Consider the following 144,179-nt stretch of genomic DNA (forward strand, 5'->3'; position numbering starts at 1 on the left):
GCCAGAGAAAAATAAGTTGAAGTTGAGAGTGGTGTGGTAAAAATCAAAAGTTGGGAGTGATATCGGCCAATTGGTGAAAGTTCTGGCTATTTAAATCCATTATCTCATTAAATATAAACTAGGTCCGTTTTGACCTGCTTTTGGGCTTTATCCAATTCGGCCCAAATGGTGGTTATTTAAGTAGCTTGCACTGGCCCAACAAACACAATTAGATCCAAAGTCCAAACTGTAAGTAAGCAAGCATATTACAATAGTAGTCTAATATGTCTTTTAACATAATTCCATAGCAAGCAGAAACATATTAAGAAAGATTCTAAAGTAGGTAAGAGTTTTTGGAACTAAACATGTGAATCAACCAAAACCATTGAAATCATCATGATCTGAAACATAAAGAGGATGAGCTTCTAAATGCCTGCATGTAACTAACTAACTAACTAACTAACTAACTCATTATTGTTGCCTTGTTGGGGTTTCAAATCATTCTTGTTCTTGTCTTGATGGATACCTTGACAAGCTTCGAAGGTTTGGTATAGACTCATGACAGTGAACTTGAAGTAGATGATGAAGAAACATATCATTTCCACCCCAAAGATTGGATATATGACTGAATACACAATCCAGTCGAGGTTTATGGGGACGAATAGCACCAACACAAGGGAAAGAGGTATAAGAAAAAGTCCTGAGTAGGTGAAAATAGCAACGGGTGATCTTTTGTCGAGGTTTTTGTCAGCATCATCATCACCAGAACAGGCATGTGCAATTACGATCCCACCAAAGACATAGCCGAGCAAACACAAAATCGAGGGGGAGACGTCTAACACCATTAGAAGCAGGAAAGGAGAAATGCTCGCCGAGAAGATAGCAAAAAACTTCAGAATGGTGCAACACTTTGATGGGATTTTTGTAAAAAACAGAATCACAGAACTGACTTCAACGGCTAATAATGCAGAAATGGCGATGATCATCAACAATCCGTTCTCGTTAATCTCAAAAGCAGATGGGTTATCATTTGTCATACGAGTTCGGATTTTGGTTAGCGCACCCATGAAGCTTGGTTATGCATACATAGAGCGAACACCAAAATCCTGAAATGAAAAAGTTACTCATTTAGAACATTCTAGTCAGCCTTAAACAAGTCAAAACAGAAGTTACCGCCGTGATATGGAATGTTATAGATAACTGATTGCGATAATAAAATAAGAGTAAACTTCCGTTTTGCTCCCTGTGGTTTGGTCACTTTAACGGTTTTGCTCCAAACCTTTAAAAATAGCCATTTTACTCCCTGATGTTTCGCTTTTTTTGCCAATTTGCTCCCCGCCTCTAACTCCATCCAAATTGTTTGTTTTTCCATTTTGCTCCCCGCAGGGAGCAAACTGGCAACAAAACCAAAACATCAGGGAGTAAAATGACTATTTTTAAAGGTTTGGGGCAAAACCGTTAAAGTGACCAAACCACAGGGAGCATAACGGAAGTTTACTCATAAAATAATTAAGATAAGATATATGACTATGAGCCAATGCTTCAGTAAATCACTTTTTTGTTTATGTAGAACAATAACTTTCAGCATCAGGATTAGTCAATTAACCTGTTACTGTGCAATACTAAACCCGATTAATAACGTTTGGCTAAACCAAACACCCCCTCCTTAAACCCCAACGGGAAAGACTTGATTATTTTTTAAGTAGGAACGGAAATCACCTTGAACAAACACTTGTTGGAACCCTGGTGGAAAGCGATGGTGATCGTGTCACAGTAACCGCAATGTTTCCACCCATTTCAGTTGGATTAGTAGCTGACTTCATTCGTATAATCGGTTCTACACAAAGAGAAATAGAAAAATTATACAAATCATTATACATGATCATAAACACATTTAAAAATTGGGCTTTCAGTAACCCATACATGATCATAAACACATTTAAAAGCATTCAAAACTTTTAACTTATAAGTTATAACATTAGAAAAAAAAAAAGTGTTGGGGAATTTCGGTTTTCCGGACGATCAGAGAGGCGTGTAATCACTCTCAGATCAAATTATTTCGGTGGTTCACCCGAATAATTTAATCGGATACAACCCTGATTTCGAGAATTGAACCTGAGTATGTGTTTTTGAGTGAAATTGATGAACCAGAGAATTGTGACCAAAAACTTAGAAACGAATTTTAGGTTTTCTTGCAGATAACTGCCTCTGGCCAGGGGCTCTGCCCCTTGGACCCCGCCAGGGGCTGCCGCCCCTTGGACCCTGCTCCCAGGGGCGCTGCCCCCGGACCCCCGCCAAGGGGGCGCTGCCCCCTTGGAACCCCCGTAGAGTACGGGCTCCGCCCGTACACCTCGAATAATAATAACTCAAACAAGCGTGCACTCCCGCACCTCCTAACTTGCTTGATGTGTATTATTATTCGCTTTAATCACCAAGTCAATCCCGATTACACTAAAATATCTAACATTCCTCCCCCATTTTAGCGTAATCCTTGATTAACTTAAACAAATTCACAACAATCAAACTTATGCATAAATGAAATATCGCGACGATTGAATTTCACATTAGTATATTACACATTCCAAATATTCGAATATAGGGGTGTCGCTAAGGATTGAACCCTTTCTATTCAGTGAATACATGAAGATAATATACACACAAGTTTACATACTCTAATGTTCTTTCTTGACACTATTTTTACTAGCCTGTGTCCCATCCTTCAATGAACATATCAAAGCCAAGTCCTAGCTTCTTGAAGCGGCTAAACTTCATGCTCATATAGGTAGCTCTTTATTCTTGCACCTGCATATGCAATTTTTCAAAGAACTATTAAGAAGAAGACCTTCAACCTCCTTTAACTTGCAGGTCTGAACACATACCTTGGGATGATGCTACTGATGTGTTCCAATTTCTAGATGTTAAGCTTTCCACATTGAATTCAGCACCTAACGTCATATTAGGTGGGAATTGGGTATCTTAACACGAGAAATCTCAGGTGGACTTTAATCCCATCCCTACAGCCGCCTTGTGCACAAGATCTCTACATAACTCTTTGGTTAAGTGGTCGGCTAGATTCTGTTGAGTTCTCACAAACTCCACCGATATCACCCCTTGCGTGATGAGCTCACGAATCATGCTGTGTCTAACACCTAAGTGTCTAGACTTCCCATTATACACTTGGCTATATGCCTTAGCCAAGGTAGCAGCACTATCACATCTAATAGATATTGGTGATATAGGTTTGGGCCACAATGGAATCTCATAAATCAAGTTTCTTAGCCACTCAGCTTCTTTGCCAGCTGCGGCCAATGCTACAAACTCAGACTCCATTGTCGAATCAGTTATGCAAGTCTGTTTCTTAGATGCCCAAGATATGGCACCTCCTCCGAGCAGAAAGGTCCATCCACTCGTGGAAGAATGATCTTCCTTATTTTTAATCCAGCTTGCATCCGAATAACCTTCTAAAACCGAAGGAAATCCAGTATAGGTCAAACCATATTTCATGGTTCCTTTCAAGTACCTAAATACTCGATTCATTGCTTGCCAATGACTTGCACCTGGATTGCTAGTATACCTACTAAGCTTTCCAACAGCATATGCTATATCCGGTCTAGTGCTAATCATGGCATACATGAGGGATCCAATGGCCCTTGAATATTCAAGTTGGCTTACAGCTACACCTTCATTAGGTGAGAGCTTAAAAGCAGGATCCATTGGAGTGCTAACCGGAGAACTATCATGAAAATTGAACTTTTTCAATATCTTCTCAATATAATGAGATTGAGAGATAGATATGCCATTGTTCTCCCGTTTGATCCTTATACCAAGGATCACTTCCGCCTCCCCCAAGTCTTTCATATCAAAACAAGATGACAAAAATTTCTTTGTTTTATCAACTTGATCTTGGTCAGTACCGAAGATCAACATGTCATCTACATATAGACAAATTATGACTCCTTTCCTAGAATCATCAAATTTGCTATATACACACTTGTCTGCTTGGTTTAATACAAAACCATTAGACAAAACCACTTCATCAAACTTTTGATGCCACTGTTTTGGTGCTTGCTTTAAGCCATATAATGACTTAACTAGCTTACACACCTTATGCTCATTGCCAGGCATAACAAAACCCTCTGGTTGTTTCATATATATCTCCTCATCCAAATCACCATTCAGGAAAGCAGTTTTCACATCCATTTGGTGAATTACAAGATTGTGTATTGCAGCCAAGGCAACCAACAATCTAATAGTGGATATTCTTGCTACAGGAGCATATGTATCAAAGTAGTCAATTCCTTCTTTTTGTCTAAAGCCTTGGATAACCAATCGGGCTTTAAACTTTTCAATTGAACCATCTACTTTCATCTTCTTCTTGAAGATCCATTTACAACCAAGTGGTTTACACCCAGGGGGCAGATCAGACAGTTTCCAAGTGTTATTCTGCATAATAGAGTCCATCTCATCATTTATAGCTTCTTTCCAGAAAGCTACATCTCGAGATGCCATCGCTTCACTATAGGTTTTAGGATCTTCCTCAATATTGAAGCAATATTGATATTGAATTTTAATTTCATCTCTAGATCCTTCAACCAAATATAGCTGAAAATCATCACCAAATGATTTAGCTTTTCTTGCTCTACCACTCCTCCTAAGTTCCGGAGGAGTATCAATCACTTGATCAGCCACGTGAGAGTTACTAGAGCTTGGAACCATGTCTCTAGGTCTAGGCATTGAAGAGAATCTATTCTCATCATACTCTGCAGTTCTTGCCTCAATAACCGTATGCACTGACACGTAGTCATTTGGTTCTATAACATAGAACCTGTGAGCAAATGAATGCTCCGCATACCCAATGAAAATGCAGTCAATACCTCTTTCCCCTATGTTCCTTATCTTAGGATCAGTGAGCCTCACCACGGCTCTACAACCCCAAACTCTCAGCTTATGCAGCTCAGGTGGTTTTTTATACCAAAGCTCATAAGGGGTGGTCTTGTTCCTTTTATTTGGAACCCTATTTAGCAAATAGCAGGCTGTCAACATAGCCTCACCCCAAAAGCCCTCACTTAGGCCTGAATAGGACAACATGGTATTGACCATTTCCTTTAAAGTCCTATTTTTCCTTTCCGCCACACCATTTTGTTCCGGTGTGTATGGAGCTGTGGTATGGTGTATTATTCCAGTAGATTGGAAATACACCGGATCAAAGTACTCACCACCTCTGTCCGTATGTAGGGTTTTGATCAACCCACTCCGATGAAGCTCTACTTCTTGTTTATAGATCTTAAACTTTTCAAGAGCTTCATCCTTAGCATGCAACAAATAAACGTAACAAAATCTAGTAGCATCATCTATAAAAGTTACTACATATTTTTTATTACCTAGAGATGGTGTAGCATGAAAATCACATAGATCACTATGTATCAAATCTAACACTTTAGTTTCCCTACGAACATGTTGCATGAAAGGCTTTTTGGTTATCTTATTCAACTTGCAAACATGGCATTTGTCATTGTTTATGTTAATAGGCGGAATTAAGCTCATTTTAGACATTTCTTTAACCCTTTTATAATGTACATGTCCTAGTCTAGCATGCCATAATTCCGATTCAGTCAAGTTGTTTCTACTACTAGTTGAAGCTATACAATTTGCATTACTAGTTGAAGCAACACAAACAGATTCATTCATGAACGAAACATCAACATTCAACATAAACATACCATTACATAGATAACCAAAACCAACAAAGGTACCATGTCTTGACAAGATATACTTGTCACTTTCCAATACTTGTTTGTACCCACAATTATTCAGCACAATGCCACTTAACAGATTCTTTCGAATCCCGGGCGCATACAAAACATTGTTCAAAAGTAAAGTTTTCCCAGAAGTAAACACAAGATTAACAGTTCCTATTCCCTTGATTGGTTCAGTTGCAACATTCCCCATCTTTATGATAGACCCGTCTTCGATTGGTTGAAAGTCTTTAAACCAACGAAGATCCTTGCATACATGACTTGTTGCACCCGAATCAACCCACCAAGCAATGTCATCATCCTGCACATAAAATGCCTCAGAAATTAGTGACACATAATTCTGAACCGAATTATTAAATTGTACTAAATTCTGACCTTGCTTGCCCGGGTCCTTGGACCCGCTAGAACCAGCCTCTTGCTTGTCCTTTGAACCAGACTTCTTGTTTTTCTTGATCAACTTACAGTCCTTCTTAAAGTGACCCACCTTACCACATTTCCAGCAAGGGTAATTCGGCTTTTTGTTTGAACCCGAATTGTTGTTTCCTTGAAACTTGCGTTTCCCTTTGAACTTACTGTTTCCTTTCGATGATTCACCTGTCTCAACCATATTCACAGAACTTGATCCAGCCCGTTTCTTTTCATCATTGACCAACACATTTTCCTGTGCTCTCAAGCCTTCTTCAATTCTGAAGTGGCTTCCAAGTTCAACCAAAGTTAACTCTCCTTTCTGATGTTTCAGATTATGTTTAACATCTCTCCAGGAAGGAGGTAACTTGTCAATGATACTCGAAACAGAGATGGATTCATCCATCTTCATATCATGTTGGGCAAACTGCCCCAGAATTCGTAGCAATTCATGATATTGTTCCATCACAGGCCGTTCATCAACCATTTTGTAATTATTGAAATTACTGACAAGAAACTTCTTACTAGAAGAATCTTCTGCCATGTATTTGGCTTCCAACGTGTCCCACAGTATCTTTGCAGTTTCAACATTTTGATAAACATCAAATAAGGGATCAGACATACCGTTCAGGATGTGGCCAAGACAGATATAATTGTCGTTCTCCCACTTCGACCTCTTCCTGATTTGCTCCAGATTTCCCTCCTCTTGTATTTCCGGGATTGGAGTAGTCAACACGTACACAACCTTCAACGAACTCAGAAGAAAATGCATCTTCTTCTGCCATCTTCGGAAGTCCACACCTTCGAACTTCTCCAGTTTGTTCTCCTTGATTATCATATCCTTCATCGATCCGCTTGCCATTTTCACAGAAAATAATTTGATCTTTGTTGGGGAATTTCGGTTTTCCGGACGATCAGAGAGGCGTGTAATCACTCTCAGATCAAATTATTTCGGTGGTTCACCCGAATAATTTAATCGGATACAACCCTGATTTCGAGAATTGAACCTGAGTATGTGTTTTTGAGTGAAATTGATGAACCAGAGAATTGTGACCAAAAACTTAGAAACGAATTTTAGGTTTTCTTGCAGATAACTGCCTCTGGCCAGGGGCTCTGCCCCTTGGACCCCGCCAGGGGCTGCCGCCCCTTGGACCCTGCTCCCAGGGGCGCTGCCCCCGGACCCCCGCCAAGGGGGCGCTGCCCCCTTGGAACCCCCGTAGAGTACGGGCTCCGCCCGTACACCTCGAATAATAATAACTCAAACAAGCGTGCACTCCCGCACCTCCTAACTTGCTTGATGTGTATTATTATTCGTTTTGATCACCAAGTCAATCCCGATTACACTAAAATATCTAACAAAAAGTTCAAAATAAACTATATAGTCTTTCCTGAACTGAAATTTTGCAAACTAACAGATATGCAGTCAAGGCCGCTTAATAATAAACTAAAAAAAGAGAAGCACTAGACTGAATTTCGTACATAGATCACTAATGACTAGTTAATATTAAAACCGAAAGTAACGCCAAGAATTTCATCATATTAAAATTATTGTCTTAGGGCTGCAAACGAACCAAACGTTCGGCGAACAATTCGTGAACCGTTCGGCGGGAAGTTCGTTTGTGTTCGTTCGTTTATTAAACAAACGAACATGAACAAAAAATTTCGTTCGTTTAGTTAAATGAACAAACATGAACAGAGGTCGTGTTCGTTCGTTTATGTGCGTGAACGTTCGGTGGTAACGTGTTCGTTTATGTTCGATAGTTCATTAGTGTCTTTAGTTTTTATATTTATTTAAATACTTCAAAATTCCGACAAATTAAATATCTAATAAGTGTCAGTGTATTATATATTATGTTCATGAACGACTGTTTGTGTTCGTTTGTTTCCATTTGTGTTCATGAACATTAGTTTGTGCTCATTTGTGTTCGTCAACGTTCGTTGCTTAAAATTAACAAACAAACACAAACGAACACGACCACGAACAAGTTCATTTCCTTAAGAAACGAACACGAACATAAAATCTCGTTAGATAAGTGTTCGTGAACGGTTCGCGAACACGTATATTTCTTAACAAACGAACACGGATCGTTCGTGTTCGTTTGGTTCGTTTGCAGCCCTAAATTGTCTCTCCCTGCTTTGATTTGAAATATTTTAATTCACAATCCAAAAGGTACTCTTCGTGAACACGATCATCATCAGTGCACTAACTAACAAGATCTTAATAGTGATAAAAATATAGAATGAATGACTAAATATCTAATCTTCGTTAAAGGTGATAGGTATAGCAACGAATGTATCAAAACAAATAACGGAATCTCAAGTTCAACATTTCGATAATTGCATGTTAAACGCTAAACTAGCTAGATTCTCTTATAAATAACCTAATTTGCACAAACAAAATCATCTAGTTAACTATGATTTTAATTAAAACCTAAATAAATTTGCACAAATCAATCATGAAGTTCGAAATCATAGCTTACGAAACATGAAGTTCAGAAACGATTGTACTGATCAGTTCTTCACTTCACTCGTTCGTTATCGTATGAAATCTCGATTCCACACGCAATGAAGAACAAAATTCGCAATGATATTAGGTTTCATTACGAACCTGATTTCATGACGGACTGATGCAGCCGTTGGATTTCTAGATTTTCGCCATTTCTTGTTCTGCAAGCTTTCTCTCCAACAATAATAACTTTTAAAGAAAAATGCCCGGATAGTCCATGTGGTTTCGCTTTTTTCACCTATAGTCCCCAACTTTCTAAAACTACCTGAATAGTCCCTAAGTTTTCATTTTTTGTTCCCGGATAGTCCCTGGGTCTAACTTCAGTTTTTTTTTTCTGTTAAGAGGGTGTGAAATGACAAAAATACCCTTTCCTTAAAAGGCCAAACCATAGGGACTATCCGGGCATCTTCTTTATTTTTATTTATAAAACCCCACCACCATACTTCATCTTCAACCTCCACCCACCACCACCCACCATCACCCTCCACCACCACCACCACCACCACCACCACCACCACCACCATTCTTCTTTCCACCATTTTTCTCTTTGATTCCCCTCCACCCACCATCACCCTTATTCAGTTTAAAACGCATATCAGCCACACAAATCAATTCCTTCAATTCTTCAAACAACAAAATAAAATCACACAAGACACACAGTACTTTAATTTCTTCCAGTTGTTATCAATTCCAATATGCATAAATCACACAAATCAATAACAAAACCAACTCAAAACCTAATTCCTATAAAAACACGATCAAACAGTAACTACCGACTAACAAACATCCAAACTTACTAATCAATAAACAATCAGCTCACCTGAGGCCAAAACCGAGCCCGAACCCGAACCCGAACCGGAACCTGAAGCTGAAACCGAAACCGAACCGGAACCTTTATGGATGCTACTCAAGTCTCTGCTACCGGATCTCTCCATGAAGGAGGTCGAAGCGGTGAAAATTAGGGTTTTGGAGATGAAAAAGAGTACCGATGTAGTGAAATTGATTGAGGAATTGAGAATTGAAGGTGAAATGATGAAATTGCGTGGTGGATAATGTTCAAATGTAGTTTTTAGACTGCATTTGTTTGTTGTTGCAGTGGAATCGAAGGTCTGAATGCAATTATTTTGTTGTTTGAAGAATTGAAGGATTTGATTTGTGTGGCTGATATGCGTTTTAAACTGAATAAGGGTGATAGTGGGTGGAGAGGAATCAGAGAGAAACATGGTGGAGAGAAGAATGGTGGTGGTGGTGGTGGTGGTGGTGGTGGTGGTGGTGGTGGTGGTGGTGGTGGTGGTGGTGGTGGTGGAGGGTGGAGGAGGGTGATGGTGGGTGGAGGTTGAAGATGAAGTGTGGTGGTTGGGTTTTATAAATAAAAATGAAGAAGATGTCCGGATAGTCCCTATGGTTTGGCCTTTTAAGGAAAGGGTATTTTTGTCATTTCACACCCTCTTAACAGAGAAAACAAACTGAAGTTAGACACAGGGACTATCCGGAAACAAAAAATGAAAACTTGGGGACTATTCAGGTAGTTTAGAAAGTTGGGGACTATAGGTGAAAAAAGGCGAAACCACAGGGACTATCCAGACATTTTTCTCAAACTTTTATATTCTTGCCACATATTTAGTCATCTTAATATAAAATACTTTTTTTTAAATAATATGGGCCCTACAGGGTCAACGCCCAATTTGGATTTTCGCCTGCCCTAGATGAATTGAGTAGTCGTTTTCAGTTGACTATATTGAGTAGTTGTTTTCAACTAGGTGATGACCCGTCCGCGTTGCGGGGTGATGTCCGAATAATTCTCAACTAATTAAAATAACAGTACTATAGTTTTTTCCTAGAAAGAAATAGTAAAAAGAGTGTTAGGCAGTTTTTTGACACGATTTTTAGCTAGGGGCAAAGTCAATTTTTTATTTTTACTTGGGGAAAAATTCAGTTTTTTTCCGAGGGTGAAATCCTAATTTTTAGCTTGGCGAAAACCATTTTTTTATTTTGCATTGGGGGCAAAAACGTAATTTTGAATTGAGGGTGATATCGTAATTTAGAACCGAGGGGAAGTTCATAAGTTTTAGCTGTGGGCAAAAGTATAAATTTATTTTGAACTGGGAGCAAATACGTAATTTTAAACAGTGGACAAAGCCGTAATTTTAAAGTATGTATAAAATAATAAACTGGTGTAAAATCGTAATTTAAAACCGAGGGGAAAACAAAATTTTATTTTGAACTGGGGCAAAAACGTTATTTTAGCTGAAGGTAAAAGCGTAATTTTTTTACCGAGGGCGAGCAAAAGCGGATTTTTTAACAGAGGGCAAAATCGTAGATTTATGCCGGGAGGGAAATTTATTTTGAACTGGGGCGAAAACGTTATTTTAGCTGAGGGTAAAAGCGTAATTTTTTACCGAGGGCGAGCAAAAGCGTATTTTTTAACAGAAGGCAAAATCGTAGATTTATGCCGGGAGGCAAAGTATAAATTTAATTTGGAGCTGGGGCAATATCGTAATTTTATGCAGGGGATAAAATCATAATTTGACGGGGCTTATAAATAACTATTTTATGAAAAAAAAAGTTAAACCTGGCCGCCACTTTTGGCCAACCCTGTGATTTCACTATTCCCCTTACGTCAGCAATCTTCTGATTGTATGTGTTGATAATTGACTGTTTATTTACTGAAAATAATACAAGAGTTTTCTTTTACGAAATAACATGTCGTTCATGGAAAAATCGTCAATTAAAATAGTGTTTTTTTAAAAGTGTTTATCAAAATGGTGTTTTCCAATGGAGGCTTGGTTTTTCAACTGAGGCCCAAGTTTACTTCTCACATGTGTCATATGGGGTAGATATAAGTAATGAAGGATTTAAATTAGGTTTTGTGCGAGATTGTCAGTTTGAATCCCGAGCCCACCAGGTTTCGTCACACCGTGTGTTACGCTAGAGAGTTCCGCTCTTGTGATGCCACAACGACTATCAAGTGACAGCCGACAATATGGTTTTTTGAAGGAACACTCAAAAAAAGTTACAGAGGCTCTTCGATTTAAAAGTGTGATAACTCAATACATGAAATTCACCATTTAAAAAAAGTCTTTGACTCACTCTGCCACTTTCTTGCTACTAATCTCATTGAATAATGTTCATTTTATTAAATAGTTATTAACTTAATCATTTTTTAAATATAAAATCTAATTTTTAACTTCAATGCTATTTTAACTTTGCGAACACACAATTGTAAAATAGAGCGGTAATTTTTCTTTTGGAATGCGGAGAGATTAATTTGTACTTATCCAACATGGATATCCATATGAACAATTACAAATAAATCTTTTTTAAACCATGTGTAGTGAAAGACACAAATAATGTTCTCATCTTTAAGGGAGTGGGGGCGGAGTGTTATTTTTCCGTGATGGCCAAAATTAACGCGTGATAAAAACAAAACTTCCACCGTCACCTGAAAATGTCCACACGTGAAATTGAAATTGCGTTATATTCTTCACGCGTTGAAAACAATTGCCCATCAACTTTTGTTTTATCTTTTTATGTTGAATTAATAGCAAGTTTGATGAAAAGTGCAAGTTTGCCCCTCAACTTTTGTTAGCTATTTTTAAATAGTTTTCCTTTAATTGCAATTCAGGTCCCTCATCTTTATATAAATTTTAACTGCCCATTTCGACGAGCCGTTTAAGTCGGTTGTAATTCAACAAAAGCACGAGATTTCCGAAAGGTGGGGTTGGGAGATGCCACTCATTTAATTTAAGTTTTTTTTCCAATTTTGTTTTTTATTTTGCTATGTATTAGTTTTTAATTTTAATGAAATTTATAATTTTAACCACCGCCACTACAAAATGCTTGTGAGTGATAGAATAGTGGCTGATGACATGACAGGAGTTGATTGGATATTGTGAGTGATAGAATTCTATCACTAGTGACCACCCCCACTCCCCTTAGACATTTTGCATCATGTGGCAGTCCAATCAGCAATGAGACATTATGAGACGTTTTTTTCTAAAATGGGTGTAGTGGGGATATGTGCATTGTGGGGCATTATGTTAAAAGGGTGTAATAGAATTAAATAAAAGAACCATTAAAAAGGTATTGGCCAAACAAAAAAGGAATAGTTGTCATTGGCCAAATATCTTGAACATGGAGCGTGGAAAAAAGAACGCTAACACCCATGGGGCGGTAATTGGGCGTTTGGGGGGGGGGGGGGTTGGGAAAAAAAACGCCCAAAAACCTTTCATTACGGATGGTCTTAAATTTTAGAGAAAAACAATTATAAATGTATTTCTAACTGTGAGGTCACAAACTTGGGAACAATATCTGAGGTTAACATCTTATTTCTTATACTAAAAATATTAGCTCAATAAATATTTAATAAGTAAAGTTATCCAATAAAATTAGAAGTAGCAGCAAAATGAGAAAAAATAAAGACTTAAATGTTATTTTCGTCTTTATGGTTTGTTCATATTTACCATTTCAGACCAATTTTCAAAAATGCGTCAGTTTCCTCCTTGACATACTGGAAACGTGCCACTTCAGTTCAAAAATTAAAACCCGGTTAAGTCAGACAGGTTAAACAAAGGGTATTATTGTCAATTCATAAAATAAGGTGAAAATAAAAGATATATGAATTGACAATAATACCCTTCATTTAACATGTATGACTTAACTGGGTTTTAATTTTTGGACTAAAGTGACACGTTTCCAGTATGTCAGGGAGGAAACTAGTTCATTTTTGAAAATTGACCTGAAATGACAAAAGTGAACAAACCACAGGGACGAAAATGACAATTAACTCAAAAATAAATCATTTTGATAGATATTTTTGAAACAACACCATTTTATAAATTCTTTTTTCCACTAACACCATTTTAGAAAAAAAAAAACATCTCGAAAAAAAAATTAATATCCCTTTACATACTTCATCAATTCTTATAATGACAAAAGGGTACATGCACTAATCGGTCTTTGTCCCAATTGCGGAGTGTTATGTGCCTTATGTCTAAGGCTTGATGCAAAACTACTATCGAGTTACCTCTCTATTCCTACGGGGTAGGGGTAAGATTGTCTACATCTTACCCTCCTCAGGCCCTGTCTTAGCTTTGCTATTGATAGGATTTACTGAGTATGATGATGATAATGATAATGATTTCGTCCTTAAAAATAAAAACAGACAAGGTTTATAAGCATGTTTTGGTGCACAATTAAGAAAATCATGAAGTGTATAGCTAATCATATAAATACCAAAACACAAACCAACTGGGGTAGCCCAGTTGGCCACCGACACCCACCTCTTCCCAGAGGTACCGGGTTTGAGTTTTGGGAGTGGCATATGTCGCCCAGGGTAAGAACTCGGCAAGGGGAATTCACCGCGGAGCTAGCTTGATCGGGTAGTGGCTCCCGGAGTGGGAGGACCGTGCACTATCCCCACCCCCCCCCCCCCCCCCCAATACCAAAACACAAGTGTACAGCTCTAACCATGTCCACAACATTCTATCAAAAGATTCTAGTTTTCAAAAACTTTGTTTTTCTATCAAGGTTTCACTTCACAACCATGTATACACCATATGAACCGCGCCCAATTGTTCTACTCTACGTCTCTCGCAAAGGGCTGCACCCCAAAAAGACGAAGCTATGAATGTTTACATAAACTTATCTCGGATTAGTTTCTCCATTTCTTCCAATTTTTGGATGATTTTAGGGTTCATAAGATCTCGAGCTTCCTTTACGAGTGTCCCTTCTCGGCTAAAATGATAAGCATTCACCACTGCCTTGATCCAAGTATGCAGTTTTTCTGGTGTCCTGCAAAATACTACAAGAGTAAATTTCTGTTTTCGTCCCTGAAGTTTGTCCATTTTAACTATTTTAGTCCAAAAATCTAATTTATAACAAAACCATCCCTAAGGTTTGCATTTCTTAACGCTTTTCATCCCTAAGGTTTGCATTTCTTAACGCTTTTCATCCCTAAGAATTAAATGAAAAAGCATCCTTAGGGATGAAAAGCGTTAAGAAATGCAAACTTCAGGGCTGGATTTGTTATAAATTAGATTTTTGGAGTAAACTAGTTAAAATTGACAAACCTTAGAGACGAAAACAGAAATTTACTCATATTACAATATCCAAGTTATGACTTTCTGTATCTTTCTTGTATAACATACCAAAGGTTCAATAAGAATGTTGGAAAAGTCAAAGCTTATGGATAGGGCCGCAACGAACTGAACGTTCGGTGAACAGTTTGGCGGGAAGTTCGTTTGTGTTCTTTCGTTTAATAAATGAACAAACACGAACAAGGAATTTCGTTCGTTTAGCTAAATGAACGAACATGAACAGAGGTCCGTTCGTTCATTTAGGTTCGTGAACGTTCGGTAACCTGTTCGTTTATGTTCGATAGTTCATTAGTGTTTTTAGTTTTTATATTTTAGAGTTAATTACTGTTTCCGTCCCTATGGTTTGTCAAAAATCACTATTTCAGTCCATTAGTTTAAAAATTGCGATTTCAGTCCCTGTGGTTTCACTTTCGTAACCATTTCAGTCCCTGCGGTTTCACTTTCCTAACCATTTCAATCCATTATTCTGTTAAGTACAGGGACTGAAATGGTTACAAGGTGGACTGAAATGGTTACGAAAGTGAAACCACAGGGACTGAAATCGCAATTTTTAAACTAATGGACTGAAATAGTGATTTTTGACAAACCACAAGGACAAAAACAATAATTAACTCTATATTTTATTTAAATACTTCAAAATTCCGACAAATAATATATTTAATAAGTATTTGTGTGTTATGTATTTTGTTCATGAACGTTTGTTTGTATTCCTTTGTTTCCATTTATATTCATGAACATTAATTTGTTTTCATGAACGTTCATTTGCGTAATTGCGTTCGTTTCCTAAACGAACACAAAAATGTTCATTCCCTTAACGAACAAACACGGACATGAAATCTTGTTCGATAAGTGTTCATGAACAGTTCGTGTTCGTTCGGTTCGTTTGCAGCCCTACTTATGGAATTCCATTAGCCGTCGAACCCACTAAAGCTACCGTTTATGATTAGGCCTAGCTTACAAGTGAAAAGAAAGAATAAAAGAAACTTGATGGATTACGTACGTATATAAGTTGTCAAAATCCTTCCCTTCGAGCTCGTCACCAGGGGTAAAAGCGTCATTTAGAGCAGATAACAACCTTTCGGGGTCTTCAATAGTAAGAAGATACTTAACAATCCGGACCTCTTTTGGCATAAGCCGTTGAAGATTACCTCTTGCCGTCATGTACAAATGATATAATATATCTTTTACCTGTCATGTCACATAACAAGAAACAATTCATCAAACCGATCCAGGAATGAATTAACTAAAATGCCATTTTCGTCCTTGAGGTTTAGCCAGTTCTGCGACGTTCGTCCAAAGGTTTGTTTTTTCGCATCTGGATCCAAAAGATTTGAAATCTTGCCATTTTCATCCGTCTTGTTAACTCCATCCATTTTTGCTCCCTTAAGTCAAGGGTATTTTCGTCGTTTTTGAATACTTTACATTATGCTAAATACTTGTACATAAAGTGAAAAAGACCGAATTGCCCTTTAAGTTAACAAAAAAGACGAAATTTCCCCCCAACTTAACGGAGAATAAAATGGATGGAGTTAACGTGCCGGATGAAAATGGCAAGATTTCAAACCTTTTGGATCCAGATGCAAAAAAACAAACCTTTGGACGAAAGTAGCAAAACTTCAGGGGCAAACATGGCATTTTACTCTGCATTATACATAGAGTAAACTTCCATTTTGCTCCCTGTAGTTTGGTCACTTTAACGGTTTTGCTCCAAACCTTTAACAATAGCCATTTTACTCCCTGATGTTTCGGTGTTTTTGCCAGTTTGCTCCCCGCCTCTAACTCCATCCAAATTGTTTGTTTTTCCATTTTGCTCCCCGCAGGGAGCAAACTTGCAACAAAACCAAAACATCAGGGAGTAAAATGGCTATTTTTAAAGGTTTGGGGCAAAACCGTTAAAGTGACCAAACTACAGGGAGCAAAACGGAAGTTTACTCTTATACATATAAGTTTTGAAACGCATATTATATATATTCAAATATATTTACTTCATCTTTCATCATGTTCGTCTCCTTTGCGGCTGACCAAGCTTTAGTAATCATTAAAACCAATGCGGAATCTAACTGATTTTTTTCAGCCAGATTATCGATTTTCCGACAAGCGGCATCAACCGAAGGAGAATTGATAAGATCCTGAAATTTTAATTCTGCCGCATTAATTGCTTCGATGCTTTCAGTTGCAGTATCATAAGCTTGTACGGCAGCCAAGCATGTGTTTCCAATTTTTGCAATCGCTGACCGTACAAAATAAACATATTTCATGTATTAGCCAAATTATAAATTATTAAGAGAGGGGGGGGGGGGATTTCATATATACCCCTACAAACTTGAAAAAATATCATATATACCCTTGCAAAATTATAAAGGGGAATTGGCCTGTAATAATCTCATCTAGACCTTATTGGCCACTAATAATCCCACCTCAGAATATTCCTCCCACCAGTCCCACCTTTCACCTATTTTTCCTACAATGGTCCCCCGTTAAAAAAACTTAACGGAGTTAAGCTTTTTTCCAAATTACAAACAGATTTTTTAGGGCTTTTGATCAGAACAATGATACGAGTCCATTGATGTAAAACTTACTTTGAAATGGTGCTCCAAGTGACTTAATTTTGGTTAATTGGAAATTTAAATACATGAATTGAAGCGCCGTTTTCATCGTTTGGAGCACCGTTTCGAGGCAAGTTTTACATCAATGGACTCGTATCATCGTTCTAATCAAAAGCCCTAAAAAATATGTTTGTAATATGGAAAAAAGCCTAACTCCGTTAAATTTTTTTAACGGGGGACCATTGTAGGAAAAATAGTTGAAAGGTGGGACTGGTGGGGGGAATATTCTGAGGTGGGATTATTGATGGCCAATAAGGTCTAGGTGGGATTATTACAGGCCAATTTCCCAATTATAAATATCATATATAGCATTACAAAATAGTTGAAATATCATATATACACAATTCATTAGAAACAATTTAATAAGTGACACTTTTACCCTTATTTTTCCAAAACTTCTCTCTCTCATATATGACCTTTAACTTCAAATATTATATTTACTCATTTCTAGCTTAATTTCTTTTGCTTAAATATTATATATGTAGAATACTATTGTTTATGGGAAAAAATTTAAAAAAAGGGCAAAAATAAATTTAAGCTTAAAATGTGTTACCTAAAAATATGAAGTTAAAAGATGAGCATACTTGAAAACTTGAAGTTAAAAAAATAAGGGTAAAACGATTATTTATCAGATTGTTTTTAATAAATTGGGTATATTTGATATTTTAACTATTTTGTAAGGGCATATAAGATATTTTTAGTTTTGGTTGGGTATATATGAAAATTTTCAAGTTTGTAAGGGTATATATGTAATTAATACCAAAAAAAAGATTTCGTAGAATCACTAAACATCGAGTCTTACCATTTTGTTCAACCTCATTATCATGATAAGATTCTGCAACCGCATGAAGATGCATAAAGAACTCTTTTGTGAAATCTTTACGTCGCCTGGCGACAATATCACCGATTTCGGAAGGGGCGTTTTTGACAGTTTGAAGAAGTTCATCGTGTCTTTGCACATCTTCGTCGACCTGCACAAAAGGACATTCGCTTATGCAATCACTAGATGTGTGTGTGTATTGTATAGATTAACATGGCATGATAGATGAGTAAACTAAGTTTATCTACCGAAAGTCTAGGGCTGCAAACGAACCAAACGAACACGAGCAAGACCCTGTTCATGTTCGTTTGTTAAGGAGATATGTGCATTCACGAAGTGGTCATGAACACTTACCAAACGAGATTTTTTGTTCGTGTTCGTTTGTCCGTTATGGAAATGAACGTGTTCGTGTCGTTTGTTAATTTTAGGTAACGAACGTTCATGAACACAAATGAACACAAACAAACGTTCATGAACAGAATATAATATGCACTGATACTTATTAAATATTTTATTTATTGGAATTTTGAAGTGTTTAAAATAAAATATAATAATTAGAAACACTAAACCATCACTAGTGCTCTAGTGGTGGCCACGGGTATTTAAGTTCCACCTATGGTGGGCCCGGATGAGTTTTCCCCTCCAGGTCTCGAGTTCGAGTCTGGGTGATAGGGGTTTCTCATTGAGGGGTTTAAATTGGGAATCTATTGTGCGAGGGGGCTCTCTAGCGCGGACCCGGTTAAGACAACGTATGCTAGACCTTCCGACATTCGCGAATAATTCACACCTTTCAAAAAAAAAATAGAAACACTAATGAACTATCAAAAACAAACAAACATAAAAGAGCATGTTATCGAACGTTCACGAACATAAATGGACGAACGCGACCTCTGTTCATGTTCGTTCATTTAACTAAACAAACGGAATTTCTTGTTCGTGTTCGTTCATTTATTAAGGGAACGAACACAAATGAACATCCTGCTGAACAGTTCAAGAACTGTTCGCTGAACGTCCGGTTCGTTTGCATCCCTAACCGAAACAATTGCGTGAAAAACCATCAATAATTAATAAAAGGAAAAATTACAAGTTTTGTCCTTTATCTTTATACCACTTTTCAGGCGGTGTCCTTTTTAACGAATGTTGACAGGCGGTGTCCTTTACTAGGTATTTTGTTGCAAGTTTAGTCCTTTACACCCAACCCAGTTAAAAAACCGTGTTAATTGTTGGGTGTAAAGGACTAAACTTGCAACAAAATAACTAGGTAAAGGACTAAACTTGCAACAAAATACCTAGTAAAGGACACCGCCTGTCAACAATTAACAGGGTTTTTTAACTGGGTTGGGTGTAAAGGACTAAACTTGCAACAAAATACCTAGTAAAGGACACCGCCTGTCAACATTCGTTAAAAAGGACACCGTCTGAAAAGTGGTATAAAGATAAAGGACAAAACTTGTAATTTTTCCATAATAAAATCAACCTCTTTTAACTTTCTTCCAAGCCGTAGTAACTTGTGCTTCATTCCAGGGTCATCTTCTCTATCCGCGCGTTCTTGACATCTTTCGAAAAAGTGGGGTCGAATAGTGTTCCATTCTTTGCTAAACGCTAACAATCTTCTCCAATCGATAGGGTTCGGTTTATCAACCATGAAAACCTCAATTAACTTGTCGCAAACTCTAACCATTTTCGGGTCACCCGAAATATCACCACTTTGAGAATTTTCTCTCGTGTAAACTTGTTCGTTAACCGACTCGTTATCTGTAGTAGAATCATGTGGTACAGAAGTTGCGTCGCCAACAACGGCTTTCACTGTAAAATTTGATGGTTGCAACCTTTCTGAAGTCAACTTAAGACCTGTAAAAATTTCAAACAATTCTAATCTAAAATACATTAAAAATTTCAAGAATCATAATCAAATAAATGCTAACAATTTAAAATTAAGAATTAAGAAATTTTGTAAATTCAAGAATCATAATCAAATAAATTCAAACAATTCTAAAAAACATTAAAAATAAGAATTTTTTGTGATTTCAATTAGGTTTCAATTAGGGGAGAAAACGAGCCGAGCCGAGCCCGAGCTCAACCAGGCTCGAGCTCGGCTCATTGGTAGTTTCTCAAGCTCGAGTTCGGCTTGCTTAATATCTATTAATTAACATATTAAATAAAAATAATATAACTAATAGACTCGTTTAGGCTCATGAGCTCGATAAGTGAAGCTCGCGCTCGTTTACTAAACAAGCTTATTTTTAGGTTTGGGCTCGGCTCATAAACAAGTTTAGACAAGCTCAGCTCGTTTACTAGACAACTTCAAATGAGGTGTAAATGTTATTAAATATTAATAAAAACTAATATTACACCAAGGCTCGACGAGCCTGACGAGCTTCACATGAACAAGCGACGAGCCTGACGAGCTTCACATGAACAAGCTTTATTTTAGGCTCAAGCTCGGCTCTGCTCAGCTCGTTTCGAGCTTTTCGCGAGCCGCTCATCTCGTTTGCACCTCCAATTTCAATAATCATAGTCAACTAAATTTTAAACAATTCTAAAAAACATGAAAAATAAGATTTTTTTTTTTTTTTTTGTGATTTCAAGAATCAAAATTAAATAAATTCAAACAATTCTTGTGTTTTCAAGAATCACAATCAAATAACTTGTGGCATAGAAGCAGAAACAGGTAAATAATTATACATTAGTCTCAAAAATTCCTAATAACAAATTCAATTTAATCCCATCAAATTGAATAAGGGTGTACCTATTGGCACACCCATTTGCTTATTTACACACCTTAAAATGGTGTTTTTTGTCCTTATATGCACACCCTGCATTGTCGATCTGTGGCCAAAACGTGGCGTTTTGCTCCGGTTAACCAGATAAAGACTGACGGGTCTGTTGACCGGACTAAAACGTTGAGCTTTGGCCGCGTTTTGGTCCTGTCAACCAGACAAAAGACTGACACCCGGTCTGGTTGCAGGACCAAAACGCGGCAAAAGCTCGGCGTTTTGGTCCGGTCAACAACCCGTCAGATACCCGTCAGTCTTTATCTGGTTAACCGGACCAAAACGTCACGTTTTGGCCACAGTTCGACAATAACTAAACAAAACCCTTATCTGAAATTTAACAAAACAATAAAAAGTGGAAGTTACCAACAGAAAAATGAGATTTTGTGTTTGGAAATCTGATTAAAGAGGGAAAATATTCTTTGGATGTTGAAGTGGATTGTCTGCAAGTGAAGGAGCAATAAGAACTGAGAGATGGGGATGAAAGTAGCTCCATTTATGAGTTTCTGATTAGGGTTTTGATAAGAGAAAGATATTGAGTGAAGAGGGTGATGATGATATACAGAAACAGAGTCGTGAGGTTTTGGGTAAAAATGAGATTTTTTTTTTCTTTTTCTAAATTTATTCAAATAATTCTTTCTAGGATATTCAGGGTTCATATGACATTGTTAGTAGAGTTAATTACTGTTTTCGTCCCTGTGGTTTGTCAAAAATCACTATTTTAATCCATTACTTTAAAAATTGTAATTTTAGTCCCTGTGGTTTCACTTTCGTAACCATTTCAGTCCGCCTCGTAACCATTTCAGTCCCTGTACTAACAGAATAAATGGATTGAAATGGTTACGAAAGTGAAACCACAGGGACTGAAATCGCAATTTTTAAACTAATGGATTGAAATAGTGATTTTTGACAAATCATAGGGACGAAAACAGTAATTAACTCTTGTTAGTATTTTATTTTTGTGATTTATAAAGAAAGTTAAATAAGATCCATTTCTAAAATTTATGTGAACTTTTTTTTGAGCACCTATGTTTTGTTAATATTATTTTTAACATGTTTAAATAGGTATTAGGGATGAGCTCGGTATCAATCGGTACCGAAAATACTTGGTAGGGTACGGTTTAGTACCGGTACAGACCGGTATTTGAAGGTAAAAACCGGTAAATAGCAACATCGAACCAGTACTGAAAACGCAAAATGTCGGTACAGAAAACCGAACCGGTTAGGGAAATTCAGTACCGGTTCGGAACCGGTACCATTTGCTCAAGTCGATGATTCAGTGTAATGAAGTCGAGCCAAGCCGAGCCAACTCAGGTTGGGCTTAAGCTCAAGCTCAAACTTAAATAAGTCAGTTTGGCTCGTAAACGGTTTGAGCCACCTTATTGTTTTTTTGTAGTTTAAATTTTTTTCACATATTGATAACATAAAAAACAGATTATGTATTATTTTTTTAATAATTTAAATACCAAAAGTCATATTAAAAAGATTGTATGTATTGTTTTTTTTCATATACGATTTTGATTAATTAAACTCAAAAGTTATATTAAAGATGTTATATGTATTATTTTTGTTTTTCTTTCATATATCTTTTTAATTAATTAAACTTAAAATGTTTACACTTTTACCCCTCCCACATATTATTAATTTTTATACATTTTAAATTAAAATTTTATATATACAAAATAGTATATATTGAGCCGGCTCACGAGCCAATCCTAGCTCGAGCTCGGCTTGTTTACAAATCAACAAAGCCGATTTCGAGCCAAGCTTTATTCGAGCAAGCTGCCTTTTAAACACCCTACGGATGATACGACTATATATTACTTCGCGCTTTTCAAACCCCGTGTGTATTCTTAGGGTGGAGGGTATAGTCAAACACCTTAGCAGTGGCGGATCTAGGATTCGCGCCAAGCGGTAACGTTTTATAAATAAGCGGTAACGAAATCGAAAAAATGTCAATTTTTTTCAAAATTTACACTAATTTTACACTACCGCCGGAACGCCAAGCCGTAGCGGACGCCACCCCTTAATATATGATACATCCGCCCCTGCACCTTAGGGTGTTTGAGTGAAATCCTAGTCAATAATATTATGCCATGTCAACTTCTCATTCCACTCCTCATTTTGCACTAAATCAGGGGGTATAGTCAAACACCCTAGGGTGTTTGAGTTATATATTTTTTTATTTTCTAAAAATTATAAACCATACATAAATAAATAAAACATATTTTAAACTAAATAAAAAAACACATTACATTTAAAATTAAAAAAAACACATTACATTTAAAACTAAAAAATTAAACCATAAAATAAACTAATATTTAGAAATTGCATGACCAATTATATTTTTTTGCGATATCTCGTTTCCTCGCGAGAATAAATGGCAACATCTCGGGTGGAGCATGGTCGTGTGGCTCGCTAAATGTCTTCAAATCCCGATCATACATGAGTTGTTTCACCGCCTCGCATTGTTCCGCCACTAACGCTATGGTGTCTTCCTCGCGTTTCTTTCGTATATTCGTCAACTCTATCGCCCGTGCTTTTTTTTCTTCTTTCAAAAGAGTGTATTGTGCAAGCTTCTCGGTGAGGGCCTCTTGGCTATCGTTTGATGATGATGCGGGCCTCTTGTCTTTCCTTTTTTGTCTTGTTGGTGACGGGTCTACGTTTATGTCCGGTATATCGATCGGTGACTCAGTTCCCGGTGTACCTGAATCGGGCGACTTTCTTTTTTGTCCCGAACTTCCACTATCTTCACCCAACAATGGTACCGTTGCCCATTTGTCATGTTTACGAACGACCTCCCATGCCTCAATATGTTGAAAACCACTCGGATATTTTTTTTGAAATCACTTAAAGCCCTATTCATGACGTCGAGGTCGCTAACCCCACTACCACGAATACGATCCTACATAGATAACAAATATAAAGTAAAAAAAAATTAAACATAAACAATGTTATGGAAATTATTTTTTAAATGTTATGGAAAATTAAACACATTACAAATGAAAAATTACCGCTTGTTGCCAAAGACCGTTGAAGTGGTTTATCTTACTCAACATAGGGATCCATTTTGAACGTACTTGATGAACTGTTCGAGTACTTCCGCCGACCGTTTCGTTGTAATGGGCGAGAATTTTTTTCCAAAAACTGTCCCTTTTTTTGTGCATTTCCTTTTTTCTTGTTTAAAGAACAATGAACCCATGCCTTGGCTAAGGCCTCTTCATGTGTTTTCGCCCAAGTTTGACGCTCCGCCTTGACTCCCTTTTGTTTCGGGTCACTTGCTTCACCAATATCATCGTCTTCATCCTCATATTCGTCTTCGTCCTCGCCACTATCTACATCCAAATGTTGTGTTTCGAGGACAACCTCTAAATCATTGTAGATAGGAAGTGGGCGCTCGACATTCTCTCTTGGTGATTGAATTGGCGGGGTCCTAAACCCAAATGGATCGAACTCGTTTGTGAAGCTTGGGTGTGAAAATATTTGTGGTGGAAAAGTAGGTTGGGTGAAAAAAGATGGTTGAGTTTGAGGGTAAAAAAATTGAGGTTGAGTGGTTGGTGAATATCCGTAGAAGGTTTGAACCGGTGCACTTGGACCTCTAAAATCACCTTGTCTCGTTTGCGAATTTTTTCTTGAATCCGATCCTTGGCTAGCGGAACCTTTTTTCTTGGGTTCACCTTTGTTTTGTTTATCCATGGTGTTTTTGGGTCTAGAAAGAGAGATTTTTGAAAGAATTGTGTGTTAAAAAGGATTGAAAAATTGAGTTTATATAAAAAAAATAACCTAACGGTTATAAAATAACGTTAAAAAAAAAACGGTCAAAAAAGGCATCAATCACAATCAATCCATTCGGTGAAAGTTCACCGATTTCGACACCCTCTCTCTTGGTCACCACGCACCTTCAAACACACGGTATAGTCACCGATCGGTGACATACCCTCCCCGCTCAAGTCCCCGAGCTCTATACCCTCCACCCTTACATCTTGTTTTTCACTATATATAATAGGGAGCTTTAACAACCAAGAAACCAAATAATCAGACCCATTATATATATAACAAATAAATCAAACTTAAAAACAGACCATGAATATCTTGTATCTTTAACATCTTTTTGATCTACAAAGCTTCTATATTGATTCATATACCAACACAAAATCATAGCTTCTTTCTTTCTCCCCTTTCAGAATTTCAAAAACACTCCAAATTTTCTTCATTGTCTGCAATATTCATCAGAAAATCCTGAAATGTTGTTTGAGCTTGACATATAAACTTCAAAGGATTGCGCAAGAACAAGCGCTCTTTCTCGCAGAGCGTTCCTGCGATTTTTCTGCAGCAAATTCAGAGAGTAGATTGTTAAACTTAAATACACTTGACACAAGGAGATCCCTTACGATAGACGAATATTTGAGGTCATATAGACGATTTTTTTTTTTTACTTCAAAACTTGTACAAACTATTAATAAGAGTTAATTGCCCGGATGGTCCCTGTGGTTTCACGTTTTTTCACGTTTAGTACCCACCTTTTGGAAATAGCAGGTATGCTCCCTATGGTTTGTCATTTTGTTACTCGGATAGTCCCCTGACATTTACTCAGGGGACTATCCGAGTAACAAAACGACAAACCATAGGGAGCATACCTGCTATTTCAAAACTAACTAACATCTACTCAGGGGACTATCCGAGTAACAAAATAACAAACCATAGGGAGCATACCTGCTATTTTCAAAAGGTGGGGACTAAACGTGAAAAAACGTGAAACCACAGGGACCATCCGGGCAATTAACTCCTATTAATAATAATTGCCACGCAAAAGGAAACACTATCGCTAAATTGTTAGCATAAGTTAACCGTACCCTTATGTCTATAGATTACCATACTTTGTCTAATCTCTACTAATAGTTACTTTATGAAATGACAGAAATGCCCTTATATCGAGTAATTTATCAGGCCTATACTATGCATCGGAATTTAACAAGATTTTTACCCGAAATGAGCAATCTAGAAATTATAAAGCGTTTAGTCGCAAAGGTTGCAATCTCGGCTCATTTACTTTTTTTACGGGTTGGTTTGGGTTATCTTTTATCTCAAACGGGTCAAATGGATTAAACAAGTTGAAACACAAAGTGTAGTTTCAATGCATAAATCACTTAATGCCAAAAAATAAAGCTCAATTAATAATGTAATAATATTGTTTTTGCAATTATTTAACAAACTACTGATTTATTTAAAAACATGAGTTAATTACTGTTTTCGTCCCTGTGGTTTGTCAAAAATCACTATTTCAGTCCATTATTGCGATTTAAGTCCCTGTGATTTCACTTTCGTAACCATTTCAATTCATTTATTATGTAAGTACAGGGACTGAAATGGTTACGAGGTGGACTGAAATGGTTACGAAAGTGAAACCACAGGGACTTAAATCGCAATTTTTAAACTAATGGACTGAAATAGTGATTTTTGACAAACCACGGGGACGAAAACAGTAATTAACGCTAAAAACATTAAACAACAGACAGACAGTGTAACGAGTCACCCAACCAGACTCATTTCAACCCGTTACGTCTTTACCAAAAAATCAGCAATCTTGGAGTTGTAATCATCGAATCGCTAAAGGTAGTAAATAATATATGCACATAATTATGATAAATATTAAAAATCTAAAGTTTGTTAATTTGTAAACAAACTTACCACTATTTTTGTCGGCCATTGGTGGTCGCAAGACGACAAGCATAGTGATGACACCCCCGGGGATTTCACTGACCGGAGATCTTGATTCCGCAAGAGTTTTGTTGTTTTCCAATATTTTTCCGGCGTTTATGAGCTTCACGTCATTTATTGTTTTAGGCCCATTTTCTTTGTCTGTCAATAAGTTAAAATAATTACTAAAAAAAGAAAGATGCAAAGTAGAATATCAAGAGAAATACAACACTTTCCATTCTGGGATACCTAATATGAATGATAAAGTTCCTTTATTTAACAAAAAAAAAAAAGTTAGGGGCTGTTTGACAACATCTGAATGGTTAAGTGCTGAACCAGTAAGAGGTCTGAACCATTAAGAGCCTGTATGATGCTTAACCGTTCAGAGGCAAACGTCTGACCAATTCAGATTAGAGGTCTTAACCATTCAGACTCTGTATAAATCTTAACCATTCAGAGTCAAATGTCTGAACCATTCAGACATCTGCTCGTGAAACAAACAGTCTGAATCATTAAGTGCTGAAGCAGTAAAAAGTCTGAACCATTAAGAGCCTCATTAAGAGGTAAACAAACAGCCCCTTACACAGAATTCATAAACCTTTTGTGTTGACTGTGAGAACCGTTACAGGTATATACTCAAGGGACTCAACCAATACGCTGCTAACTGACGAGCTAAGTAGTTAATGCGGTAAAATATTGGATATCGGTCAAGGACCGATATTTGAGATATTGGTTATCGCGGTGGGATATTGGTAATTTTAATATCATTCTAAATTTATATATATAGCAATTTAACACTAACAATTTAGTATACTCTCCTACCATTAACAAATTAACCTTTTGCAACTTGCAAAACACTAACAATTGTAGCAAGTACGAACTGACTAAGATTTAAAACACTAACATTTAACACTGACAACTAACAATTAAGGGGCTGTTTGTTTACCTCTTAATGAAACTCTTAATGGTTCAGACTTCTTACTGATTCAGCACTTAATGGTTCAGACTGTTTGTTTCACGAGCAGATGTTTGAATGGTTCAGACATTTGCCTCTGAATGGTTAAGATTTATACAGAGTCTGAATGGTTAAGACCTCTAATCTGAATTGGTTAGACATTTGCCTCTGAACGGTAAAACATTATACAGGCTCTTAATGGTTCAGACCTCTTACTGGTTCAGCACTTAACCATTCAGATGTTGCCAAACAACTCCTAAGACTTAAAACACTAATAGCAACAATAAGAAGAAAAACAAATGGTAGAAGTAAGAAAAAAGGTACGGATATCGGGAAAATCGATGATATATTGGTCAAATATTGGTCAATATCGCCAATATTATCGGTACCGATATTCTATACCGATATCTCAGTAGAGGACCGATAACCAATATATCACTAATACATCGGTGATATATCGGGATATTAACTACATAGCCGACGAGAATCACAAACGTATTACTAATATCCTAACAAAAGTATGAACATATGTAAAAACTGTAGAGTCATGTAAAAAAAGCTTTAAATTGTCATTTTCTTGTGATAGTTGCTGTGTATGTTCTGATTACTAAGCCTAACATTATAAAGACTTCGAGTTAATTACTGTTTTCGTCTCTGTGGTTTGTCAAAAATCACTATTTCAATCCATTAATTTAAAAATTGTGATTTCAGTCCTTGTGGTTTCACTTTCGTAACCATTTCAGTCCCTGTGGTTTCACTATCGTAACCATTTCAATCCATTTATTCTGTTAGTACAGGGACTGAAATAGTTACGAGGTAGACTGAAATGGTTACGAAAGTAAAATCACAGGGACTGAAATCACAATTTTTAAACTAATGGACTGAAATAGTGATTTTTGACAAACCACACGAAAACAGTAATTAACTCTAAAGACTTCACTAATAAACATAATACTAGGATGTTACAACTTTCATGAAACTGATTAAACATGAAAAACATATCCTAAATTACTATATGAATATAGAAATAAGAATTAGGAAATGATAAACAAATATAGAAATTCTTCCCCAAAATAGTTAAAACTATAATTGTTAGTTCATGCATCCATTCATGATCATATCTACTTCAAGTTTAATTTTTTTTTTCCACAAGAATATTCATGACAGGGTAACACTGAAACAGCCCAAAAAAAAAAAAAAAAAAAAAAAAAAAAAAAAAAAAAAAAAAACAAACAAACAAACCCAGTATGATAATACAATAATCTGTTGTAGAGGCAAACTGTATAGCAAAATCCCAATCCAAAAAAAAAAAATAAAAATAAAATCTTGATAATATTATTAATGATGATGATGAAATTGAATTTAACCTTTGGGCCATTGTGAGATAATTTTCTCCTTCAAAGATCCAACAGTAGTTATACAACTGTATTTGCTGGGCCCAATATCAGTGCCATCAGCTAACCTAAATTTGACTTCAATCAATTCATCAGCTGCCATTAAATCACAACTCAAAGAACCCACTTGGATTTCTTCAAAAGATGTAGTCTTTTTCAGTTGGGTAAGTTTCAGACTCAAGATTTGCAGAAAGCCCAAGACTTTGCCCTAAAATTTGATCAAAAATTGTGAAATTGGAATGAAGGGTTTGAAGATCAAGAAGGGGTTTTGTTTTTTGTGTTTCAGTAGATTTGAACAAAGGAAGCACAAGGAATGAAGCAAGAAGTTAAAAAGGGTAGAGCAGGTTTGAGTGGGGAAAAGAATAAAGAATTATAAACCCACCCTTGGTCTCTAATATCTTGTGAATTTATTATTTAAGATATTTTCCAATTAAAGATTTAGAGTTAAATCTCATTTTAGTCTCTGTGGTTTGGGTAATTTTGTCAGTTTAGTCTAAAGGTTTCATTTTTCGTCCGTGGGTCCAAAAAGGTTTCACAGTTGCTATTTTAGTCCACTGGGTTAACTTAATCCATTTTTTATATTAACGAGAAGGGTAATTCGGTCATTTTATATGTAATTTTGTGAACTAGAAGGGCAATTCGTCCATATAAAATGACTGAATTGTCTTTCTCGTTAACCAGGGACGGACTAAGAGTATAGCGTGGTGGGCGGGCACACACCTTGAAAATATAATGTTTAGTGTTAAATTCGCGTTACAATCCCGAGCATACCCCATAAAATTTTGCAATCACTCCCCTTGAACTTTGACCAAATGATGAAGAAGATTTGAAGCACAAAAAAAGTCACCGGAAAAGAATTTTGCAGAGCCAGAAAGGAGAAAAGCTTTAAGTGTGAAGATGATGATATTTAAGTTTTATTTTATTAAAGTAGGTTATTTGAGTAGAAAAGTTTGTGCAGTGGAGCGGTTTTGATTGGTGGACTTTGAAACTTAGGATTTTGTGCATTAGAAAGTTTACCTTGTTTTTTATCCGATAATTATTGTTGGTTTTGAAAAATCACTTTAAGGCTATTTAAGGCAGAGCCAGAACGGAGAAAAGCTTTAAGTGTGAAGATGATGGTATTTAAGTTTTATTTTATTAAAGTAGGTTATTTGAGTAGAAAAGTTTGTGCAGTAGAGTGGTTTTGACTGATGGACTTTGAAACTTAGGATTTTGTGCATTAGAAAGTTTACCATGTTTTTTATCCGATGGTTATTGTTGGTTTTGAAAAATCACTTTAAGGCTATTTGAGGCAGAGTCGGAACGGAGAAAAGCTCTAAGTGTGAAGATGATGATATTTAAGTTTTATTTTATTAAACTATGTTATTTGAGTAGAAAAGTTTGTGCAGTGGAGTGGTTTTGATTGGTGGACTTTGAAACTTAGGATTTTGTGCATTAGAAAGTTTACCATGTTTTTTATCCCATGGTTATTGTTGGTTTTGAAAAATCACTTTAAGGCTATTTGAGGCAGAGCCGGAACGGAGAAAAGCTCTAAGTGTGAAGATGATGATATTTAAGTTTTATTTTATTAAAGTAGGTTATTTGAGTAGAAAAGTTTGTGCAGTGGAGTGGTTTTGAGTGGTGGACTTTGAAACTTAGGATTTTGTGCATTAGAAAGTTTACCATGTTTTTTATCCGACGGTTATTTTTGGTTTTGAAAAATCACTTTAAGGCTATTTGAGGCAGAACCGGAATGAAGAAAAGCTTTAAGTGTGAAGATGATGATATTTAAGTTTTATTTTATTAAAGTAGGTTATTTGAGTAGAAAAGTTTGTGCATTAGAAAGTTAACCATGTTTTTTATCCGACGGTTATTGTTGGTTTTGAAAAATCACTTTTAAGCTAAAGGGTGTGGGAGTCATGGTTGGGACATGATTCGTCATGTAGAAACATGAATAAAAGACTATACCATCCTCTTCTCTAATCCACCATGGTTTGCTTGGGTTAAACCATGACAACTATGATCCCCTTTCCATTTTTCAAGTAATCATTTAATTTTTCTTTAGACAAAGATAAATTAAAATAAACAAGGAGATAGTGGTTTGGGTCATGACCACATCCTTAGGGTAGTGGTTTTAGATTGTAGATTAGAGGTGAGTAACATAACACTTACATATCATAAGGGTAATGACTACACCCATACCTACATGGCTCATCCATTCCAGGTGCAAAGCTTGTTTCTTTAGAAATCAGACAACTATTTTGTCATTCAATTGATACCATTAAACCTCCTTTTGTTTATTTGCTTTATATATCCATCCATCAACTTCATCGTTTGACTATTAAAATAATTTTTGCTTCAATTAGATGTTTTTTTTTTTTTTGTGTGTGTGAACAACTCATAAACAACAATTATAGGTAGTTATTTAATTCGTAAAGAAAATTTTATTTATATTATGTATTTTTTAAATTCTCATAACAATGTTTTTTCATTTTCGTATTTTATAGTTTTTTTTGTTTTTGAGTAGTTAATGTGGATTAGAAGTTTAGGACATCGAATATTTGAATACTTATGAGTTATGAGTGAATATGTGATGATATGATAGTGAGATATGTTATTGAGTTATTGACTTGAATAAGAATTTTTTTGCTTTGCTACCGGCCCGATTTGGACCGAAAATTCATGGGACACAACCTGATCCGACCCGACCCGCTATGAACCGAAAATTATAGCTAGGGGCCTAAAATTTTAAAAAAATTTCTGCACTCCTAGAAAAAAATTTCTGGGTCCGACACTGTCATTAACAAATATAATGAAGTTAACCCAGTGGACTTTTTTGACCCACAGGCGAAAAATGAAACATTTGAACTAAACTGGCAAAATGACCCAAACCACAGGGACTAAAGTGACATTTAACTCGATGATTTAAGAAATTGAAAATTTTCCCTATAATTTTCTTTTAACTTTTTTTTCAAAAACGATACTAGCAAATCGCTAGAGCCAAAACAAAACAAACATGACATCATCCTTATTTTTTACTCTCAATCATGTCATCTAGTACTCTATATGATATTATGATAGTTTGCTTCATATTTTGGATGGATCATATTTCTTACAAGTAAATGTTTTTGGATTAGAATAGAAAGATTTATTTTCAACTTCAATTTGCATTCCAGACTCGATTTTTTATTTGAAATAAAATTAACCTGAGCTTAAAACTATATATTTTAATTTGATTTAAGACGTAATCAAATCGGCTTCTAGAGTTAGAACTCAAATAAGATTTTATTTCCCATGGCTTTATAGCCTAGTGGTATTTTGAGGGTGAGATAAGACTTTGGACCAATAAGTTCTAGGTTCGATTCTCACAAGAGAGTTTTTCCCATATTTATTGGGTTTCCTCCTGAATTGGTGTATAGGCATTATGTCCAGTGGAGATGGATATGATCGGGTGGTTCCACTAGTGGCACGATGATACTCTAGTGGTCCATCAGTGATCCAAATTTGCCGTTAAAAAAAATAAGATTTTATTCACTTCGATTGAAACAATTTGAAAGTAGCTTGGCTATAAAAACACCCCTAGTTTGCATGACTATAACTAAATAAAACCATTGTCCATCATTTGACGTAAGGAGGACACTAGCAAGCAAACAAACGTACCCAGAAAAATCTCACCCATAGCAAGCACTGGTTGCGATCTAAACAAAAAAAACCAACCAACCAACCAACCAAAAGTCGATAAACAAAGGATGGTTCATATGAATCTAAAGGTTGAGAACAAACTAAAGTAACATAAGTCGAACTGTATTGAAAGCCAAAACACAAAATGCAATGCAATGCGATGCAAATCCGCAATAAACCATATATATTGGAATCATTTAAAACATGTCGAGAATGATTTAGTGCAACCGCTTCAAGTGGGGGTGGGGGATGTAGCTTGATTTATCATCCATTCTATTTATTCCAACTGCATCAACACAAAAAAAAGAAAAAAAAAGGTAAGTCAACAAACATCTTTGACCCATTCAGATCATGAGTAAGCTACCTTTCACTCACATTTGTTCCCTACTTAAAAGGAGTTTTATGAGCGTTTGAACTGTATATGTAAAATCAAAGAATTCTAGTAATTAATTTACTCCAACAATAAAAAAATAAAATAATAATAATAATAATAAGAGTTAATTGCTCGGATGGTCCCTGTGGTTTCAAGTTTTTTCACGTTTAGTCCCCACCTTTTGAAAATAGCAGATATGCTCCCTATGGTTTGTCATTTTGTTACTCGGATAGTCCCTGAGTAGATGTCAATTAGTTTGAAAATAGCAGGTATGCTCCCTATGGTTTGTCATTTTGTTACTTGGATAGTCCCCAGAGTAAATGTTGGGGGACTATCCGAGTAACAAAATGACAAACCATAGGGAGCATACCTGCTATTTTCAAAAGGTAGGGACTAAACGTGAAAAAACGTAAAACCACAGGGACCATCCGAGCAATTAACTCTAATAATAATAATAATAATAATAATAATAATAATAATAATAATAATAATAATAATAATAATAATAATAATAATAATAATTACCCAAAAAACTCAATACCTCACCCAAAATGATCAAAAACATGGTGGTTAATGGCGAATGGCGAATGGCGACAAATAGCGATAAGGTACCTATATATGCTACATTGCAAAGGACGCTATTTTATAAATAATATAGCAATACACTAGAAAAAAAAATATTTTAAATTTATATGTATATTATATCAAAATACCCTGGTTACATGCATATTTAACAAAAACCTAAAATCCAGCTATTTTATAACTATATTTAATCGTTATTTATACTTAAAAAAGAAAATAAAAACTAACCTATACGCTGCGCTATTCGCTATAGCGACAATAGTGACCGCTATTGACAACTATGCACTCAAATACAATAATTCACGATACGAAGAGCCATCAATCAAACGACCACTTTGTAAACTCGATCCCAAACACCCACCTAAAAATCCAGGATGAAGTAGGTTTACGAGTGTTATTACGGGTCATTTAGAGTCTAATAAAATGTGAAAAACATCCTAAACTGGTTTATTAAGTAAAAATCTAATCACTTATGATATAGTTTTCATAATCCAATTTAGCATAGAATTCAACAAAAAGATAACAAAAAAGTTGTGGGCGGGTCAACTGACACATTTTGGATGTTAAGTTGAATTGTATGTAAGAACTCAAAAGTACCATTTGATCATATAAGTTTCGACTTTCAAATTTTATTAATAACAATAAGTAAAGTACACGGATGGTCCCTGTGGTTTACCAGAAGTTTGGATTTGGTCTCTAGGTTTTCAAAAGTACACAGATAATCCCATGTGGTTTTCACTTTGTAACGCATTTAGTCCCTGGCCAATAAATCTAAAGGTCTTAGCAGGTCCAAGTTAAGGACTAAATGTGTTACAAAGTGCAAACCACAAGAACCATTCATGTACTTTTGGAAAAAGCTAGGGACTAAATGCGTTACAAAATGCAAACCACGGGGACTATCCGTGTACTTTTGGAAAGTTGGGGACCAAATCCAAAATTTCGGTAAGCCACAGAGACCATCCGTGTACTTTACTCAAACAATAGCAAAACCATCCATATTGCCCAAGATGAAATCGAGATTCCATACCTAGATTTTTTCACAAATCAACCATAAAAAAGGCAAATTTCATATATACCCTACAAACTTGCAAAATATCATATATATACCCATGCAAAATTATAAATACCATATATACACAATTCATTAAAATTTAAAAACAATTTAATAAATGACAATTTTACCTTTATTTTTCTAAAACTTTGAAATCTCATATATGAGTATATGACCTTTAACTTCAAATATTATGTTTACTCATTCCTAGCATAATTTATTTAGCTTAAATATTATATATGGAGTATACTATTGCTTATTGGTAAATATAAAAAATATAATAAATTAAAAGGGGTGAAAATAAATTTAAGCTATAAATGTATTATATAAAAATATGAAGTTAAAAGATGAGCATATATGAAAACTTGATGTTAAAAAAAAATAAAGGGTAAAATGATCATTTATTAGATTGTTTCTAATAAATTGGGTTATATTTGATATTTTAACTAATTTGTAAGGGTATATATGACATTTCTAGTTTTGGTTGGGTATATATGAAACTGATAGGCATGGATTCATCACTTTCAGCAGGTTAAAACAACATATAATAAGCTACTAACCTTCTTAAAAACTCCTTAAACAGCAAACAAAGGTAGCGAGCCTAACGAGTGCCCCGACGCGGGCTCTGGACCCCACCCCGCCTGCACCGGCCCGTAACAAGTAGTTGATTGCTAGTCCGACTCGTAAATTTCCCCATCATCAGACAATTCATCAAACGACCTAATGTCCAGCTGGTACCGAAGTATACCACCGATTCCACCAAAACCTCTGCAAAACTGCGAACCCTCTTGCGACTTATTCGTAACAAACTCAAGCGTGCACCCAAATTTTTTATACTCGTTAGCAAACCACTCGAGCAACGACGTTTTTTCTTGAACTTCCAGCTCAGCGTTAGTGTCCGAATCCCTAAAATTACTCTGATCCGACTCTTGATCTTTGTTCAAATGCTTGATAATGATTTCGCCAGTTAAGCTGTTTTTAAGTACGTAACGGTTGAAATCGAGATTTTCCCATACGATAAGAATCTCGACCGCGCCCATTTCTAATGCTTTTAAAGTGTCGTCAACACCGAACACGTACTTCCCGGTATCCTGACTAATTTCCTCGAAATACTTCCCGATTAAACGTTTTTCTTGAATGAACTTCACGTTTGCGAGAATTTCCGAAGACAATTCGATAGCTTGGTTGAAACCGTTCTCGCCCCCGTAAGAAACATCAACCACGTTCAAGATTTTAGCCTGAAGACGAGGATCAAACATGTCGGACTGACTCAGCTCGGTTTTGAAATCGGCGGATCCAGCTAGAATAAGTCCCGAAACGTTAGGTTGACTAGTAGCGGGATTGATGAAAAACTGCGTCGCCAGCTCAGCGGTTTTTCTCACGTAGTTGTGCCGTTTCTCCATTCGAAGACGTGCAAATCGAAGCGCAGATTGACCTCCTCGCCCGTGTTTTTTCGGTAAATCGACGGTGAATTTGTGTAAAACTTCCCTCGTGTTGCCGCTTAATGTCCCGAAAAGGGTCCCGTTTCCGTCCATAATGATGAAACCGAATTTGTCGTCAGACTCCAGGAGCTCGTTTAAAGCTTCGGTGTGAAATTTATTGTCGCAAAGGTAAAGTGAAGCGTTAATCGGCTTGAATGGTTCAAAGTCGATTGTGACTTTTTTCTCTTTTCCGTCGTCGGTGACTATGGTTCCGGTGTAGAGCACGAGCCCGTTTGGTGGAACCTTGTTGTACAGCTTGAGCCTTTGTTGGGCTGAAGTTATGGCACCTAGAACCGATTGGCGGTTAACTCTACTTTTGATGTTGGAAGCGGTTCCGAACTCGTCACCGAGCATTTTAGTTACACGCGAGATTTGATCACGAGGCGGCATGATAAGAGAGATCATGCTTGTACCGTTGCCTCTTGCAGCTTCCAATGCTTTGATAAGTTTCTTAATTTTCCATATTTCAATGTTCTTATCGGTTTCCTGACCCTCTGACATTGTGACAAATTATCTACAAAAATAAAAATAATCATATTACATGAAGGCCATGGTTGCAGAAATCCGCCTAGGCGGCCGATTAATCGGCGCCTAGGCGCTAGGCGGTCACTTACTGCCTAATTTTGAGCTAGGCGGTCAATTAATCGGTCATGGTCAAAAATCGGTCAAAATCGGTCCTAGGCGGTGAAAATCGGTCCTAGGCGGTCAAAATCGAACCATACTATCTGAAACTTGAAGTATTTCTGTGAATTTTGAAGTATTATTTTTATATTATTGGGTATATATATATATATAATTTTGAAAAAATACATACAAAAATCCCATTCCGATTAATCCCGATTAATCCCGATTAATCCCGATTAATCCTAGGCTGTACCTCACCGCCCGACTAGCGCCTAGCGCCTAGCGCCTTCTACAACATTGATGAAGACACAAATTAAAATAAACAAGAGCATGCAAATTATAAGCAAAGTCAACAATGTAGATAAAACATAAAAGTTGCATTAAAAACTATGTTCCAAATAAGCCACAAGTATATATATAAACAAAACGCTTCACGAGAATGAATCCATGTTGGTTCCAAATTGAATCACACACGAAAATAAATATACCAACTCACATATCGAATTCAACCAAACTTGACCAATGTTGTAAAAACTGTGCAGTTGACGCGGTCCAAAATCAAATATCGGTCAAGGGCCGATATTTGAGATACAGGTTGTCGCGGTGAGATATCAGTAATTTTTATATCATGCAAAATCTATATATTTGTATATATAAGAAAAAGTATATCGTACATTACGGCTTAACGTACTTCACGTACAATAACGTGCGTGATTAATGTTTTCAATATGAGTGATTATTGTGTTTCAACATGCGTGATTTTGGATTTTTGAGTTATAACGTGCGTGCTTTTAAAATGAACGTGCGTAATTACCTGTCGTACGTGATGTACGTTAAGCCATAATGTACGTTAACCTTCCTCTGTATATATAAAATGTAAAATACATATATACATATAGTATTAATATTTAATAATAATATCAAAAGTGTCAATATTTGAGACGAAGTCGCAGTGTCGGTTGTCCTTAATTTGGAAGACGAATGGAAGAAGAAGAAGACCCCCGATTGGAAGTGGTTTTGACCGATCGATTTAGGCCTTAGGGTTAATGGAAGTGTGGGAGACGAATGGGCTATTCCTTTGAGCTATTTATGTTTATGGGCTATTAATGCTACCTTAATTTGGCCCGAAAAATATACTAACTGGAAACTCGCTGCTTAACCGATATTTTGGAATCAATATAGCGGGCAAATATCAGTCAATATCGCCGATATTATCGGAACCGATATTCTGGACCACCGATATCCCACCGCATTGTGTAAAAATCGAGATTAATAGCCGATTAACTAGTAACCGGTAGTTTACCGATAAAAATTCACTTACACCGCCTAACTAGCGCCTAGTGATTTTTACAACCGTGAACTTGACCTAACCGATTCGAAATTCCGAGAACAAAAGAGCAACTAGTACTGCTAACTGGTGATCGCAACATCGCCTCGATATTTAACCAACCAAACTGACAAAAACAAACTTATAGCTACAAAAATAGCATATGCATAACCATGGTTGTAAAACAAGGTTTCCAAGGCCGAGTACTCCCCGAGTAGTCGCTACAAGGTAGGTTGCCGAGGCGACTTTCTCTAACTCCGCCTAATTAATCGGAATCGATCAAACGCGGTCAAACTCGGCCAAAATCGGATCTAGTAGGTCAATTCGGGCCGAGTTTGACTTAAAAAATAATAAAACCTAATTTATATGACTGTCATATTAAATAACGAATATCATTTTCCCGTATTTTGTTATAAATATTAGTAAATTTATGTTATCAGACATATATTTAAGGCAAATTGGAAATAAATAATCCTAACTCACTGTTATTGGCCAATAATAATCCCAACTCATTTAATCACCAATAATAATCCGAACTATTCACTTTTGTTTGTAAAATACTCCCACGTTAAAAAAAACACTAACCAGGTTAAAATATTGTTGATGTGGCTTAACATGTGTGGACTGATGTGGCTGGTTAACATCTTACCTGTGTATAAAATGATTATCAACCTCATTTGCACACACAATCGCACTTTCCTTCAAAACCCTAATTCTACAAATTGGGCAAATTCAGTCGATTGTGTGTGCAAATGAAGCTGATAATCATTTTATACACAGGTAAGATGTTAACCAGCCATGTCAGTTCACACATGTTAAGCCACGTCAGCAATATTTTAACCTAGTTAGTGTTTTTTTAACGTGGGAGTATTTTACAAACAAAAGTGAATAGTTCGGATTATTATTGGTGATTAAATGAGTTGGGATTATTATTGGCCAATAATAGTGAGTTGGGATTATTTATTTCCAATTTGCCTATATTTAATTTCCGGAAACTAATTTCTTTATAATTTAACATGTCCGAGTACTCCCCGAGTACTCTCCGCCTATGCCGAGTACTCTCAACTCCCTGGTCGACCGACTAGGGAGCGCCTAACCTACATATTAACAAATTTTAACAATCACAAATCAATTCAATCTATGTTATTAGTACCTCAACAGAACCCTAAACTAACAGATAATCAAAATCACAACAGTTCAATCTGAAATATACTGCATCATGAACCAAAAACGCCCAAATCTGATGAAATTCAACTCAAAATTCACAAATTTCATCATCATCTTAATCAAATATACAAATAAAAAGAATCGAATAGATCTGATTTGATTGAATTCTTACATTTAGAAGAGGTGATCTGCCGCAATTTGGACTGGAGTCAGCTATTGGATTGGATTGTTGTTGAAAGTTGAAACCCTAGAGAGAGAAAAATTCGATATATGTGGAACAGGAATTTACATAATAAAAGTTGCAAAATGTTCACTAAAGTTTGAAATATTATAGTTTGGCCCAACATAACTTTCTAAGTATTTTTTTAATGGCGACGACCGACGAATGTTACCCTGCTTCTGCTATGATAGAAATTAGAAAGTCGTGTCTTACACGAGATTGGATAAGTGACATATTAAAAAGTTATTAATCTATACTATATAATAAAAGAAACCATTTTGGGGACACTTGTCATAATATTAGGCCATGTTTTATAGATAAGTATTATTTTAGTTTAATTTTTTCTGATTAATTATAGATAATTCTCCTACTAAATATTATTTAGTTTAATTTTGTTATGAATAATTATTATTTAGTTTAATCTCCTTCTCATTTATAATATTATTTATTTAACTAATAGAGTAAATTACGATTTTGGCCCCTGTGGTTATAGCACTTTTACTCTTTTGGCCCAAAAAGAATTTTTAACATATGAGCCCCCAACGTCTTTTTTTTCTAATCTTTTTGACCCCTAACGTCTTTTTTCTAACCCTTTTAGCCCCTAACATTTAATGGATGGGGTTAGTGTTAGGGGTTAAAAGGGTTAGAAAAAAAGACGTTGAGGGCTCAGATGTTAAGAAATTACGGATAAAGTTCCATAAATTATCTTATTATTTATTTATATTAATTACTAGGTTAGAAATTATATCTTAATAATTAAAACAAATGTCGAGCATTTTCATAACGAGGGTGGAGGGAACGATTTTCTTCTTTATATTAATTACTAGATTAGAAATTATATCTTAATAATTGAAACAAATATCGAGCATTTTCATAACGAGGGGGGAGGGAACGATTTTCTTGCTTAACAAATAATTTATTTATTTAATATATTTAAAATACATGAAGAATAATAACTACATTTATCATACTAATAAATTTATCCAAAAACAATCATTTTTTTAAGATGCAACTCAAGTCTATATGTTTAAATTTTAAAGTTCTATAACTTAATAATTACCGATAATTTATACTTACCTAATTAATTTAAATATTATTTTGTAGCTATAAGTTTATCTAATTGGCTAATTGCTATATGCCTAATCTAAACATTACAACAATATTTTTAGAACTAATAAATTAAGACCACTGTTATTTAAATAAAACTTGGGTTCACGTCGTGAGAAAGTCGATGATACAGTTTGTCTTCTAATCGATGGTTCAAATGTTTTTATATTTATAAACTTGACAAACATCACAAGTTTTGATCATAGATAAAATAAAATTTTGTTCGGATATCAGAAAAGTGTCTTAAAATATCGTTTTATAATTGTTAAATCTTCGTTATTAACTATTTGAATTTTATTTTCTCAACCCGTGTAATACACGGGATTATAATCTAGTTATTAATAAACAAAATAAAGGAAATAGTTGAGAAAATAAATATTAAATAAATAAGAGATAACTGAAAAAATATTATTGAATAGGAGAAATATGCGAGAAAATAAAAGTGAAAATACACCGTAAAGTGACATATTTCATTAAGATTTTCATTTACTATATGTTACAAATAATCAGAGATATAAGTATAGATTTTATGTATTTTTTAACGGCCAACAAAAGAGAGGACATTTTATTAAAGATATGAACAAGAAAGCGTCTAGCCAGAAGCTAGAACACACTTACAGACCACCAGGACAATGAAAACGTACACCAAAACAACGAAAAAATTAATAAGCGAAAACATTGAAACTTCTTCAAGCCTCGATGGACATATAGATTTTATGTTATAATTGAACTTTTGTATTCTTTTCAAGAGGCTAGAGTAATACCACCAAGGAGAATTTTTTCAATATTTTAAATTGTGATTTCATGAAATTCTTACTACTGTATTTGTATTTTGTAAATTATTGATTACATCGTAGTGATATTATTGGTTAACCTTTTTATTTTCTTTCATGTTTGTCATTTTTAATATGGACTTATTGATTTATGTTATAATTGAACTTTTGTATTCTTTTCAAGAGGCTAGAATAATACCACCAAGGAGAAATTTTTCAATATTTTAAATTGTGATTTCATGAAAGTCTTACTATTTGTATTTTGTAAATTATTGGTTACATCGTAGTGATAATATTGGTTAACCTTTTTATTTTCTTTCATGTTTGTCATTTTTAGTATGGACTTATTTTTTATTTATAATTTTTATTACATAGTGTTTAATTTATCTATAAACTTGAATATCTCCCTACAAATTTCAAAAGGTTATCGCAAACTATGTTGTTCAAAAAGTTATCGCTAACTATGTTGTATCTAATATAATATGTTACTAGTTTACACGGTTGTATAAATTTAATTTTATATAATAAGCAATATAGTTATATCTTTAAAATACCTCGTGTATTGCACGAGTTAAATAAATATTATGTAATCGATTAACACATCGGTCGTCAAGATATATATTTAAATGATAAATTCGATGTACTCTTTACTTATTAAAATTTTAGTTTTTTATTAAATTATTAATATGTTGAAAACATGTGTATTACACATGACGGAACCAAAGAGATATTAGATGATTATTAATAAGAAGAAAAAAATAAAAGAAATAATAAAAAAATAGAGAGATCTATCAAGTTTGTGATTTAATATTATTTTCTTATTTTTGTATCCTATTAAATATTAATTAATAATCATAGTATTAAAAAAATACTTAACTGAATATAATCATAATGAAAATAAAAATTTATATATTTGTCTGGTTCTACAAAGGAAAAAAGATAGAAAACTTATTCTATCTCCTACGTAGAAGGAGAAAGTACAATTTACATATTATTATTAATTCAAAGTTTGATAAAAAAATTATTATTCTTTTTAAATTATATTTAATTAAATTATTGTTTAATAGGAAAAAGAAATTGAAAAATAAGATAAGGAGATTATTAATGCAAAGTTTAATAAAAAAAAAAGTTATTGTCCATATCGAGATTATATTTAGTTAAACCATTGTTTAATAGGAAAAAATTAAAAAAATGAAAAATAAGATAAGGATACATTAGAGATTGACACGTGTCAAAAAAAAAATATTTTCATTTATTAGTATAGAAAAGAAAAGGTATTAACATGGCTTTATTTATGATAAAACTTATTTCAAAATATTGTAAAAATAAACACCATTTACATCAAACATATTTTGTTCAAAGTTATAAAAAATAAAGTTTTACTTAATAAAAAGGATAGAGTAAATTAATGTTTGAGCCAATGTGTTTTAGTGGTTTTAACCACTTAAATTCAAAATCAAAAAGTTTAACACTCTGAGTCCCTAAGCGCTCATTTTATAATGTTTTGAGTCACTGCGTTTTATTTGTTTTAACCACTTGAATCCAAAATCAAAGTACAAATGTTAAAAATTTGGACTCAAAACATTATAAAATGAGCAGGGAGGTACTTAGGGCGTTAAACTTTTTGATTTTCAATTCAACTGATTAAAACCACTAAAATATAGGGACTCAAAAAGTAATTTAATCAAAATGAACAGTTATAAAGTTACTACAAAGATACCTATTTACTTTCAAGTTAAACCATTTTAACCACGTTACACTTGATTTATTTGTACTCCTTTTGTCTCTCATGTGAGGGCCTTTGTATTCTCATTGTTTTCTCTACATATCTCTTTAGTTTATCTTTTACGATGTCTCATCTTTCTCTACATATTTCTTTAGTTTATCTTTTACGATGTCTCATCTTTAGCGAATAAATAAGGATGGTTTTTTTTGATATGTTAACCATATATGGTTCGAGATTAGATATTGATTCGGATTTACCAAAGAAGGGAATCAACTATAGGCCATTTGGTACTTTAACCAGTTCAACAATATATTCTATAGTTGAGGGTTTTGACCCCATTTTTTATTGTTGGGTTATAATAATTATAATGACAATTGAATTTGTGTTTTTAACACATACTAACATACTAAATCATCCATAAATTAGATATAGTGCAACAAACAATGGTTTGCTATTGACAAATTGTTCACAAGAAGTAAAAAAATGTACATAAATTGTTTCTTATGAATCCATTCTAACTCGTATCAATAATAACTCATTTTCACTTGTTATCTAACATGTGAGTGACGTGACCATGTGACCATGTGACATGTGAGTACATTGTTAACTTGTTTGGACCTTATGAAATGGGCTATACATCCAAATAATCACATCTAAGACTAAAACCCAAAATCCTGAATGGAAAAAATAGTAGCCTGACTAACACAGTCCAACTAAAAACCCAATCTTCATTGGTAAATTTCGACTTTTGAATGCATTATTATTAAAGTAATATTTATAAATTACGAGTTTCATTTATAAATAACAAAATTCATAAAATGTTATTTCAAAGTGTTCTTTTTTTCCAAGAAAGATTATCTTGAGAAAACTAAATATTGCGAGAACCATAAGAACTGATGAAAAAACTAATTAAAGTCATTTTTACACAAGTGTCATTATTATAATTAGAATACAACATTAAAAAGAGAATTTACGCTTTAAATAATTCATTTCCCGTCTCAAATTCACTATTAATAACTTCTTTACAAATGTGTAAATACAACAAATTTACACATATGTAAATGGCTATCTTAAACATGTGTATTTTTTATTATTTACGAATTCATGTAATTTTATTTTTTAATATTGTATTCGAATAAAAATAATAAGCGTAATTTTTAATTTTTTTTTTTTTGAATTTGAATGGTTTTTGACTCTATCGCGGTTCTCACAAAATATATGTGTTCTCATTTTAACATTGCCCTTTTATTCTATTGGGGAATTGGTCTGTAATAATTACACCTAGACCTTATTGGCCATTAATAATCCCACCTCAGAATATTCCCCCCACCAGTCCCACCTTTCACCTATTTTTCCTACAATGGTCCTCCATTAAAAAAACTTAACGGAGTTAAGTTTTTTTCCAAATTACAAACAAATTTTTTAGGGCTTTTGATCAGAACGATGATACAAGTCCACTGATGTAAAACTTACTTCGAAATGGTGCTCCAAGTGACTTAATTTTGGTTAATTGGAAATTTAAACACCCGAATTGAAGCGTCGGTTTCATCGTTTGGAGCACCGTTTCGAGGCAAGTTTTACATCAGTGGACTCGTATCGTCGTTCTAATCAAAAGCCCTAAAAATCTGTTTGTAATTTGGAAAAAAACTTAACTCCGTTAAGGTTTTTTAACGGGGGACCATTGTAGGAAAAATAGGTGAAATGTGGGACTGGTGGGGGGAATATTCTGAGATGTGATTATTAATGGCCAATAAGGTCTAGGTGGGATTATTACAAGCCAATTTCCCTATTCTATTTGATGATTATTTTTTAAATAAACTATACTTAATTTTTTATCTATTAACTATACTAAAAGAAAACTAACTTATGTCACTTGTCATGAACTTAGGACTATTATTATCAATTAGCAATGTAATATTACTCATTAATGTTTTTTGAGCGGCAACATCATTCATAGCCTATTTTTTTTTCTCTCAATAACAAATTCCTTTTCATAGTTATTGGATTTTAATAATCCTAAGTTTCACCAGTTGACTAATAATAATCCCAACCTTAAAAATTTCCTCCAATAATCCCAACTTGTAAAAGTTTGGCCGCCATTGATCATTTTCAAACATATAAGAATTTTGTCTCCTCAATAGATTCAATTACACGTAGAGACTCCTTAATTGATTTAAGTGCATCTATGTTAGAAAATGATCAATGGCGGCCAAACTTTTACAAGTTGGGATTATTGGGGAGAATTTTTAAAATTGGGATTATCATCGGCCAACTGGTGAAACTTAGGATTATTAAAATCCAATAACCCTAGATGGCTAGATTTAATTAACTTGTCGATTTTATATTCAACCCAATAATAAAAACATTATTTATGGTATACAAAATTAATTCCTTTTTGTTGATGTTACCATTTACCATATATTTATTCTTCATAATTTATTCATAATTCATAATAAATAAATAGCATACGTATAGAAAAACCAGTTGTCGATTTTCATCTTCGAAATATATATCTCCTAATGAATAACAATATACGTGTAACGTTATTAATTCCTGATACATATTGACGAATAACGTTTTTTATTGTTATTTTTGCTTTATTTTACTCTTAAATAATGTTTTTTTACTTCATGTTGATACCTGTGACCAAATTTGTATTAAATATTTATTAAATGAACATTGAAGGTTAAAACATATATTTATTTATTTCTCTTATCATTAAATTTAAAACAGTTTGATACAATTTATGTCAATTAATTTCAATTATATATCATTTGAATTTCATTCTCATAATATCTCTTAAATGTCAAAACAATTTTTCAATAAAAACATGTATATAACAATTTCTAAATTTTGACACAATTAGTAAAATAAACTTTTAAAACAAAATATTCTGATAACATTAAATGGATCAACATTGTTTGACGTTTCTTCATTTGTTGATATAAAGACATGAATTTGTTATTCATTAGTGTTTATTTAGATTTTTTCTTGACATTTTTCAACTTTGTTTAAATTACTAAGCATTGTCTAATACGTATTTATTTGAGCACTAATGAAAAAGATGATGTAGGTTTCGATTCTACTTTGAACCTTTATCAATGAAAAAATATATTTTTTTTTATAATAACTATATTTTTTAAGCCTACATGACTAATAACTAAAATGTATATTACAAATATGTGTTTATATATATATATATATATATATCTTATAATGATTATTTAAATACCAATTATAGAATTATATGGTATAGAGCTATATTTTTTATACTTTATAACTTGTATTAGTATTTATTAATTGTGTTCCCGATGCGTTACAAATTCAATATTCTTTGTTTGTTTTGTATTTATTAATTATAAAATTATTAATTTTAAAATCATCATAATCATAATGGAAAATGCAACTAAATATCTAATTTCGAACATGAATGAAATAAAGTTTTAAAAAATGATTAACTAAACAATCTAGGCATAATTTTTTCACCAATATCTAAATATCTAATTCCGAATGTAATAAAATAAACTATAAAAATTATCTGAGATTTGATTAGTAGTGATTTATAACATACCAGAAATAATATATATCTTAAGTTTTTTCCTAAAGTGGTGTAGTTTGAAAACTTATTTACCAAAATAGGTAGTTTTAAAAGTATTTACCAAAATAGGTAGTTTCTACCTTTATAGTTTCTCACTCATAATCTCATTATTCGTTTTTTATCGTTCGTTTATATGGTTTTTGATGGACGTAAAACACGTATTGATATCCATTAATATATGAGTGTAAAAAAAAACAATCATTCTTCTAAAAAAACAAAAAAAAAACACGTAAAATGATATTTTTTATATTCTTACTTTACAGTTTTTTTTTTTAATTTTGTTTTTGTTTTTGTTTTTTGGTACTAAATTAGAAATGTAAAAAAGGAAGAATCATTCTTTTAAAAAATCGTTTTCTTAGAAAATTGTTTCTTCTAAAATAAAACCTAAATAAAAAAATAGAAACAAAAAATTTAAGTATACTAAAAAGATATTACTTATTATTCCATATATAAATTATCAAGTTTTAGGTGCATTAAGAGTTGTACACTAAGCTTTGGGAGTTTCCCAAAAAAAAACTTTATATTTCACTTTTAACCTTTAGGTTTTATCTTTTACATTTTAACCCTCAAAATTTTTACTTTTAACTCAAAGTTTTTCATATTTTGTAATTTAACACAACACTTTATTATTTACAACTTTGGCCCCCCATAGTTTTATTCTTTCGCAAGTTTTTCGTTTTACATTTCGTTCTAAATTTTGCGAGTTAACATGTCGTAGCGTGCATGTGAGGTTTAACGTTTTTTGCTCTATTTTTCATATTTGACAGACCCGTCGCAACGCGTCCATTTTTTCCCTTTTGAAAAGTTCGTCGCAATGGTCGGGTCCTAGATCGACTAAGTTATTATTTTCTACGTTTTACGTTTCTGGTTAATGTCTTCGCATTAACACACTGTAACGGGTGTGCGTTGTTCAACGATTTTAGTCTTCTTTTCGTTCAGTGTAATTTTTACCATTTTATCTATTTTATTTTTACGATGTTGAGAGTCGATGTCGTTGTGGAATTGGTGCTACTTGGCACGGTTTTACGAACGTTTTTAACCTATTAACTTTTTTTTACTAATATTTTGTTTCGGTTTACCCCTATACTCCTTTTACTTAAAATTTATTTTTTACGTGCATATTTTATGTACTGTTATATATAAATATGATTTGTTCTACATTCCGACGTAAACTTTTTTTTATAGACGAGTCAGGTCAAATATAATACGTTTTCTTTTAAAGAAACCTATTTTACATGCATATTTTTATGTACGTTTTGGTATAAATTCAAATTGTTCTACGTTTCGACGTAAACTTTTTTTGTGAAATGATTCAGGTCAAATATAATATGTTTCCGTGCTTATTTTATGTATGTTTCGTAAAGTTTGTTTCGAACCGACTGGAGTCAAATTATGGTTTCTTTTTCTCCCTTTTTTTACGAAAGCTCTAATTAATCCCTTTCGATTACATGTGCATATTTTCCTTCATACCCGTTACGTTTTCTATGTATGAGTTGGGTCACATATAATACGTTATGATTGTTCGATATGAATTTGATTTACTTTATGTTTGATCCAACCACACTGCTGATATAGGTTACATTGAGTTCAACTAGATATGTCGAAGTGTGTGTTTTCATATGGTTAATGCATCATATAACGTTTGGACTAATCCATTCAATATTTACGATGTACCCGCGCCGCAACGCGGGCGGGTCTTAACCCTAGTTTTCAAAGAAAAGTAACAGGGGAAGGTAAATTCAACAAAAAAAATGTGATTAAAAGGAAGAAAAAAAAAGAATTTATTTATGTATTATGGATTGTTTTTTCAAATAAGTTTATTTTTTAAGTAAAGAATATAAAACATAAAACTAATAATATTCATGCTAGAAAAATGATTAATTGAATAATTAGTTGATGAATTGATATTATCCAATGAGATCAGGAGTGAGAAATTATAAAGTTAGAAACCATCTATTTTGGTAAATACTTTTGAAACTCCCCATTTTGGTAAATAAGTTTTCAAACTACACTACTTTGGAAAAAAAACTCTATATATCTTTAGTAACTATGATAATTGAGGTGATTTTAAAATTGAAATATTTTTTACACTAACGAGAACTTTTTCCCCTAATATAACTTAGTTAAACACTTTACATTTTTATACTCCATTATATTGTTATATGTCAAACAAAAACACCCTCTACAAGTTATCAAGAACACGTATGCTGTTTACAATCGGCACGATTTGATTGTGAGTCAATCATAGAAGCAGGTAAATTACTTCCTACATTCTTATTATTTGTTTCCATTGTTATAACTGTGTGTATTTTTATCTTCGTATACTAATCAATTATTAAAAAATAATGTTCTTCTTCTTTATTCAGTTACCTTAATCACATTTTCAGTGATGTTTGGAGCCTAGAGGTAGATATCATCAATGTATATTTTGATTTTTCTTCATAAAAAATATGTACTTTAATCTTCTTATTGACTTGGGTCAAACAAATAGTTATATAGGTACAGTTTGACGATTTAAATCACTTTAATTACTCTATTGCACACTTGATATAAGAGTAACTTGATTTAGGAGGTCAATTATAGTGCAGTGATGCTTTGAAAAGTCTAACACTTTATTAAAGGTTCAATATGTCAACAGTTTAATTTCTTGGGTTAAAACATAGTATTATAATTTATGAATAACGTATGGAGATGCGCAAAGTGATAGGCTTGAGGGTAGGGACCAGAAAGCTTTTCAAGGCATTGTTTTTTTTTTTTTTTTGAAAAGTAAACTTCATTAACAAACAAACGCCACCAACCCGAAAACCGGGAGGCCAAAGACAACAACGGAACTACATAATAACAAATTTACACCAGTTTTCCCAAGATAACTCCTTATACTTAGATCTATTCTTAGCCCAAAGAAACCCAACCGACTTCACATCGCTGATAATCTTATCTATTCTAACCGTCTTGTTCGAGAATCTCGCTTCATTCCTTGAACTCCATAGACACCAGCAGCCTAAAATAATGATACCACGAACAAAATATTTCTCCGGATCCTTTAGGCCAAGATGGTTATGCACCTCCATTAAATCGCGGAACGAGAACGCAAATATTTGTTGAAGATGGCACCATCTGCTAATAGCTTGCCACAGGATTGTCGCAATAAAACACCCCGTGAACAAATGGTCGATAGACTCCTCTGCATCGTTGCAAACACAGCATCTAGTGACTTGAATATTGATGTTTCTCCTTCTAAGAATATCCGCCGTCGCTATACTGCCCAGCCCCGCCCGCCAAGCAAATATGTTGCACTTCGCGGGCAGCCATTTACACCAGGTGAACTTGAAATTGATGACTCTTCTTCGATTTTTGGCTAACAAAAGTTTAACCGATTTCACGCTGAACTCGCTTGTTTTATCACCCATCCACGCCCACCTGTCACCTTGATCATTCAGCGAAATCGATGTTACTAGATTCTGAAGCTGGCCCAAATCATCCATCTCTGGCCCAACAACCAACGGTCTTTTCCACTGCCCAGCAAACGAAGTCTGACCCCTTTCTGCTACCACTCGATCTTTTATCTTGCATTTTCTGTTCTTGTCTAACTGGAATAATCTGGGAAAAATTTCTTTTAACGGCTCACTTGTAGCCCATGGATCTAACCAAAAGGATATACTATTCCCTTTACCTGGAATTCCCCTAAAAAAACTTCTAAGCGGCGAATGTTCAATCTTAGTTCTGGCGATGACCTTCACTATATTATTCCACACACCACCCAGATTGCTTTTTGCCGAAATGAAATCCCACTTCCGATTGCTACTGTGGATCAAAGAGACAGTCCTTTTCCATAAACTATTCTCTTCAACTTTAAACCGCCATCCCCATTTGGTAAGCAAGGCAACATTGGTCTCTTTAAGACTACTAATACCGAGCCCACCGTCATCTTTAGACAAAGCCACATTATCCCACGCCACCCAATGCATCTTTTGAGCTTCATCTGAACCCCCCCATAGAAACCGTTTAATCATTTTTTCGAGGTCGTCAATAACTTTACACGGGGCTCTATAGATCGAAAAATAATAGTTTGGAAGGCTCTCTAACACCGCTTTGATTAAAACCAACCTACCACCAATAGATAGCGAGTCCGCTTTCCATTTCGATAGGCGAGCTTCAAAAACGTCATAGACCGGTTTCCAATTGTTAATACGGTTCATATTCGCGCCAACCAAAACGCCCAAATACTTGAATGGCAGCTCCTCCGCTTTACATCCAACCCTTAAAGCCTTATCTTCCACCTCCGAAAAACTCACACCGACGCCAAACATATTGGATTTAGAGAGATTAATTTTCAAACCCGAGCACATGTGGAAGACCCGTAAAATTCTTGTCGCATTAACAACATTGTCGGTGAACCATTCGCCAAGGAGAATGGCATCATCCGCATATAGGAGATGCGTAAGAGAAGGTCCCTCGTTCTTTACTTTAATACCTTTAAAGACTCCTTCCATGCTCGCCTTATCCATCATACAAGAGAAAGCCTCCATGACCAACAAGAAGAGAAGAGGAGATAAGGGATCCCCTTGTCTCATTCCTTTTTCACATGAAAATTCAAATGTGGGGGATCCGTTCACCAAAATAGACGATCTTGCCGATTTAAGAATCCCAAGAATCCATTCGCACCAAGTATCCTGAAATCCCATTTGTCTCATTACATCGATCACGAAGCGCCAATTAACGTTGTCGTAAGCCTTCTCAAAATCAATCTTTAAAAATACAGTCTTTTTCTTATTCTTCTTGCACCAAGAAATGATCTCGTTGATAATAAGCGGCCCGTCAAGGATAGATTTGCCTTTCAAAAACGCCGATTGCGACTCCGATATCACCTTTCCAATCACCTTTTTGAGACGATTAGCAAGCACCTTGGAAATGATCTTACTAATTATCCCAATAAGGTTAATGGGGCGAAAATTGCTCAACTCCACCGGGTCTTTGACTTTAGGAATTAAGACAATGAAAGAGGAAGCACAACCCACATTTATATTACAGTTACCATGGAAATGATCCATAACCTTCCGAAAATCCGCTTCAAATAGACTCCAAAAATGCTTGATGAATTTCATGTATTGTTAGCATCATTTGTTGGAGTTTATGAACAGTAAGAAATGGGAGACATTTTACGGATAACGAGGTCAAAATAAAGGAAATTATTGAAGATGTCAACACGCTTGAGTTCCTATGATATAATATTTTTTTGAACGACAATGATAATAGATTCAAAAATAAGTTGATCGTTTGGTTGAATTAGTGTAAATTCATTCTGATATAATTTTTGTTTTTGTCGGTGGCCCTCCTTTCTATGGCGGGTGGTGTTGTGAATAAATGTTTAGTTTTGAAAAAAAAAATCATAAAAGCTGTGTTATGAGAGTTGTGATTACTATGAATCATAATCATAATGTCAATATACATATATTATTATATTAGACAAAAAAGTATAATTAATAATAAAACAAGTGTAATTATCATAATAACAGATTAAATAAATATTTTGCATTGTGTTGATAATGTTTGTCCGAATAGTATGAATTGTAGAACAAAAAATGACACATTAATATTTTAAAAGGTTAATTTAACATCTCGTAATTATTAAAATACCCTACCAAAACAGAGTATGATTATCGATTCAAGAAGAATTAGTAGAATTAAGAGTTATATAGTGGAGGATTCAAATGAGAAGAAATTCTTTGTAAGAAGAAAAAAGAAGAAATTTCAACCAATAGAAATGCTTCATTAGACTTCATTTAATATTTGTATTTAATGTAACTATAAGGGTATATTAGTAAACTTACATATATCATTAATTGGTAGTTTCATCTTTAATAATTAACTATATTAAATTTGTAACTTATTTTTAAGATATATATTTTTCACAAAAAATAAAAATAAAATTTCATTTATAGTGTAGGATAAATACGAGGCGTGTAGGATAAATTACGAGTTGTGTAGGATAAATTACGAGTTGTGTAGGATAAATTTCAATATTTGTAGGATAAATTTCGAAATGTGTAAGATAACTTTTGATGTGTGTAGGCAAAAATATTTAGTGTGGAGGATTATAGTCTTAATGACTAATTAATTAGTCAAACATAATAAAATGAGATAAAAAAAAACTATTTAATGTTTTACAATTATACCCTTTTATTCTTTTTCTTCTCAATAAAATTTTCTTCTAAAATGAACTTTCCCCTAAACTACTATTCTATGACCCTACCAAAACAGAGTATGATTATCGATTCAAGAAGAATTAATAGAATTAAGAGTTAAACTACTATTTTATGACTATTATCCTTTAATAAAATGTAGTTTCATGTAATTTTTCTTTGCACTATGATCTTATAATATTTTATTTTTGTATTGATTTTACCATCACTTGATTTAGTTCAACAAATGATTTTTTTCTTTTTTGGTAAAGGGTTACCCCGGTGATTAGGGGTGTGCATGGGTCGGTTTGGGTCGGTTTTTACTATTAACCATAACCATAACCACTAGTTCGGTTATGGAGTTTTGGTAACCATAACCATAACCAAACTTCGGTTACAGTTAATCGGTTATGAAGTCGGTTATGGTTCGGTTTTGGTTAATTTCGGTTAAGTAACCAAGCAAGGTTTGAAATAAATAGGGTTGTGTATGATTTGGACATAGCTTGAGCCTATTTTATAATATAACAGAGACTAAACTTTTTGGTTAAACTACCGATTTGGAGTTCTTTTTAATAAGGTAATTCTCAAACAAAAACAATTATGGCCGTAACACCTTAGATCTTTATCAAAATAAATGGCATCTACATCAAGATCATTTTGTTACTAACATACTTTTATCTTAGTAAAAACCTTCTATATGGTTTTGTAAAACACAAATCTATTATATAAATTTAACGTCACAACTTCGGTTCGGTTTCGGTTATATTCGGTTGACCAAAGCTTCATAACCATAACCATAACCGATTGAGTGGTTATACAAAGTTTCATAACCATAACCATCGGTTATATTGGTTATCGGTTATTAGTGGTTCGGTTATGTCGGTTATGGTTCGGTTATCGGTTATGGTGGTTAATTTGCTCACCCCTACCGGTGATTTTATATATTCACAACCAACCAAAACAAGTAGTAAGGTAACATCCTTACTAGTTCAGTCATGAGACATACCCTCATGAAAGTAAACAAGAATAAACAACCAACAAGGAAAACAAAGCAAACCAAGCAAAACAAACGATTTTTTATACCGTATCTGGAAGACTCACTTAGGTATTAAGGGTAATTTCAAACGTCGTTAATAAACAACTGTTTATGCCGTTGTACTTGCTCGTAATTTAGCTCTAGCTTATTAGCATGGTTAAGTTGACACATATGAACTTTCAAGTTTCAAGGCCATTTTAAGCTTAAGACCGGTGGGTACGGGGAGGATAGTCTCTTTGGAGACTACCCGCCACGTAGGCGTCACGTAATCACGGGAGGAGGAGCATCCTCTTGGGGACTACCCAAGGGTGTGGGGACTACTCACTTTAATAAAAAAATAATATATATTCAAGGAGAGAGAGAGAGAAACAATGAAGAGGGCCCACCACACTTTAATAAAAAAATAATAAAAAAACCCATATGTGCCCTGTCTCCTTCGGCTTTATTCCGACAGAAAGTGCCGTGACGCCCCTAAGGGGGCCGGTGTGCGACGTGCCTAAAGGGGGGGGGGGGGGCGGCCCGGTGCCGAACCCCATACCCATTGGTCTAAGTTAACTCTATCAGATAAACTTCGGCTGTTGAATTTTTTGGTACTTATATAAAAAAATACAAAATTGTATTATACACTGCTATAAAAGTATTAACAATAGACGGTATACGTAATTAATTTAGAAAAAAACTAAACAATATACACTTAAAGATATAGTTTCCATAAGATGTAATAACCGTTTATACACTAGTCTTTTATTAGTGCCAGCATCGTGTAATACGCGAGTATATAAAGTAGTGTAATAAATAAATTGATCTTTAACCATTTCTCTCGATACATATGATTAATTTTCACATATTATGTGATTGAAGTTAAAAACCAGTTGTGAGTTTTGAGTTTCGACATGTGAGCCCCTCAGATACCCTACACATATCATTCATGTCTATTTCCATCATTTTCTTGAAATAATATCACCCAATAATTATTATTTTTTTATTAAAAGAAAAGGAGACACGGCACCACACCACTATATATTGTTTCGCCCTTCTAGTAAAAGTTTTTTTCCCTGTTTCATACAAGTTGTAACACTTTATAAATATAATAATAACAATAAATAAGACCTTACAATTATTAAACTAGTTTGTATATAAAGAAAAAGAAAAATAAATTAAAAGTTAATGATAAATATTTAGAGGCTGTTTGGTAGCCTCTGAATGGTCATTGAGAGGTTACCTCTTAATGGAACCATTAAGAATTTACCAATGAGAAGGTAGAAGAATGCGACATGTGATGATTTACCATTCAGATGTTACCTCTTAACCATTCAGACTTGAGCTTACCTCTTATTCATTTAGAGGTTTTAAACCATTAAGAGGTAGCATTTGAATGGTCATTAAGAGGCTACCAAACAGCCCCTTAGCTCAGTTCGCTTCTACTATCACTTGGTACACAAAGCATGACATGGTTTCCAGCCACATCAACATTTCCAAAAACTTTGCAAGTAAAACCGAATGCAATTACAACCACATCACATCAAAGCTAAACCATATAAAAGACATCCAAAAGCCATTGATGCATTGCGACGGCCATAAAAGTCTTCCATCAATTTTAATTTATGTGTTTTAAGGTATCATCTTGAACCCATTTTCGAGTAAAAGCAATGGATAAAAATGTCACATATAATGGACACACAATGAAGGATGCAATAATTATTTTTCATGGATGGCAATTGGTGAGTTTAGCCAAACTTTTATGGAGAGCAATGAGAATTTTTACGTAAAAGTAACACGATTTTTTTTCCACAGGCCCCATGGTTTGTTATTGGGTCCACCAATGTGGACATAGTTATGGTCGATGCTCGACCATCTCCTAACATAGTTTAAAAAGACGTTTTAAACTATGTTTTGTTTTTGTTTTCGAAGGGATATTTTTTATAATGTCCCTACTTTTGATTTTTTTTTTTTTTTTGGGTGGGGGGGATTGATTGAAGTGGTCCAAATTTGAAAGCAGGTATGGACATAGATGGAATGGATGTGGAGAGATATCAAGGAGTACGACTGCCTGCAAATGAATCGAATGAATATGAATAAGGTCTTGTTTGTGTTCGTTCGTTAAAGAAATTATTGTGTTCATGAACACCTATCGAACAAGAATTTTGGTTTATGTTCATTCATTAAAGAAATGGATGTGTTTGTGTTCGTCCGTTAATTTTAGGTAACAAATGTTCACAAACACAAATGAACGTTCATGAATACAAATGAGCACAAACATATGCTCAGTAACAGTAACAGAAACAAACACAAAAAAATGCTCAAGAATAGAAACAAACACAAACAGAGATATATTAAATTTAAATTAAAATCGGCATCTTTCGTCACAAATATTACGGGTAGCCACCCATAATATACTACCTAATATTTACTGAATAATTTAAATAATATACAATACACTAATATTTATCAAATATTTTATTAGTGGGAATTTGAAGTGTGTGTATAAATTACAGACCTTAATGAACTATCTAACACAAACAAACACAATGAACACAAACAAACATGTTATCGAATGTCCATGAACATAAATGAATGAAAGTGACTTTTTTTCATGTCCGTTCATTTAGCTAAACGAACGAAACTTCTTGTTCTTGTTCGTTTATTTATTAAACAAATAAACACGAACGAACTTTCTGCCGAATGGTTCACGAGCTGTTCACCAAACGTTCGATTCAAAGGTTACGAGGGGATTGGAATCATTTTTCAACATATTTAATGAGGAAAAATGCAATATAAAATGTCCCAACATGTTAATAACATGTTAATGTTGTTATTAATGTCAAAGTAGGTGTATCGTTTTTATGCGAACTTAAACCGGAAGTATTTGAAGCTAGGACCCACAAAAGAATTTAAGCTAAAACCAATTTTTACACAAAAAGAGGTGTACAAAGGTGTTAGACTCATCATAGTTGAAAGTACACGACAATGCTAAGTTGTGTAAAGCATTGGGCTTCTTCATCCAATAGACTTAAACCTTGTGGGGCATTTTCATCTTTGTGATCTCATGATGTTTCTTCACATATGTTATACATGACACACATTAATAAGAATATTGCATAAGGGGATGGATCATGAGAAAACTAGTTTAAATGAGAAAACCAAAAAACTAACTAAAAAAACCTAAAAAAATACCAATTTTTTTTTTACAATTTTTAAAGAAAAATCGCTACTTTTTATGTATGGAAAAAAATTTCAAAAAAAAAAAATTTTTTTTTTTGTTGTACTGCACATGTGCACTAATACGGAAAGCCTAAACCACTTAACCCACCCCCCACCGACACCCCCCAAAAACCTAAACCCCCCCCACCCCCCACCCCCCAAAAACCTAAATTCACCCTCCCATCAAAAGCCTAAACCCCCCACCCCCACCCCCCAAAAACCTAAAACTAAACCCTAAACGTAAACCCGAAAAAAACCTAAACCCCCCACCCCCCCCCCCCAAAAAAAAAAAAAAAAAAAAAAAAACCTAAACCCCCTCCCCCACACCCAAAAACCTAATCCTAATCCTAAACCTCCAAAAAAACTAACCCTAAAAGCTAAACTAGACTCAAAAAGCTAATTTTAAGCATGTAATGCAATTGTAGTACATGTTAAATTGCACATGTGCACTACTATAATAATAGTGTTGAAAACAAGACGACACCATAAAATTTTTTTTATGTCATAAAAAATATGCTCGAATATACTTGAATGAAAGATAAGAAAATTTATGATCTTATGGTGTCATTTTTGTTTTAAAATGATAACGTATGGAGAAATGGGAAATGTTTGAAAGTTATATATTTTTTGTTCCAATTTTACCCCTCCTTCATTAAAAGTCTCCCCTCCATCATTAAAAGTCTCCCTCCCCCTCATTTTTAGTGGATTTTAGTTAGTTTTATAGTTTTCTCATTTATATCTAATTTTCTCATGATCCTCTCCCTATTGCATAAATACACAGTTTTTATAACCCAAAAACTTCAAATCTTATAAAAAGTGCATGAAATGAAGTTATAAATAAAACTTATAGGTTTACATATATGAGTTTCACCTTTTTTTTCATCATAACTTTACAACCAACCGCCGTAGGTGTTCGTTACTTGTGTTGTAAGTTGGAGCCCTCACTTGGTCCTAAAATTTCCACATTAAGACCACGCGTAGTGGGTTTTTTTTTTGTGTTTTTCCCCAAAAAAAAAAAAAAAAAAACACCCAACAACGCCACCTGACCGCCCCCGTGGGCCGTTTTTTTTTTTTAACTGGAGGAGCGTGCTTTTTTAAACGCCTTCTTCTTTTGGTTTGGCCAATAACATTTTTGATGGTTTTTTAATTTAATTCTATTACATCCTTTTTAACATAACGCCCACAATGCCCACATGTTAGACCGTCCGATGGCTAAAAATGCCTAAGTGTCTTCCCCCTCCCACTACACATGTTATAATAAATGTTATCCTTTATACACACTTATATAATTTGCAACATAAAGTTTAGGTTTCAACCACAACTTTGGTATCACACTTTAAGCTACATATACAATATCTCACCAAATTTTAACCCCACCATAATAATGGACAACTTGGTCCCCGTTTGTATTATAACTACTTATGGTATAACACTTGAGACTTTCAACATATTCATGTATGACCACTTTTTGTGCTTTTAACACTATACCAACACAGTATAGTTTATGCTATAATGAGCATCTACCACTACAATGGTTCCCACCTCAATCAAGTACTACTTTAAAATTAGCATTTTCTTGATGTTATTAACAAGTAGTGTAACATAAATATGCTACATCGACAATAAATGTCAAATTTATAATACTGTTTTTTTGGAACGATTCATAATCCTAATCTACTTCCATAAACCACTTATACATGCACTTTTCAGAATTTGAACCATCCACATTTTGGATAAAAGGAGGCACCTTGCACAAGTAACTTTGAATTATATCAAATGAGTAACATTTGTTACATAGTTAAATATATCATGTTTTAAAAGTATGAACACTGCTTTGACCACTTGTGTTTTTTGGTTTCACTATTCGTGCTACAAACATATTCTATAGCTTTTTTCACATGGTATTTGCAACCCATGAACTTCACAAACGTAGTGTTGGTTCAACTTCTTGCAAGTGAAAGGTGTAAGAATTAGGTTCACTTTTTATAAATTATAATTACAAAATATATGATTACGAGACTCTCGTTCTTCGTATGAAATATCATAGTACAATACCAGTTGCAATAACTAAATAAAAAAATATAAAATATAATTTTATATACCAATTTTGATTCAAGCCGCATCTCTGGTGGGTTCTCCACGCGCATTTGATAGCATTCTAGACTCGAGTATTCATCATCTTGAGTCTTGAAAAATACTCGTTGACTGCAACAAGAGCACACTAAAACGTTGACGATTTTGGTTGAGGCACGTGTTCAACACGCTTCCCTTAAAACAGATTTAGTGATCTCTACTAAAGACAACGCGACTGTTTCCCAAGGTACAACAGCCGAAGCAGTATGTACTGCCGAAGATGGCTCACTCGCCCGAGGTTACACCGGGTAATTGTAGTGTTTGAACTTATGGAACAAATAAGGATGTGATGGTGGTGAAAAACAAGTAGAGAGTACTCCTCTCTCTAGTTGGTCTTCAAGTGTTCATCCTCCTTCTAGTATTCTCATGTATCAAGACAAAAAGAAGCCCACAGCCTACTAATTGTACAAGAGTTAAGGATTAGTGAAAGGTTTCACTTAATTAGTCACTTAATTAGAGACTTAAAAACTCTAATAAAACTAATTTAATGTCATCAAGAGCTCTACTCAAGAGTTTCTCTTTTATTCACCATATGAAGATTCTAATTAATATTTATAATTTCATTAAATTATAAATATATAAAATATCCATTCACCAAATTTCCAATAAAAGGTTAGGTAGAATTTAGGTGTAGAAAAATGTTGTTAAAAAACACATTTGCAAGTGTAGTTATCAACACGTATTAAAAAGTGACATTTTGTAACAGTCCGTAAATTCACCATCAAAAATCTTATAATAATTCACTTCCTAATTTTATTTGTTCATATTATTGTATCCCCATTAAACTGACTTGTTATATGTCATTTGACCCCTTTATTCACTAAGATATAAACAATTTCGTAAGTAACAACCTTAGGGGTAGGGGTGCTCATTACTCATCATTCATCACTCACTCACAACTTACAATCAAGTTCCGCTATGTCATCAACCATATTATTCCACCACTCACAACCTTTTTTAGTGGAAATGCCCATCACTCACCACACACTATAAATCATTCAAACAAAAAAAAAAACAAAACAAAACTGAATTCTTCACGCGTGATAAACTTCACGCGTTATGAACTTCTTCCGTGATAAACAAAACTGGCGGTGGTGTTATTTTCCCCATCACGTGTGCTGGCAATCCATCACGTGATAAACTTCTTCCACCCGGGGTGCCCTTATAACAATTCACTTCCTAATTTTAATAATTTTCAGAATCGTGTTACATTTTGAATTTTGAGACGTTATAGAGGGTGTAGAGATAGGATAATCGTTGGGTAAAGTCGATAGACGTGTACGAAAAAAATGATGATTTGACTCGAATAGGGTTAAACACAGGAAGGCGAGTTGTTTAACCCCATAAAATAAAGACCTTAGTTTGAGGACCTTGTTTTTTATAATAGGATCCGAATTTCATGGTGCATCAAACAAACAAACAACTCAATGTCTCCCTCAATGTGTATACATGTGAAGACTAATGTGGATGTATCTTTGTTGTCCTATTATGTAATTTTGAAACTTGATAACCACACACTTTTATAACATGGCTCGTTATAACTTATAACAACATTGCCATAGACTTTATTTCCTTAAAAGAATAACAACATTGCCATAGACTTTATTTCCTAAAATGGGCCCGTTATTAAAACCGAGTAAAATGCTTTTCAAAATTCTAAAATATTAAAGAGTAAATTACTTTTTGAGTCCTTGTGTTTTAGTGGTTTTAACCATATGAGTTCAAAATCAAAATGTTTAACGCCATGAGTCCCTGGACACTTTTTTATAAACTTTTGAGTCCATTTTTTTTAACAAAATTGCACTCAAAACTTTATAGAAATGAACAAAATTGGACTCAAAACGTTATAAAATGAGCGATTAGAGACTCAGGGTGTTAAACTTTTTGATTTTGTACTCAAGTGGTTAAAACAACTAAAATACAAGGACTCAAAAAGTAACGAGCATATTTATTAGTTTGATTGTAGGGACTTTACCCCGCAAAATAATAAAAATATGTTGATTTTTCTCTAGCATTTATATCCACATTTGTAAGTTTATAGGCATATAGAAATTAATTAACTCGTTTTATTATTGTTAATCTGGTTCATTTTATCTAATACTCAGGCGAATAGAAAACAACTAAACAAATAACTAGACAATCATACGAACAAATACAAGATTAATAATTTATAAATTATAAAAAGAATACAAATTACAAAATATTAGTTTTCTCATTAGTCACGGAAGCTAATCAGTGCCCTACTAAGTAATCTGATCGAATAAGGAGGTAAGTTTTAAGGCTGAGTGGTGTGGGATAAAACCCCCAGGGCTTTATCATGTTACGTAAACGACATGTAAGCATGTGTCGTTATATTAACTTACACAGCGTGAAATAAAGCCCATTTAAAGTCCCCATTAAGACCATGTGTAGTGTGGTAAGTTGGTATAATGCCCCCACCATAGGGCATTATCTGACACGTGGCATCCTAGTCAGCGTTGGGGCATTATAGCAAAAGTGGCGTAGTGGGGCATTATGCCAATAACCCCATTCAATCAATAAATAATTATTATTTTTATAGAGAAAAGGGTTAAAACCAAAAAAAAAAAAAAAAAAGTAAACTATGTCATTAGTCAAAGTTAGGTGGCACAATTCCATTGGTCTCCATTTGATTACATACAAACACTTAGGCGTTTTGAAAATCACGCCGCCTGCCATTTTATATGAAAATAACGCCGGCTAACGCCGGGTGTAGTGGGGGGAGGGGCGTTTTGGGGCGTTTTTTTTTCAATTTTTTTTTTTTAAAATCACGCCCCACTACACATGGTCTAACTATATATATATATAAAACAAAAGAAGAAATCTGATTGGTTGTGGCTCACTCTCTCCTCTCTCACGCCCGTTGACTCACATGCCATAGTGGGCCCTAGGGGTGTGCACGGTTCGGTTCGGTTCGGTTTTTGGGTAAAATCAAAACCGAAACCGAAATGTCGGTTTTCGGGTTTTAAAAACCGTTCGGTTTCGGTTTTTACGTCGGTTCGGTTCGGTTTTTCGGTTATTTCGGTTTTTGGAACAAAATTATGTAAGATTCAAAAAATAAAAAGTATAATTTATATTATAACAATCTTTTTATATGTTTACATTTAAGTTATTATAGTTAATCTTTTTAGTTAATGTTGTTTACATACACCTAACCTTCTAATCTATTTTTATGTTTCTTCAAAGTTTTTATTAATTTTAATTTTTATATTAAATTTTGTTATATCTTATAGGTAATAATAAATCATTTCAGTTATAATGTTTTTATTATAAACACTTAACATCCAAGAATAAAATTAACATTTTCTACTAGTATTGGGTTAAACACTTAAACAATTTAAACTTAAACATAAAAATATATGGATTGTAACTTATCGGTTCGGTTCAGTTTTTTTCGGTTATTGAAAAAGTTTATCCGAAAACCGAACCGAAATTTTCGGTTATTAAAAATCCAAAAACCGAACCGTCGGTTTTTGTTTCGGTTCGGTTTTTTCGGTTCGGTTATTTCGGTTATTCGGTTACGGTTCGGTTATTTCGGTTTTCTTGCTCACCCCTAGCGGGCCGACCCCTTTAGTTATGGCGGGGTGTTGTTGGAGGCGCCACCCAGCTGAGGTGGCTGGGGACGTTGCCCAGTACCGTACAGTCTAAAAATATTACATAAAAGAGTAAATTATTTTTTGAGTCCCTGTGTTTTAGTGGTTTTAACTACTTATGTCCAAAATCAAAAAGTTTAACGCCTTGAGTCCCTAACCACTCATTTTATAACGTTTTGAGTCTAATTTTTAACACTTGTACTTTTGATTTTGGACTCAAGTGATTAAAACCACTAAAACACAGAGACTCAAAAAGTTATAAAATAAGCGGTTAGGGACTTAGGGCGTTAAACCTTTTGATTTTGGACTCAAGTGGTTAAAACCAGTAAAACTTAAGATTGAAACGTGAAACATCGGTTAGAAAGACTTCTACCATTGCGTCAAGAGTTAGAAAATACTAGCTATGTGAAATGAAAGTGATATAGTTCGAAAATAAATTTGTTTTAGGCAAAACGGAATTGCGTTACAATCAATCATGGTTGCATAAGACGTTTGTGTCGTTGTCGTTTAGCAATTATTTGATTGGAACATGAACTTCATTATGCATTTTTGACTCTTTGTGACTTGTCCATTTTATTTCAATATATTTATTTCTCTCATAACTCTCATAATTTGTTTTCCGTTTTAGTTCATATAAATAACAAAGACGGCCCCTACAATATATGAAATTAATGTTGGTTAATACAAGCTACAACCTTCATGATTAATTGATATGTATAGAAAAGTTTTTTTTAAAAATTGTGCGGAGTTGCTTCTAAACTATTGATTAAGGCAAATCAATGATCAAAATAAAGATACTGACAAATTTGTGAATAGCTTGGAGAATAGGGAAATTCCCAATTGTTGAGTTATAAATTTTAATCTAGTTCCACCTTTTTGTTAAACGCACATAACTCTTATATACTTAATTTTTTTAAATGCACATAACTCTTTACAAAACTCCTAAGGCTATGAGGTGTGGATGGAGCTCCCTTAGGCTTTATCATGCCACCTAAGCTTCACGTCAGCGCCATGTCAACACAGGGGCTTTATCATGCCCCTCTTTAAATTGCAAGGTGTGGATGAAGCCCCATGTCATGATTACCTAATTATTTTTTTATTTAAATATTTATTTTTTTAACTAGAAAAATAAAAACACTACATAATTTCATTAAAAAATTAAAAACACTACATAATTTCATTAAAAAAAAATAAAAACACTACATAATTTCATTAAAAAAATAGAAACACTACTCGTCGTCTGTGTCGAGTCCTCCTTGTTCACGATAAAACCATAGGTGCTCTGTCAGATCGGCTCGAAGGTTTTGGTGTGTGTGCCTAGCCCGTATCTTCGCTCGGATATCTTCTTTCTCAGCGTATATTAGTATTGGGTTCGTCGGTTGGATACTTTCATCATAGCTTTCTCCACAAAACGCTCTACCCGAGTCCTCCAATATCATGTTATGCAAAATGATACACGTATACATGACGTTTCTCATTTACCTTTTTTCAAGTATCCTCGACAGCTGGGTGATGATAGACCATCTTTTCTTTAACACACTGAAAGCCCCCTCGATATCTTTTCTTGTTGACTCTTGTTTTTTCTTGAAATACAATCTTTTTTCATCATCTGGACACGAAAGACTTTTTACCAACGTCGCCCACTCGGAATAAATACCGTCTGTGAGATAGTAGCCATACTTATACTGCACGTCGTTTGCAAAGAATGAAGTATCTGGTGCAATACCATCTATGACATCGTCGAATAGATTCGAGGACATTAAAACTGCAATGTTATTGTTCGTACCAGCCATGCCAAAGTACGCATGCCAAATCCATAAATCATGAGAAGCGACCGCTTGTAATATTAGGGTAGGACCATCGTGGTCACCATGATGATGTTGCCCTTTCCAAGCGGTTGGGCATGCCGCCCATTCCCAGTGCATGCAATCAAGACTTCCCAACATTCCAGGAAACCCATGTAAGCGCTGATGGGCCTCGTATAGAAGTGGAACGTCGGCTGCGGTTGGCATCCTCAAATATCGTCTCCCGTACAAAGAGATTACACCTAATAAATTATTGCTAATTAAAAAATAATAACGACGTAAATAAAAATAATAAATACTAGTGTTAATAAAAATTACCTTCACAAAAATTTTCAAGAGACTCACGACACATTCTTGACGACATCCTTAAATACTCATCCCACGCGTCACTCGATGTGCCGTAGGCTAGTTGCCTAATTGCTGCTGTACACTTTTGTAGTCCAGAGAAACCAAGTTTGTGACTTGCACTTACCCTTTGTGTGAAAAAAGGGGATTTGCCCGCAAGATCATTGGAAATTTTAACGAATAGTCGTCGGCTCATACGAAACTTACGCTTAAACTGAACATCATCGTACACGGGAGTTTCACAAAAATAATCTTGCACTAGACGTTCATGAGCAGCTAACCGATTCCGTTCAATAGGCGGTTGTCTGGTACGCGATGCAGAGGATTCGGCTTCTTCTCGCAAATAATTAATCGCCTCCTGCGTCATGGCGATAACCATATCATCAAGAACACAGTCGGATGAGGAGTTCGAAGGAGACATTTTTAAGTTGTGATTCGTGTGTGTTTTAGTTGTGATTGGTGAGTTTTTTAGTTTAGAATAGGTTAATATATATAATAAAATAAGAAAAGTTTTTTTTTTAAATGTTGGACCGTTTGACAACGGTCAAATTTGACCATTCTTTCTCATTCCACGCGTTTCCAGCCCTTTAACATGGTGGCGAAGGTTGTATGGCGCCCCGGTATAGCGTCGGGGGTATGGTCTTATGGCACCGTGGGGCGCTATAGATGGCCAGCTGGGTTGGGTTGCGCCCCCACACCCTCCAGCCTAATAAACAACCATTTTACTTATATATTTTTATATTTAATATTGTTCGAGAGTATTTTTTTATCATTTATTATGATTCCGTGTGTGTTAAGAGTAGTTTTATCGTTTTTTTCAAATGTAATTTTATAATACATGTATGTAAATTGGTCCCTTTACACATATGTAAATTAAATAATTTGGTTTTTTATATATGTAATCATAAAAATACATATAATAAATGATTGAAGTATCCTTAAATAATGTTAAATATAAAAATATATAAATAACGTAACTGTTTATTTGCAGTTCTGAAAGTTCTATGAATTTTTAGAGTTCTAAAATAAACTCAACCCTTTAATAATATTCTTAAAAAAGTTTATACCATAAAGACGTCTATAAGTATAGAAATATTATGTACATAGTGGGCATGTGATATGCTAGCACCGCCCCCCGTGGTTTGGCATTTTAGGGTGTTGTTCGTGGTTTGTATATCACGTACTCACGTAGTGCAGGAGGGAGATTGATTGATTGATGATTGTCTTGACCAATACAAGCTTTTTTATTTTTAGTTTTTTCAATTTCAAACCCACTAATTTCATCTGTCTCACCATTACTCCGTTTTACCCAATTTTTAGGTATTGATTACGTGGACCCACATGACAAAAAAGACCAAACCACTTGGGTGACCACTACACATGGTCTAAGTTGTGTGCGTAAGTATCCCCTACTTCGTATATTTCGCATAGTTATTCATTTCCTATGGAAAAATGCCTTTGTATTAATATAAGTTGCTTTCTAAAGCTTTTCTACGATCGTGAACTATTTTACTCAATTGGCTTTAACCGGGCAAAATATTTTTTGATTTAGTTTTCCTATATTCTAACTTTTACTGTGCAAAATATATATAAAAAAATTCGAGCCCCCGAAGGGTTTGGGCCCTGAGCCGTCGCCCACCTTGCCCTCCGGGCCAACCCTCCCCTGCCACTTCTTATATTTCACATGGTTATTCATTTCCTACGGGAAACTGCCTCTATATTAATATAAGTTGCTTACTAAAGCTTTTCTACGATCGTGAACTATTTTACTCAACTGGCTTTAACCGGGAAAAATATTTTCTGATTCAGTTTTCCTATATTCTAACTTTTACCGTGTGAAATATATAAAAATAAAACATTTCGGGCTCCCAGAGGGTTTAGGCCTTAAGCTGTCGCCCACCTCACCCTCCGGGCCGGCCCTGCCCTGCCCCTTCTTATATTTCGCATGGTTATTCATTTTCTACGGGAATCTGCCTCTATATTAAAATAAGCTGCTTACTAAAGCTTTTCTACGATCGTGAACTATTTTACTCAACTGGCTTTAACCGGGCAAAGTATTTCATAATTCAGTTTTCCTATATTCTAACTTTTATCGCACGAAATATATAAAAAAAAACATTTCGGGCCCCTGGAGGGTTTGGGCCCTGAGCCGTCGCCAACCTCGCCCTCCGGGCCTGCCCTACCCTGCCACTTCTTATATTTTGCATAGTTATTCATTTCCTACGGGAATCTGCCTCTATATTAATATAAGTTGCTTACTAAAGCTTTTCTACGATCGTGAATTATTTTACTCAACTGGCTTTAACTGGCCAAAATATTTTCTGATTTAGTTTTCCTATATTCTAACTTTTAGCGTGCGAAATATATAAAAACCAAACATTTCGGGCCCCCGAAGGGTTTAGGCCCTGAGTCGTGGCCCACCTCGCCCTCCTGGCCGGCCCTGCCCTGCCACTTCTTATATTTCACATGGTTATTCATTTCTTACGGGTATCTGCCTCCATGTTAATATAAGGAATATTGGATTTTAATAATCCCAACTATTCGTCGTTGGCCGCCAACAGTTCTAACTTAAAAAATAACCGTTGGCAGTCCCAGCTATTAACATATTGGCCTCCAATGGACCCTAACTTACATAATTCTAACCAGGGCCGGCTCCATAGGCTTGGTAACCTAGGCACGGGCCTAGGGTCACCAAAAAATTAGGGCCTCTGAGTTTTTAGAAAGTTTTTATATATAGTTATATGTATTAGGCCCAAATAAATACGCTTATTTCAAAATTAAAAAGGTTTTTCATTGAAGGAGTCCAAAATAAATATTGTTTGGCAAAAAAAGGGCCAAGTTTCAAAGCCCATTTCACCTTGATTTCCAACTATTACAACACAACCACCATCGACCTAATCATCATTATTTAGCGACCTAAAGCCCCAAAATACAGCCGCAATCATCGTTCTCATTCCCCATAGCAACCTGCTTTCAATTTCCAGGCTATTGGCTATCACTAGCCGGAAAAATAAGGGTAATCACCCATGGCGTCGGGATTGAAGGAGAGTTTGTCGGCGAAATTAGGGCCCCCGCTTTATAGTTCGCTTAGGGTCTTCAAAAATGTAGGAACGACCCTGATTCTAACGCCGTTAGTCACTGATCGCCGGAAAAACGTTTTTGGTCGGAAAACTCATTTTTGGCTTGAAAACTCAACATTTTCGTCCCAAACCTCTTTGTAACCTTATTAAGAACCTTTATGAACCTTTTTCTAGTAAAAGCCCCAATTATTTGAGTCGCCGGAAAACTCATTTTTCGCCGGAAAACTTCTTTTTGGCAAGAAAACTCGACTTTTTGGCCGGAAAACTCAACATTTTCGTCCCAAACCTCTTTGTAACATTAGGTCGGACCTTTAGAAACCTTTTTCTGGCCAAAAAACGGTTTTTTGACGATCGAAGACTAATGACGTTATGGTTCTATTAGTTATGGTCCATTAGTGACCAATATCAATAGTTGAGAATCCCAATAATTATTTTTGAAGTTGGGACTGTTGGCGGCCAACGGTTAATAGTTGGAATTATTAAAATTTAATATTACTTAATATAAGTTGCTTGCTAAATCTTTTCTACAATTGTGGACTACTTTATTCAACTGGCTTTAACAGGGAAGTCTTGTCGTAACAAGTAACTATGTCCTAAAAATGTGAAGATTCAAACACATATATTCGGTTTTAAGCACATAGTTAGACCAACCGTAGTGGAAGGGGTTTTGGGCGTTTTCCCCCAAAAACGCCCCTTAACGTCTGCGTCACCGCCCCCAGGGCGTTTTTGATGGTTTTTTTGTTGGACGTTTCCTTAAACACGCCGGATGGGTTTTTGATGGCCAATGGGACATTTTTGATGGGTTTTTATTTTTATTTTTTTAATTTAATTTCAATATTTAATCATTGCAAGGGACATTAGGGTGTTCGGAGCGGTAGTCGGCAAAGGTTGGCAAACGGTTTTGCCGAGCGACAAACACCGCCGCCGAGCCTTTACCGAGTCGGTGAAGGTTGTGGTGCGGGGAGGGGAAGCCGACGTGGGGAAGATTTTTGAGAGAGAGAGAGGGTATTGTGGGGTGGGGTCCATTCCTATCTCAACCAATCACACCTTTTTCCTTTTAAAAAAAAATAGTTTACCACTTTACCAAGTGTCTAAATCATTGCCAACACTTTTCACCAAAGTTTAAACATTTTTGACTGATTGACATGACGCGCTCTGATTGGTCGGTTTTTTGGTTTGCCACTACAAAGTGTTTAACCACTCCTAACACCCTTATACCATTACAACCCTTTTTAACTTCAAACTCTTTTACTGACTAGGAGTTACGAGTCGTTTCATGCCTAAGAATATGACATTTATTTCACTCACCACTACACATGATTTAAAAGGTGTTATAATGCATTATACATTGATGTTACCTCTCATCATATGAGGCAACTTGACATCATATATTGAGGGGTAGATCTATAAAGATAATTTTAAGACAACTGCTTTATTTTAGAGGGTCCCCAAAACTTTTTAGTTTTTTATATTATTAGTTATTTGTATATATTTGTACAAATGAATAATTCAAAAAGTATTTTTTAACTTTGTAAACTAAGGGCGGAGGTAGTGTAGAAGTAGAGGTAGCACAGGCTACCCCTCAACTTCGTCTTCGTAGTGTAAAAATACATGTCAACTTCATTTACGTGGTGTAATTTTTTTTTTTTTCGGTTTTATACAAAAGATACCCATGATCCCCCAAAAAAAAAAAAAAATTAGGATGCCTCAAAAATTTTTGGGTTAGATTCGCCGCTAATGTAAACCATAAACCCTTTGATTTCTCATTACTCCTATTTACGGACAAAAGAGTATGGTTGTTAAATAGTTTTTGTTTTTCTAATCAAAACGCCTAGTCGCCTAGAGTTAACTTAGAAATAGGTTTGAGTCTCTCCTACATATATTTTCATGAACAATGAAAATTTCAATGACTCCTCTTTACTCAGGTAATTTAATATAGAGTTTATAAAGATTGAAAAATAATTTTATTCACTAATAAATCTTTATATATAATGTATGCATACATATGAATGTATACAATAATATATATCTATATAATTCCAGTTGCAACACAATCCAATCAATACATGACATTGATTAAATTTTCAAACCCCATTATATATTATTATATAATGAGAATATAAATATATATTTTCACAATTTATTAGTCTATTTTAGAACCGTTTGATGAATATTCAGAAACTGGTTTCTTGGGTATCAATGAGTGTTTGTCTTTCTTTTCATCTTCATTCATCTGTTCTTGCCTGCACTCAGAGCTGCAAAACGCATTATCACCTCTGCAAAATTCAAAACATAATTATTTCCATTAAAAACAAGTTTAACAAAAATATTAATTAACCTTAAACTAATAATTTGAGTATATATAGCGTTCGAATCAAATACAAATAGATTTTGCGAACTATAATTAACCTTAAACTAATAATTTGAGTATATATAGCGTTTCGATCAAATATAAATAGATTTTGCGAACTATACAAAGTGAAAAAAACATACAATGACATTTTCGTAAACACTCTAATTATAATATAAATTTTTTTTATTTGAAATTTAATTTATTATTCCAATCAACAGGGGAAATTATATAAAATTTAAAAGTAGCGTAATTATTATTACACTAGTTTAAATTTGTGCGGCTAAACTACGCTACTTATTTACTTATTCAGTTATTCGCACACTTTCACACGCTAAACTGTATTTGTACCTGATCCCGCCCCTGCATGGGCGAAACTTTTAAGGGGCGGAAGGGGGCGGCCGACCCCTGAACTTTTCGTTCAGTGGAGAATATGTAGTTCTCGTATAAAATTTTTTGGGTATATACGTTTTCACCCCCCGGTTTTATAGAAATTTTTAGGTCGAGTGACTTCCGTCCCCACCCGGTCGGAAATCTCAAACTTCGCCACTGCGCCCCCTGTGTGTATATATATATACATGTATGTATAGTTGTATACCTACCTGTACATGAAGATATCTCGACCGGTGATTAAACGGCGGTTGCAGAGGCGACAGGCGGTCATAAAATGAGGTGTTTCCATGTGATCAGCCGAATTCCGGCGGTGGTTCCTGGGAGATATGGTGGCAGTCAAGAACCGGTGATCATGATTAACATGTTGAGGTGGGTTCATGTTAAAGGGGTTGTTGGGATCATGAGACTTGTTGTTGTTGTTGTTGCAACCGGGAACCATGGTTGCAGTGTGGTTGTGATCCAACGTGAACTCCGTCATGCTGGTGGTTCTTTTGATCGGAGGCCGGTGTCTCTTTCCCAGTATCATATCTACCGGCGGTTGTTCTAGAGAGAGAGACGGTGGTTGTAGAGAGAGAGGGGGAGGGAGTGTTGGAGTGAGGAGTGGAGGAGAAGTAGAGAAGATAACAAGTGGGATGAAAGAATCTAAGCCGTTGGTTTTACTTTATTTTTATATATATATAAGTATCAATATCAACTAGGTTTATGTCCGACACACGTTGTAGGGCGTTAGGGCAAATATTTTTCAACCAATTAAAAAAAAACTATTGTGGTTTTGCTAAAAAGTATCTAAAACGATTGTAAGACTGTAATTTTAAGTTGTGGGCAAAACTGTAATATGTCAGTAGCAACAAACGAGTGCTTAACACGAATAAAAATTACATCAATTCAACCAATTAAAACAAACCACTATCATACGTTAACTAAAAAAACTAAAACGATGGCAAGACTGAAATTTTGAACTAGGGGAAAAATCATAATTTTGACTGAGGTAAAATCGTAGTTTGTCAAAAGCTACAACGATGGCAAGACTAATTTTGAGCTGGGGGCAAAATCATAATTTTGGTTGGGGGATAAAACCGTAGTTTGCCAGAAGCTACAACGATGACAATATTGTAATTTTGAACTGCGAGCAAAATCGTAACTGTGAACTGAGGGTAAAATCGTAAATTGTTCGGACCAATAGGGAAGTGCCACGCAGTGCCTGGCACTATTCCCTTCGATTGCCTTTAATAAATATCAATTTCTTCCTATATTATATAAAGCGAGGTTAGACATTTTTTACCTAGTACCGGTTCAGTATTGGATCACCACTTACTGGACAAAATTTGTATCGGTATTTGTTTTTAGAGTTTTAAGTTTCGGTACTAGTCGATTTTGGCATTTTTGGACTACTGATAGTATGATACCAAAGTAGTACTGAACCAACATAACTGGTACGATTTTCTCATTATGTTTTTAGTCGTTTTCGATATTGGTACTTTTTGGCATGGTGTTGGTTTAGTATCAATATGATGCTGATCTCATCCTGGTATAAAGTTATAATTAGTGGTTTTTGTATGATGTAACAATATAGATAATGCTAAAAATATGTTATTAAGGCGTATTGATATAGTTTGGTTGTCCAGTTGGGTGTCATTAAATACAAGGTAATTGATAAACAATTTAGAAAATTGTCAAATCAAGTTACAAGGTTTGGTTATCATTTCGTAATGTTATATAGAAACTTTGATTAATAAACTATACCATGTGTAGCTATATCATGTTTTTTAATAATCATAAGTCGTTGAATTTCTCACTACCGGTAAAAAAGTAGTAAGATTTGGAAAATATATTGTCAAAATGCTCGTCCCATCTCTTATAATTTATCTGGTTTGGTTGATAGGTGTCAAAAACTCAAAACCGCCTTATCCACAACTTTTATGTGTTAGAATAACCAAACTAAAATCATCCTCATCCATATTTGGTATCGGTACCTATATTCCCCATTTTTCAATACCGGTACTTTCGGTATCGATCTGATACCATGCTCATCTCTAATCCATACCCACATTGATATTTGAGTTAAACATGGAAAATGTATGTTTTCCCTCCACACTATAAACTTGATGTTAAGTTCATCTATTGTTACTAAAATAAGCATCAAAGAGCATGACACAAATACATACTATAAATAGAAAATAAACAATATCAATAATCAATAATATATATTTAGAATGTTGGTTTAGTATGAGAGATGATATCTAGAATACATATTTCTAAATAATTTCTAAATAATTTATAAATAATTGAAAACAAAGGTATTATTGAAGAATAATGAAATATATTTTGTAAATGAATGCATAGGGCCCTAAAAGAGATGTGTCAAATTGTCAATGTGCCCCTTTGCTTCGACTCTCTTAATCTCTTTCTCTTATCTCATATCAGCAACTCCTATATTTTTTTAACTAAGCAAATGAATACTACCACACAAACGTATATTTTAGGGTTCTTATATGACAAGTCATTGAAGAATTTTTGTTGCATAAATGGCATTTCCAATTACATTGTCCACCAATTTTGCATTTAGGTTTGGTGATCTAAGATCCCGCCATTCAAAGCGTTTCCTCCATATCATCACCGGTTAACATACCAAGATGTTTGCTAGAGTCTCCGCGTCACTTTGAAAGATTTGACACGCTGCGTCAAGAGCTTAAACACCTCTTGTTGCAACAAAATCTAGAGGTAGTGCCATAATTGGTGAAGCTTCAGTCATCAAGTATTGAGAATAGTGAACATCATAGTACCTTTACATTATCCAGATTACATTGACGTCCGATAATTTAGGTTTGTATCATGGAGATTATAGCGCAAGGTTCGGATTATAAAGAGAGGCAACTTTAGGTTGTATGTAACGCCAATGTAAGGATTCATAAATATCCAAACATATGAAAGAGTATTAGGTATGATGATTGAAGATGTGTGATTTCTAGGTTTTACGTTAAGTTCTAAGTTTCACGAGTTTTTCAGTAACTGTTCTCATGGGTTACGAACAAAAAGTTGAAAAAAATATTAAAACATGATAAAGTTTATAAATAACAATGATAGGAATCTATCACACAAATTAAACTAGATTAACATTAACATATTAGTTGATCCCATACAAGAGCATGTTACTGACTTATCGGTTGGACATCCTAATTAAACTAAGCATAATTTTTCATTTTAATAACAATTCCTAGATTCTATAGAATAAACACATCATAACTGGTTGAATAACAATTCTTAGATTTTATAGAATAAACACATCATAACTCGTACTCTATAAATTATAAAATTTAAACTCACATCACACTTCTTGTAACGGGCTGTATTGCTAAAACCCAACCCACAACACTAAATATTTGTTGGGCCAGGTTCGATCTGCTTGTATAGTTGTGTGGGCTCCCTTTCCTGTGAACAAGGGAATCTAGGTCCAACATGTTGAAAGGAATTTAAGTATTATTAGTTTATAAATTTACAAAGAGGAGATTTAGATGATGTTACTAACAACATGATGAGGGAAAGCTGATACGTGGCTAAATAAGTTTAACGTGTGTAATTGTTCGCGCTCTGTGGTTGGTTCAAAACGTAGATACAACGGGGGTTGTTAATAAAAATTAAAAATTAAAAACTATTTATTTATTAATAAACATAAACAATCTTAAATGAGCATAATTAAATGAATATAAACGGACACAAATGAACATACTTGAACAAACATAACCAATAAACGAAGTAATTAATATTGATGAATACAAACGAACAAGTATGATACATCACATATCATCCGACATCTAAATTACTGGTTTAAATGTACATGATTTATTCAAAACATCCATTGTGATTATATGGATGACGATAAGTTTTACTAAAAAAAACCCAATTTAAATTCCTAGAAATTGCAAATACTGATTGGTTATATCTGTATAAGTAGTTACAAAAGCCTATTTTTTTATAAATATATTTATTTTATTCTGTGAAAAAAACACATTTACCTTCGTTTCATTCATACTTGCCTCTTTTATATCTAAACAAACATAAACGAGAAAATATAAATGAAAGAACATAAATAGGTGTTCAGGAACAAGACATGTGTCCATGTTCGTTCGTTTAATTAATTAAATTGACAAAAAATATGATTCATGTTCCTTCGTTTATTAAATAAACTAACATAAACAAACTTTTCACCGAACATTTCATGAACGTTCAGTTTATTTATGTGCCTATGCGTTTAACTTCAACCCCACCCAGTACACATGTGTTTACCCGTGTCGGGTTTATGTGGCTTCACTACCTAAGTTTTTACTTTTGATCGGATACATTTATCCCACCCCTTTTACATATAAAATCTTTTGGATACTTCTTATGTTCTTCTATCTGTTTGGTTATCGGCTATAGGGTGTGGTCATGACCCTCATGAACACCATGACCCTCCACATCAGCGCCATGTCACCTACTTTTAATCCATCATCCAAACCACTACTCTAAGGGTGTGGTCATGACTCAAACCACTATTATCTTAGAGGGTGTGAGGGGCATGGTTGGGTCATCAATCGCCACATAGGACCATTAATGGATTGTTACACCACCCCCTTGTCTCATCCACCATGATTCCTATGGGTTAAACCATGGACCTTCTTTCCTTATTCAATACTTCCTTTCCTTTTCACAAAAATAGATTAAATAAGATAATAATGGTTTGAGTCATGACCACACCCTTAGGGTAGTGGTTTTGGATGATGGATTAGAAGTATGTAACGTGACACTGATGTGGAGGGTCATGGTGATCATAAGGATTATGACCACATCCTATAGCCTTATTGTAATTTATTTTTGTGAAAAGGAAAGGAAATATTGAATAAAGAAAGGAGGCTCGTGATTGTCATGGTTTAATCCATGAGAAACATGGTGGATGAGACAAAGGAATGGTGTACCAATCCATTAATAGTCCTACGTGACGATTGATGACCTAACCATGCCCCTCATACCCTATAGCCTAAGCATTGCTACTAGACTGTTTTTTTTTTTTTTTTTTTTTCTGCAATCACTACATAACAACCACAAAAACCTATGGTAAATTACATAACCAATAAGGTTTAAATTTACTATTAATACATTTTAGTGAGAAGATTAATTTAATATTAAATAATATGTAATGTATAAACACACAACTTTATTTTTGTTTGTTGTAGGCTCCAGTAAAGAGTCAAACGCCCTTTCAAAATGGGCCATAGACATGGACCGTTATGTTGATTGTTACCTAAGTTTGGCCCTATGCCTTATGAAGGGTTGTTTTATACTAGCTTAATTTGTTCATTATCAATGAACTTAAATAACTAAAATCTAAACATTAGGTATAAATATTTTTCTCATTAAAATTAAAATTTAAACATTTAGAGGCATAAAGAATTTTCTCATGAAATTATATACGGTAGAAAATATATCAAAGTAAAAGTTTCAAGATTTCACAAGAATTTACCTTAAAAAATAGTAAAACCAATATACAACAAGAATTTGATAAAAGTCAATATACGATGAAATAAAACATGTTACTGAAGTAACCCTGTTGGACCATATTTTCTCATATTTTGAGAGTGTTGGTGAGATTGTTTGAGAAACGATAATAAAGGCACTGCGTTATTCCACCGTGATAGCTAAAAAACAACGCGTGGAAAAACAAAACTTCCACCGTCACTGATTAGTTCAACGAGTGATAGTTTCAACGTGATGGATTTCCGTTATTTTTTCACGCGTAAAAAATGATGGATGTGAGGGGGTGTGGGGGTTTATTGTTAGGTGTTGTGAGTGATGACCATTGCCACTAAAAAGGATGTGAGTGATAGAATAGTGGCTGATGACATGGCAGGAGTTGGTTGGATGCTTGTGATTGATAGAATTCTATCACTAGTGACCACCCCCACTCCCCTAAGAGATGATATATAAGCCCCTATCTCATATTTTCTTCTATAATAGAGGGTAGATGTGCACAAAAAAATCTTACTTGGAACCGGACCCGGTAAAAAAACCCGGAACCGATTTTTTCATACCCGGGTATTCTATACCCGAAACCGAACCGACCTTACCCGTAGAGTATAGATAGGGTATGCATTTTTGTCTAAATACCTGGAACCGGAACTTGAATCGATCATACCCGATTAATACCCGAAACCAGATAAGAACTGGAAGCGGAACCGATTATACCCGGCTATACTCAATACTTGATTCTAATTTTTATCTTTTAAATTTATGTTTGTGCATTTATTTTAATTTTCTTACATTATACAATGCTTATTTGATAATAATAAACAAAAAGACAAGAAAATAAGGTAATAAAAACGCAATACAATATTAGAAAACCTGAAAATAGTGTACTAGAAAAACTCGGAAATATGGTATAAAAACCCGAAAATAGGGTATTTTAATACCCAGTTTCTTAAGAACCGGAACCGAGCGCTACCTGGAACCGGGGACATAGGGTATTCTTTTCTGGTCAAATAACCAGAACTGGAACCAAACAAGTTATAGCAATAACTGGTTCCAACCTTTAAAACGAGAAACCGAAACCGGTTCCATAATCGAAACCAGTAACTAAAAATACCCGATTTGTGCACCTCTACTAAAGGGGTATCTACGTGATTCAACGGAAAATACAGACAATGATAATCACTTAACATGTAAATATTATTGAAATAAAAAAACCTATAGCAATACTGAACTCTAATTAAAGAAAATAAAATACTTGATTGTATGGTGTAACTTTTTTTTAAATAGTATTAACGTATAAAAACATTATGACCGTTAAACCGGGTAGGAGAAGGATAGTTAATATGAAAGTCAACAATATTGACCATATCTTTTAAAGTAATGTAACAAAAATCCATCGCGCGAGCACCCAAGGGGCGTTAAATGAGTCATTTTGGCGGGTCCAATCCAATTTGAACCTGGAAATTGTACATGCACACAAACTTGGAAATCATGTTAGACATATGAATACGAACACAACACCAACATTCGCGAGTTAACTCGAAAATGACCGTTTAACCCAATTTTTTATCTTTTTTTTATTTTTCGCATATTAATATTTTAAAATCAAGATATTACAACAAAACATACAAATATATATAAATCTTACAGCAATTTATGACATAAAACACATTAAAAAAATAAAGTAATATATACATGGGTTAAACTTGTTAACCCGTCAACCCACCGGGTTGACACGAACCCGATCTGTTTAGCTAAATAAGTTTACATGTTTAACCTGAAACCAGTGTTTTTAGACCCGGACTGACCTGTCGAACCGGGAACCAGAGGTTGAGCCAGTCTGGGTCATGGTACCTGACCGGAAAACAGTTGGACTGGTTTTTTATATTTTTTTTCAGTTTTAATATCAGATTTAACCCTATTAAATTTTCCAATATTTACGAAACCTTACAGTTCTTACGTCCGGTCCAACCGGTCGAACAATTGGACCAGTAAGGAGACTGATTCAACGTCCGGTCTGATTTTAAAAACATCGTCTGAAACTAACCTAAATCCATTTAGACTAAACTCAAATCAACAAATTTCATATTAGATTCATGTCGTGTCATTGATTCATAACCCTGTAGGCACCCCTCTAGTTATTATTATTATTATTTAAACAACAACAAATATTGTCTTTTGGAAATGTGTAAGGTACAAAAATGGTATAAACATATAAAAAAATGTCGTTCCTCTTGTCTTTCTTGTTCCTTTTGAACACCTAACCCCTCGATTTCTTCATAAATCAAGGCACACTCTGAATCAACGATATGCGTGATTAACTGACAAGCATTTGCATATTATCATTTATCATCATCATCTCCGTCAACCGTTGCTATTTTCTTGAAATATCTGCCTCATTTTCATCGCCAATTTCCCCAAACAATTCATCTTTCTGGGTTATAAATATTGTAAGAATTATATTCGCAATTACCCACAATTCTTTAAGCAAAATTATTCGATAAAGTCGCCTGCTTGATTTGGTACGGATTTGAATTAGTTTTGATCGAGTTAAAAATTGAATTTTGTGTATTACCCATTTGCTAGAATTTGGTTTTAATGCATGTGCATTTATCTTTATGAATTTGTATTTACTATTTAGATTTGAATATTAATTATTACTTTGTTGTTTGTATTTTGACTTTTCATGGTCAGCTTAATATTTACTAATTGCAATGTTTGTTAAGATTTAAGAATTAAGAATTAAGACCAGCATTATTCTGATTGTAGTGCTTCTTAATATATTTGATTGAAAAATTATTGATAAAAGGGTTTGAATTTTTATCAATTTTGAAGTTGAAGAGAAACAAGTTTGACCTCAAAAGTCAACGTGTAAAACTCTTGGTGTGTTGGTGCATGTGTTTGATGAATAGGTGCTTTAATGTGTATGATATGCTTAATGTGCATAAAATGGTTTCATTTAAAGTAATTGTTGACTTTAAAATTTGATTTTTTTGCTTTGGAATTTCGTGACCGAAAAGTTGGTTTTCCGGGTTCAAGATCATACGAGTCTCTTGAATTCAAGGGAAATAATGTATAAAAGTTAAAACGATATGAAATAATGTTCATACTCAGTAAATCTTACCAATAGCAAAGCAGAGGTAGGGTCTGAGGAGGGTAAGATGTAGACAGTCTTACCTCTACCCCGTAGGAATAGAGAGGCTGCTTCCAGTGAGAACCCTGGCTCGATAGTAGTTTTTCATCAAGCCTTGGACATAAGACACATAACACTCAGCAATCGGGACAAAGACCGATTAGTGCATGTACCTTTTTGCCTTTCAGCTGTCAACGCCACCACATGATGCATGATTAACCGTCCTCAGCTTTTAACGTTATTTGTTTAATCTAAAAGTTTGATCTTGTTCGTCTAATTTGTTTACAGAATGGCTGCAACAACATTTAATGGAAGTGTTGCTACCAGCAAGACTCATGGGTACATTGGTAATTTTGCACTTCATCAAGATTTTGGAATTAGTTCTCTACAGTTGACCACAAAACGTTTCAAGATCGATCTTGGACTATCGGGAAAGAAACATCATTGGTCTAGAAAAAGGGATTCTTGTTTGATTCAAGCGTCTTTTTCTCACGCTACTACAGTTTCAGACGAAGTTTCGACCCCGGTTGATAGCACCAAAGCGGGACCCACTAAGAAATCAAGTATGGTATCTATTTTTTGAGTTAATTACTTTTTTCGTCCCTATGGTATGTCAAAAATCACTATTTCAGTCCATTAGTTTAAAAATTGCGATTTCAGTCCCTGTGGTTTCATTTTCGTAACTATTTCAGTCCCTGTGGTTCCACTTTCGTAACCATTTCAATCCATTATTATGTTAAGTATATGGACTGAAATGGTTACGAAAGTGAAACCACAGGGACTGAAATCGCAATTTTTTAACTAATGGACTGGAATTGTGATTTTTGACAAACTACAGGGACGAAAGCAGTAATTAACTCTATAAAGAGTTATGCAAGCATTATTAACGATTGACTAAAATGATATAGAAGGTTGTATGCCGTAAAAATGGACTTTTGATGACTTTCAAAGCGTTTAAACCGTTCGACCCGTTTGATATGACTTTTTTTGACCCGTTTGATAAGCATGAGATGCACACAACCCGAATCAGCCCATTCATAAGTCATCAAGTTGAAATTGTCCACTGGACCACTGTTTAGTGTAGTTTTTTAGTGGTTGACTTTACTACCTATCGCACTTGACTTTTTAATGCGAAAACGATCATTTTTTTTTATTTTTGTGAAAATAAAAAGACTTCGCAAGAATGTTTTTTCTTGGTGATTTTTTGAATTTTTTTTTTTTTTTTACTTATAATTATTGTAGGGGAGGCTGCATTGATATTGATTAGGCATGGTGAGTCTCTTTGGAACGAGAAGAACTTATTCACGGGCTGTGTTGATGTGCCGTTAACAAGAAAAGGTGTGGAAGAAGCAATTGAAGCTGGTAAAAGAATAAGCAATATACCCGTTGATATGATATATACGTCTGCACTTATTCGTGCGCAAATGACAGCTATGCTTGCCATGACTCAACACCGCCGCAAGAAGGTATTCACACACTCACACACAAGTTCTTCTTTTATCTTTTTTTTTATTTTATTTTTTTTTAAGATTCTGACCCGTTTCGGATTATACACAACCCCAAATCAATCAATTTATACGTAAATGCCATTTTCATCCCTGAGGCTTGGCCAGTCTTACGACTCTCGTTCAAAGGTTTGTTTTTTCGCATCTGGATCCAAAAAGGTTTGAAATCTTGCGATTTTCATCCGGCTCATTAACTCCGTCCATTTTTCTGCGTTAATTCAGGGGTGTTTTCGTCTTCTTTGTTGACGTAACGGGCAATTTGGTTTTTTGAATACCTATACATTATGCTAAATGCTTGTACATAAAGTGAAAAGGACAGAGTTGCCCTTTAAGTTAACAAAAAGACGGAAATACCCCTGACTTAACAGAGAAAAATGGATGGAGTTAACGAGCCTGATGAAAATGGCAAGATTTCAAACCTTTTGAATCCAGATGCGAAAAAACAAACCTTTGGACGAAAGTCGTAAAACTGGCCAAACCTTAGGGGCGAAAATGGCATTTTACTCTTTTGATAAATATTAATGTTGTCAACCTATTTTTAGGTGCCGATTGTCTTGCATAAAGAAAGCGAACAAGCGGAATCATGGAGTCAAATTTTTAGTCAAGAAACCGAAAAACAGTGTATCCCAGTCGTTACGGCTTGGCAACTAAATGAACGAATGTAAGCACTATATTTATTTTTTTTTTCCTTTAGGGATCAAAATACTTTGAAATTTAGTGGATACAAAGGTGAACTTTCTATGTGCACAAACATATCCATATGAGTAAATTACGTTTTTGGCCCCTGTGGTTATATCACTTTTACTATATTAGCCCAAAATAAGAATTTTTAACATATCTGCCCCCATGGTTTCTATAACTAACCATTTTGGCCCCTTAGTCTAGAGATCATGGGGGCCAAAATGGTTAGTTATAGAGACCATGGGGGCTAAAATGGTTAGACTTAGGGGCCAAACTGGTTAGTTATAGAAACCATGGGGGCAAATATGTTAAAAATTCTTATTTTGGGCTAATATAGTAAAAGTGATATAACCATAGGGGCCAAAAACGTAATTTACTCTATCCATATTTAGTGTTTTTTATCCATCTTTAAACTTTTATTGGTTTTCAGGTATGGAGAATTACAGGGTCTAAACAAGCAGGAAACCGCTGATAAATACGGGAAAGAACAAGTGCATGAGTGGCGTCGTAGTTACGATATACCACCACCAAACGGGGAGAGTTTGGAAATGTGTGCTGAAAGAGCTGTTGCATACTTTAAAGAACATGTGAGAACAATGTTTTATCTATTTATTATAGAGTAAATTACGTTTTTGGCCCCTGTGGTTATATCATTTTTACTATATTAGCCCAAAATAAGAATTTTTAACATATCTGCCCCCATGATCTCTATAACTAACCATTTTGGCCCCTAAGTCTAGAGATCATGGGGGCCAAAATGGTTAGTTATAGAGACCATTGGGCTAAAATGGTTAGACTTAGGGGCCAAAATGGTTAGTTATAGAGACCATGGGGGCAGATATGTTAAAATTTTTTATTTTGGGCTAATATAGTAAAAGTGATATAACCACAGGGGCCAAAAACGTAATTTACTCTTTATTATATTATAGTTATATGAGTAAATTACGTTTTTGGCCCCTGTGGTTATATCACTTTTACTATATTAGCCCAAAATAAGAATTTTTAACATATCTGTCCCCATGATCTCTATAACTGACCATTTTGGCCCCTAAGTCTAGAGATCATGGGGGCCAAAATGGTTAGTTATAGAGACCATTGGGGCAAAATGGTTAGACTTAGGGGCCAAAATGGTTAGTTATAGAGACCATGGGGGCAGATATGTTAAAAATTCTTATTTTGGGCTAATATAGTAAAAGTGATATAACCACAGGGGCCAAAAACGTAATTTACTCTAGTTATAATTTCTCCGTTTTAAAAAGTTATAATGAAACACAAAGTCACACAACTACACAAGTATGCATAATTGTAGTTTAATGATATTTTCCACACTAATTTTTTATTTATTTATATTGACGAAAACCGTTCAGATTGAACCTCAACTACAAGCTGGAAAGAATGTAATGATTGCAGCACACGGGAATTCGTTGCGGTCCATCATAATGTATCTTGACAAATTAACATCTCAAGAGGTGAAAAATGTGATTTTATACGATTCTCGTAGTGTGTTGTTTTATTTTATTCTAGAGTTAAATGCCATTTTAGTCCCTGTGGTTTGGGCCATTTTGCCAGTTTAGTCCAAAGGTTTCATTTTTAACCTGTGGGTCCAAAAAGGTTTCACAGTTGCCATTTTAGTCCACTTGGTTAACTTCATCCATTTTTTCTGTTAACGAGAAGGCCAATTCGGTCATTTTGTATGTAATTCTGTTAACTAAAAGGGCAACTGTGAAACCTTTTTGGACCCACAGGTTAAAAATGAAACCTTTGGACTAAACTGGCAAAACGGCCCAAACCACAGGGACTAAAATGGCATTTAACTCTTTATTCTATTTGTGTAAATTTTGAAAAAGAATGTTTAAAATATTTTTCAGGTTATTAGCCTGGAATTATCGACAGGGATACCGATGCTTTATATTGTAAAAGAGGAGAAATATATTAGAAGAGGAAGTCCAGCTGCACCAAGTGAACCAAGTGTTTATGCTTATACCAAGGTGAAAAATATTTTCTACAAAAAAAAAAGTTAATTTGGGTTATATACTTATCTATATTTTCTTAATAATGCGTAGTTATGATACACCGCCATTTTCGTCCCTGTGGTTTGTCTAATTACGCCAGTCCAGACCAAATTTCAAAATTTGTACCATTTACATCCATGGGCGGATCTTAGTGGAGTCGTGGCCCTGCCGCGGCCCTGGCAAGTTTTTCGGCCGTAGTGCTAATTTTCCGTATTTCGATCGAAATTTTGTATATATACTATGTTCGGCCCTGGCAAATTTTTCAGCCGCCAATTTTAGTGTCCGTGTCTTTCGGCCCTGGCAGGTTCAACGGGCAAGATCCGCCACTGTTTACATCCCTGATGTTCTTGAAATATGCCAGTTCTGTCCAAAAAACTAACGTCTGTTAAACCCTGTTGACATAACTGGACAAACCACAAGGACGAAACTGGCATAATAGACGTTAGATATTTGGACGGAACTGACATGTTTCAAGAATGTCGGGGATGTAAATGGTACAAATTTAATTGTTTTCTAGAGAAAAATCAACAATTTAGTCAAAAAGATACAATGGTGCTAAAAATGCAAAAAAAAAAAAAAAAAAAATGTGTTGAAAGGGTAAAATAATAAAACATTAGTTACAGTTTTAACACACATAATTTGTAATTTTAAATAACTTGATTATTTTGATGAAAAATATTTCTTGATCGTTATTGCAGAATTTGGCCCGATACAGGCAAAAATTAGATGAGATGGTTCATTGATGACTTCGCAGATTCGACGAAACGACTACCTTATGTGTTACTTGTGGGTCCCACCGACAAAAGGTTGCGTATGTGTTGATTTTCGGATTTCCGTTCAGTAACATGTTGTTCTATTATAAGTTTTGTGCAGTAGAAACTCAAATTGTGTGATGCTGTCAGTGTACTACTTCACTCTTGTTTTAGAGTGATATAAGATTGTGTAGTATGGTAGAAAATAATAAATTATAGAGTTAATAGCCAAAATGGTCCCTGAGGTTTGCTCACTTTGCCACTTTAGTCCAAAATCCAAAATTTTTAAATCTGGGTTCCTGAGGTTTGCATTTTGTTGTCATTTTAGTCCAAATTTCAAAAACTCCCTTTTTGACTGTTGCAACCAGCCTATTTTGTCCTTTTGCACAGGGGTATTTTGGTCATTTTTATGAGTTATTATAACAAACTCAGATCAAGAACCCAGAATACCCCTGCGCAAAAGGACAAAATAGGCTGGTTGCAACAGTTAAAAAAGGGGGTTTTTGAAATTTGGACTAAAATGGCAACAAAATGCAAACCTCAGGGACCCAGATTTAAAAATTTTGGATTTTGGAATAAAGTGGCAAAAGTGAGCAAACCTCAGGGACCATTTTGGCTATTAACTCTAAATTATAAAAAAAAAAGACTAAATTACAAAGATCGTCCTTTATATACGTCAATTATTGCAAACTTTGTCCTTTATCTTCAATAATTACAGAAAACGTACTCGATGTTTGCAAACCATTGCAAGTTATGTCCTTTAACCCTAACTCAGTTAATTTTTTGTGGTTAAATCTGAGAAATGGACCTCACGTGAGGGTATTTTGGTCATTTTACTCTCACGTGGGGTTCATTTGGTCAGATTTAACCACAAAAATACCCTCATGTGGGGTCCATTTGTTCGGATTTAACCACAAAAATTAACTGAGTTAGGGTTAAAGGACATAACTTGCAAGGGTTTGCAAACATCGAGTACGTTTTCTGTAATTATTGAAGACAAAGGATACAGTTTGCAATAAGTGACATACATAAAGGACGATTTTTGTAATTTCCTTACATTAAACTGAAAATTAAATCACAATTGTTGTTACTTGTGGCTACTGATTTGATAACAAAAAGATTCAGGCCACCTGATACATACAATAATAATAATAAGAGTTAATTACTGTTTTCGTCCCTATGGTTTGTCAAAAATCACTATTTTAGTCCATTAGTTTAAAATTTGTGATTTCAGTCCCTGTGGTTTTACTTTTGTAACCATTTCAGTCCACCTCATAGCCATTTCAGTCCCTGTACTTAACAGAATAATGGATTGAAATGGTTACGAAAGTGAAACCACAGGGACTGAAATCGCAGTTTTTAAACTAATGGACTGAAATAGTGATTTTTGACAAACCACAGGGACGAAAACAGTAATTAACTCTAATAATAATAATAATACGTGTCGAGTTAAATACATTTATTATGCGGTTTGCCCATTGTTTAACCATCGTTAGTCTTTCGAGTCTCCATCGATATCTCTTCCTCGTCAACTTCCTTTACCGCGTTTATATCAGTTGCTTCTTCGTTGTCGTGATAAGGGTTAGGTGCAGGGTTAGTGTTAGAGCTCGGTTCTGAGCAACTTTCTCTTCCGTAAAGAACGGTCCTCTTTGCATCGTCTTCTTTCATCTTTTCCGCGTATTTCTTGATGTCGAAATGTTCTTCGTGTTTACCGCCAAATGCAGACTCGAGTTCTTCCATGCAAAACAAGTTTTCCATGATGGTTTTCGTGTTTGGATCGTCCGAGTAAACGAATTTCACTTTGTTTGCAGTCTTGGGCTCTAGAAATGGCTTCACCACCTACAACAATGCCAGTTTTGTTAGAATAGATGCGGTTTGACTTTCAAGGTCAAAACATTGACCCGTTTGACCCGGTTGTAAAACCCGTTGGCCAGTGAAGTGGGGAAGCAAATAGGGCTGTAAACGAACCGAACGAACACGAGAACAAGAACAAGGCCTTGTTCGTGTTTATTCATTAAGGAATGAACCTGTTGATGAACTGTTCACGAACGAGATTTCTTGTCCGTGTTCGTTCAATAAGGAAATGAACGTGTTCATGAACTGTTCACGAACATTTACCGAACGTTCACGAACGTAAACGAAAGAACGCATCCTTTGTTCATTTTCGTTCGTTTAGCTTAACGAACGGAATTTCTTGTTCGTGTTCGTTCATTTAACAAACAAAGGAAACGTAAACGAACGAACGCAATCAACGCATCCTTTGTTCATGTTCGTTTGTTTAGCTTAACGAACGGAATTTCTTGTTTGTGTTCGTTCATTTAACAAACAAACGAACATAGACGAACTTCCCGCCATACAGTTCACGAACGTAAACGAACAAACGCACCCTTTGTTCATGTTCGTTCGTTTAGCTTAACGAACGGAATTTCTTGTTCGTGTTCGTTCATTTAACAAACAAAGAACATAAACGAACTTCCCGCCGTACGGTTCACGAACGTAAACGAACAAACGAACGCATCCTTTGTTCATGTTCGTTCGTTTAGCATAACGAACAGAATTTCTTGTTCGTGTTCGTTCATTTAACAAACAAACGAACATAAACGAACTTCCTGCCGAACTGTTCAGTTGCCGAATGTTCGGTTCGTTTATAGCTCTAGAAGCGAACGCACCTTGTAAAACGGTTCAAAGAATTTGGGTGGATTGTAGAGAATTGCCAAACCGAGCCTCTCGGGATACTGTTCCTGTAAGATGAAAGCGGTCTCTTTTGTCGATTTAATCGATACATGGGACAAGTTGAAGCCTTGGAAATCAATGAGCCAAATCATTTGTTCTTGATCACAAGGCAAATTCAATATTGCATTCTCCATGCAGTACACCAAATGCTTTACTTGAGCTCTTGTTGACTTTGAGTTCTGTAAACAAAATAAACGAAAGAGTTAAATGCGATTTTAGTCCCTATGGTTTGGGCCATTTTGCCAGTTTAGTCCAAAGGTTTGAAACGTTGCCAATATAGTCCAAATAGTTTGAAACGTTGCCATTTTAGTCCACTGGGTTAACTTCATCCCATTTTTCTGTTAACGAGAAGGGCAATTCGGTCATTTTATATGGCCGAATTGCCCTTCTAGTTAGCAGAATTACATAAAAAATGACTGAATTGTCCTTCTAGTTAACAAAAAAAATGGATGAAGTTAACCCAGTGGACTAAAATGACAACGTTTGAAATTATTTGGACTAAAATGACAACGTTTCAAACCTTTGGACCAAACTGGCAAAATGGCGCCAACCACAGGGACTAAAATGGCATATAACTCTAAACGAAAACTATTAAGTTTATTTCATGACCCGTTTAATCCATTTATTACAACCCTCTAACCCGTTTAGCACTTTTACAAGTTGATTATATGTGCGTAACCATGTCAAATCATATTATACCTCTATGGCAATGAGATACAAATAATTTTTGCTTATCTACTTTATCTTCGCATATCGTCATAAATTATTTTAAAATTTAAAAACCCGACCAACAGGGGCGGACCTAAGTGACGGGTCAGGTGGGTGGGCACACCTCTTAAAAGAAAATTTTAGTGTATAAAGGCTAAAATCCCGATCGAACCCCTTGAAATTTTGGTTGAACCTCTCATTCGCACCCCCAGAAAATAATTCCTGGGTCCGCCACTTCCGACCAACATTTTTAAGAAAATAAAATGGATACATGAAATGTAGATACATGGCATACATCTCACATAGAAAAAAAAAGTAAAAATTTGGTTAGTTTTGTATATTCCAAGATTTATATGAAATACATATAAAAGTTGATTGTTCTATGATTTTCTAATTTTTATTTCTAACATGTCAAAAGGATAAATAAAAAGAATCGCTTCAAAATGAAAATAGTAAAACGGGTCGAAAGTAACCCAAAGTGTATGCAAAACAAATAGTGAAACGGGTCGAAAGTAACCCAAAGTGTATGCAAAACGAACCTGAAACCTAGGCCTCAATACGAGAACAACCCGCCCGTTCTTGTCTTTACAACTTGACCTGTAGATTTTTCCGGTTTCCCCTTCGGCCGCAACATGTTCCTGAATCAAACAAACAATAAACAAGAATTACCATAAATTTATAAATTTTATAAATCATATTTATATTTAGTTATTTATAAGTTTAAGAAAACCGATAAAAGAAATGTTTTAGATCAAACACAACCCAAATCGAATCATTAACTTTTTGCCATTTTGGACCCGTTTTAATACGTTCATTCTTTAAACCGAAAAGATTAAAGAAGCCCAAACCAACCCGGTTTGGCCTATTCGGGCCAAAACTTACCCAAAGAATCTCTTCGGGTTTATAGCTCATTCGCCAAATCAACGAAGCTTCAAACATTTTAACTGTTTTTTTAATGTTCCAATTCCGCGCTCTTAGATATCTTGCTATCGATGCATCAGAACAGTAACGAGAAAACTCGTTTGGACTATTTTCTTTCATCTTCTCAATTGATTTGTGCTTGTTAATCGCCTCGCGCACTTCAATGATCTGAAATAGAAGTTATAGTTAGTTATAATTAAAAGTGTATAATTTTGGTTATGATAAAATTTGAAGTGCTTAATTCATGTCTAATACCAACCAGTTTCTGTTGATCTTCTGGTGTTAATGGGCCATTTGAGTTTAATTTACTCGGTTGTGGATTCATAGCTCGATAAAACGTCCTGTAATCAGTGGCGAAGCTTGAGATTTCCGACCCGGGGGTCGAAAACGTACACACCCAAAAAATTCTATAAAATGGGGGTCGAAAACGTACACACCCAAAAATTTCTATAAAATTGGGGTCGAAAACGTACACACCCAAAAATTTCTATAAAATTGGGGTCGAAAACGTATATACCCAAAAATTTCTATATGAAAACTACATACTCTCCACTACTGACCGAAAAGTTCAGGGGGTCGGCCGCCCCCTCCCGCCCCCACTATCCTACGCCCTTGCCTGCAATTTATATAGAAGATCGTTTTTTACCAGCTAACTCACACGCCCTCTAATACTGCTCCTAAATCTCCACCTTCACATTTGGAGTTAACTTTTGATCCGTTTGGAGTTACGGGCCCATAAGGTATGGACGGAAACGTCAACCGGGCCATAGCCCGGACCTTCGGGCTCGAATTCCATCATTTGTAGCCCTGATTTTGATGTAGAAACTTTTTTTTTTCCAAATGAGTTAATTACTGTTTTCGTCCCTGTGGTTTGTCAAAAATCACTTTTTCAGTCCACTAGTTTAAAAATTGCGATTCTAGTCCCTGTGGTTTCACTTTCGTAACCATTTCAGTCCATGTGGTTTCACTTTCGTAACCATTTCAATCCATTTATTCTGTTAGTACAGAGACTGAAATGGTTACGAGGTGGACTGAAATGGTTACAAAAGTGAAACCACAGGGACTGAAATCGCAATTTTTAAACTAATTGACTGAAATAGTGATTTTTGATAAACCACGGGACGAAAACAGTAACTAACTCTGTCCAAATATAAGAATTTTATTTATTTATTTATTTATTTTTTTTTTGTAAAAAATGTTTAAATCCTTAAATTTATTTTACAGTCAGTTTTGAATCCTCAACATTTGGTCAAACCTGTCAAAATTAGATTTTCTGAAAAGGGGAAGTGGATATTAGTTTAGGGTATGAGTTGACCAAAAAAATTAGTGTTAATCATCAATTTTTTTAAATACACATATCAAACAATTAATTCAAGAACATATCAAATTCAAGAGATTTAGCTTAGTAACAATCTTAAAAAAAAAAAAAAAAAAAAAAAAAAAAAAAAAAAAAAATCAAACTTTAAGCAACCTCTTCAAAAGTCAACCCACATTGGGAATGATCCAAGAACAAATTTTTCAAATTCAAGAAACCTAAAGAAGTAACAAAAAGAAAGATTTAGAGTAAAAAGGTTGTACCTTTATCTTCTGGGCTTGTGAAGAAGATGATTTGAACAATAACTTTGAGGTAATATAATCTAAAAAGGAACAAATGAAAACAATGATTAAAGAGTGATTAGGTGAATAATTAAGAAAAATTAATAAAGGGTTTTACTGAAAAAGATGTGTGATTGGTGATTTTTTTTTTTTTCTGGAGATTTGAAAAATTGGTTGATGATGAAAAATGGGTGAGTGGAAAGCTTCAATTGGTTGGTTGAGTTCCATAGAAGAAAAAACAAGAAAAAGAGTTAAAAAGAAAGGTGTTGGATCCGACAAAGATAAACAATAAATCCAAAATGTCTTTTGGATTTTTACATATTTTTTGGTCCTATTGGTTTGGTTGTTGCTCAATTGATATTTTATTATTTTATTTAGCAATTAATTTTGAATTTTGAATTTTGAAATTGTAATTAAAAAAAGTTGAGTTTGATTGAGGTGAATTTAATATAAACGTTTTAATTGTGATTGATGGTATAAAATATTTTATTACTTTTTTTTTGTGTCATTTGTAGTTCTTAGAATTAAATGTGTGGTTTGTTCAATTATGTAAGTGGGGGTTAAATTTTAAATTTGTATCATTTTCGTCTCTAGCATTCTTGAAACATGCCGGTTTAATCCAAAAAGTTAACGATCGTTAACTTTGATTGTTAAATAAGGGATAAAAAGGTAATTTCTAATTTTTACAAGATTTTATTATTACTAAAACATCATTAGTGTTTTTTTATTTTTATTCATTATTTTAGAAAGAACAGAAGCGATCACATTATTGCTTCGGTTGTTTTCCGTGTTCAAATTAGGGATGGCAATGAGTCGGGTATTGGTAATCCTATACCCATACCCGAATGTGAAATTGTGTCTCATACTCGGCCTAATACTCGTCGAGTATTTGTCAGGTAATTACCCATCGGGTATCGGGTATACCCATTAGTTTGTTAAAAAATACATTTCTTTACTATTATAATTCTTATATAATTTTATTTATACAACAACTATTATTATATACATTACATACATACATATAAGTTATATCATAAATTAATAATAATTTATGATACTTATACACTTATATGTATATACTTTACAACATATAAAATATAAATACTGTTATCAAATACATATACTAAAATAAATCACTAATAAATCACATTATGAAAAATAATAATATAAATTAAAAAATTCGGGTATATAGTTCGGGTAAATGGGTATGTGGTTTCGGGTAATCGGGTCGGGTATTACCTAATCCCATACCCGACCCATACCTGCGAAAATTTTTAAAACTAATCCCGTACCTGGCTCAATACCCATCGGATATTGGGTATACCCGTCCCATTTATGTCGGGTTTCGGATATACCCGTTGAACTCAGATATTTTCGCCACCCCTAGCTCAAACCATACTTTTTCACTTTTAAACTTATTTTATTGTTGAATGATTGCTTTTTTACCTTGTTTTATTTCTAGGACTGATTACTGCTTGAATGATAAACTTGATTAGTTTTTTTATAACTTTATATGATCTTATCTACATAATCAATACTTGAAGTTTTCTTTATCATTTTAGGTTGGTTTTTTCTTTTTTCTTTTTTTTTTTTTTTTGAAAATTTTAAATTGATCTTTTGTAGATCGGTTATTTTCTTTAAAAAGTTTTAAAAATATTCAGGTTGCAACACTAACCCTAAACTCTTAGTTTAACCTATTCAAGTTCTATGGCAGATAATTTAACCATCAAAACATTTGGATCCCTAGCTCCGGAGGAAGTGGAATTCCTAAACAGAGTCTTAACAGGTCGTACATAGTAATTTCTCGACTTCTAAGACTCATAACTTTATCTTTAGTATCTGCTATCCAAAAGATGGTGCAGTTTATTGCTCGTTTACCTGCTACGCTATTGTAATTGGTGGTTTTGCTAGCTTATTTAATTTATGAATGATTCACACAACCAATTACATTTTCACTTAATCAGCACCATCCTTTGTATACAAATCCATTTCTATTTCTGGTAGTGTGTACAAAACTGCAACCACCATCAAGATTAAATGTTAATCCATGATATGTTTTTCATATCATGGACTGCAGTTCACCAACTTACAATCAAAATAACTTTTGACCTGCCAACTTTTGAACCCTTCTGTTGTGATCCTATACACTTGTTCTTCCGTTAATGAGGGTTCAAGGTCCGACTAAGACCCTGGCTCCCAGAAGCTTGACCCTGAACCCCAAAACCAGGCTAGACCCTGAACCCTTAAATGTCCAGGGTTTAAGGATGGTTCAGGGTCCGTTCAAAGTTCCCGTTGGGGTTCCCACGATGTCCAAAACAAAATCACTGGTCTCTCTTTCCGGTAACCCCATTTGAACCCTCTGTTTTTTTAGTGCCATGTTGCCAGATATATCGAGACCGATCAAAATCATTAACGAAATCCTCCAACGGTGGTTTGTTAAACGGGAGATAACCCCCATTTCTTGACGTTGAAGACAAGTCTGCTTTATCTCTATCTCCTAACGGCGGTTTGTTAAAGGGTAGATAACCCCCGTTGCGTGACGATGAGGATGCGTCCGCTTTATCTCCATCTCCTAACGATGCACCCCTCCTCGGGTCATACAGTCTTTGTCTGAACGCAGGCCTCGTAAAACCCCTCGTGTTAGAAAACCGAGGTGGTGGCGGACCATAGGGTGGTGGTGGTGGTGGTGGTAGTTGTGCCGCCTTCGGTGCCGCGAAGAAGTCAATAGGAAGCGAGTCCATATCCATGTACGATTTTCTAGCCTTTGCATCGGCAATTAGAGCCGCCCAATCATCCGATTGAACCAGTGAACTCGCGTTTCCCATCACCTACATAAAACATGAACGATTCAATACCAAACGATATATACTTGATACTAAAAACTAGAGTAAAGTACACGGATGGCCCCCTTAGTTTACCAAAATTTTGGATTTGGTCCCTAGCTTTTCAAAAGTACATAGATGGTCCCTGTGGTTTGCAAAATTTTGGACTAAATGCATTACAAAGTGCAAACCACAGGGACCATCCATGTAGTTTTTTGAAAAGCTAGGGATCAAATCCAAAATTTTGGTAAACCACAGGGACCATCTGTGTACTTTACTCTAAAAACTATGGAGGAAAAAAAAAGGAACACAAAATTTATACCCAAAGTGCCCTTCTCGCACGAGTAAGAGCAACATTCATTCGGCGAATATCGGCAACGAATCCCACGCCATGACCGGAAGCACGCACGCATGACATAATGATGACATCACGTTCTTGCCCTTGAAAAGCATCAACCGTATTTATATACAGATCCTTCCCTTCTTCACTATTCAACACTTCCTCAAACTCACGTTGTATGCATTTCAATTGCAACTTATACGGCGTAATTATTCCCACAGACACTTTCGGCATACCCAAAATCTTTACGGTTTTCTGTAAATGTTCGTATAACCGTAAACAAAACTGTGCTTCATGTACATTCTGGTAAGAAACAGACCCGCCACGATGTGATTCCCGCCCGTGGGTAATATCGTAAAAGATATACGGTCTGAGTAACGGGTCTTTGTAGTAAAACTCGTCAGGTAAATTGGTAACGCTTTCACTGTCAGTAAGTCTTCCTTGGTAAAAATACCGTGAAGGAAAATCACGTATCTGAGGGTGCATTCGGTATTGTACGGATAATAATATTGTCGGGCAGCCCGCTTGTTGAAATCTTTCGAAAAGACTTCTACTGTATAATAAAGTCCCGGCGGCTTTACTGATAACGGTTGCAGGTAGTTGTTGTGGGTCCCCAACGAGAACGCACCGGGCTGCACCAAGAGCTAGCGGTGGTAGCACCCCGACCTCACTTGCTTGAGCCGCTTCGTCTATAACCACCATATCAAACCCGTGGGTTAGCCGCGAGAAAAGCTTCCGACCGCTGCTCGATACAGTCGTGAAAACGATTTCCGCCTCGTTTGCGAAACTCGCCTCGAGCCTAGCCCTAGCATCCTCTAATTTAATACTGTCCGTGAATTTCCAATGTAAAATTGAAAGACGGGACAGTTCGACTAAAACTTTGTCGCGGTTCTCGACAGCAGCTGCGAGATTTTGTAACAACGAGTCACGGTTCTGGTCACGGGCCATGAGAACATCCGGATCGACCCCCATGGACCCTTCGGCCCGACCCGTGTAAGCTGCGACGTTCAGCTGTCTTTGAAGGGATGATATTTGTTGAGACAACTGCGCATCACGAGCTTGTAGCTGGTGCAACCACCCGTACACTTCTTCACGGCTTTTAACCAAAAGCTGCTCGGTTCTACGTTCGACCGACACTGCTTGCGCGGCCCGAGTTTGCGAATCGACCCCAACTCGAGCCACATCGGGCCGGTAAACTTTCATCTCACCGTCAATGAACCCACGGTCAAGAACACGGGTCAAGAGCTCATCCGTTGCAGCGTTCGACGGTGCACAAACGAGCATCCGTGGTTTCGGGCAGAGTTTAAGAAGTGGTCGAAAGAGGCTCTTGTGCATGTTTTGAAGAACCTCGTCAATCGACCCGTTTGAGGCGGTTTCGGAAGACAGGGATTCAGTTTCTTGTTTGTAACTTTCGGGTGCGAGCTTTTTAAGTAATGCAGTATAATAATGTTGGTATTGAACAAGATGAATAACGTTTAACATTCCCCATACGGTATGGGTTTTTCCGGTTCCCGGTGGGCCTTGGACTAACGTAAAGGGCCATGGATCTTGTTTTTTTGTTAAATTACTATTTGTACCCGCAGCTGTATGCATTGCGGCCCAGTGGATTGCTGATAACTGCGGGCCGTTGAAGCTTCTGTGAAGATGATCCACAAAATTTGTTGTGAAACATTCAGGCGATGTGGGTGATTGTTCTTCGTATTTCGGGAACTGATCTGGGCTAGGTTGTAGAATTGCATTTTGCATCTGTAGAAAATCATGTTTAACCGTCTCAGCAGTTTGTACAATCGTAAAACTGAACGAAATAGTCTTTTGGAGGTGACAATTTTGACCGGTTTAGCTACAAATGGGTCAAATTGGGATATATGATGTAATCATATCTCAAAAACTAATTGTTCTACAAAATGTAAATGATTAGAACAAAATTGTTTTTTTGACCCATTGCCATCCTTAAGCCTGTAAACGAACCGAATGAACACGAACATATGTTCGTGTTTGTTCATTTAACTTTAACCGAACATGAACACAAACATATAATCAAACACATTTTTTTTTTGGTTCATGTTCGTTCAGTAAGAAAATGAGCATATTCGTGTTTGTTCAGGTTCGTTTGTTCGAAACCTAAACGAACAGTTCACGAACGCAAATGGACACAAATGAACATAAACGAACACAAATGAACATAATTGAAAAACAATAAACGAACACAAATGAACATACGAACAGTATGTAGCCTTTTTAATTGTATATAAAGTAGTTTCAATTGCGATAAGTTCCATTCAAAAGGCTATTTTTTATTACTAATAGTCCAATTGCTAATTAGTTATATTTATATAAGTACTTAGAAAACCCCTTTTATGTTTTATTAGATAAACATAACTATTTATGTATTTATTAAAAAACTTAAACAAACATAAATGGACGTTCACAAACATAAATGAACGAACAAAACGTGTGTTCATGCTCGTTCGTTTAGTTAAATGAACAAAAAAATTTGTTCATGTTTGTTCGTTAATTAAATAAAAGAACATAAACAAACTTCCTGCTGAACAAGTTCACGAACAGTTCATGAACGTTCGGTTTGTTTACAGGCCTACCCATCCTGCCTATTTTTCCACCTGTAATATATTTTACGGCAAAAGATCAAATACAAATAATCTTAACATACTAAACATACAAATTGAAGGAAAACTCAAAAAGACAAGGTGGCATTTTTGTAATTACCACCAACTATCAAAGTTACTATACAAATGTGAACTCAACCAAAAATACCTAAAAAACACAATTTTTTTAACATTTTTTATTAAAAAAGCTCTACATTTTTTTTTGCTGCTACTAAAAGTAGCGATTTTTTAATAAAAAAATGTAAAAAAAAAATAAAATAATTTGTGTGTGTTTTTTTAATTTTTTTAGGTTTTTTGGGGGTTAGTTTTTAGCATTTTAGCTTGGAGGGGGGGGGGGGGTAGGTTTTTTAGGTATATTTGTAGAGTAACTTTGATAGCTATTGATAATTACAAAAATACCACATTGTCTTTTTGAGTTTTCCTTCAATTTGTATGTTTAGTATGTTAAGATTATTTGTACAAGAACTTTACCCTATATTTTACATATTGACAATTGCTCCACATATTGGAGAACTCACCTGTGAATTGAGTCTACGAAATGCATGCAAAGCAATATACTCTCTTTGGGTTGTAGCAAGTGCCCCAAGAATGGTTAAATACCAGACTCCATTACGCTGTAGTTTATTTATAATGCAGTCATCATCAACCTTGCTGCAATCGTTAAAAACAACAAAAAAATCTTTATTAACACACCTGATACGCTACAAGCTTCCAGGTAAAGATATATAACATAAATAAATAAACCTGCTAGAATCGTAAGAATCCCCGACATAAAAATGAAGAAGAGCCAATATTGGATCACGGGTATCTATTGGTATGTGACGCCTAACAGTACCAGCTACACGTCCACTAACCTCAGTTGTTTCCTCTGTAACTGTTCTCTTAGATTTAACTGCTTAACAACAACGGGTTTTCATTAGGTAGCTTCGTACCAATAAACACGTTTTGTCTACTTTTATCATATTTTGCATGCATAAAAACTACACAAACGAACCTGTTCCAGGTCTAGCGGCTGAAAGAACTGCAACATCACCCTCCTTGAAATTCCATCTGCATTCATTTGTAGCTAGAAGTATCACATCATACCATCCTGTGGCCACATATAAACTTAAGTAAGAACATTACTTGAAAAAATATAGATACATAATATATGATGTAATTTATAACGTACACAATAAAATATAGAGTAAACTGCCATTTTGGTCCCTGTGGTTTGGGCACTTTTGCCATTTTAGTCCAAATCTTAAACTTTTTAAATCTGGGTCCCTGTGGTTTCACTTTTACTGCCATTTTAGTCCAAAATTAAGAGTAAACTGCCATTTTGGTCCCTGTGGTTTCACTTTTATTGCCATTTTAGTCCAAATCTCAAACTTTTTGGAACAGTCAAAAAAAGGGATTTTTGAATTTTGGACTAAAATGGCAATAAAGATGAAACCACAGGGACCCAGATTTAAAAAGTTTGAGATTTGGACTCAAATGGCAAAAATGCCCAAACCACAGGGACCAAAATGGCAGTTTACTCTAAAATATATTATACCTCGTTCTCGCCTCTCAATATTTTTTATTCGAACCATTGTGTGCAAGTCTCTAGAAACCGTTTCGGTTAATTCCTCCCATGTACTGTAGAGTTGGGCCCGGCATTCTTCAAAAAGCAAAGGCTCAAAAACCCGAACATATTCTTCTACTGATTCAAAGCTCCCTGGAACACATTGAAGTTCTGACACCTCTGAATTTCCTGAAAAAAAAAAATTATATGATAAATTAAACAGATAACGCGAAACTATATAATTTCATACAAATGTGGATATATATAAAAAAATATAATACATAGTCAAGTAAAAGAAGTTAATCAGCATCGAGTTATTGTAACATATAATCGTTCTCGCTTATTGATTTAATTAAATAAAGATCTCATTAGTATCTACTTTTCCCCTTGTTGATAATGTAGTAATACTTTTATATCCTCTTTTTTCCCTCCGCATTGAATCACTTATCCTCTCAATCTCTTAGAATAGTAATAAGATTTGCAAATCATAAGTCATTCGACGTTGTTCAATAAAGAACGTTATCCTTACATATTATTTGCCTTTTAGTTTCACAACGCAAAACAAAATAAAAATTAAAAATACCATACCCGGATGCTGCCAATACTTTTCTTTTGTCACCTCACGCAGAAGTCGTTCTACTGATGAATCTTGATGCTGAGTGCTAATAGTGGTTGGTTTTCTTGAAGGAAGCTTTTTAACTCCTGTTTTTGAATCGAATTGATTTTGGCCAGCTAAAGGCACCCTTTTTGTATTAACATGTGGACTTTTCATCTGTCTTGAATCGGTTGACTGCTTCAATGGACTCGGTTTATGATCTGTAAAAAGTTTATCTTCCGCAACAAGATTTATTCCACTGTTTGTCCTTTTAGAACGAGTTACAGATCCTGAATTCATATCACTGTCACTACATTCAGATTTGATACCACTAGGCTCGACATAACTATTTCCTTCATCGTTTGACTGGTCAACCTGTTTTGTATCCTTTATGTTTGACTGGTCAAACACCTTTTCTCCACTGCCCTCAGAAGAATCAAGAAAAGATCGTGATTCTTTCGTGATACGTGTGGTGGGAGGTAAAAAGTTTGGCTTTCTTGGAGTCGAGATTTTAGCAGGTCCTGCTTGCTTCACATCTTCTAAATTAAGAAACACGGTTTGCCTATTATGTTTTTTACCTAACGTATCCTTTTGTTGCTCAACTTTAGGCCGTTTTCCAGGGTGAGTTGCAAGTTTCAAAGCATGTGTTGCTTCGTTTCCTTTTATTAATCTGCGTTTTGGATTACCGTTACTATTGTCACCCTTCAAACAACTATTAACATCGGAAGACATGCCAACATCATTCAAGCCCTCATCGTCAGACCATTCACCTTCTTCCTTTTCAACAAGCAAGTTACCATCCGTTCCCATCTTCTGGTCACCTGTTTTTACTGTTTTGTGAGAAGCGCTAGATTTTGTGGATAATTTCGAAGCGTTTACTGTCGAGGAGACCGCCCTTTTGCGCTGGAAACGGATAGGTGAGTCACTCTCTTCATCCTCCATAGTCGCCTAATTAAGATCAAATACCGTTTCCTCTTTGTTTCCTCTTTAGGGCCCATTTCTCATATACACAAACAGATCTCCAAAAAGATGCATCTTTCACCAATAGAAATTATATTGAATCTTTGAACTAATGCAAACAATTACGTGCTGCAAGCAAATTCAGCGGAAATAACGTCAGTAGAACACTATATTATGCAAAAAAAAAAAAAAAACACTAGGCGCGATTACATTTATGATTAAATAATTAACATTTAACAGACTCATTTCTATTAATAGTACATTAACAATAACCAGAAGCATGTCCCCAAAAAGGTTAGCAAGCAAACCACAAATTCTGCAAACAAAGCTTCTAAATGAAGTTAATCAATGTTGCAGAAATCGGCCTAGGCGGCCGATTAATCGGCGCCTAGGCGCTAGGCGGTGAGTTACTGACTAATTTTTAGCTAGTCGGTCCAATTAGGCGGATATGGTCAAAATCGGTCTTAGGCGGTCAAAATCGGTCCCAGGCGGTCAAAATCGGACTAATCGGTCCATGTTTTACAGCCCATTAAACACAAAATTTGACCCATTTTTGAATCTGGCCCATTGTTTTACAGCCCAAATATTACTTATAAACCTATTTTAACATTTAATTTTAGGTATTTTAACATTTAACCCCCTCTATCTTTCACTAGTTTACATATAGTTCCTAAACTTTTAAATTTATTAATAAAAAGTATAAAGTTATCTCCTAAACTTATAAATTTATTAATAAAAAGTATAAAGTAATCTATATGTAAAAAAATGTAAAATTCTACTTAAAAAGTCCAATCCGATTAATCCCTATTAATCCCTAGACGGTACCTCACCGCCCGACTAGCGCCTAGCTCCTTCTACAACATTGAAGTTAATGCATATAATACCTAGATTCAAATGACTAAATCTATATCGAATACGATACGAAATTACCAACACACGGCTGCATAACTCAAACCAATACTTAGATAAACCATTACATACATATCAATAGAAATCCAACTCAATCACAACAATTACAACCCTAACACACTCAATTCAACTACTAATCAAACCCTAACATATAAACAATCGGTAATAGTGAGATCTAGGTTTCTAAACAGCGAATTATCGTGCAATTTGAGGTATAATCGTCGAACAATTAAGTGATTGTATGCTAAATTATTGTGTAGGTTTTGATTGATGAATTTAACAGATGCATATACATATATATATGAGTTGTGTGTATGTATATCATGAGATTTTACGCACCTGTTGTAGGAGTGAAGTTGGGGATTCAAAGTTGAAAGTTGTGATTGTGAATCTGGTGGATTTGTGAGAGCGATGAATTAGGTTTTATAGACGAAGGCTACTGTAACGGATACATTTAGGGTTTAGTAAACGGATCCGAACCTGACCCGCATAGATTTCACCCAACATAGGATATGTTTAGAGTGGCTAGAAGCTGGTAGCTGATTGGGAGATGGTAGTTTTTTAGATATATTTGATGTTTGGTAAAGTAGCTGGAAACTTTTAATAAAATAAAATGGACATAACTAAAAATTTAAAAAGCTTGTGCATTAAAAAATTTATTATCTTTAGAGGTTAAAATAGTCATTTTTTTCCTTAAAAGTTTGTAGCTCCTTCTAAACGCTACTAGTAAGAGCGTTCAACCAAACGCTTAAAGCTCCTAACCTAAAAGCTTCAAACTCCTTCAGCCAAATAATATTTTTTATTGTGTATGAGCTTTTTCTTAAAAGTTTAAAGCTAGAAGCTCATAAAAGCTACATACCAAACATACCCATAATAGTCTTTAGTTTAAAATCAACTTTACTGGTAAACAGGTAACAAGCTAGGTTAATTTCATTTGGATAGCAAAACCGATCCTATTAGAGACAATGGGTTGTAAATTTTGATAAAATTAGATGTTTATACCTGTATTATTAACTTCTTATTATTATGATTATTCATGTAAACGGATTATATTAATTTGTGTATAGTCGTATACGATCAAGATTAGTTAAACGGCACAAATGGATCTTGGTTTTGGAAGTAAATTGTTCCTTCATCATTGATAATCGTAAATTTTATGACAAACTAGATAAAGCAAGTATATGTGATTCATGGGGATGATTTCATGATAGATTGCATTTTACTCTTAGTACCTATTACTTAACTTAGTTAAAATGCAACTCTTTGAACAGTAACAAGTTTTCATTGGGTGATTTTGATAATGGGTTGTCCGTGTTGTGTCTTCTTGTTTTCCTACAATCAAAGTTTAGTTTCCACATAAAATATCTTCTTCCTGGTAGTGTTTAGCGTCTCTTGATTTCGTTTTACTCTGAAACTGCCGTCTGTGTTGCCCTACTTCGGACGCAACACTAGTGTTTGGTAGGATTCTCTTTCCATGATTATTGAAAGCCATCTAGGTATCAATCGAGTGAATATTTAAACTTGGTGTGGATTACGTCTGAGCCTCAATTTATTGGCCTAGAACCCTAAATTGAGCATTTATCAAATAAAAAAAATGTATTATTTGCTTATAAATCATATATGTGTCACGTATAATATGTAACCATTTATTAAATAAGCTCTTTAGTACTCAAAAGGTAAAAGGTTTTATCTTTTTTAATTACTAAGCTTTCCATGGTTAATAGTAAAGATTCAATGCTTAGAAAAGGGTTAAAAAAAACCAGCTATAGCGTTCGGCGACCGAACCAACCGCTAGGTTCGTTTTAGCTTTTCCAAAAACTGCCACTACCTGTTCCACCGAAATTTCATCAAAACCGACTAAACCAGACCTTGAACACCCTTAGTTCATATATATAATTGAGTTAACTGCCATTTTCGTCCCTGTGGTTTGGTCACTTTGGTCATTTCAGTCCATTTTTCAAAAATGCGCCATTTTCCTCCCCGACGTTCTGGAAAGGTGCCATTTCAGTCCAAAAATCATAACCCAGTTAAGTCGGTTAGTAAATAAGGACTGATTGTGTAAATTTGTAACATAAAGGACTGATTGTGTAAATTTGTAACACCACCACCACTAGCCCTGCCACCACCACCTCTCCGCTGCCACCACCACCGCCACCACCACCACTCCGTTGCCACCACCACCACCCCCACCGTCGCCGGTTCTCTCTCCCGCCTCCTTCTCTCTCTCTCTCTCTCGTTGTTATCTCTCTCTCTCTCTCTCCGACTGTGATGATGATTGATGAAGATGAGTTGCAGGTTGTCGGTTTTACAGCGGTGAACGGAGGTGATGACAGAGGTGAACGGTGGTTTACGGTGAAGTGGTGGTGGGTTATGGTGATGGTGCAGCGGTGAGGAGACGGTGGTGTTAATGGTTGTCGGAGGTGATTGCAGTGTTTGGATTGTGCGTTGATGAGGAGCGTGTCGGAGTAATGACGATGGAACGAGAATGTGATGGTGAATCGGTGAATCGGTGATGGTGAATCGGTGATGAACGAGAATGTGATGGTGCGGTGATGAACGATGACCGAGAATGTGCGGTGGCGGCGGCAAACATCACGTTTGCTTCAAATAGAAGCCTCCAGATATTACCCCGCCAAGATACGGTCTGTTTCAAGCTTTGTTCGATCCACTCAGACGACGACAAATTCATCATCGTCATCATCGCCTCTATTAATAGTTGTTTTCCCTCATAATGTAGCCTCTACGAGGAGCAAGACCAAAAGAATACCAATATGTTTCCATTGTATTGTGGGAAATAATATTTGAAGGAAGCAACAGTAACAGCAGCAACAACATTATCATCAATCATCCTCCAATCCCATCTGTGCAACTCTCTCCAATGAAACCAAAATCTCTCTCACCGGAGCCTAGTTACTCTGAGCAATTTCACTTTCAACTTATTCATCATACTATGGTGGTGATTGCAGAGCATACACCAATCCATCCATCATTGTTCATCAACAGTCACCGTTCATCATCGTCATCATCTCCGTCAACGATCACCAAGCACATCACCACCGCTGTGTTCGGAGTTCTCGAGACCACCGTGCCCGATAACCACCTGAACTTAACCTGAACCTCACTCCGGTCATCGTTCACCACCATTGTTCACCTCCGTTCATCGTCGTCATCCTCTCCGACAACCCTCGTTCACCGCCGACCTCCGTGGTGAACGAGGTGGAGATGGTGGTATGAGATGTTGGTGGCAGATCGGAGTGGTGGTGGTGGCAGTGGCTGTGGTGGCGGTGGTGGCTGTGGTGGCGGTGGTGGCGGTGGTGGCGGTGGTGGTGGTGGCAGCGGAGTGGTGGTGGCGGCAGGGCTAGTGGTGGTGGTGTTACAAATTTACACAATCAGTCCTTTATGTTACAAATTTACACAATCAGTCCTTTATTTACTAACCGACTTAACTGGGTTATGATTTTTTGACTGAAATGGCACCTTTCCAGAACGTCGGGGAGGAAAATGGCGCATTTTTGAAAAATGGACTGAAATGGCCAAAGTGACCAAACCACAGGGACGAAAATGGCAGTTAACTCTATATAATTGGTAAAAACAGATGACCCTAATAAATCATGTAAACTTAAAATTCGGTCCAAATGGACCAGCAGCTCACCCGTCAACACTATACTTGTCGACACCACCACTGCGGACACATACACTACCACACCCAACACCCATAGTCTTTGTAGACACCCCCCCCCCCAACTTCATCGTTACGACCCTACCTATATTGTCGGCAACTTCTATACATTTAGGCTGCCACAACTGTCACCCATCACTGGTGTCCGCCCCTACTCTTATATGACAAGTTTTGACCCAAACTCATTTTGAACGTATAAACAACCCGACACGATCTACTTGCTTTGCAAGACTTACCAAAAATTAATTAAACCAACAAAATAAACAATAATAATATTATAAATTCCAAACATCATCTCAAAACTTTTATAAATTTCACAATAAATACCAAACACTAAAATAAAGCAACAAAACATTTGGATGGTTCATTAAAAATTGATTATTCCTGCATACCTCCATCATCAAGACCTTCGTCGTCACCTTCTTCATCGCTTAATTTAAGATCATCCAAAAGCTCTTCCAACGGCACAGAAGGCGCATCCTCACCATCTGTCACAGATGCCATTTCCGACGGCTGATACTCTTTGTTTCGATACAACGATATATTAAATCTCAACTCGGGTTGCTCTTCAAGATCCCTCAAGAACTGTTCATACTCCTTGTTCATCTTTTCTTCGTCTGCTCTACCTCGTGTGTCGCTCGCATCAACCTCAATCGGAAGAGACTTAAGCTTCCAAGCACGAGGCTTTCCACGCTTCTTTTGCCTCGTTTCCTCGTAACTTTTCTTGACTAAAATAACCTCCGGCATCACAAGACCTTTATACTTGTCTATCTCCATGTCGTTACTGTTAGCAGCATGCAAATCATAACCGAGAGCATAATCACCCGCGTTTAACAGATGTCCTAGATGAGTCCTTACCATAAACATGGTATCGTTCTTCCCGAAATCAGACACACGCGCCACCTGTGCATCAGCCATCACGTACTTTGACCCACCAACGTTGACTTCAGACGAAATGGGATCGACATCCAATACAACGTATTCCACAAGCTGTTTAGAGGAAAGAAGAGAAGTAAACGACGCCCTCCAGTATTGCTCGGCATCGAGAAAACAATGTCTGAGAGTTAACGGGTCAAGTAAAGCGATACTGTTGCTGATTTTCGTGCAGATAACAAGCGGGCCGAGGTTTCCCAAACTAGTAGCGAGTTTCGGCGGGAGACAGACTAGATCCTCACGACAAATCGGGCAAATTTCGACGGAAAACGTGTACTTGTAATTGTAGTTGTTGCTTTTCGTATCCTGAGACACAAGTTGCTTGTCATTGCGGCTCTTAACCGGGACAACCTTCTGAATAAACTCCACAAACTTAACCGCGTGACTACGGTTAGCAAAAAAGAAATCAATACCGCGATCCATCTGTTTGATTCTAATGGCTCTAACAGCAGCATCATGTTTGAGAATAAGTTGTTCTAGATAAAAGAAGGTACGTCTGTGAGACACGTGTTGTCGTAGTTGAACCGCAGCCACCCATTGATCCGGGTTGGCTTGGACTCGAGAACACGACTCGCACATTTGATCGTGAACCACGTACTCGACCATATACGCTTGCTCGAGAACAGCTCCGTTAAGAACCTCCTTTTGAACCCGGAGCTTGACTTTAATTCGCTTGGAATGAGGTTCGGTCCAGATGAACTCTGCATGAATGAGCCGTACTTTGTTCAGGTTTTTTAATCTCTTAACGCAGAAAGTTAAGAGTTCTTTCGATTCTACTTGGGCTTTAAGCCAGGTTCTCGGTGGTTGCAAGTAGCAATCGCACTCTGGGCAGTGAATAATGATGACGTGCTTTTGTAGACCCTCGGTTATGTCCACTTCGGAACGTAGACATTTGACGCACATATTGGCGGCGTTTGGGGCCATCAGAATGCCACATTTGCAGCACAAGACACTGCCTACGGTTTGTTGTACGGTAAACATTCCCGCTTCTCCGGCCATTGCTGCTAACACAATCAACAAAACAACCATCACTTAGAAGAAACAAAAACTTTATTCATAACGGGTATTATAACTTGTATGTGCAAAATCAAAAGGATTATTGTGAGCTGATAAATACGAAACAAACTATTAAACCTATATTAACTCTAAATCTATATTTAGTCCACAATAATCTATATGTAAACCTTGGGATAATAATTTTCAAACTTAACATTTAAGTCTAGGGTTGGCATAACGGGTCAGTGTTGCAGAGATCGGCCTAGAATCGGCAGGTCATCGCCTAAATTTGAGCAAGTCGGTCAAAAAAATCGGTCCAGGTCAAAATCGGTCAAAGGCGCTCCTAGTCGGTCAAAAGTCGGACTAATCGGGTCCAGGTTTTTTGACTCAATAAACCCAAATTTTTAGACCTGGCCCATGGTTTAAAGGGCTATTCATCTTCTACAGCCCAAATTTTAGTTATAACCTACATAACATTTACAGCCGACACAAAGCACCTTCTTCTCCGACCATATGCCTAAGTAAAATAAAAGAGACGGTGGGTTAGGTTTAATTAAGTTTGGGTATTTTAACATTTAACCCCCTCTATCTTTTACAACTTAACATATGGTTCCCAAACTTGTAAATTTGTATATAAAAAGTATAAAGTTAACTATATATTTATATAATTTTGTAAAAATATACATAAAAAGTCCATTCCGATTAATCCCTAGGCGGTACCTCACCGCCCGACTAGCGCCTAGCGCCTTCTACAACATTGTAACGGGTCAACCCGATGTGTTCATAGTTGTTAATGGCAAATAACGATAAGGTACCTATATGCTACGTAGCGAATAGCGATAAATAGCGGGCTACTATTTTATAAATAGCGATACACTAGAAAAGAAATTTTAAAAATTTTTATATGTATATTATAGCAAAATACCCTGGTATATATGCTATTTTACATGTATAATTAACAAAAACCTAAAATCTAGCTATTTTATAGCTATATTTAATTGCTATCTATATTAAAAAAAAAATAAGGTGTCGTTATTTTCGCTATCCGTCGCTATGACCATAATAGCGACACTACATCGCTTCGCTATATAGCAACCGCTATAATTGCCATTGACAACTAGACACGAACCCGAAACACGTAAACACGAAATCTTATCGTGTCAGATTTTCGAAACACGAACCTGTTAATAAACAGGTTACACAAAACGACATGTTAAAAGACACGAAAAAATTACCGGCGTATCATACGACCTGTTTAAGACACAATCAAATTCTCCATTTTGGCTAACAAATAATACCTAATTGACAATTTATAACAATATGTTGACAATTTTCATATTAACCTATTCACATAACTACGATAACTTCAAACCTACATAACAATTCCACTTCAAACAGTATAAGACTGTACAGAATTCACTGAATTCAAAACTGAAACAGAAAATACAGATATATCTATTATAGATAACACGCATCTAACGAATGAAACCTGGACACAATCGATCGAATAAAAAAGAAAACTCACCTTTGAAGTCTGAACTCAACGAATTAATCGAATCGCAAGGTGAAGGGCAGAAAAGCGGCGCCTGAAGGTGTGAACCAAATTGGGAATGATGGTGTTTGTGAGAGATTCAAATATTAGGGTTTTTGTGTTTGTGTATAATTGATCCCACACCCTCGGGTTTTAGATTTATCTGTCGGGTTTGGGTTCGAAATCGGGTTTAATTGTCATCCCTACTTTAAGAGTGTTTGGGTTAGCTTATTTTGGAACAATCTTTAACTTATTGACTTATAAAAATTAGAGTAAAATGCACGGATAGTCCTTGTGGTTTGTTGAAATTTCAACTTTAGTCCTCAACTTTTCAAAATTACATTCTTAGTCTCTGTGGTTTGATTAGTTGTTACTCAGATATTCCCAAAGCGGATGGAGGTTAGTTTTTCTGGGTAAGTGGTGTGAAATGACAAGGACTATCCGAGTAACAACTTGTCAAACCATAGGGACTATCCGAGTAACAACTTATCAAACCACATAGACTGTCCGAGTAACCTTCATCCGCTTTGGGGCTATCTGAGTAACAACTTGTCAAACCATAGGGACTATCCGAGTAACAACTTGTTAAACCACATGGACTATCCGAGTAACCTTCATCCGCTTTGGGGCTATCTGAGTAACAACTTGTCAAACCACAGGGACTAAGAGTGTAATTTTGAAAAGTTGGGGACTAAATGTGAAATTTCACCAAACCACATGGACTATTCGTGCATTTTACTCTAAAAGTTAATAAGTTGTTTTTATATAAGTTAAAAATGATTTTTTATGTGTTGAGAGGTTGAAAAGGAGAAGTTAGTTTTTGTAACTTCTCAAAAAAGTTGAAAAGGATAAATTAAAAGGAGAAAAGAGAATGAATCCTAAACACCCTTTTCAAATGCTAATCCCAAAAGAAATCAATAACGGTCATATAATTGACCTGATGCGAACGGGTTAAATGAAATAATTTTCTAATTAAACCATAGAGGAATGTAGAAAGAGCAAGTGTGCAAATAAGTTAAGAGGATGTTATCATGTTTGTTGAAAATTAGTAGATTACATTGTTAAAAATTAATAACCATTCTTATTGTTGTGTTTTTAGGTAAAGCTTCACTTTAGATTGCTTCGCGACGTTCGGAACGAACACACAAGTATCATTGTCCTCAGTATGCTTCCAAACCAAGCTTTTATGAATGGGTCAAAACTTTTGGGTTGCGTCTTTAGTTTAAAAACTTGTTTTTTAATTGTAACTAATGTTACTTGTTAGTATGTTTATATTTAAGGTGTTGTTTTTTTGTGAATCCGGTAAACCTTGTAACCGTAGGTTTGATATTTATGTTTAAAAAAAAATAGTAACGTTTTTAATCCCTTTTCGGTCTAAACTTTCGTTTCATATTTATAAGTTTAAGGGCGTTTCATGGTCTTTAGAGTAAAAAACACGTCTATGCTATGAAACATGGCTAAAATGAGTTCTGAAGTAAGAGGTCATTAAAATCTTTATATCCTTAATGACATAATTAATATTAATGGGATAATGAGCTAAATGTGTCAACTAGTTTCATTTAAACTTATAAGAGTCCTCCGGTTTGGAAAAAATGGCTTAAATTTACTAAAATGGGCTTGGATATTGGGTTTGGGTAAAATGCGTAACCGAAAGAAAGCTTTGGAATGGTAAAGCATTGTGCAATGAAACCAACCATAATTTCGGTTATGGTTGGGAGTTAATGGGGTAAACAATGATAAGGAATATAGGAGGGTTGAGCTAGAAATCTCAATGCCTTCTTAACGGGTCGGTTGGGTAAAGCTTCAAACCGAAATAATTCGTGGTATTTATGTATAATTGTAGTTGGGGAAAAAAATTAAGAAAAAGAAATGGAAGCATTGAGCTAAAATGCTCAATGCCTTCTTAACAGGTTGGTTGGGTAAAACGCTAAACCGAAAGAAAAAAATTGTAAATTTAAGAAGCCGGGTCCAAATTATGGATTCGGGTTTGAGGCTTACAAGGAAAAGTTAACAAAGTGTATACTTCAGCAACGTGCACATGTCACCAAAGTGCACGCTTCAACAAAGTGTACATATTATCGAAGTGCACATACTAGTCAAGTGCACATTTTAGCGTCGTGGGAAGACATTTCTCTCGAGATACGCGACAGAACACCAGTTGATTAAAACACTTCCTTTTATCATTTTTTGACATGTTCTCACTATAGAAATATAAACACTGATCGTTTTTTTATCATGACAGGTTTATAAAAGGGCTGGTACCGGACAAATGATCAAGTAAGCGAAGAACCGAACACCCTTAAACCATCATCTCCTTGGGAACATCTTTCCGAGAAATTTGAAGCATAGTCATGCGTGACAAAGTTTTCGAGTCTAAAACCTTATTGTTTTTGGACTGTAATATGTGTGCGTGTAATAATTTGTTAAGTCGATTCGGCTTAGTTATCAGTTAACCCAGACTCGTAGGTTATTCGCTTAAAAAATATAGGACCAAATCGTTCGAATATTCGGTATTAGCAGGAACGAGTGTTACAACCTCATACAGGATGGAGAAAACTAAAAAAAGTTATAGTTTTCACATGAATTTATGGTTTGTGAAATGGATTTGGGTAGAAGTGATAATAATGAAAGGACAGGGATCTGCGATGGGGGGTGGAGGGTGACAAAATATGGTAGTAAGAAATACTTATCGGAGACTCACCAGAAAGTTTGCCAGAATTCGCACCTATCGTTTGTAAATTGTGGAGCGAGAGCCAAGAAGGGTGAACTTAAACCAATATATTTAAAATTTAAAATATAAAATAAAAAATTTAATACTTATATCTTTGACTAGATTATCACCCGGAATTATTTCCCGAACTCGAGAAAGTTACTTTTATTCAAAATTATTTACGATTAATACATAATTAAAATCGACCTAAAAGTAATAAACATTATACAAAATACATTGAATTATAAATAGACTTAGGTGTTGTTTGTTTTTAAGAGGTAAAATGTCTGTAATCTGCGGACCACATCTGTAGACATCTATAGACATCTATAGAAGAAGACTGTTTGTTTTTTAACGTATGCAGACTTCTAAAATAAACTGGTGGTGGTGTACGTACGGTGGTGGTGGTGCTGGACGGTGATGGTGGTAGACGGTGGTGGTGGGTGGTGGTGGACGATGGTGGTGATGGACGGTGGTAGGTGGTGAACGGCGGCCGCTGGTGGTGGTGGTGGTGATGGACGGTGGTGGTGGGTGGTGATGTTTAACCCTCTGCATACCTTAGAAGATCTTAGAAGTGGCTGGGCCAAGTATGCACCAAGAAGAGCTCGCGCAGACGTTTTTTAATGAAACGTCTTCGGAAAAACAAACACTTTGTGCGTGACAATGTGTCTGCGCGACGCAGACAAAAGAGTCTGCGCAAAACTTTTCAGAAAAAACAAACAACACCTTAAATTAATTAGCATTAATGTCATGCCTCATACAATGGAATATGCCACCCTTTTAAGTTGTTCTTTTAAGTTGTTCTTTGATGTCATGCCTCAATAATACCTAAAACTAAAAAACATTATACAAAATAGATTGAATGATAAATGTAATTAAATCTATACTATATAATAAAAGAAACCTGTTTTGGGATACTTGTCATTCTCTCATTTAATTGATTAAAATTATTAATAATACTAATAATAATAATTTTTAATCTAAATTAATACAAATTTTTATTATTAATAATATTTAATCAAATCTAAAATATAATCTAATAAAAATTTTTATTATCAATAATATTTAATCAAATCATAAGAATAGATTTAATAATCATAATGGATACAATGTTCGATTTTCTAAAACAAAAGGCGGCCATATAGGTTTAAATTTTAAATCAAATAAGGTGCCATCAATGTGGAAAATACGAATCTATCTACTATAATAAAAGAAACCATGTTTTGTACACGTGTCATTCATAGAAGGTATACTCAAATTAATACTTATCTTATATTAACTAAATAAATAAATAATAAATTAATATTAAATCTTATCATACTTTAATACAATATTATCCTCAATTCTAAATATTTAATTTAATATATTTTTAAAACAATTATCTCTCTTTTCTACTTATCTTATATTAAATATATAAATAATAAATTAATATTAAATGTTATCCTAATTTATTAAAAATATAACTTTTTTATTAATTGGTATACAAAATTATATTTATTCAACTCGTGTAAAACGTGGGGTTTTTAAAAATATAACTTTTTTTTATTATTTACTATACAAAGTTACATTTATATAACACGTGTAATACACGAAGTTTTAAAGATTTAACTTTTTATCATTTGCTATGTAAAATTAGATTTATTCAACACGTGTAATACATGTGGTTTTTAAGGATACAATTTTTTATTATTTGGTAGATTTTTCAACCCGACTATACACGGGTTTTTAAAGATACGACGTTTTTAGTATTTAATATACAAAATTACATTTATTTAATATGTGTAATACAAATGGTTTTTAAAGATATAACTTCTTTTTAGATCTATTCAACACGTGTAACATACGGGATTTTTAAGGATGTAATATTTTTTTATTATTTGGTAGATTTATTCAACCCGATTATACACGGGTTTTTTAAAGATACGATGTTTTTAGTATTTAGTATACAAAATTACATTTATTTAATCTGTGTAATACACATGGTTTTTAAAGATATAACTATTTTTATTATTTAATATATAAAATTACATTTATTCAACCCGTGTAATACACGGGGTTCTAACCTAGTAATATATACCCTAATGTAAGCATATACTTACAAGTAAAAAAAATCAGTAGGCTTAATCGGTGATTTTAGATACACTATATTCTATATTAATTATTATTAAAATGAATTGATATTATAATAATAACAGTTTGTTATAGATAATAAACAAACGATAGAGATAAAGTAATTTTTATATTTTTATCTCTATATCATATAATATAATTTATTAACCCAAGCATCATGGTATATCATTTTTTTAAGAGAGAATGTTTATTTAGAATTATTTATTAATATGAATAATGGTCCTTATATTAATTTTGTGTTAAGTAGTAGCAATACTATACCATTGTCAGCGACCACCAACACCGGAAAAGCTCGTAAAAACAAAATAAATAAAAACGGGAAAAAAATAACGCCGAGCGAAAAACAGACGTAAAATCTTTGAATCACGCATGCTCGTTGCTGAGAAATTAAACCAAAACGTAAAACATAGAAAAAAATAACTAAGTTCATCCAAGACCCGCGTGTTAGACGAACTTGTCAAACACAGAAAAATAGATGTGACGCGACGGGCCTTTCAAACGGGAAAAATATACGAAAAAATGTAGAACCCCATACGCACGTTGTGGTGCGTTAACTCATAAAATTTAGAATGAAACGAAAAACTTGGGAAAGATGAAAAGTATGGTGGACTAAAATTGAAAATAAAAAAGAGTTGGGATTAAATTGCAAAAAGTGAAAAATTTTGGGTTAAAAGTAAAAAAAAAAACAAAGGGTCTAAATTGCTAAATGGAAGTTATTTATTAATTTTAGATAAAGATAAGAATAACAATAAGTGATATTTATATATTGGTTATTAATTATTAATATTAATATTAAAAGAAATTTATTAAACAAATATAAATAAATTTATGAGGTTGAATGAGAGAATGCCATGTGGCATTATTTGGAGTCTTTTATTATAAGTTAGATTAATTATAATTAAAATGAGTTGATATTAGTTTAAAATACACTACATTGAATCATTTATGTATAAAGTTGGTTATAAAGAAAACGAGGTGAAAATGATAATTAATAATAACTAGTTTTTCTGTCGTCGCGCGTTGCGACGAAACCAAGCAAATGATAATGTAAAACAAATATGATTTGAAAATAAAGCATGTTGTTTAGAAAGTTAAACCTTAGAACGGTTTAGTTTATCATCATACTGTTTTATGATACCAAATAAATACTTTATTATAAGTACAATTTCGTTTTTAACAAAATTTATAACGGAATCTATGGGAAAAAATCAATCATAACTACGTGAAGTTTTAAGAAAAAGTTATAAACGTATAATATTAAAGAAGTATGAATTAATTGATAATATATGTTCTAAAAAAAAGAGAATTATTAAAAAAAGGGTATAGGAAATATATGGTTTTAAAAAAGGAAAAATAATTAAAAATATGTTATTAAAGATAAAAAAATAATAAAAAGCTATATATTATTATAAAATTAAAATTACTATTCATCATCCTTCATATATATATAATATAATATAATATAATATAATATAATATAATATAATATAATATAATATAATATAATATAATAATATATAATATAACATATATATATATATCTATACTATATAATAAAAGAAACCATTTTGAGGACACTTGTCATCATATTAGGCCATGTTTTATAGATAAGTATTATTATTTTAATTTAATTTTTTCTAATTAATTATAGATAATTACTAAATATTATTTAGTTTAATTTCTTATGGATAATTATTATTTAGTTTAATCTCCTTCTCATTTATAATATTATTTATTTAACTAATAGAGTAAATTACGATTTTGGCCCCTGTGGTTATATCACTATTACTCTTTTAGCCCAAAAAGATTTTTTAACATCTAAGCCCCCGACGTATATTTTCTAATCTTTTTGGCCCCAAACGTCTTTTTTCTAACCCTTTTGGACCCTAATATTTAATGAATGCGGTTAGTGTTAGGGGCCAAAAGGGTTAGAAAAAAAGGCGTTAGGGGCTCAGATGTTAAAAATTCTTCTTTGGGCTAAAAGGGGTAAAAGTGATATAACCACAGGGGACAAAATCGTAATTTACTCTAACTAATATTATTTATCATCTATACATTTACAGAGTTTTAAATAATGGGTTAAATTTATTGAGACTTCGTTAACAAATTTTGCTACAACTAAATAATCTATTTATATCAATCTAAATTTTTATCTATACTATACTATACTATATAATAAAACACTAATGTGTGACACATGTCGTTCATTGTAGGTATTTATTTTATGATTTTCTCGCCTCACTTCCAAACTTATCTTATATTAAATAAATAAATAAATAAATGAATAATGAGCTAATATTAAATTTTATCCTACTTTAAATTTTGAATACCATTCTTCTATTGTTCTAATAAAATATTATCCGAAATTGTAAATTGTTAATTTAAAACATTTTAAATAAAACAAATTATTTATCACGAAAACCAAACTTTGTATTAATATATTAAATATTTTTATTTTCACTATACAAAATTACATTTACTAACATTTTTATTGTTTGGTATATAAAATTACATTTATTTAACTCATGTAATAAATAAGGTTTTTTAAAGATGTATTATTTTATTCTTTGGTAAACAATATTACATTTATTCAACCCGTGTAATACATGTGGTTTTAAAGATATAATTTTTTTATTTGGTATATAAAATTACATTAATTCAACCCGTACAATATGGTTCTTATATATATAACTTTTTATTATTTAATATATAAAATTATATTTATTCAACCCGTGCAACAAAGGAAGTTTTTATAATATTAAATTTTATCCTACTTTAAATTTTGAATACCATTCTTCTATTATTCTAATAAAATATTATCCGAAATTGTAAATTGTTAATTTAAAACATTTTAAATAAAACAAATTATTTATCACGAAAACCAAACTTTGTATTAATATATTAAATATTTTTATTTTCACTATACAAAATTACATTTACTAACATTTTTATTATTTGGTATATAAAATTACATTTATTTAACTCATGTAATAAATAAGGTTTTTTAAAGATGTATTATTTTATTCTTTGGTAAACAATATTACATTTATTCAACCCGTGTAATACATGTGGTTTTAAAGATATAATTTTTTTAATTGGTATATAAAATTACATTAATTCAACCCGTACAATATGGTTCTTATATATATAACTTTTTATTATTTAATATATAAAATTATATTTATTCAACCCGTGCAACAAAGGAAGTTTTTAAAGATATAATGTTTTATTATTTAGTATATAAATTTATTTACTCAACCCGTGTAATACACGGGGTTATAACCTAGTATATATATATAATATAATACTAAAGTATATAGGCTTAAGTTTGAAAAGTCAATGTCATAACTGTGATTACATTTAGCAAATTGATGGTTTTGTAAAATGCTATGAGATAAATAAAAAAAGAGAATAAATATACATAAATTATTTAGTTGAATTTAGTAATGGTAATGCTCGTCAAGCATGAAAACTAAATTTGGTAAATTGAGATGGTGATTGTTATAGGAATCAAAGAAACCTAAAAACAATTTGTTTATATCTTTTTGACAAGTTGAGCCCATAATCAATAAACAAAAGTCACAAAACAAAACAAATCAAAGTGGATTGGGCTTGGTCTGCAAGTGTACTAAATTAACTATTGGGCTAATATTTTTGGGCCACCGCTAAACCAAATTTATAAAAAGAACAACCAATAGATTGCAGACAGAAAGGTTGAGAAGAGGGTTTGATACAATTTTGGGGATAATTTTTGGATGGCAATTCGAGTTGTACGCAAGAAGGAACAAAGGGTTTTTGGTGATGAGCGGCTAAATCTTTCTTAGACCAGTTTATGTGTTAGGATCTTATTTTATCTGTGATGACAAATATTTAAATCTGATTGACGTATTAGTTAATTTAAACGATTTGTGTGTGTTTTGAGATCGCTCTTTACAATTACGTTCGGTTGATGACAAAACCTAGAAACGGGTTGGGTTACTAAAGGGGGTTGACTTGACATTTATAAATTGGGTACTTGACATGGTTTAATGACAAGAACCGGTTTTAATGCTACGTTAACTAATTTTCAGTAAAGCAAATGATTCCAGCCCAGCTGATTGATGCATTGGAAATGATGGGGAAGGACTCAGGATCCCACCCGAGTTTTCTACTACAGTGCATTTACTCCAGAGGGTCGGCTCTTGTGGAGGGTGCAACTCCTGTCATGTGGCAGGAGGCTGGAAATTTTCTCGGGGACAGCGTAACGCCCCTCTCGACCAAGCGTGGGTCCGGTTAAGAAAACATAGTCCTGGTAATGAGTGGTGGCGGGCCTACGTCTTGTGGGCGTAACGCCCCTCTCGACCAAGTGTGGGTCCGGTTAAGACAACATAGTCCTGGTAATGAGTGGTGGCGGGCCTGCGTCTTATGGGTGTGAATTAGCCGCCTGTTGTGAAGTTCACCTGTAAAAAAAAAAAAACTAATTTTCAGAACTATGTTTATGTAGTTCCCAATTAATTAACTGAATTTATGTGAAATCTTATATTTGAAACTTGAAAATTGGTCATCTTTCTTATTATTGTTTTAAAACCTATATAAGGTTTGTTTACTTATTAACAAAAATCAATCTAAATCAAATTCAATTCTAAATCAGTTAGTTTCAGTCTAAATAATCAAACGACATATGGTAGTTCTTGTCAAAATTAAGAGGTTTATACGTAAAAACAATTAAAGGGGTATGAAAGGTTTACTTAATAAATGGATGGATATGTAAAATATAGTAAAGACACGTCTATCTAGTTGTAAATAAAGCATACATGGCATGCCTTAGCTTTTGGAGCGTTTCTTTACCTTTTTTATTTCGTTGTTTTTAAATTATCTTCCTTAACATTCCGTTATAAATTTTGTTGAAAATGAAGTTGTATAAAAACTAAACTACTTTTTTTGGTACAGGAAGTTAAAGTGAGTGACGGTAGGAATAATTGTTATGTTTTTCAAGGATGAGATTTAATATATAATTTTTCCTGGTTTTTTAATTGAGATGGTCCGCGCTAGAGAGTCCCCTCACACGATAGATCCCCAATTTAAAACCCTTCAATGAAATGAATTGGCTTATTCGAAAAAAGTCTTGTTCTTTAAAAGATCTACCTCAGGAGTAATTTTTATTGTTAATTATGTAGGGGTTAAGAAATTCCAAAAGAATAAATTAAACAAATTAGTCGGCATTATGATAATTTAATAAACTTACACGATCAAATACTAACGAGGGGGATATTTTTTTTGAAATGTGTGGATTACTCGCGAATGTCGGGAGGTCTAGCATACTTTGACCGGGTCCATGCTAGAGAGCCCTCTCACACAATAGATCCCCAATTTAAAACCCTTCAATGAGAAACCCTATCAGCTAGACTCGAATCTGAGACCTGAAGGGGAAAACTCAACCGGATCCACCATAGATGGAACTTAAATACACGTGACCACCACTAGAGCACTTGTGATGTGGTTAAGTAATTAAGTTTGTGTGTGTTTATTTTGGTTTACAATGGACACTCAATACATAACCATTTTAGTAAAGAATCGTGAAAATTGTAAGCATCTAAATGTACTTTTTTTTGTCTCTTTCTTTGATTGTTATGATTTTTATAGTATATGCTGCTTAAATTGATTTTGTGTTGAAAATTTACATTTGATTTATTTGATATAAAAGTTCTTTCTTTTTAAAAAAAAAAAATACATGTAAATTAGAGACAGCTACTAAAACCCTCTTTCATGATAAGCAAGAAATAATGCATGAAATAAAATTTCAAAAGTTGACTTTAAGTAAATTAATAAAATCATGAAATAAAATTTCAAAAGTTGACTTTAAGTAAATTAATAAAAAAAATATGAATTACTTAAATTTTGAATCGAGAGAAAGAGGAATGATATAACATCAAATAATTATTGCAATATATTTCGTAAGATTTTATTCCTGTTGTTTATATGATTTTTAATTCATAAAATGACAATTTGGCCATGTGATGCTTCATTAACATTTTGATCCTAAAGTTAAATAGTTAATACGACGACAAGCACACATATAGGATCAGATCATATTTGCAAAAATACATGAAATAGTTGTTACTTGTTATTCCCACTACAAATACATTTTTCATTTAAATAATAATTAAATTGTATTTTTTTTCAAAGAAAACGAAAATATAAGGTATTCCGTATTTATTTTAATTTAGTAAAAAAGAAAAAAAAAATTGGGAAGAAGGCCAATCCAACTTATACCATAACCAATTTTAACACGACATTGGCAACATTAACAATTAAAGAAAACCAATAAGTATGTTTTCTTAAGGTGTAGTTGTATAGAGCACTAATGCAAGATTTTATTAATCTATATATCATGTAAAGGTGTCAAATATTACAAATTATCAAAGGATAATAAAATAAATATAAACTTTAGTTTGGACACATAATATGAATCCATCCATTAAGATGTTGCTATTAGAGAATTATTTAAGTTAATAATAAATTATAACTTATCAAAACCTAAAATCATGAAAATGAATACCCACTATTGATGTTATTCGTTCGCTATTGGTTTCTTACGGTAGTTGTACGATACCGACATTCGGTATGGTTATGATACCAACAAATATTTCATTTTGATTACAACTTCGTTTTTAGTAAAATACATACCAGAACACAAACAAAATTATATAGAAAAATTGGATTTTAATAATCAAACTATGACTCACTGGCCAATAATAATCCACACTTATAGTTTGATAAATGACAATCTCATCGTACACATTTGTTGCCAAGAGTAATCCTACTAAAAGAGTAATTACCTTTAACGAACCAGTACTCTACCAAAAAAAATATTGAAACCGAAAAAGAGTTCAAGTGTAAACTGAGTGACCGAAACTTCACTTGTCATGTAGTTAAGCTATTAGTTATTTTTAATATTATTACTCATTTACAAACTAGTATTACTAATTTTAACGTTATTTTACCCATTTCGTGAAAATAACGTTAAAAGAGTGGATGGTTAATCATGCATCATGTGGTGGCGTTGATAGCCGAAAGACAAGGGATACATGCACTAATCGGCGTTTGTCTCAATTGCTGAGTGTTATGTGCCTTATGTCCAAGGCTTGATGCAAAACTACTATCGAGCCGGGTGTTTCATTGGAAGCAGCCTCTCTATTCCTATGGGGTAAAGGTAAGGCTGTCTACATTTCACCCTCCTCAGACTTTACCTTAACTTTGCTATTGATGGAATATATTGAGTATGATGATGATGACGACTCATTTACAAACTTCACTTCTCACGTAATTAAGTTATTAGTTATTATTATTGTATTTTTTTTTACTTTTATTACTCGTTTACTTGGCTTTAAATCACACATTAGAAATTATATTTTAATTCAAGTTTGATATTTAAAACTTGTCAACTTGATCAAGTTCATGTAATATCTAGCAACTTGCAGAGGGATGAACGCCGTATGGTGCAGGGTATGTGGAGAGATTGTACTACAAACGTGGCTTACACTTGAACCTGATGAGCCGCTATCTGCGCCGAAATCAAACTGATATCATTGATCATTTACTTTACCCATTTTATACTTTAAGATTCCGATGAAGACGATTCTCCTTAACCTAAACACCTTTTTTTTTTCTTTCTTCCTTTTTTATGTAAAAAAATAGAACAAATAAGTTTTTTTTCACTCTAGAGAGACATTCATTTAGGTTATAGGGTGTAGTTATGATCCTTATGATCACCATTACCCTCTACGTCAGTGTTATGTCACACGCATCTAATCCATAATCCAAAACTACTACCCTAAAGATGTGGTCATGACCCAAAGACTAGCCACTTATTTATTTTAATTTATCTTTGTTTAAAGAAAAAAGAAATGATTTGTTGAAAAATGGAAAGGAGGACCATCAACCTAATCAACTGTTAACTCTAAATATTTTTTTTATCACGAAACTCGAACACCCGACCTAGTTGTAAGAAACAACATTCTACACACCTTGATATTATAGGCAACAGTCTTCAACTTGATCTTTAACCGCGTCTACTTGTATGGTTCATTGTGTTTTCAGTCTATTGTGTAGGCTTCAACGAGGTCTTGAACCACGTCTTCTTGTACAATAATTTCCTACAAAAAGAACAAAAAAATGTTGACGGTTGTGGCTGAGCACGTGTTCAACACGTTTCCCTTAAAACAGATTTCACGCCTCTACTAAAGACGACGCGTCTGTCTCCCAGTGTACAACAAACGAAGCAGTTTGTACTGCCGGAGAAGGCCATGCGCCTGAGGTTACACCGAATAAAAACATAGTGTTAGACCTTTTGGAAATTAAAAATAGAAATGTAGTTGAATCATGTAGAGAAACTTATCTCTATATGCTCCCAACATATGGGTCATCAAGTACTTCTTCAATGACTCTCTTCATGCATTTCTTTATGTCTCCTTCTTGTATTCTTACTCTTGTAGTTTTTTATATATAAAAAAAACCCATCAAATTAGGCACATAGCCTACTTTTAATACAAAATACATGGGGTAGAGAAAAGTCTCACTTAATTAGAGATTTATCAGAGACATAAACTCTAATAAAAAACTAATAAATTGACATAAAAACTCTACTTAAGAGTTTATGTTACATATGAAGAGTCTAATACTTAATTAGAGATTTATTAGAGACATAAACTCTAATAAAAACTAATAAATTGACATAAAAACTCTACTTAAGAGATTATTTTTTCATACGAATAGTCTAGTAAATAATTATAATTTCAATAAATTATAATCTTACTAAATTAATATCTATTCATAATATTTAAATTTCCAACAAAGGTTAATATATATATGGTGCATTCTTATGTAAATATAATCATGAATAATTTTAATTACTAGTTTTATTATTTGCAATAAACTACATGAAGAATCTAACTTAAATTATAATAGTGACGAAATATAAATACTATAATTCGAAACTACAGCTCAGAATTTTGTTTTCATCCAAAAGCATCATCATGTGACAATCTCACTCCGTATTTTTATTAATAGGTTATTATATATGAAGAATTCAAATTAGTTGTCATTACATTGATTATAAACCACAAATGAATTATTCTTAATCGGAACAAAATAAATTAAAACAAAATTGAAAACGATGACATATAAGACCACCTTTTGCACATTTATTTGTTTCACTCTTTTGTTCTTTATATACTATGTGGTATTGTGACATTCACTTATAATTATACAAGTCAAATGGTTGAAATACATGAACACAAACTGATTCTAAAGGTCCGTGGGTATTATGTAAAGTGTTTTTGTTAGAAATCTTTAACCAAAACACGCTACAAAATCATAAACTCGTTGTGTAAGAGACAATTTTTTTAACATAAGAGACAATTTTTTAGGGGTTGTTTGTTTAACTCTTAATGAGACTCTTAATGGTTCAGACCTCTTACTGGTTCAACACTTAATGGTTTAGACTGTTTGTTTCGCGAGCAGATGTCTGAATGGTTCAGACATTTGTCTCTAAATGGTTAAGTATTATACAGAGTCTGAATGGTTAAGACCTCTAATCTAAATTGATCAGACATTTGCCTCTAAACGATTAAGCATTATACTGATTCTTAATGGTTCAGACATCTTGCTGGTTCAACACTTAATAATTCAGACCTTTTACTGGTTCAGCATTTAACTATTCAGATGTTGCCAAACAGCCTCTTAATCATGTCAGGTCGATCATACCATTTCAATCAAATTTAACGAGATAACCTCTAATTCATGTATTTCTTTTCCAATTCTATGTTATGTGAAGAATCATTTTAATATATCTATCTAGGGTAAGGATATTGTAAAGAGGGCCTAAAGTGTGAGAAGTGTATTATAACACTATATATAATACTATATAACACCATATAAACACCGTATAACAATATGTAACACCATATAATACCATATAACACTATGTAACACTATATAACATTATATAACAAATATAACACTATACATCTATCATAGACATGCTATCAGACAACCTGTAGTGTTATATTTGTTATATAATGATATATAGTATTACATATTGTTATATGATATTATATGGTGTTACATATTGTTATACGGTGTTTATATGGTGTTATATAGTATTATATATAGTGTTATAATACACTTCTCACACATTGAGCACTTTTTACAGGATCCTCTACCTATCTGACTAAATTAATAAGTATTATACCATGAAGAAGCAAAAACTAGAAATTAGATCGACTTGGGATGTTGATTTATGTAGAAACAGAGTTCACAAAATAAAAAAAAGAGAATATTCTTTATTATTTTCAATTACACGTTACAACTGAAAATAACAGAATGAACATAAACTGAGTACCGAACAAATTACACTACTTTGTGAAAATTACAAACAGAATGACAGGAAACTCAGACAAATAAATAAACAAAACATAAGAAATCAATATGGGTGACTGAGATACGTTCAAGACGCTTCCCTTAAAATAGATTTCGGGCCACCCAGATGAACTCGTCTGTTTCCAAGGGTACAACAGTCAGAGCAGGTTGTACTGTCGGAGTTAGCATTGCACCAAGGATAGTACCTGAAACAAGAGTGCGACGAGATGTAAAGTTTGGAAATTCGTTTAATGTGGTATGTATTGTGTGTACCATACGAGTTTCTTGTGTTATCTGTGTGTAGAACAAAACACAAAGCTTTGTTTATAATCATGTCTTGAATTCCAATTGACAAGTCTTAATTGAATACAGAATTCCAAATTGTGAAGGCGCCACCAGTCATGGTTTGTTAGTGTATCTCATATCTCTTCGGTACTTTTTTAAATGATGAGTTTGAAAACTTATACTTTTTTAAAAAGGTATAATATGTCATATAGAGAATAACACATAAAGTTTTCTTTTTTGAAAGATATGTTATTGTGTTACATGTTTCTTTCGTTTATGTTGTGTGAAAACAGCCCGTCAAGAACGACCAGAAATTGGTGAGATGTGAAGACCACGTGGCTATGAATATTTTGCAGGGTGTGTGTACAGTTAATCCTAGTATTACGTGAAAACCACGTGGCTTGTCTGGTAAGCAGCCCCCTTGTACCAAGTTACAATTTTCAAGACAATTTAATAATATTTCTGATTTTTTAATCTATATTTAGCAATGTCATAGATTACTAGCAAAAGATTCTGACCAAGGGTAATTTCCTTCAACCCTTCACCGGGGGCGCCAGCCAGGTGGAATGACACCCTGGTCGTGCACACCACAACGTTCAGGTTTTAGCGGAGGGTGCGAGCAAAGGCTTTAGCGTGGTTGCTGGTGCGATTGGGCATGTGTATGGGTGTTTGGGACGTTATTGTTGAAGTTATCATAACAGGCTCAAGTGAAAGGGGCGTGAGTGGGCAAATTGATAAGTAGGCGTCTAGTCAACACCATGTATCGCAATATTATAGAATAAATTCAGGTTGTGACTTCAACCACAAAAGACATTCTGATTAATAGTTTAAGATTAAAAATGTATTTAACGATACCACGTACTTGTTTAATATATAGGCTCAAATGGCGACACAAATAATAATATAACACTTTTCTTGGGGCAAGTTTGAGAAAAAAAAAAGACATTTTTTATCGAGTTAAATGCTAATTTAGTTCCTGTGATTTGGATTATTTTGTCAGCTTAGTTCAAATGTTTTATTTTTCTTCTGTGGGTTCAAAAATGTTTCACCGTTGCCATTTTAGTCCACTGGGTTAACTTCATCCATTTTTTCGGTTAACGAGAAGGGCAATTCGGTCATTTTATATGTAATTCTTTTAACTAGAAGGACATATAAAATGACTGAATTGCCCTTCTCGTTAATAGAATAAATAGATGAAGTTAACCCAGTAGACTAAAATGGCAACAACGAAATCTTTTTGGACTCACATGTGAAAAATGAAACCTTTGGACTAAACTGACAAAATGGCCCAAACCACAGGGACTAAAATGGCATTTAACTCTTTTTTATTTATAGGTTTTTATAAAAAAAAAAGTCATGAATAAATCTGTAACAACCCACACTTTCGCGCTTGTTACTCTCACTACACTCGTTACGCCTAGCACCAGAGATTCGGATCATAATGTAAACTATATCGCAAACTACGCTATTTCGCATATTTGCGCAAACACATCACTTATTACAACACGCTATATCACAACGCTTGCATTTTCACATATACTATTACGCTATTGCTACGCTACTCGCAAACGCAAACTTGAAACGTGGTTACTTATGCTATGACCTATTATATTATATTATTAGCTATATATAAATATCTATGTTTCAAGACTTGTTTAAACGCGCACACGCTGGCACGCGCAACTCAACTTATCGCACTGAAACGCAACACAACATAACACGACACTACTTATCTCGCTAAAACGCTTAAAGTATCCACAATGGTTAACGCAACGCAACGCTTAACAAACAAAACAAAGTTGGAAAACCAACACGGGCGTCCCGATGACCATTCGCCCAGATGGCCATTCAATCGGACGAGCCATCCGACACCTCGCCACTTGCACCGACTTAACCCTCACACCTCACTCTATAAATACCGCCGTACACCCTCGTTTCTCTGATTTGACACTTCCATCCGCTCACACGCTCTCAGATGCTTTCAATCACAAATCAAGGCCATTTTGTAAGCATTTCTCCCTGAATCTTATCTAATCTTCACCTCTAATCACTTCTACACCATCTTCTTCATCAAAATCACGCACAAACACCAACTTTTCCCTCGAAATCGACTGATTTGGACCTCTTGACGGTGGATTCCGCTCGGTTCGCTTAGGCAACTGTTGTGGAACACCGTTCAATCAAGATCGGTTCCAGATCTAAGGGATTTCCACACTTTTCAACTAAGTTATGAACGATTTCAACACTTTTCATCTGTTTTTCGACTTTTCTTCAACTTTTTATGCAAAACTGATGGGATATGGACTCAATCAGACTCTCTTCTCATTCCTTAGTCGAGAGCCGGATTGAAAACGGATTTCCACTATAGAGATGATCGATTAACGGGTCGAACATGAAATTTCATCAAGCACGGCTCGTCTGTCCGAAGGGGGTGGTACCCATCTGACCAAATGAACTGGGTTTGGTATGTTTCCGTTGTTTGACACGTCGTCACGCCGTCTCCGTTAACTCAAAAACTCTTACGTAGAAAATTTTACAAAAGTTTCAACTATGGATCATCTCGCTCGAATGGCCATCCGTTCGGATGACCATCCGACCTGATGACCAGACTCTTATTTAAAGTGTTTAAGCAATGAGAACTTATAACTAAACTTCGAATTTTCAACCAACTACAAACAAACACATCTCATTCGAATGGCCATCCGTTCGAATGGACATCCGCTCGGGTGGATTATACCCATTCGCTCGGATCACCATTCGAACACTTAACCCCATTCGACACTCTGCTCAACAACTTATGCTACTGTTTCCGTACACAGGCTAACTCAACGCGTTCCTTTCAATCCAATTCAGCTTGTGTTTACTTGCTAAAACACACACTGTGAGTATACTCGAACCCATTTTCGTTTAACGCACTTTTGGGTGTAACATACGTTCTCTATAAAAAACACAACACTTAAACACATTACAAACGCTAACCGCACTCGCATGTTATACGTGATTAGCTGAATTACTTGTTGCTATGCTCACACAGTGATACTCTAGACCGCCTCTAGCAACGATAGTACTATAGTTTGGACTCAGCAGCTGTGTGACAGGGGTTGCTAGGGATCACATTGCTTTACTTCACGTGTTTGCTTGGTGAACATGTGTCGCGCATACTCTACAACGCAGTCTCGTGGTTAGGATGTATCATTGATTGATATCTTATGTGATTCGCCTATTATGTGTTACATGCTGGTTATGCGTAAACATTTTCTATACTATATCTTGTACACTCGCCAATAATTTTTGTATTGACTTTATTTTAACGTATGTTAGAGGTTAATCGCATGTTATCATGAAACAAGATTAGGAAGTCTAGAAACTCACTTAAAAATCTAGGTTGTCGGATTTGTATCATTTGAGAGAAATGAAATCTGTATGACTGTTTGTTGAGATATTGTTTATTAGTATGAGATAATGAACGCATTAAATATTGTCACTAAACAGTTGTTATGGATTCTCTTGAGCAATCTGATTCGTCTAGTGTCGCGCCCCGATGATTCTGCCATCGGTTGGGGTGTGACAAAATCTTTCGACTTTAGAATGTGGTAAGTGATCCTTACGTTAGTTAATCGGTTACATGTAAACATTATGTCACACATAAACTTAGTAGAAAGGAGTAGTCAGATTGGATAATTGGTTAAAACGGTTTTGATTAAACTAAGTTTGGGTCTAAAAGAACTTATAATGACTCAAATCGAGTAATTTTATAATAATTTTTAACTTTTAATTTGATTTTGGTTGGAACGGGTTTCAACTATAATCTGAAATAGTCTTTTGAAATAAAAAGTATTGAAATATAATAACCGACTAGTTTTATTGCGTCTATGACATTGCGAAGCGGCATATTCGTCGATGATATGGATGGACAAAAGGTAACCCCGGAAGTACCATTGAGGAAGATGATTCCCTCGAACCAAATCGTATAAGAATTTATTATTATATTCACTTTAAGTTTTAACGTATTTTTTTTTTCTAAAACTATATTTTATTTTTTTTTATTTATCGCTTGTTTTACTTTATTTTATTTCTAAAACTATATTTTCTTTTTTATTTATCGCTTGTTTTACTAATTTTTTCTTAAATTATTTTCTAATTAGTTTGATGTTTCTTTAATAACGTATATTCATTAATTTTTTTTTCTAAGGACCATGAATTCTGATTTTCTTTTCATAATAATATATCGCTTTTAATATTTTATTATTTAATATTATAACAGTTTATTATTATATTATTTTTAAGTTTTAACATATCTTTTTTTGTTTTTTCACTTTTTAAAAGCATATTTCTTTTATCATTAATTTTTTTATTTCTAATTTTCCACTGAATATGAACGAATATGAATATGTGGACTTAAGCTCTGGAAATATCCGAAAGCGGTCATCGGAAGTCCCAAATGGGTTGTGAGAGAGAGAGAGAGAGAGAGAGAGCGCCTCCGTTGTCCCCCTAAGTAAAAAGTCACATACATGGTCGCGGATGTTGTTAATCCATTTAGACTTGTTTTAATTAAGTTAGAAAAAATATTTTTCTATATGTAGTAAAATTAACATATATTTGAATTTGAAGAATGAATTTTATTGCGACATCTATATTCACATAGATTTAACCGCCCTTTTTTTTTCTTGTGTTTTGTCCAATTATGCCAGTACAGTACAGACCAAATTTCAAATTTGTATTACTTCCAAAAAAAAGCTAAGGTTGAATCGAATAATTGGACAAACCACAGTGATAAAAATGACAGTTAACTCATTGTTTTTTGGACTGAACTGACATGTTTAAAGAATGTCAAAGACGTAAATGGTATAAATTTAAAATTTGACCTAAACTGACATAATTAGACAAATCATAGAGACGAAAATGACTCTTATCTTTTTCACTTACTTAATCTGCCTTGGTTAGAGTGGTGTTGGTGATGTTCTAAATAAAAAAAAACATCTTTTAATATTTCATCTTAGGGTGAGATAAAGCTTACTGACCATTAAATCTTAAGTTCAATTCTCAGAAGGAAGGTTTCTCAGATTTATTGGATTTTCTCTTGAATTTGTGTATAAACATTATTGGCTAGTGGACATGGATATGATCGTAAGGGTTCGCTGATGTCTAGTGATCCGTAAAAAAATAAATAAGTTTTGCGGTTAAAAAGTTGTTCTCTCACACATTTCCACACTTCCTCCTTTTTTCAAAAATTAAATAAATTAAGTTCATTTACATCATGTCGTCATTTATGACTTTATTTCAGAATTCAAACACACTCCAACTCAAATTCTTCTGGTTTTAGTAAAGCCGGGTGTGAACACGGTTTCTAGTCAAACCCATAACTTAAAACCAGACCCTTTAACCGACAGATGTCCCGTTTTCACCGGCACTTGACTACCCCCTATACGCGTTTTTACCTGCCACATCATCTCAACACATCTCATTCCAAAAATAAACATGTTAACCTAACCATGGTTAACTCCATCACTTAACCCAGTTAGCTTCACCTATAAAACACCCCTTCTCCTTACCCAAAAACTCAAACACACAAAAGTGAGGTCTTGAGAGCTTCTTATTCTTCACACACTAAACACACACTTAAAAGTTTTCTTTTTTTATTTTGTGCTGATTTTTATAAAGTTTTTAAAAAATCCCCCCCCTTCTTATAATCCCCGCTTCTGTGTATCCCTTTCTGTAATCATCTGGTCTTTCAACTACAAAAAAAAAATATAAATGTTTTGGGTTTGTTTTTGTTGATTTTCAAGATTATTATTAATTAATGAACAAAAAAGCAAACTTGATTTAATTTTTTTTAAAAGAGAGTCTGGTGTTTTCAGAATAGAGATCCATCTTTTTAAATTGGGTTCTATTTCTTCTTCAAAATCACCTTTTTAGGGATTGTTTTTGTTCCCTATAGGTTGGTTTTTTTATTTTTATTTTTATTGGAAATTGGGTTTTTAATTTTTATTTAAAAAAACCCATCTTGATTTTCCTGGTATTTTTCACCCTAGAAAATCATCTTTTTTTTTATTTATTTGTTTTCTTTTTGAATATTTTATAAAAAAAATTAAAAAAAAATTAATGGCTTCAGCTGCTATGAATTTCTGGAATGACAATGAGTTTCAATTTCAGCCTGGTGGTGAATTAATGGATGCACTTGAACCTTTTATCAAAAGTGCTCCAATTGACTCGTCAAATTACCAAAATACCCTCCCTTTTTCTTCTCCCCCTACTTCTTATCCATACCCTTCTTCGTCTTTTGACTCTTTTATTCCTTCTTCTTCTGACTACATCTTCTCTACCATTCAAGAATCCGGGTTGTACCCGGGTTACTCTCTCCCAGACCAATCCGGGTACAATCAACCCGGATCTTCTCTCGGGTTGACCCAATTCAACCCGACCCACCAGTTTCAAAACCAAATGGAAGTACAATCACAATCCCAATTCCCAACACAAACCCAATGGCCACAAAATCACTTTAACTTCACACCTTCGGACCCGGTTATTACAACCGGGTCACCACCCAAACCCGCAAAGCTTTATAGAGGAGTAAGACAAAGACACTGGGGTAAATGGGTCGCGGAGATCCGTTTACCCAAGAGTCGAACCCGGCTTTGGCTGGGTACATTCGACTCAGCCGAAGAAGCCGCTCTGGCTTACGACAAAGCCGCGTACAAGCTCCGTGGAGACTACGCGCGGCTCAACTTCCCAAACCTCCGTCATAACGGCGGCTCGGAGTTAGCCGACTTCAAGCCGTTACATTCTTCAGTTGTTGCTAAGTTACAAACCATTTGTCAGTGTTTGGCTGAAGGAAAGTCTGTTGACGGCTGTAAAAAGTCTGGTCAACGGCGGTCAAAGGCGAAGATGGCGGCGGCGGCGCCAGAGGTTGTTAAGGTGGAAGAGGACAATGGCGGGTGGTCGGAAGGGTACGGTGGATCGGGAAACTCATCGCCGTCTTCGGATCTGACGTTTTTGGAGTTTACCGAAGACGACAATGGCGGGTGGACGGATAATTTCTCATTGGAGAAACATCCGTCCTACGAGATTGATTGGGGTTCAATCTAGTGGATTGCGCGTATGATAAGAGTATTTAGAAGTATGTTAGTTTTTCGGTAGGAAATAAAATTACATAAGGGTATTATTGTAATTTTGTAGGATAATTATGAGTTTATTTTGTAATTTAGGGAAGATGGGGGATGCCTGTGATGGAATTTTTGGCAATTGCAGTGCTCACCACTTCAGTTTTTAGTGGGTAGTTTGGTAAATTTGTATTTCTTTTTTAGTTTTGGACTTTGGGATAATTTATTAAATTCCGTTTATGTCCTTTTTATAGTATTATTATCTAGAGTAAACTTCCGTTTTGCTCCCTGTGGTTTGGTCACTTAACGGTTTTGCCCCAAACCTTTAAAAATAGCCATTTTACTCCCTGATGTTTTGGTTTTGTTGCCAGTTTGCTCCCTGTGGGGAGCAAAATGGAAAAACAAACAATTTGGATGGAGTTAGAGGCGGGGAGCAAACTGGCAAAAAAACCGAAACATCAGGGAGTAAAATGGCTATTTTTAAAGGTTTGGAGCAAAACCGTTAAAGTGACCAAACCACAGGGAGCAAAACGGAAGTTTACTCTATTATCTATTAAGGTGGTGTTTGATTGGCCATTGACCGTGATCAAGTGTTTATTAATATCTGTTTTTGTCATCAACTAGCAGTTATACCGCGCTACGCTGCGGAATAACGACTTTGTAGTGTCGTGTTGTGACGGGTTATTTTGAAAATCAAACGAAAGAAAAAGACGCTAAGTAACGAGGCATCTAGAAGATGCGAAAAAATAATAAAATAAATAATACTATTAGTCTGTTATCGTCTATGTTTTAACGAAGTTATATGATGCCAAAAAATAAATAAATAAATAATATCAAATCACTGAAAAATGAAATGGAAAAAAAAAGTAAAAGCAAATACTGGTAAAAGGAGACAAAACCAAATCATCTAGCTAAAATAGTAATCTAAAAATAACAATCAAGCAAAATAAACAAAACATAAAATTGAAGCAATGGGAATCGAACCGAACCTCGGATTGAAGTATACTTTAAGTGTTGCAAATACAACTACACTAACCCTTAATATGTGTATAAAGTCATGTGAATTTATATATATTAAACAAAATTACTAACGACTGCAGAAAAGAATTTAGACCAATGGCCAATTGTCATACAGTTGGTTGTTAGTGGTCATCCAACATCCTATTGTAGTTATATAGAATGTTTGTTGCTATTATGGTTTAAATTTAGTACTAGTGAGATTTTGATGGGGCAAAAATTCGGTTTTGGTCATTAAGATATTGGTATCGTATTAATATTCAGTGTATACCATTTCATTTAGAGTACACCCCGTCAGAAAAAGAAAAAAGTCATATTTATACTTGAAAAATTAAAGTCATGTGAATTTATATATATTAAACAAAATTCTTGTCGGCAGCAGCAAAAAAAGAATTTAGACCAATGGCCAGTTGTCATACAGCTTGTTGGCGCTGGTCATCCGACATCTTATTGTAGTTATATAGAATGTTTGTTGATATTATGGTTTAAATTTAGTACTAGTGAGATTTGATGAGGCAAAAATTCGGTTTTGGTCGTTACGATATTGGTATCGTATTAATATTCAGTATACACCATTTCATTTTGAGTACAACTTCATCAGAAAAAGAAAAAATAGTCATATTTATACTTGAAAATTAAAAATAGTTGTGCTTGAAAAATTATCAAAAAGTAAGATTTTAAAGAAACGTCAAATTAAATAAAAAAAGTCATGTTATTTAAAGTATAACGGTTACATTGAAACTTACAAGGTAATAAAGTTTTTATTCATATTCCATGGGTATTTTTTTTTAACGGCCAACGAATCCTTCAAATGGGCTACTGGCGAAATTCATCACATCAGGATACACTCGCCTCCGAACCGGGGAAAACCCTCACCTAGGGCCGAAGCCCGTGAACACTCGCCCGAAGGCACGACAGTTCGGTGAGGTAAAACCCGCTCAGTTCAAAGATCGAACTATCGATCTCCACATATTCGCCTAGTCTCCCATCATCACCAGGTGCCGCAGAAAATAATGAGGAGGGCAGGAATCGAACTTGAGTCCCTTAGAACACCAAGTCTCTCCCTTACCACTCCACCACCACATCATTGGCATTCCATGCGTATTAATAACTAATATAATAATGAACTAAAATGTTTAATTTTATTTAAGTTGTAATACAAAATAGTTCTTATGGAATAAAGCGAATCAAAACCTTTTTGTTGGATTTGTGTTATGTTCTGGTAAGTTCACACCCTGTTCACGATTCAGAACATCTTTGTATCTATTCTTTTGGACGAATTACAGAAAAGATATGTAAATGGAATAAATACCATTGAAAGAGATAGGTGTATTTATTTGAAAAACAATTTAATAATGACAATAGAAAAACAAGCGGCGCAGCTTGTTGCTCGCTTATCTGCGTTATTGATGTAACTCGGCCAGTTCATATATATAATTTACCTAGCTTTTGGCAAAAAATAAAAATAAAAAAATTATTTCAATAACCAATTTTTTTTTTTTTTTGAACGGGTAATAGATTATACACTCTTACCTACATTACTTATAAATTAAACGTCCAGATTTATACCTGAGTTTGTCTTTTACTGCTAGACTACAACCCAAATGACATTTCGAAAAACGGTCGCAAAAAGAAATTAAAACATTTTTTTTATTTTATGTGATGAAACATTTAATGACGAGTGGGTTATGGTTCTATCAAACATCTATGGATTTGAAACTGGAAATGTGAAGTTTTTAAATCAGAAAAAATACATCAAATAAACACTATTCACATCAATTTACATTGGTATACTTTATTTATATAGCTTCATTAGTATTTAATATTTTTTTAATCAAATCGAATCTGAAATAGTAAGTAAACGGAAAAAATAAGTAAAAATTCAATAAAATTAGTTGTTTCATTTAATTAATCCTTTAAAATATAACCAGTTATCAATAAGTATATAATAATTAAATAATACTGAAAATTGAATTGCTTTATATTTTGATAAAAATAAATAAATGATTTTAATAAAACAATATTAATACTAGATTACTATTTTATAATTTATCCTTACAAACGCTTTTAACTTTACAAATTATTTAATTGAATGGCGAGTTTAGATAAGCTTAAATATCATTGAATGTGACAACTGCAAATCATTAGTTCATAAACTATAGGGAATTATGAAAAATTGTTATGCTTTTTTTTATCTAGTCTATAGTTGTAGAGCATTATTCTTATGTTTTGCTTGAACCACTTGCATGATACTGTATTTTCTCCTTAATTATTCTCTTTTGATGTTTTAAACATATATGTCACTTATGCGTTAATACTTGACATACTATTCTCATGTGTTAATACTTGTTTTATTATGCATTAATAGTTGTTTTATTGTTCTATTCTTCATATGCTATTCTTGATATGCTTTCTTTTGTGTTTATACTTGTTTATTTATTCCTTTAACTTACGCCTTTCCTAAGTCTTTTTATTCGATTTATACTAAAGTTAAAACCACTCATAATACACAAAAGAGACGACTTCACCAAAATAGGCGTGAAACCCATAATTTGACGAACAACTCTTAATCCACCTATTCTTTTTACACGAAATTCGCCACCAAGTTAGGAATGAGATAAAAAAAACAAATTAGTTCATAAACTATCAATTATGTAAAGATGATTGTTGACAAATACAATAAACTCAAGAAATTATCATTTTAATAACAAGAAAAGGATAACAAAAATACTTATTGCAAAGCGATAACAAACTAGTATAATAATTACAAAGAATTTTTCCGTCAAGCCTCACTTTCTAACCATTCGTAGGAAAGAAATATGAACCAAAAGCAAAGACATTAACTAGTATGATGATTCGTTTCACTAAAATAACATTTAAAAATCCTCAAGTTGCATTAACTATCATCTTGTATATACAAGTTACACTTAAAAATAGTGTAAACTAATTTGTAATTTGCGTCACTGTGATTTTGTGCGGGGTCACGCAGGGTTCTCCACTTTTAAAATTTTGCTTCCCGAATCCTTTGTTTCCAAACCGTCACTTTTAGCGTCTCTCTAACACTGTTTTTTTTCCTGTTAATAATAAACAGAAAAGACCACAATGCCCTTTGTATTAAAACCATTCTCCTCTCTCTCATACACACTCTCATGCTCACACTATTAGGCTCATGGTGTGGGATACTGCCCTTGGGGGCTTTATCGCGCCATGTAAGCACACATAAGCGAGAGACTTTGTTGTTAAGTTTCAAGGTTTGGAATAAAGTCTCTCACATCATTAGTTAATAATAAATTTTATTTTACTTTAGATTCATTTTAAATTTATAAACACAAAAAAAAAAATTAAGATACAACATAAAAAGTACCATTAAACTAGAACACACACACACCAACTAAAAAAACTAAAAAAATCCACTAGTCCATGTTTTGATATTTAGCTCGGGTTCGTTATTTTTGAGTTTCAAAAATCACCTGGTCATGAGGTCATGAGGTGAGTAATGCGAAAAGTCTCTCTATGAACTTGAAATCTTTTTCCATTCGTATTCGCATTTGCAATTGGTGCTCTTGTTTCTTGATCGAGAGCAATCGAGAGGTTTTTTGTTCAAATCATCAAATTTTGATGGACCTCAGAAGGTTGAGTGGGCCCTTGCTGCTGCCTTGCTTCCATTTCTGTCGGGTGACCGTGGCAACTCTTATGTTTCTTCTAGAACAAAGCCGCTATACGGAAATTCATGATGCTATTATACATTTTCTAATTTTGGGAGGATGCATGCTCGTGTAGGGAGTCAAACTATTCCCCACCAAGCTTTTAGGACACCAAAAGTTCATTCAACGCCCTCTTGTTGGCTTGAATCTTATCCATTTATCGTCTTGTGGATAAATAAATGCCTTCAAGTAAGTTACTTAATGTTTGTAATATATTTCGTTTGCCTGAAATGGACACTTCGGTGTGGATCCATGTAAAACGTCGTTGAATAATGTTGATTGATTGAGGATGTTGAGGTCATTGTTGGAAACAACGAGACCAAAGAAGGCATGCCCAAACCACAAATCTTGGGGGGCTAATACTTCAATCGTAATCGTCGGGTATTGGTAATAATCTCTCATGTACTAACAACTCCCTAACGTTGGGCAATTCTTCAAGTCCAATGTGTACAATCAATGAAGCCTACCATCCAGGAAATTCATGTTTGCTTTCATATGCGACGTAGAAAAGTTGAATGTCGTTGGAGGTCAGCTTACACAATTTTTTTTATCATACACCTAATAACACCTCCACAAAAGTGTTGACGTATCACTTATGTGCACTTCTTTAATGAAGTAAAACTCTACTTCCATCTAGCATCCCAAGCTGTATGAAAATAATCAAACTTCTCGATGTCACTAACCACTTGTAGGAGTAGTTCTTTTCGCGATCGAAAACTTCTTCCAAGCATCTCATCACCGTATTTGTGTGGCTTCATGCTCTTTTGACCCTATGGTTTTGTCACACTCCGACTCGCAGCGGATATGCTATGGGGCATGATGATTATCCATAGCTCGACACTATTATAAGTTTAATATTTAAAAGCATCATTTTTAAATGGTCACACATAGTCATATAATGTGTTCATCAAAACTCATACAATACACAGAAGATAAATAATCATGTACAACTATTCCATTTATAACTAAGGCACATCCTATGTGTATTCAACTTCAAATCATCTCAAAATCACGTACCTGTATCATGCGTAAAAAGGTTTTGGGTCAACAAAATGTTGGTGAATAGATCCAGATTTTAAATAAAATGTTTTGTTTTATTAATTGATTTATATAACTTAGAAATCTTTTAAAAATATATGTAACATGCAATCTTATGTGTTGTAAAAACATCCATAATCACCACAACCACAACATCAATCAACAAATCATCAAAATCACAATATGGATACAATAGAAACAATAAGACTCAAAAACTATAGTGTACATTAGTCTCAAGCCTCGATGAGCGAGTCTAATATTGGTGGCGAAACATGTGACACAAAGCGAGTAAACACATAGATACATGTATATGCAACGATATATACTAGAAATAATAGAAACAATGAACGCGATCAGAGGCGTCACTGAGAATTCACGCACCCTGTTCGAGCTCGAAAAATTGTGCCCTTCCGTAATGTTTTATTATTATTTAAAAAAATCAAATTAGTATTAGGCTCAATAAACCTAATGTCAAGTGAGCTAAATTCAAAACCTATATTAGAATTGATATTTGTTTACTGTTTAAAAAAAATAACATATATATATCTGATTTTTTTTTAAATCACGTGCCACTCGAAATCACGGGCCTTGTGCGGAGGTCCTCCCGTACACCATCATAGCCGCCACTGAACGCGACATGCATAGTGACACATTGACTTTGCATGTTATTTAATCAAATAGAAAACAATAGAAAACATGATACATGATACACCCCGGTATATTTAATGACGAAAAAGGGGAGAGAAATAGATCTACCAACTGGTTGCGAAGAAACCAGGGGCGAAGGATCATGGGTGCTCGGGGGTGCACCCGCCCACCCCAATGTTTCGGTTAGAAGTGTATATGGTCCGATTTTTCGTTCGAAAATTTTAAAATTATATAGGATCGCCCACCCGATTATTTTTCCTAAATGATGGGTTGTTTGGTAAATATATTTTAACTCTTATTTTTATTTGTTTAACCTAGATTACCCACCATACAATAACTTAATACCCAAATTATTAACTAACAAATATAATTATCTTGAATTCTTGATCCAGCCGTCATTGTTTCTGTGATTCTTCTCTGCACCATAGACTTTTGGGGCCAATTTTTGGTGAGTGTGCAACACTTAGGCCATCCGTAGTCATAAAGCCCCTTGTGGGGCGTTATGCGACACGTGTCGTGCCACGTCACACAAGGGCTTTATGGGGCGTTATAACACTAGAGCCCGTAGTCATAAAGCCCCTACCCATCATTACCTATTTAATAATTTTCAACTTTATTAATTAATATAAAAAAAAATTGCTTGTTTCTGATTGGTGGAATTTTGGAAAGGAACAAGAGTAGCGGCGCCATCACCATCGCGCCTCCTCCATTTTTTCCAGCCATGGCGCCCTCCGTGGCGGTGTGCCGGCGCTATGCAGGCGCGAAGAGGCATACCGCCCCTCACATGCCGCCCCATAACACATACTCTTATCCTTATTACTTTTCATGTTTTCCAATTCAAAATTTCTCAATTTGATCCAGCAGCCGACATTGTTTATTTATTTATTTTTATTGTTATTAGGAATGCATTGGGTAACAATTCTCTATTCTTTTATTGTTATTAGGAATGCATTAATGTTTATCTTTATTCATGAACTCTTTCTGATCTATGCAAAACTCTTGTGAAAACTAACAAACCAGAGGAGTACACTTTGGTTGATAGAGTGGTTCGGCTAATCTTGACACTTCCAGTTTCAACTGCAACAACAGAGCGGGGATTTTCAGCAATGAAAATATTCAAAAATCGCCTTCGCAATAAAATGGCAGATGAATATCTCACAAATAGCTTGGTGATTTACATAGAAAAAGAAATTGTTGATAAGTTTGATTCGGAAGACATAATTGATGAATTCAAAAATCTTAAACGTCGTCGGGCTGAGTTGTAATTCTTCGTCCAGTTCCATTTATCTCATATCTTTATATATAAGTCTTTTGTTTGTTATACAATATTTAGTTTTCTATGTGCAAGAATGGGTCCTTTGAATGAGTGATTTTTTTAGTTTTACTTGGATCTATTATTATTTGACCTGACTTGAATCGAATAGCCGACCTGACCCGACTCGAAACATAACGATAGGAAAAAAAATTTTTGAGTCCCATCACTTTACGCCCACTCGAAACTTTTGGTCAAGCTCTGCCACTGGAAGAAACGATCCACGAGAATGCACCGCACGAAAAAGGAACAGGTTACATTTAAACAATAACCGCAATGTAAATAAACGAAATACTAAACGAAAAGATAACCTATTGATTTTAGGAAATTGCCGGTTTTTGACGGATGTTATAGGTTTCTTCAACTACAGGATGTAATAGTGCTTGAACAACGGTAGCAAGAGTTTGAAAGTTACAAACTTTCATCACAAGAAGCTTCACGTCAGAACTTGAAGAATTTAACGAACTTGTTGGAATTTGAAATAAATCTATAAATTGTGGGATGAAATTTTAAGAGAATTTAGGATTTGTGTGAAAAAAATATATTACTATTCTAATAACACTCATACATCATGACTACTTAATAACTTCTACTTCGTAATAATTTCAAAACATAAAGCTTTATGCATCTGGCTGGTATATATCAATCACACAAAATATTAATGATTAACTAAATCATGCATGTTCATATTTTAATAGGTTGAACTCAAATGCATCCTAAACCTATGCATTAAAATCTAAGTTAGCGTTCGTTTCATATAACAAAATGAAATTAGGATGAAATTGGAATGTAAATTCCATTTATTATGTTGTTCATTTCAACAAAAAAAAACAGAAATAAAATCAAATAATAACATAAAGAACGAAATCTACATTCTAATTCCACTCAAATCCCATTTCATTATATAAAACAAACACACTTAAATTTCAAATCTAATTTCAATTCTAGTTACAATCCATAAAACAATCACCAACTAAATATTCAACCCATTCTTACATTTTCTCTCTCACGTTCACCAATATTTTTCTCGAAGACATACACCAACCCTTTTGAAAACGATATGCATGTAGAATATCAATCATCATACTATTATGAGTCATTTTTAAATATTTTATAACTATTTTAATAAATCAGAATTCTGATGCCATCATTAAAAGTGGGTCCTCCTACTTATGAATACCTGAATATGGAATCGTAAATGTGGAATTGGCCTAACCAAAGTAGATCCTCATGAATCGATAATTCAACAAACGTTGAATAAAAAACACTACACATAATAGACGGTTATTACAATTACCAAAGTAGATCCTCATGAATCAATAATTTGGGTAAGGCTACAGAGTAGTGTGGTTCTAGCCCTATGGGCGTTATCAAGTCCACCTAAGTTCCACCTAGGATCCAATTCAGCCATGGAGCTCCCTTTAATTTGCATGGTGTGGATGGAGGCCAATATTAAAGAAAATTAAAAAAAAAAAAAATAAGATTTCATTGGTACAAAACAAGTGGGTCCCACCTATAGAGCCCCTTCCAGCTCGTTATCATGTTGGCGAAGGATCAATGGCGCCCCGGCATAGCGCTGGGGGTGTGGATCGATGGCGCCGTGGGACGCTATAGAGTGCCAGCTGGGTTGGGTGGCGCCCCCACACCCTCCAGCCTAAGGTTAGCATAAAAATAACATCTTTTTAACAAATGTAAGAAGTCTAAGTATGATGTTTAAAATTTTAGTTATGGTGTTTTATATTATTTGGATATGGTATAATATAGACAAACATCAAACACAATCATTTATAACACAATCATATGTATCCTAGGCATTTAATTTAGAACACACTGATTTGATTCCTCGCATGGTGTTTTAGATTTCATGCCTAGAACACATTTAATGAGTTAGGTTAACGTACAAGAGCCCTTATCCTACATTACGTACGCGATCATCTCAGCCGTCAGATCTTTATCCCACATTGAAATCGCATGTTGGTTTTTTGTAAAAATTTCGCATGTTGGTTTTTTAACATGCGATTTCATCAAAATAACCACATGAGAAATTGTTACAAAAAACCAACATGCGATTTTATCAAAATTATCACATGCGATTACATCCATGCTATTTTATAACATGCGATTTCACATCGCGTACGTAGCGTACGTAAAGCCATTTTGTATAATACACTTTTTCTACATTTAATTGTGTTTTAAATTGTTGTGTTTAGTGTTTTTATATATACTGTCATGCCAAAAACCAATGGGGGTGGTGGTACATTGGCAAAGGCAAAGCCTTTAAAAACACTTAGGTTGTGAAGGGGAAGGTCTTAGGTTCAAGTCCTACAGACGATATGGAATTAAAGAAATTAGCCGTTCAAAAAAAAATAGGCAAATTGGATTTAAATAATCCCAACTCACTGTTATTGGCCAATAATAATCCCAACTCATTTAATCACCAATAATAATCCGAACTATTCACTTTTATTTGTAAAATACTCTCAGTTAAAAAAACACTAACTAGGTTAAAAATTGCTGATGTGGCATGCCACGTCACCTGCCACATCAGTTGCCACGTCATCAAAAATGCCACGTAGACAGCCACGTCAGCTTCCACGTCATCAAAAAATGCCACATCAACTGCCACGTCAGCAAATTTGTTGATGTGGCATGCCACGTCACCTGCCACGTCAGCAATTTTTTAACCTAGTTAGTGTTTTTTTAACTGGGAGTATTTTACAAACAAAAGTGAATAGTTCGGATTATTATTGGTGATTAAATGAGTTGGGATATATTAATTGTGTTTTAAATTGTTGTGTTTAGTGTTTTTATATATACTGCCATGCCAAAAACCAATGGGGGTGGTGGTACATTGGCAAAGGCAAAGCCTTTAAAAACACTTAGGTTGTGAAGGGGAAGGTCTTAGGTTCAAGTCCTACAGACGATATGGAATTAAAGAAATTAGCCGTTCAAAAAAAAATATATAATACCATGCCAAAAGAATATAAAACATTATGCCTAAAAAAATATAATACCATGCTTATATAAACTTATTACACTTTATACGAAAAATATCTTTTTTATAGGAACCCTTACCTCAATAATTCTACAAACGTTAAATAAAAACACTCTACACATAATAGACGGTTATTACAAGTGAGAAATATCATTATTTTGGAACAAGGGTTTGAGCTTTAGAGTGTCGTATCTAAGAATTTATTTACTCTATTTGAGCTTGAAAAAATGTACTATTTCGTAATGTTATATTATTAATATTTTTTATAATCAAATAGGTACTCGACTCACTAAACCTAATGCCAACGGGCTAACTTGTAAACCATAAAAATTGTATTGTAAATGGTCCTATATTGGAGTTGGTATGGGTATACTATTTTGATTTTTTTAACATATATATATATATATATATATATATATATATATATATATATATATATATATATATATATATATATATATATCAGAATTTTTTTAAAAACACGTGCCCCTCGAAATCACGGCCTTGTGCGGTGGTCCTTCCCGCACACCCTCATCATTGCCTCTGTTTACTTATAATCATAATAATGTGTAAAGATCAAACATAAATGAGTCGTAACATGAGAAGTCAAAAATTTTCCTTTTTGAATTTTTTTCCCTCTACTTAACCATGACATTCAGTTGCAAAATGTAAAAAAATCGTGTATTTACTCTAATTTTGTAATATTATGTGTAATTACTCTTAAGAGATTACATAATTACTCTACTAGTGTAAATACACGTATTTATTTATTTATTTTTAGATTCTGGGACTATAATACGTGTTTGTCAAGATGAAAAAAAAATTACCTTCTTCACTTCTCTTCTCATGTTTAGTATGTTAAACCCATTTTCACAATAGCCTTACTCTAATAATAATAATGTTACGATTATAAGGTTTTTTCTTTACAATCTCTTTGTTTAATTAATTGATATCCCAACTATTTTAAAACTTTATATGTGTAACATTTCTTTATTTGTGATAGCCTAATGTCTATAAATTATAGTTCAGTCTTGTAAAAAAAGGATAATAAAATATCAAAAATATGAATTTGCTTAAATCAGAATTAGAACCAAGTTGAATTGTGAAATCTGAGTTTGGAGACTATAAAAATACACAAATTAAATATAATGAATTTTAGCTATGAAAATAAAGTCAGACTCGTATACACCTCTTTTATCTATCTTTTTAGTTTTATAAAAAGTTAATATGTTATTTATATTAAAAAAATGTTATTTTTTATAGGTTTAATGTATTTTTGATGGTGAAGAGTATGTAACGGTTTATTCTATGATCAAACTTTCTAGAAGGGCATGCGCATTGAAAGATGCCAATATTTCTAGACCCATCATCACATACAATCTAATCCATGGCCCACACAAATAATTTGGTTCCAAAAACAATTAATATAGTTCTCAAATGATTTAAACATGTATGTATATACGAATAACGTTGATCAACAAAATTTAACAAAATTATGTCCCTAATTTCCCGATTTCATGGTTAACAAAATACGAGATACAACCAATGTCATGCGACCTTGCACTCTCATGTTAAGTACGATAGCGGTTACAGTTTAAGAAATCAAGTTATAAGAAAACAACGACGTTTGATACCTTTATTAAGAGCTGTAAACGAAATGAACGTTCAACACGAATAGTTTGTGAACTGTTCGGCAGGAAATTCGTTTATTTTCGATCGTTTATTTAATGAACGAACATGAACAAGAAATTCGTTCGGTTAGTTAAATGAACGAACACGAACATATCTCTCGTTCGTTCAATTAAGTTCATGAACGTTTGGTAATGTGTTCGTGAACAATCATTCATGTCCGTTTGTTTATGTTGTTCATTAAAGATTTTTTAACATTTATTTATTTTATCTAAACTTTTTATATTATTTAATTCTTATTTATTTCATTACCCAAACAAATAAAATAAGAAGCCATATCTCCACCTTGTTTATGCATCGTTCCACTTTCCTTCTCACTATTTACATCAAAAAATACTATTGACGTTCGTTCAACAATTAGGGCTTCAAGGTCTCGCGCCACTCCTTCTCACCAGCCACCTCTAGTTACCGTCGTCTTTGCCGATTTTATCTGTGTTCGTGAACACATTCCTTTCCTTAAAAAAGATAAACATGAATTTTATTATAATTGAACAAACTCAATACGATTACAAACTAATGGTAGGTAGACGAGCAACAAGCTGCGCCGCTACCCCTTTCTGAATAGCAAACCCTACCCTGCTAAACACAAAATTCTGCCCCTTAACATGTGCGGTGTTACTGCTTACCACCTGTTGAACCCGCTTAAGGAACCGCACCGCGTCAGGGGCGAGAGCGCCAAATGTATCGAAAGCGAACGGGACGAACACGTGCTGATTCTCGATGCAAGCTTTTTCGTGTTTAGCTACTTTGCCCGCCTTTGCCTTGGTAATCGCATGTCCCGCCACAAACCCGTGGTCCCTTAACCCAACGAGGGGGGACACACCTGTCAAATCGACACACGCGTGTTTCCCTCCTTCCCATCCAAAAACAAGAATGTCCGCGGGCCGTAGCGTAGATCTCCCTTCTAATGGATCAGTCAAGAAGTTCACCGGAGCTTTCTTTTTTGCCGAGATCCCTGCTCGCTTAAAAAACAAACAAGGACATAAAATCTCGTTCGGTAAGTGTTAATGAACCGTTCGTGAACACACTATATCCTTAACGTACGTTGTTCGTGTTCGTTCGTTTATTTTACAACCCTACTTTTATTACTAAAAATTGGTTGATCATAAGAGTTAATCAACCCACTTGAGTTTCAGCCAATATAGAATCATGTAAGATCTATGTAGATACATCAAATCATTTCAGAATCTTTCCATTCTATTCTTTCACTCTAGCACACATTATGGTTCTTTGTTTGCGGCTTTGTATGAACCATGTTCACACTTATAAAGGGTATACATCCAAAAAGAACAGATTATCGTGAATCAATATCTCTTTCCACTTGTGATCGATCACTCAATGGAAGATAAGGATTCAACAAATTCTTGTGTAGGGTTTATATTAACCCTGAAGCAAAGTAGATGCCCCACCACCACCACCAACCAATTTAAGAATAAACTAGTATTAAGGCCCTCGCGTTGTGGCGGGGCGTAAAATCATGCAAAGTAGCACCAATTCCACACCATTGCCAGTGACCAACACCGGAAAAACTCGTAAAAATAAAATAAATAGAAAAGGAAAAAATAAAACCGAATGAAAAGAAGATGTAAAATCGTTGAACCACGCACACCCGTTTGTGGCGTGTTATTGCGAACAATTTAGGCTAAAACGTAAAACATAGAATAACTAAGTTGATCTAGAACCCGCGCGTTGCGACGAACTTGCCAAACGGGAAAAAATAGACGAAAAACTTTGAACCCCACACGCACGTCGCGGCGTGTTAACTCACAAAATTTTGAACGGACGCAAAACAAAAAACTTGCGAAAGATATGGGGGCCAAAGTTGAAAGTAAAAAATTGTTGGGGTTAAATTGCAAAAGA

At 34.5% G+C, this 144,179-nt stretch overlaps 11 protein-coding genes across 15 annotated transcripts; 2 read left to right on the plus strand and 9 right to left on the minus strand.

Moving 5' to 3' along the window:
- Window positions 1-279: 279 nt before the first annotated feature.
- On the minus strand, window positions 280-9,921 carry LOC110942317. The gene is made up of 3 exons (XM_022184062.2): window positions 9,467-9,921; window positions 1,699-1,816; window positions 280-1,085 (listed from the first exon to the last, which is right to left on the minus strand). The coding sequence occupies exons 1-3, from the start codon at window positions 9,867-9,869 to the stop codon at window positions 1,034-1,036; spliced, it is 573 nt and encodes a 190-aa protein (XP_022039754.1). The 5' UTR covers window positions 9,870-9,921; the 3' UTR covers window positions 280-1,033.
- Window positions 9,922-14,103: 4,182 nt separating this feature from the next.
- LOC110942316 (uncharacterized protein At4g37920) lies at window positions 14,104-21,571 on the minus strand. The gene is made up of 6 exons (XM_022184061.2): window positions 21,311-21,571; window positions 19,648-20,021; window positions 18,153-18,321; window positions 16,730-16,974; window positions 15,745-15,932; window positions 14,104-14,439 (listed from the first exon to the last, which is right to left on the minus strand). Exons 1-6 carry the CDS (start codon window positions 21,438-21,440, stop codon window positions 14,280-14,282), a joined length of 1,266 nt encoding a protein of 421 aa, XP_022039753.1. The 5' UTR covers window positions 21,441-21,571; the 3' UTR covers window positions 14,104-14,279.
- Window positions 21,572-24,969: 3,398 nt separating this feature from the next.
- Window positions 24,970-29,370, minus strand: LOC110942315 (membrane-anchored ubiquitin-fold protein 6). The gene is made up of 3 exons (XM_022184060.1): window positions 28,964-29,370; window positions 26,633-26,803; window positions 24,970-25,271 (listed from the first exon to the last, which is right to left on the minus strand). The coding sequence occupies exons 1-3, from the start codon at window positions 29,091-29,093 to the stop codon at window positions 25,216-25,218; spliced, it is 357 nt and encodes a 118-aa protein (XP_022039752.1). The 5' UTR covers window positions 29,094-29,370; the 3' UTR covers window positions 24,970-25,215.
- A 3,317-nt stretch (window positions 29,371-32,687) lies between these two features.
- On the minus strand, window positions 32,688-39,561 carry LOC110942314 (eukaryotic peptide chain release factor subunit 1-3). 2 transcript variants are annotated; one of them, XM_022184059.2, is made up of 3 exons: window positions 39,428-39,561; window positions 35,217-36,651; window positions 32,688-32,936 (listed from the first exon to the last, which is right to left on the minus strand). In XM_022184059.2, the coding sequence occupies exon 2, from the start codon at window positions 36,636-36,638 to the stop codon at window positions 35,328-35,330; it is 1,311 nt and encodes a 436-aa protein (XP_022039751.1). In that variant the 5' UTR covers window positions 36,639-36,651; window positions 39,428-39,561; the 3' UTR covers window positions 32,688-32,936; window positions 35,217-35,327. The 2 variants fall into 2 exon arrangements, with proteins under 2 accessions (XP_022039751.1, XP_035846333.1); XM_035990440.1 differs by lacking the exon at window positions 32,688-32,936 and adding an exon at window positions 33,829-33,966.
- A 24,759-nt stretch (window positions 39,562-64,320) lies between these two features.
- On the minus strand, window positions 64,321-65,413 carry LOC110944187. Its single transcript, XM_022185899.1, has 2 exons — window positions 64,966-65,413; window positions 64,321-64,889 (listed from the first exon to the last, which is right to left on the minus strand). Exons 1-2 carry the CDS (start codon window positions 65,411-65,413, stop codon window positions 64,321-64,323), a joined length of 1,017 nt encoding a protein of 338 aa, XP_022041591.1.
- Window positions 65,414-70,017: 4,604 nt separating this feature from the next.
- LOC110942313 (FCS-Like Zinc finger 5) lies at window positions 70,018-71,459 on the minus strand. The gene is made up of 2 exons (XM_022184057.2): window positions 71,025-71,459; window positions 70,018-70,348 (listed from the first exon to the last, which is right to left on the minus strand). The coding sequence occupies exons 1-2, from the start codon at window positions 71,339-71,341 to the stop codon at window positions 70,216-70,218; spliced, it is 450 nt and encodes a 149-aa protein (XP_022039749.1). The 5' UTR covers window positions 71,342-71,459; the 3' UTR covers window positions 70,018-70,215.
- Window positions 71,460-78,538: 7,079 nt separating this feature from the next.
- LOC110942312 (2,3-bisphosphoglycerate-dependent phosphoglycerate mutase) lies at window positions 78,539-84,613 on the plus strand. 2 transcript variants are annotated; one of them, XM_022184056.2, is made up of 8 exons: window positions 78,539-78,839; window positions 79,739-80,013; window positions 80,693-80,916; window positions 81,498-81,616; window positions 82,067-82,223; window positions 83,004-83,105; window positions 83,505-83,624; window positions 84,347-84,613. In XM_022184056.2, exons 2-8 carry the CDS (start codon window positions 79,740-79,742, stop codon window positions 84,389-84,391), a joined length of 1,041 nt encoding a protein of 346 aa, XP_022039748.1. In that variant the 5' UTR covers window positions 78,539-78,839; window position 79,739; the 3' UTR covers window positions 84,392-84,613. The 2 variants fall into 2 exon arrangements, with proteins under 2 accessions (XP_022039748.1, XP_022039747.1); XM_022184055.2 differs by having other exon boundaries at window positions 78,540-78,767.
- A 1,189-nt stretch (window positions 84,614-85,802) lies between these two features.
- On the minus strand, window positions 85,803-90,596 carry LOC110942310 (phosphatidylinositol transfer protein 3). 2 transcript variants are annotated; one of them, XM_022184053.2, is made up of 7 exons: window positions 90,477-90,549; window positions 90,341-90,399; window positions 89,022-89,103; window positions 88,724-88,930; window positions 88,381-88,479; window positions 87,070-87,312; window positions 85,803-86,239 (listed from the first exon to the last, which is right to left on the minus strand). In XM_022184053.2, the coding sequence occupies exons 3-7, from the start codon at window positions 89,085-89,087 to the stop codon at window positions 85,883-85,885; spliced, it is 972 nt and encodes a 323-aa protein (XP_022039745.1). In that variant the 5' UTR covers window positions 89,088-89,103; window positions 90,341-90,399; window positions 90,477-90,549; the 3' UTR covers window positions 85,803-85,882. The 2 variants fall into 2 exon arrangements, with proteins under 2 accessions (XP_022039745.1, XP_022039744.1); XM_022184052.2 differs by having other exon boundaries at window positions 90,341-90,596.
- Window positions 90,597-92,286: 1,690 nt separating this feature from the next.
- Window positions 92,287-100,641, minus strand: LOC110942309 (helicase sen1). The gene is made up of 8 exons (XM_022184051.2): window positions 100,494-100,641; window positions 98,279-99,374; window positions 97,682-97,879; window positions 97,139-97,234; window positions 96,889-97,036; window positions 96,663-96,795; window positions 93,503-95,266; window positions 92,287-93,186 (listed from the first exon to the last, which is right to left on the minus strand). The coding sequence occupies exons 2-8, from the start codon at window positions 99,225-99,227 to the stop codon at window positions 92,680-92,682; spliced, it is 3,795 nt and encodes a 1,264-aa protein (XP_022039743.1). The 5' UTR covers window positions 99,228-99,374; window positions 100,494-100,641; the 3' UTR covers window positions 92,287-92,679.
- A 3,438-nt stretch (window positions 100,642-104,079) lies between these two features.
- On the minus strand, window positions 104,080-107,443 carry LOC110942308 (60S ribosomal export protein NMD3-like). Of its 2 annotated transcripts, none has more exons than XM_035990442.1 (2): window positions 107,288-107,443; window positions 104,080-105,770 (listed from the first exon to the last, which is right to left on the minus strand). In XM_035990442.1, exon 2 carries the CDS (start codon window positions 105,763-105,765, stop codon window positions 104,212-104,214), a length of 1,554 nt encoding a protein of 517 aa, XP_035846335.1. In that variant the 5' UTR covers window positions 105,766-105,770; window positions 107,288-107,443; the 3' UTR covers window positions 104,080-104,211. The 2 variants fall into 2 exon arrangements, with proteins under 2 accessions (XP_035846335.1, XP_035846334.1); XM_035990441.1 differs by having other exon boundaries at window positions 104,080-105,767; window positions 107,288-107,437.
- A 20,928-nt stretch (window positions 107,444-128,371) lies between these two features.
- On the plus strand, window positions 128,372-130,172 carry LOC110942307 (ethylene-responsive transcription factor RAP2-4). The gene has a single exon (XM_022184050.2). It carries the CDS (start codon window positions 128,919-128,921, stop codon window positions 129,900-129,902), a length of 984 nt encoding a protein of 327 aa, XP_022039742.1. The 5' UTR covers window positions 128,372-128,918; the 3' UTR covers window positions 129,903-130,172.
- The last annotated feature ends 14,007 nt before the right edge of the window (window positions 130,173-144,179 follow it).

This window comes from Helianthus annuus, chromosome 5 (genome assembly GCF_002127325.2).
Source record: "Helianthus annuus cultivar XRQ/B chromosome 5, HanXRQr2.0-SUNRISE, whole genome shotgun sequence".
NCBI lineage: Eukaryota > Viridiplantae > Streptophyta > Magnoliopsida > Asterales > Asteraceae > Helianthus > Helianthus annuus.

Coding starts and splice junctions, on each gene's coding strand:
- LOC110942310 (XM_022184052.2), bottom strand. CDS start 89,087: ATGAATCCACAACCGAGTAAATTAAACTCAAATGGCCCATTAACACCA. Junction 88,931..89,021: donor CAGAAGATCAACAGAAACTG/GTTGGTATTAGA, acceptor CTTCTATTTCAG/ATCATTGAAGTGCGCGAGGC. Junction 88,480..88,723: donor AACCCGAAGAGATTCTTTGG/GTAAGTTTTGGC, acceptor TGTTTGATTCAG/GAACATGTTGCGGCCGAAGG.
- LOC110942313 (XM_022184057.2), bottom strand. CDS start 71,341: ATGATACTGGGAAAGAGACACCGGCCTCCGATCAAAAGAACCACCAGC. Junction 70,349..71,024: donor CGAGATATCTTCATGTACAG/GTAGGTATACAA, acceptor TGAATTTTGCAG/AGGTGATAATGCGTTTTGCA.
- LOC110942307 (XM_022184050.2), top strand. CDS start 128,919: ATGGCTTCAGCTGCTATGAATTTCTGGAATGACAATGAGTTTCAATTT.
- LOC110942314 (XM_022184059.2), bottom strand. CDS start 36,638: ATGTCAGAGGGTCAGGAAACCGATAAGAACATTGAAATATGGAAAATT.
- LOC110944187 (XM_022185899.1), bottom strand. CDS start 65,413: ATGTCTCCTTCGAACTCCTCATCCGACTGTGTTCTTGATGATATGGTT. Junction 64,890..64,965: donor TCTTGAAAATTTTTGTGAAG/GTAATTTTTATT, acceptor ATAATTTATTAG/GTGTAATCTCTTTGTACGGG.
- LOC110942309 (XM_022184051.2), bottom strand. CDS start 99,227: ATGGAGGATGAAGAGAGTGACTCACCTATCCGTTTCCAGCGCAAAAGG. Junction 97,235..97,681: donor TATTGAGAGGCGAGAACGAG/GTATAATATATT, acceptor ATGTGGCCACAG/GATGGTATGATGTGATACTT. Junction 97,037..97,138: donor AGCCGCTAGACCTGGAACAG/GTTCGTTTGTGT, acceptor GTTGTTAAGCAG/TTAAATCTAAGAGAACAGTT.
- LOC110942315 (XM_022184060.1), bottom strand. CDS start 29,093: ATGGCAGCTGATGAATTGATTGAAGTCAAATTTAGGTTAGCTGATGGC. Junction 26,804..28,963: donor TATCTCACAATGGCCCAAAG/GTTAAATTCAAT, acceptor ACTTATTGACAG/ACAAAGAAAATGGGCCTAAA. Junction 25,272..26,632: donor AATGGCCGACAAAAATAGTG/GTAAGTTTGTTT, acceptor AATTTGCTGCAG/AAAAATCGCAGGAACGCTCT.
- LOC110942308 (XM_035990442.1), bottom strand. CDS start 105,765: ATGGCCGGAGAAGCGGGAATGTTTACCGTACAACAAACCGTAGGCAGT.
- LOC110942312 (XM_022184056.2), top strand. CDS start 79,740: ATGGCTGCAACAACATTTAATGGAAGTGTTGCTACCAGCAAGACTCAT. Junction 80,014..80,692: donor GGGACCCACTAAGAAATCAA/GTATGGTATCTA, acceptor TAATTATTGTAG/GGGAGGCTGCATTGATATTG. Junction 83,625..84,346: donor GTGTTTATGCTTATACCAAG/GTGAAAAATATT, acceptor TCGTTATTGCAG/AATTTGGCCCGATACAGGCA.
- LOC110942316 (XM_022184061.2), bottom strand. CDS start 21,440: ATGGAGCTACTTTCATCCCCATCTCTCAGTTCTTATTGCTCCTTCACT. Junction 16,975..18,152: donor TAATGAGGTTGAACAAAATG/GTAAGACTCGAT, acceptor TTGTACGGTCAG/CGATTGCAAAAATTGGAAAC. Junction 14,440..15,744: donor GATTTTGACAACTTATATAC/GTACGTAATCCA, acceptor AGTATTTTGCAG/GACACCAGAAAAACTGCATA.
- LOC110942317 (XM_022184062.2), bottom strand. CDS start 9,869: ATGTTTCTCTCTGATTCCTCTCCACCCACTATCACCCTTATTCAGTTT. Junction 1,817..9,466: donor GGGCTCGGTTTTGGCCTCAG/GTGAGCTGATTG, acceptor CTCTTTGTGTAG/AACCGATTATACGAATGAAG. Junction 1,086..1,698: donor CCAACAAGTGTTTGTTCAAG/GTGATTTCCGTT, acceptor TTTTCATTTCAG/GATTTTGGTGTTCGCTCTAT.